Source organism: Hemitrygon akajei, unplaced genomic scaffold, assembly GCF_048418815.1.
Source record: "Hemitrygon akajei unplaced genomic scaffold, sHemAka1.3 Scf000161, whole genome shotgun sequence".
Taxonomy (NCBI): Eukaryota; Metazoa; Chordata; class Chondrichthyes; order Myliobatiformes; family Dasyatidae; genus Hemitrygon; species Hemitrygon akajei.
Window position 1 is genome coordinate 747,558 of NW_027332047.1, and position 144,179 is coordinate 891,736.

At 43.1% G+C, this 144,179-nt stretch overlaps 2 protein-coding genes across 3 annotated transcripts; both read left to right on the forward strand.

Annotated features, from left to right (window-relative positions):
* The first annotated feature begins 7,073 nt into the window (after positions 1 to 7,073).
* LOC140724097 (uncharacterized) lies at positions 7,074 to 27,440 on the forward strand. Of its 2 annotated transcripts, XM_073038579.1 has the most exons (3): positions 7,074 to 7,116; positions 10,478 to 10,670; positions 24,351 to 27,440. In XM_073038579.1, exon 3 carries the CDS (start codon positions 24,758 to 24,760, stop codon positions 25,709 to 25,711), a length of 954 nt encoding a protein of 317 aa, XP_072894680.1. In that variant the 5' UTR covers positions 7,074 to 7,116; positions 10,478 to 10,670; positions 24,351 to 24,757; the 3' UTR covers positions 25,712 to 27,440. The 2 variants fall into 2 exon arrangements, with proteins under 2 accessions (XP_072894680.1, XP_072894683.1); XM_073038582.1 differs by lacking the exons at positions 7,074 to 7,116; positions 10,478 to 10,670 and adding an exon at positions 23,756 to 23,776.
* Positions 27,441 to 44,572: 17,132 nt separating this feature from the next.
* On the forward strand, positions 44,573 to 67,377 carry LOC140724098 (uncharacterized). The gene is made up of 5 exons (XM_073038583.1): positions 44,573 to 44,614; positions 51,592 to 51,674; positions 55,186 to 55,353; positions 64,121 to 66,041; positions 66,378 to 67,377. Exons 4-5 carry the CDS (start codon positions 64,527 to 64,529, stop codon positions 66,639 to 66,641), a joined length of 1,779 nt encoding a protein of 592 aa, XP_072894684.1. The 5' UTR covers positions 44,573 to 44,614; positions 51,592 to 51,674; positions 55,186 to 55,353; positions 64,121 to 64,526; the 3' UTR covers positions 66,642 to 67,377.
* The last annotated feature ends 76,802 nt before the right edge of the window (positions 67,378 to 144,179 follow it).

The window sequence follows — 144,179 nt, forward strand, 5'->3', positions numbered from 1 at the left end:
CATATTTCATCAGGAGTTTTATGCGATCCTGGATGCTACCAGACCAGAAACTTTTTACGGATGTAACATAAAACAGCAAGCTTCACGACATGTGCCGGTGATATCGAGCGCTGACTCGGTTCAGGATACCGTTTTTTGAGCGGGTCTAAGACCAGATGACACAGCCTCAGAATGGAGGGGCGTCCTTTCAGTGTGGAGATGAGGCTGAATTTCTTTACCCAGAGAGTGGTGAATCTGTGGAATGCTTTGCCACAGGCAGCTGGAGAGGCCAAGGCTGAATGTGTATTTAGGGCAGAGTTTGATAGATTCTTGATCAGTCTGGGAATGAAGGAATATGGGGAGAAGGAAAATTAGATCAGCCATGATGTGATGGCGGGGCAGTCTCAATGGGCCAAACAGCCTAATTCTGCTCCTCTGTTTTATGGGGTAGGTCTGGGGTAGCTTGTTTGCAGGATATTCAGGGACGGTTAAGTGATGGGCCCCTGGTGAACTTTTGAAATTACAGTAAGTTTGGGAGGCGGGATCTGGCTCTGTTATCCTCCCATTGCAGTGGGCGGCGGTAACGCTCAATAGAGGAAGGATCAGGAATCGCAGGCTCTACATAACGAGAGTGTGTCGGGTCTGTGTCTCATTGCCTTGCCTGTGAGAGGTAATTACTTATTAAGATGTGCAGTGACTCCAAGGAGTTAAATACTAAGCTTCTGCTAAACTGCTAACGCAAGGATGACTAAAGGGGGTTGGTCGCTAAAGCTGCAAGGGTGTAACCGCAAAGATTGTGAAACATGCTACTGATAATAAAATAGAGGATGTAATGGTTGACCGTGGGTTGTAACGATAGACAACTCCAAATATGGAATGGAAAGTACTGAGTACTAAGCTCAAGACTGTGCATCTCTTAGCTCTTCTGAGCCGGGAGGGGAGGAGTTAAAAGAGACATATAAAAATTGGAACTGTGTAAGGCTCGGGGTTCCTTTTTTAAAGGCACCCAGCTCTGCAGACCTGTTCTAATAAACTTTGTTTCCTTGAATTTGTCCTTGGCCATTATTCAGGGGCAGGACGTTTCTGACATTGTCTAAACGGGCCAAGGCAGAAACTCCTACAAGTGGAGCTGCGTCCGGAAACTACAATTCCTCCGTTTTAAAATGCTCTTTCCGTTCGGTGAATTGAACTGGGGACACTGCCCAATATCAGACCAGCAATACTCCGCGACAGGCGCAAATACTCACCGGTGAGCCGGGAGCCTCTCTCGACGGATGAAAACTTTCCCCAAACTCCGGACGGAAGGAAACCACGCCCATCGACTGTTAGCGCATGCGCAGCATGAAACCTGCGACAATTTGCTTCTCGGCGCAACAGAGCGGCAGCAGATGCCGTTTCACTGTCTCTTCACTCAACCCTGGAGCATCTGGACAGCAAAGGTACAAACATCGGGATGCTCTTTATCGACGCAGCTCAGCATTCAATGCTACCATCCCCTCAAACCTAATCAATACGCTTCAAACTTGGTCCCCTTGAGCAACTGGACACTCAGGCTGCTGCGTTGCAGACGCCAGTCAGTTTTATATCGATTGTCATTGCTATTGCCCGACTTCAGTTATCGAAAAGTAACTGATCATGTAGGGGTCCTTTAGAGCGTAGGTTCTGAGATGGTCTCAGTAGTGAGAGAGACTTATTTGCAAATTAAGGGGCCAATCAGTTAAAATCGAGGTGTACAGAAGTCTCTTCTCTTAAAGGAGTACTGAATCTCTGGAATCCTACTTGTGGTGGGGACGCGCTCATTATGGTGCAGATCCACAAAAGTTTGTTCCCTGTCAGTTCAGATTGGCAACAACATCTCCACAACCTCATCAGCACAGGTCACTGTGAGACTGTGTGTTTAACCCCCTGCTTTACACCTCTGACTGTGTGGCTAAGCGTAGCTCGAATTAAATATTCAAGTTTGCTGACAACAGCACTGCCGTAGGTGACACACCTGCATGTAGGAAGGAAATTGAAAACCTGGCCAAGTGTTGCCACAATAACAACTTCTTACTCAATGTCAGCAAGACCAGGAGCTGATTATTGACTTCAGAAGGAGGAACCCAGACGTCCATGAGCCAGTCCTCATCGGGGGATCAGAGGTGGAGAGGGTCAGCCACTTTTAAATTCTTATTATTTCAGAGGACCTGGCATGGGCCCAGCAAGTGCGTGCAATTATGAAGAAAATACAACCGTATCTCTGCACCCTGAGGAGTTTGTGAATATACTTCGGCAGGACATCTAGAACTTTGACAAATTTCAATAGATGTATGGTGGAGAGTATATTGACTGGCTGCATCATGGCCTGAGAGGGAAACACCAATGCCCTTTAAGGGAAAGTCTTACAAAGAATTGTGGATACAACCCAGTCCATTACGGGTAAAGCCCTCCCCACTATGAAGCACATCTACACAGACAGTTGTCACAGGAAAGCAGCATCCAACATCATGGACCCCTCCACCCAGACCATGTTCTCCTCTCACTCCTGCTATCAGGAAAAAGGTACAGGACCCTTATGACTCACACCACCAGGTTCAGGAACAGCTATTCCCTCTCACCCATCAGGATAATGAATCAAAGGAGATAACTTCATGCAGTTTCACTCATCCCATCACTGAAATGTTACCACAATCTATTGACTCACTCTTTATCTGATGATATTTTTGCTCAGTTTTTGTCATTATTATTATTATCATCATTATTATTATTATTTAAGTTTCACTTTTTTATTTGCACAATTGTCTTTAGCACACTGTTTGCTTCTCCACCTTGTTAGGGACAGTCCTTCATTGATTCTATTCTGGTTCTTCAATTTAATGTGTATGCCCACAAGGAAACAAATCTCCGTGTTGTATATGGTGACCTGTGTGTCATTTCATTTCATATTTCAAACTAAATTTATTTTCTGATCTCCCGGACCTAATCACTACCTCCACCCTTCTCTCCTCCATCTTTCATCACCCTCCACACCTGGATCCACCTCACACTTCCCTAAATCTTCCCAGCTTTGCCCCCACCCCTTCCCCTCACCGTACTGATCACCGTCCCCTGACTCTCAGTCTCAGCCTGAAATGTCAGCTGTTAATTTCGCTCCACAGATGCCGCGTGGTATTTTTGCCTGATCCTCAACTTTGTGCTTCCTGTAGTCTCTGCAGATGTGCTGACCTACGCTTAATGTGAGGAGGCTGACTGAATCTTCACTGCCATTTGAGTCTCGTGATTCACTATGCTCTGACGGAAGACATTTTTCCTCCTCCCAGTCATGAACAGTCCACCCCTTTTCTGAGACTCTGGCCCCTGTTTCAACCATTCATGATGTTGTGCATTTCAATCCGTTCACCTTTCAGTCCTCAATTCTCTAAAAGGAAGAGTTCTCACATTTCATCTTTCTTCTGGGATGACCACAGCACTCTGAGATCACTGTGCAGAATCTTCATTCTGCTCTCTATAACAAATATTATCTAACCTCTTTTTTAAACCACTGTGTAATTAATTTCCATCTTCGCCAGCCGTTTGTGACTCCGAAAACTCACCTCCATCACCCTGCCACTACTTCCAACTTCTCATCACCCCTCTCCTGGATCCAGCTCTTGCTCTATTGTTCATTTCAAATGCCCACACCTCAGCCCTTTTTCTCTGGTCATCTCCGCTCCGCTTAGAGTCCAGAGCGAGGTCATTGATCCAAAACCTTGACTGGCCATTTCTGTCTCTAGATGCTGCCTTTGTGACTGAGGTCCAGTCCTGACGAAGGGCCTCAGCCCAGAATGTTGACTACTTATCCTTTTCTTTTTGCCCGTGTTGCCTGAGGTGCTCCAGTAGTCCATTCTTTGCACAAATAACCTCTGTGAGTAAAGAGAGCAGGATTTTACACAGTACTGTAGGTGCAATCCCAACAAAGCTCACAGAATGTGAGGATATTTTCACTTACGAGGGGTGATTGATAAGCTTGTGGCCTAAGTTAGAAGGAGTTAATTTCAGAAAACCTATCACATTTATTTATCAACGTAGTCCCCTCCTACATTTACACACTTAGTCTTGGAGCATACGGATCTTGGACCTCCAGAAAGTGTCCACAGATAGGTGATTGATAAGTTTGTGGCCTAAGGTAGAAGGAGATGAGTTATACAGCTCTCGTTACAAGCACATGCAGGTCAACTCTTTGAGTGATTAGGCAGAGAGTTTGAAGTTAATAACTCTTCTCCTTCTACCTTGGGCCATGAACTTGTGTGGACACTTTCCGGAGGTCCAAGATCCGTATGCTCCCAGACCGCTGGACTCAGGGTGTAAATGTAGGAGGGGACTCTGTTGAAAAATAAATGTGATAGGTTTTCTAAGATTGACTCCTTCTACCTTAGGCCACAAACTTATCAATCACCCCTTGTATACCCAGTAACTCCTCCAGTAAATACCTTTGACCTCCCTCCCAACCACTGCACACCAGTCCCTCACCATTTAAACACACTCAGTGTTTCTGTGCCTCCTGCAGAAGAGGGTGACCACTCCTTGCCGGCTGACCTGTCCCCATTCACTCAGTTTCCCTTTGTCACCCTGAAGCCTCTTGACGATATAATCACTACTCAAACCTCAGGGGGTTTTCTCACTTTCAGGTGAGTTTAATCGCCAAGTGCACAAGTACAGGGCGGCACAGGCACAGTGAGACACTCACTTGCAGCAGCACCACAGCCCCAAAACCATCGGACACTCGAAGCAAAGGAGATAACTTCACTCACCCCATCACTGACCCGTTCCCACAATCCATGGAGCCACTGTCAAGGAACTTTCACCTGACGTTTCTGGCAGTTTTGCTGAATTATTTATAGATTATTATTATTTTCTTTTTTTTTTGATTTGCACAGTGTGTTCTCTCTTCTGCATTGTGTCAGTCCTGTTGTGTGTTGTCTTTCTATTGTGTCTCTTGGATTGACTGTGTATGCCCGCAAGACGATGAATCTCAGCTTTGTATAAGGCAGCGTATACGTACTCTGATAATAAATGTACTTTGAACTTGTACTTCAAAATGTAGACTAGATAAATTATACAGATCTGGGTCACACAAAATGAAAAAATGAATTTTCCATCATTTTGCCATATAAATATAAATTGTCTGTCAACAACAGACTCAGAAATGTACAGGTCCAGAGGAGATGTCAGGGGTAAGTTTTTTACACAGAGTGGTGACTGCCTCACTACAGGAAGGAAGTGGAAACTATGGAAAAGGTGCAGAGAAGATTTCCAAGAATGTTGCCTGCATTGAGGACCATGCCTTATGAAAACAGGCTAAGTGAACTGGGCCTTTGCTCAGCGACGATGAGAGGTGACCTGATAGAGGTCTATAAGATGATCAGAGACATTAATCTTGTGGATAGTTAGAGGCTTTTTCCCAAGGCTGCCACAAGATGACACCGGTTTAAGGTGCTGGGGAGTCGGTACAGAAGAGATGGCAGGGGTGAGTTTTTTAGGTAGAATGTGGTGAGTGGGTGGAATGGTCTTCCGGCAACGATGGTGGAGGCGGATACGATAGCGTCTTTTAAGAGACTCCAGGATAGCTATATAGAGCTTAGAAAAATAGAGGACCATGTGTAATGCTAGGTAATTCCTAAGGTAGTGTCATGTCTGGCACAACTTTGTGGGCTGAAGGGCCTGTACTGTACTGTAGATTTTCTATGTTTCTCTATATTTCAGCCAAATGGTTGACCCAGTTTGGGAAGAAGTGGGCTCCAAGTCCCGGTCCTGACAACACCGACTTGGTCATCCTGCAGGCCTGGGAAGGATCTGGTTATTCCTTCTCTGTAAATACACAGATACCAGGAACAAGAACAGGCCACTGGGCCCCTCCAGCCCATCCTGTCATTCAATAAGAATCCGGGCCTGTCCATCGTTGACCCCCAACACCCCTCTTATCCTCACTTTGCCATGACCATTGTAGCAGGTCAACAGTCTGCTGGTGTTTGCCCCACAATGTGTTAAATCCCTCTGCTCGCCATCACCGTGGGCTTAGACACTTCCACAGATGAGACCCTCCTGTCCCGACCGGGACAAACATTCTGTCCGCCCCCTCTCTCACCATCTTTGTGCTTTCAATAAAATCCCCCCTTTCCCTCTTTCGTCTGCCGGGATCCCTCCGTCCCCGGGAAGCCAGAATCAAGCCGATGGGCCGAGTGGTCTGTCCCACCTCTCTGTGATACATCAGGATCTGATCACAAGAGACACTGTTCAAACGCCCCCAACTTCCCTCAGAGGAAAATGGAAATAAATCAGACATTTTCCTTGGGATTTGTTCGGGTTTGTGGAGCGTTCAGCTCGCGGGGCAGAAGAACCATCAACGGAGATAACGCCCTCTCGGCTGGTCTGGCTCAGCCATTGGATGTAACAGGTGACTGACATCGCCTCAGGCCAATGGGAATAGCGTAGATCCGAAATCCACTGGTGACCCCCGGGGGTGTCAGGTGATCGTTTGCTCAGCCGTTAAACCGTGTGTGGCGCACGTGACGGCGGCAGACGTGACAGATCCCGATTATGGGAGCCCGTGTATGTGACGTCAGGCGCGTGTGGGTGCCAGTGTGACGTCACGAGAGGGAAGAGCTTGTGTTTTAATACACCTTAATAGATATCCCTTATAATTTCAGCGGTATAACACAATTAATCATGGTTTTCATTCTGAATCCAAATCTAAAACAGAATTGCTAGCGGGGTGAATACACAGTCTATTCTTCAACAGAATACTCGACCCTGCAGACTATAAATTAACAATGTTGACAATGTTGAGGCGACCCTTCCTTTAGCAGCCGGAATCATTCAGACAGTTGATCGCTGAGAAGAATTATGTTTGTTTGTCTTTAAAGACGGCTGGACGAAGTTGATGTGAAGGTCGGGGTGTTGTCCCAGTTAAAGGGCAGGACTGAGTTTTCGCGTTTTCGCTCCGACCTCCGATCACCGACCACGGTAGCGCCATGGCGACCTCCGGCCATTGGCGGCGCTGCGGCGACTTCCAGCCACTGTTGTCGATATAGCGACCTCCGAGCACGGATGTCGCTGCGGCGAACTCCTGGCCAGCGCAGGCGCAGTGCCGACCTCAGTCGTGTTTCGGGTCGGGCGGAGGTGAGGAAGGGTCTGATCTTGGGTTTGTGTAATTCGAGGGTCGATTGCAGTGGGAAAGGGTCGGGACGGAGCTCTGCTGAACGGCTGCAGGCTCTCCAGGGCCGCGGCTCTGATTTTAGTTTTACCCCCGAGCCCGGACTGTGGGCGGGGTTGCAGTGCCGAAGCTGTACGAGGGGTGATTGATAAGTTAGTGGCCTAAGGTTATACAGCTCTCGTTAACTGCACATGCAGTTCAACTCTTTGAGTGATTATGCAGAAAGTTTGAAGTAAATATCTTTTGTGGCACTTCTATTTCAGATCATTGAAAATTGCTAGTTTTTCTAAAATTGACTCCTTCCATTTTAGGCCACGAACTTATTAATCACCCCTCGTATGTGACACCCAATTAGTGTACCTGCTCATTTCATGTACTGGGCAACTTCCTTGCCCCATTCTGAAGTAAATATCTTTTGTGGCACTTCTATTTCAGATCACTGAAAATTGCTAGTTTTTCTAAAATTGACTCCTTCCATTTTAGGCCACGAACTTGTTAATCACCCCTCGTATGTGACACCCAATTAGTGTACCTGCTCATTTCATGTACTGGGCAACTTCCTTGCCCCATTCAAATTGGGTGTGACATATATATGAACAGGACTTCTTATAATGTCAAAACACTAACCCAAGATGAAAGAAATATGTATGAATTCCAGAGCTCCACAGAACTGTAGTGATAGTTAAGACATTAACAAGATTCTAGCCTATCAATTATCTGAACAGGGACACAAGCCTGACTTTCAGAACTGCATTTGGACCCGGTTAGAAAATTTGACTTAGAGGCAGGTGAAACACAGCTTTTGTCACTTTGACCATTATCAGTCTCTTGTATGTTATTCTTGTTACACTCCTCATCTTGATTACAGATGAAAGGAGTTAACATTGTTTGCTTGAAGCCATAAGGTTGTTAGTGAGAAAATTTACTTCTGTATTAGCGAGTAATCCACGGACCGCCACAGATGTAGCCTTACTATTACAGCTGAGTCAGAGCAGACAGCAGTGCTCAGCAGTGTTCCTGAGCAAGTATAAAAATAACAGAAATAAAGCAAATAAGTTTTTTACACTTCTGGCCACCTAAACTGGAACCAATTGGAATCAATTATGAGAAAAGAATGTCTAATGAACTACCGCTAAAGCCACGAATATTGCTGAATATAAATAGTTAAAGAAGCTTGAATCTTTACATAAATAATTATTGTATTGATACAAATAAAAAATGTCATATTTTGGAAGTGACAAATGTTAACAAGGGAGGAGAGCAACCATTCGGGAGGTTTGGAAATGTGTTTCGTCTCGTTCATTGCCTCACTAAATTACTCCTTTTCCTATCAACGCAAAGAGAAAAGAAAGCATTCCAATCAACTACAGTTGGTGGAACTAGGGCAAGGGATTGATCCGCCAGTAATGATAGTTGAAATGACATAAAACTAGCTTATAGCCTAGAAATGTTTTTTTTTCCATTTGGCTTGTAAAAAAATAAATAAATTCACTTTATGGAGGTGTAGAAGAGGATTTTGGATAATTGCCTTGAATATTACATCAAAGTCAGGCCGAAGATAAGTGAGCAGTGAATTTTTCTTTCATTATTTTCGACTTTTAACCTTGGGTTTCAATGTTCCTTCCTTGCTTAATATAGCTCCAACCTGAAATCCAATGGTACCCATTGGAAAGAGTGGGAAAATGCTCACACTTTTGTACAGTCATTCCTCGGCTGGAGAGAGACTGAGGATCTGTGAAATGGTGGGAGGCTACAGCAGGGTATGCTGGGAAAACAACGGGTCGAGCAAGACGAATTTCACAAATACCTAAATAAAAGACAGTCACAGCTCCAGGACTTCACCAAAACCAATCAAATATCCTATCCTAATGTTTTCCCCACCAGTCACCAACCCCTGCTTCTGTAAAATTCCCTCTGTTTAATATGCAGCTGCTGTTAAATTCCCGCTTGTTTATTTTGACTTTTTTTACAGAGGTGCTGGAGTGGCGCTCCGGTGAGCTCCGGCAGCACTGCACCCCTGTTTAGATCCAAGTAACATGGCCCCGGGGATCAAGCTGCCCGGGTTTATGAGGTGTTGAGCGAGTATTTCTGCTCTGGGATCAAATGTTTGTTTCTGGAGTTCCTTTGAAACAATGCTGCTAATCTGAGGAGAGAATGAGTTTATATTCCATCCCTCTCAAGGAGAGGCTGTGAGTAAATGGGCTGTTCTGTGTTTGAACCAGTAGAAATAGACCTGGGGGGTTCAGTGTTTGAACTGTGTTTGGAAATTCCTCCTCGCTGTCACCTGTCTGTCAGACAGTGGAAATCAAACAGAAACTCAAGTTGCTGGAGATCTGCACTAAAAATGAAAAATTCTCAATCCATTCTGACAAAAGATTGTAAATCTGAATCGTTAAATTTGTTTCTCTCCCCACAGCAGTTCCTTACCTGTTGAGCGACTCTGATGATTCCGGTTTCTTTTTATTGCATTCACTCTGGAATGGTTTAAATTTCCTGATTGTCTGTTATACTTGGGAATGTGTTCAGTGCAGTTGTTGCTAACAAGGTTCACGTGAATAATCTCAGGAATGATCGGCTTTATGTATGAGGAGCATTTGATGGTTCTGGGGTTGTGCTCAATGGAGTTCAGACGGGGGTGAAAGGGGACGGGGTGGTTAAGTAAACCTACCGAATGCTGAAAAGCCTGGATACAGTGGACATGGAGAGGATGTTTCCATTAGATAGATAGATAGATAGATAGATGGAGTTCAGACGGGGGTGAAAGGGGACGGGGTGGTTAAGTAAACCTACCGAATGCTGAAAAGCCTGGATACAGTGGACATGGAAAGGATGTTTCCATCAGACGGAGAGTCTGTGATCTGACAGCACAGTCTCAGAATAAAGATGCTTCCCTTTAAAGCTGAAACGAGAAAAAATTTCTTCGGCCAAAAGATGCCTGATCTGTGGAATTTGTTGCCACAGAGGTTGGTTGAGGCTGCCATTTGGGTATATTTATGGCAGAGATTAATATACTCATGATTGCTAAGTCGCTTCACGGTTACAGCAGGAAGGCAGGAATATGGTGTTGGAATAAATCTCAGCCATGGTTAAGTGGTGGAGCAGACTCGATGGATCGAATCACCTAATTCTGTACCTACATCTTATATCTGACCATGACTGAACGATGACTCCTTCCTATCCCATATCAGGTTTTGTGACGTGCGAGGACAATTACAGATATGTTCACTGAGATCGTTATATTTGTCTTCACTGTTTAGATTTCAGTGAGCAGGAATATTTTGTTCTGCTTTGTATTGTTAACATGGTTCCTTATCTCTCTTGTTAAAGTTAGACCTGTGGTGAGAGATTTATCTGAATAAAAACCCACAACTGGAAGCAAACCGCGACTGAAGACGAGGGAACAGCAACATGTGAACCAGCCCGAGGACTGAGAGCACCGACTGGAGAGAAACCCAGTGTTTCTGGGTTTCAGTGGTTCTGGGACTCAGGGTTTCCATTGATTCAGTCAGGAGCAAGTTTGGTGAGTCTCATTTACTCAAACACTGGTCCTTTAGACATTACATACTGTACAAAATAAAGTAGGGAATAGTTGAGGTGAGAATGAATGTATCAGTTAAGTCTGTCAGACCCAGTTGCAATCACTCCAGGTCTGTAATGTACTGTCAGTATCCCAGCTCTTTAAAGTCACTCACATTCCCTCAGTGTTTGCTCATTTGAAGAGCTTGCATCTTCTGAAGTAGCTTTTGGTTGGTTCTGAGTGTGGAGAGGGAAAGAGGGGTGTTTATATTTACTATCTTACAAAAAGAAGTAATTGTTTGCAATTACTTGCTGCAAACTCACTACCCATATCCTGTACATTCTCAACCAGATTATTGACATAATGTAGATGACAAGTAGCAATGGGTGTTACCCTGGGGAGCTCCAGGAGACACGGGCCTTGACTCCAATAAACAACCTCCCATCATCACCATCTGCTTCCTACCGTCGAGCTGTTCCCAGACTCTAGGCTCTGTGACAAACACAATGTTAGCAGCAAGATTAGACAGTGATTAATATAAAGAGAGATTCGTTACTTCCTGAAAGCTGTCTGATGCAATGGACCTGATCCTCCCTTGCTCACAACGTGATCTGCCCTAGGACCCATCCTCCCGGGTCACACTGTGTCTGATAACCCACATCCCCAACCTCCCTCCACCCCGTCGGTAGCCCCACAACTTTCCCACCATTTACCCCACACCGATACATGTAGACAGATCCTCGTCACCGACATCCACTCTCACAGCTTGGGGAACCAGAACTAACTGATCCTACATTCCCGGCCCAGAATGTCCAGCCGTTTGGCTCAGTCCCGGCCCTTTCCCACTGCAACCGAACTTCGATTTACACAAACTCGAGACCAGCCCCTTCCTCATCGCCGCCCAACCAGGCTCAGAGCTCGTTAAGGAGCCTCGTGTGTGGCCCCTTGTCAAAGGTCTGAAATTCCAAGTACACAATATCAACCAATTCTCCTTTGTCTACCCTGTTTATTATTTCTCAAAGCTTTCCACCAAATTCATCAGGCAAGATTTTCCCTTGAGGAAACAATGCAAAGTCCAGCCTATTTTAGATAGATAGATAGATAGATAGATACTTTATTCATCCCCATGGGGAAATTCAACTTTTTTCCAATGTCCCATACACTTGTTGTAGCAAAACTAATTACATACAATACTTAACTCAGTAAAAAATATGATATGAATCTAAATCACTATCTCAAAAAGCATTAATAATAGCTTTTAAAAAGTTCTTAAGTCCTGGCGGTTGAATTGTAAAGCCTAATGGCATTGGGGAGTATTGACCTCTTCATCCTGTCTGATGAGCATTGCATCGATAGTAACCTGTCACTGAAACTGCTTCTCTGTCTCTGGATGGTGCTATGTAGAGGATGTTCAGAGTTTTCCATAATTGACCGTAGCCTACTCAGCGCCCTTCGCTCAGCTACCGATGTTAAACTCTCCAGTACTTTACCCACGACAGAGCCCGCCTTCCTTACCAGCTTATTAAGACGTGAGGCGTCCCTCTTCTTAATGCTTCCTCCCCAACACGCCACCACAAAGAAGAGGGCGCTCTCCACAACTGACCTATAGAACATCTTCAGCATCTCACTACAGACATTGAATGACGCCAACCTTCTAAGGAAGTACAGTCGACTCTGTGCCTTCCTGCACAAGGCATCTGTGTTGGCAGTCCAGTCTAGCTTCTCGTCTAACTGTACTCCCAGATACTTGTGTGCCTCCAAGTAGCCCGAACTCACATCCTTAACAATCGACTCCAACATCTTTCAAACCACTGTCAGACTAAGTGGCCTATAGTTTCCTTTCTTCTGCCTCTCTCCCTTCCTGAAGAGTGGAGTGACTTTTGCAATTTTCCAGTCTTCCAGAACCATTCCTAAATTTAGTGATTCTTGAAGGATCATTAGTAATGCCTCCACAATCTCTCCGGCCACCTCTTTCAGAACTGTGTGTGTAAACCATTTGGTGCAGGTGACTGATCTGCCTTCAGATCTTCAGTTTCCAAAGATAGATAGATAGATAGATACTTTATTCATCCCCATGGGGAAATTCAACTTTTTTTCCAATGTCCCATACACTTGTTGTAGCAAAAACTAATTACATATAAGACTTTCAGTCTTGTTGTGGTCCCTTCTGTACAGGTCTCACCTTCCCTGGAAGAGAGCCATGGAACCAAAAATCCTATTCCCTCCCCTTCCCTCCCCCCTCCACATGCCTGATGTCATACATGGGTTTGCTACACCGGGGTCTGACATCACATGTGTGGTTCCTTACGTCTGTGGGTTTGTTTCTCGTGGTTGTGCAGTTTAATCTTTCTTCAGTTCAGACAAGGGAGTGAGATCCAAATCTGTCACGTCCTCTCATTGTGGGTGGGCATTTTTTTCTATCGTCTCCATTCCACTGTTACAAATTGCCGAATTGCAGCCAGTGTTTCGAGGTATATAACCCGATTAATGCAAGAGGGAAGCCTTTTCTGTTTTTCCGGGCTTCTCAAACATTTGTACACCTCAGTGAAATCTCCCTCCAGAAGTTCCAGAGGAGAAGCTCAGTCTGTCTAATATTCCCACACAGTTAAAGTGGGGAATCGTTGGTTATTGTCATGTACCGAGCTTCCGTGAAAATCTTGTCTTGCATACCATCCTCTCAGATCAACACATTACAACAGTAGATGATGGTAAAACTTTAACAGAGTGTAACAAAGCATTATGGTCACAGAGAAAATCCACTGCAGGTAGACATATGGTGCAAGGTCACATCGAGTTACATTGTGAAGTCAAGAGTCCATCTTATAATGCTGAGGAACATTCAGTTTGCTTATAACAGCAGAATGGAAAATGTCTTAGGCCTGGTGGTACGTTTTCTGTTTTTATGTTTTCATTTATCTTCGACCCGATGGGTGGTTGAGAATTGAGAATGTCTGGTCTGGAGTTCTGGGAATCTTTAATTATGTTGCCTGATTTACTGAGGCAGCAGGAAGTATAGAGCGAGTCCATGGAGGGGAGGCTTGCTTCCATGATGTGCTCAGCGAAGTCCACAGTTCTCTGCTATTTCTTGAAGTCAAAAGAAGAGAGTAGCCACACAAAGGTGTGATGTATCCGGATGAGATACTTTTTAATGGTGTAACTTAAATTCGCCGGACCAATAACCACACCACAAGCAGTTCTTTACTTTATCCTTATGACCAGTTTATCTGTTCAAACTCAGCCGCTGAGAAGCTCGGAGCCAAGCATCAGAGAGACAGAATTCCTCTCCCTTTGGGGGCTCGTGACGAACCTCTGTGTAACATGCAGAAGCATTACAGTTTATAGAACTAGGAAACAAAGAGCACTTTAGTTCAACCAGCAAGTCTGTCGGAACAAAACTTACCGTAGATTCCGGACTACAGAGCGCACCTGATTAAAAGCCGCTGGCTCTAATTTTAGAAATAAAATCAATTTTTTAATTGTACAGGCCGCACCGGATTTTAGGCCGCACCGAATTTCCGGCGGACCGGATTTTCGGCGCACTGGATTTCCGGCGGACCGGATTTTCGGCGCACTGGATTTCCGGCGGACCGGATTTTCGGCGCACCGGATTTTCGGCCGCTTGTAATATGAGATATTTACACAGAAAGATATTACACGTGTTGGGCTTCAAATTCTGCCCTGTGTTCGTTTTGGAAGAGAGACAACCAACACCGGATTACAGTGCAGCGTGGCTTTATTGCAGAACGTGTTTTGCCTTCCCCTTACATTCTGCTCTTATTTATACTCCTTTTTCCCCCAAACCAAACCCTCGCTACACATATTTGGTAAGGCTAAACTTTGTTATACCTACCGGTATTTGGTAACATCGGACACTTGTGTCCTTATTGGCCCGATACCATTCACACACGAGTTTTACTGTTTTTTTGTTTACTGAATCGCTAGCAGTTTCGGTGCAGCGGAATCCTCAGTTTCGCTCCCTCCCTCGTACTGCTGTCTAATATCACGTGAGCCATTCCTGACCTGAAGCGGCAGTCCCAAATTAAATCCTAACACACGTGAGGATTTTTTAAACTTTTAATTAAATCCGTATGGTAACATAAACAAATACATATTGCAAATGCTTTTTTTCGAACCGTGCCTGTAACACGGCTACTTTTAAAATACATACCTATCGGTAACACACAAATTACGTTGGGTATACTTTTTTACTGAACAGTGCATGAACAACATTCCAACATCTCCTAACGACTGGTTAAAAAATATATATATTCTGCAGCCTACCAGGAAAAGTTATTGATCGCCTTCTTCATCTTCCTCCTGCGCACTAAAACCATCAAAGTCCTCTTCTTCAGTGTCCGAATTGAACAACCTCAGGATCTCATCACTCACTTCAATCTCTTCGTTGTCGCTCTCACTTGAGCGCACGCGATCCTCTTCATCACGCAGCAGTCCAGCCTTTCGAAACCCGTTGGTGATGGTGGATGTTGTGACATGGCTCCAAGCATTTAGGATCCACTGGCAGACTTGAGTTAAAGATGCTCTTCGCATGTGGCCTGTTTTGGTAAAGGATTTCTCGCCGCTCGTCATCCAAGTCTCCCACTCAATGCGTAGTGCCACTTTAAACGCTGATGTCCAGTGGCTGCAAATACTTCGTGGTGCCCCCAGGAATCACAGCTGGAATTGAGTTTGTACTCTTGATGGCAGCTTTTTATGAATCTGTTATATGAGCCCTCATGCTGTCCATAACGAGCAACGCTTTTTTTATGTGAAAAAATCCCCCCGGTCGCTTGGCGTAGCACTCTCTGAGCCAATCCTTCATTAGACTCTCCATCATCCAACCTTTCTTATTGACTTTCACCATGATTTCTTTTGGGAATTTTTCCTTTGGCATTGTCAGCCGCTTAAAAATCACCATCGGTGGAAGCTTTAGTCCGGATGCTGTGCAGCTCAGAACACAAGTAAAATGCGTTCTCTCATGGCCACTTGTTTTCAGTATGATGGACGAGTCACCTTTTTTATTAACAGTCCGAGTGAGAGGCAGGTCAAACGTCAAAGGTACTTCATCCTTATTTATGATTTCATCTGGCCCGATGGAATTCTCCGCTATCTTTGTTTGAGTGAATGTGCGGAAGTTAGCAAGTTTTTCCTCATGGTCGGGAGGGAGCTGCTGACAGAGAGTCGTGCGTACCCTGATGGACAGGCCTTTTCGTCTCATAAATCTAAAACACCACGATGGCCCACCTCTAAAATCTTCGATTTTCATTTTGGTGGCGATTGCTTTAGCCTTCAGTCTGATCTGCAAGGTGGAAACACCGCGGCCGCCTGCTCTCTGTGTGTTAACCCAGTCTTCAAGAAAGTTTTCAAGTTCGGGCCATCTGCTGTGATTACCTCTGAAAGCTTTTGTCGTCTTTTTGCATTGATTCAGTTCTTCGCGCTGGCGTCTCCACCGTCTCACCATCGATTCATGTATGCCAAGATTACGCGCAGCAGCTCGATTTCCTTGTTCAACCGCCAGATTGATTGCCTTTAACTTAAAAGCTGCATCATATGCTTTTCTTCGAGTGTTTTCCATGTTGATGAGGGTGAGTACAAATGGCTGATTTACAATAATTTGTGAAGTGCGCTTGATTTATCGTACAATTTCATTGGACCTCTGTGAACTACTCATCAATTTTATTGGTCTACTGTTACGAGGCAAAATGTTTTGGCGGCATGGGAAAAAACCTTCTATTAGCCGCACCTTATTATAAGCCGCTATGTTCAATGCTGTTCAAAGCATGGGAAAAAAGTAGCGGCTTATAATCCGACATCTACGGTAATTTCTTAGATTAGAGAGTCCACTAAATCAGGGTTTTAATTAGAAATGAATGTTCTGTCCAATCCTTAACAGTTATTCTCCTTCGTTAGAGAAAGGAGGGAACTCAGTTCATTTCGTGTCTCATGAGAACTCAACTCCACATAATGTTCCCAAGAGACATCTGTGAGTCATTAATCTAAACAAGCTGCAAGCAGATTCTTCAGTGAAGGACAAAACAGAAATTTGCACACTATCCAGAACAGAGCACACATAAGTTCGCACTTAATTTTAACCCGTTATTTACAAGAGTCCAAGAATCATTTCTTACATCCCCCAATACCCTTAAAACTTTATCATTCCTCCTTTTTATTATTGCACTATAACCTTTCAAAACAGATTGTTGCTTCTCCAACATGATAGAAAACATGGCCAAAGGCACCGTAGGATACAGACAATAAACAAAATTAATACAATCAGACTTCCAAAATGCAAAAACAACCTCCAGAAGTCCCCGGATATATTGAAGGGCCAGGGCCACCCTCCCCTGCCTTACTGGTCCAAAATTGTGCAGCTTACTGCCAACATCTTGAATTTTCTGAATCTCTTGGGTTATGTGTTTAGACAAGTCAGTAATATTGGAAGATTCATCGGGGTATAAGTACAGCATTCCTTACCTATGATAGCACAGGTCCCTCATTTTTCTGCTAATATAAAGACTTGGGCCATCTGATTCTGTCATTTTGGTGAATTGCAATTGCAATCATCTCAGTTACCTGTGCTTGAGTGTCAATCAATCAATCAATCACTGCTCCGGCTGTATTATTGGCCAATTCTTCTACAGCGGCTGCTAAATTAATTATTTCCCTGGAATTTCTGGCTACCCCATAGGAGGGAGAGGCAATCATCCGAAATCTCTCAGATTCCGTTATACCCCTTCGTTGCCTATTCCGATGGGGTGATCCTGAGGCTGAGCCAGGATCCTCAAGTGTGGCACAAGGTCGGCCAAGTAGCAACAACCACTCCAACCCTCGTCCCCCCTCAAGAACCCGTCTGGTGGGGTGTGGTTCCATGCCGCTGCCCTGTTCTTTCTCCCGGCAGCCAGGGGTAGGCCCCGTTTCCACAAACCCAATAAGTTCCATTTAGTGGTTCAAGGGTATCATGTTTGATTCTCGGTACAGTTACTATTTCCCACTTGATAGGGTGCACTCTCATTCTGGTTACACCAACAAGTAGTACTAGTTTCTTGTGTAAGTTTTGCCAACTTATCTTTCAAAGTACCATTGGCTTGTTCCACTATGCCACTATGTTCCAGGCAAGGATGGACACACACACAAGTCCCCACTGGTCTCATACGTTTCTCCTGGTGTGTCTAAAGGGGTTGTTCCCCAGATCCTCTTTTATGCTTACTCACGGGGTCTCAGATGTCAGTCAGGTTGGGATGATGCAATCCCTCAACCAGCCCACTCTGGTCCTCCCCTGAGGGCTTCAATGAATAGTACAGTACTCAATACACAATTCTGTTTCCAATTGACAATGGCCGTTATCAGTGATTCTGTCTTGCTGAGGCCAGGACACATTCCAAGCCTTGTGTATTCTGGACGTCTCTCTCTCATTTCCTGGGTCTCAGACCCGAATTAATAGCGATCTTGCGATTCTCAAAAAGGAGGGGGCTACTTTTTGTATTTTGTACTTTGTACTTTGTACCAACCAGAGTTGTGGCACATTCGTAAAACCCCCTTCCTTCAAAGCTTTTTTACCATCGGTAAAAATGAATTAATACAGAGTCTTACAGGATTTCAGAATCTAACACAATAAAAAAGAGTTTTTTTTAAATAAAGTAATACAGTCATACATTCAATTCAGCATCTAAACAGTTAACGATTACATTGTCACTTCCTTTAATATCTTAACATCTTGTACCTTACTAAAGTCTTGTAGCATCAGACTCCAATTTAATAACTACCTATTTTTATTTTCCTTTTCTCCAGCAAACAAAAACTACAGAGTTGTGATCTTATCTTACGTGTATACTACAAAAGTTCATGCAAATATTCATCTTTATTGTACTTTTCAAACTTAACAGTCAATCTTCCATGGGGGTTGTCTTTATTATTCACATGCTTTGACGAAATCCCTTAAAACCGGATCCTGCTATTTAAAATGGCATCCCATCAACCCTCGCCCCTTTTCCAGTTAACTCCCACGTGGTGAGCTTGTGCACCAGTGTGGAATAGGTTTTCATAGGTTCCTTTCAAAGGAGTTATTTTATCAACAATGTGTTCCAAACTTAGACCATTTTCTGAATTTCCACACAATTCTTTAATTTTAAGCAAGTTGCTGGTTTTCTCTTCAGGACCCTTCATGCTATTAGTTCTCAATTTAAGATCTGCAAACGATCCCTCTTTGCTCAAACAGCATTTCGAATTCTGCTTTTTCACACCACACTCTTGAATAACAATAGCGTGTGGGGCACCTTTACATTCCAACTCAACCTGTAATTGATTCGCAGGCACTAAGCCTTTGTCTCTGTAGCCTGGTTGCTGCTTCTGACATCAATCCAGACTTTAAATTTTCTTCATTCAATTTAGGAACTACACTTTTCCCTTTTCCTTCAATAATAATATTCACCTCATCACCTCTTAACTCCTCGCTAACTTTTAACACACCTTCGAACACAAGCAACTGGGAATTCTCACTTCCCACTATACAGACAGTGTGATGTTTGCTTCCAGAATTTGCTGGTATTTAATTTAATCCATTCTTCCCTCTACAGTAAAGGTTCTTGCAATTCAGAAAAGTACAGTTCCCATACCAGGCAGTGATGCAGCCAGTTAGGATGCTCTCAATTGTGTTCCTGTAGAAAGTCCTTAGGATTTGGGTCCCCATCCCAAACTTCTTCAACCATCTGAGGTGAAAGAGGTGCTGTGCTTTTTTCACAACACAGCCAGTATATGCAGACCATGTGAGATCCTTGGTGATGTTTATGCCATGGAACTTAAAGTTGTTCACCCTCTCAACCCCAGATCCATTGTTGTCAATAGGGGTTAGCCTGTCTCCATACCTTCTGTCCAGATTCCAGATGAGCTGAGGACAGGGAATTATGATATTCAATCCATCATTGGGACTTGTTTGCACCCAACAGTCTGAGCGATTTAGAGGAACAAATTTGTAGAGAGATCGCAGACCATGCCAAGAAACAAAGGTTTTAGTAAGTGATTTTAACTTTCCATATATTGACTGGGACTCCCATACTGTGAAAGGAATAGATGGGGTAGAGTTTGTCAAATGTGCCCTTAATCAGTACCTAGAATTCTGGATGTATAAGTCTGCAATAAGCTGTTAGGAAATGATCCACGGCTGGGGACAAAAGTTAGTGATCATAATGCCATGAAATTGAAAGTAAATATGGAAAAAGAGAGGTCTGGACCACGGGTGGAGATTCTCAATTGGAGAAAGGTCAATTTTGATGTTATCAGAAAGGATCTGACAAGTGTGGTTTGGGACAGGCTGTTTTCTGGCAAAGGAGTACTTGGTGAGTGGGAGGCCTTCAGAAGTGAAATTTTGAGGGTGTAGAGTTTGTATGTGTCTGCCAAAATAAAAGTTGAAAGGTAACTGGTGCAGGGAACCTGGGTTTTTAAGAGATATTGAGGCCCTGGATATTTTGTTCCTCTAAATGCTCAGACTGTTGGGTGCTGCCAAGACTCGCTAATGACTGACTCATTAACCATCATTCTATGTCCTCAACTCATCTGACTTGTTTTTCGGTCTTCTGTTGGTTTCTCAAAGCTTCCCAATAGCTTTTGCTCTTTTGTTTGCCCTCTCTTCGGCTTTTATGTTGGCTTTGGCTTCTCATGTCAGCCACGGTTGTGTCCTCCTGCCTTTCCAGTGCTTTCACTTCTTTGGGATGTATCGATCACTCAGCTCCCGAATTGCTCCCAGAAACTCCAGCCATTGCTGCTCCGTTGTCACTCCTACCTTTCCCCGTCCAAACAAGTTCGGCCAACTTCTCTGTCATAGAAACATGGAGAAGTTCAGTTTGGAAACAGGCTATTTGGCCCATCCAGTCAATGCCGAAAATACATTCAAGCTGTCTAATGCAACTACCTGCACCGGGACCATCGCCCTCCATACCCCTACCATCCAGGCTCCCATCCAAACTTCTTTGAAATGGTGAATCCGAGCTAGCGTGCACCACTTGTGCTGGCATTTCACTCTGCACTCTCCTAGCCAATTCATTGAAGAGATTTTCCAGATGTTCCCCATAAATTTTCACCTCCCCACTTACCCATAACCTCTGGTTGTTGTCACACTTAACATCATTTGAAAAGCCTGCTTGAATTTACCCGTTCTATACCCTTATATTTTGTCTACACTGAAACATAGAAAACCTACAGCACGATACATGCCTTTTGGCCCACAAAGCTGTGCCAAACATATCCTTACCTTAGAATTACCTAGGCTTGCCCGTAGCCCTCTAATTTCCGAAGCTCCATGTATCCATCCAGGACTCTCTTAAAGGACCCTTTCGTTTCCGCCGCCTCCACCACCGCCGCTGGCAGTCAATTCCACACACTCACCACTCTCTGTGTAAATGAAAACACTAACTTCTATACTTCTAACAAATCCTCAAAGCGATGTATAATTTCCTTGTTTATGTTTGGAGCCTTTTTTAGGTGGATAAGATGATGAGGGGCATTGATCGTGTGGACAGCCAGAGGCTTTTTTTCCCCCAGGGCTGAAATGGTTACACAAGGGGGCATAGTTTTAAGGTGCTTGGAAATAGGTACCGAGGGGATATCAGGGGTAAGTTTTTCACACCGAGAGTGGTGGATTCATGGAATGCACTGTTGGCAACGGTGGTAAAGGCGGATAAAATAAGGTTTTTTAACAGCCTCTTAGTTAGGAACATGGAGCTTAGAGAAATAGAGGGCTGTGCACTAGAGAAATTCTACGCCGTTGGTAGAGTACGTTACATGGTTGGCACAACATTGTGGGCTGAATGGCCTGGAACATGCTGTAGATATCTATGTTCTATGTTGAACAGCGAAATAACTTTTCTTCTTTAATTGGTACAGGGTCCACGATTTTAATGCCGCTTTTTCACACTCCCTTAGACCCTTTGTCCATCTCCTGAGTAAATAGAGGTGAAAAGATATTTAACATCTCCCCCATCTGCTTTGTTCCACACGTGGATTGCCATTCCGGTCTTTCAGAGGACCCACTTTGTGCCTTGCAATCCTTTTGCTCTTAATCTATCTCTAGAATCCCTGAGGATTATCCTTCATCTTTTCTGCGAGTGCAACCTCATGCTTTTTTTTGCCATCTTGATTTATTTCTTATGTGTTCTCTTGTATTTTTTATACTCCATAAGAACCTGCCTGCCTATCCCTGTTAGCAACTCCATTTTGTGCTTCACCAGGGTCTCAATATCTCTTGCAAACCAAGGTTCCCTACAGTTTCTATCTTCACCTTTTATTCTGACAAGCATATACCCACTTTGTACTTTCAAAATTTCACTTTAAAGGCCTCCCACTGACCAAACACACTTTTGCCCTAAAGCAGCCTGTCTCAATCCACAGTTCCCAGATCCTAGTGTCTTAATTCCAGGTGTTGATCCATTCCCTGAACACATCCGCCTTTCCTACGCAGCTCCTTGTATTGAAATATGCAGGGCTCAGCATATTCACTGCACCATGCTGACGTTGTCTGAGGGCTGAACAACATCTGTCTCCACAACCCCTCCACTATCTGTTCTGTCATTCAGGTTCCCATTCCCCCTGCAACTTTAGTTTCACAGACCCCACCCATCATGCAGCACTAGCAAGCCTTACCACTGGGATAACCGACACATTCTTGTTTTGTTCCCCAAACTCATCAATCTTCTATCACCCCTTTGGCTTTCCTCTCCGAGGTCAATAATAAGGAGGTGCATACCAGGTACAGTCAAATAGGAACAAATGGGGTGCTTGTGAAGTACAGGAAATTCAAGTGAACACTGATGAAAGAAGGCATGAGGTTGCCCCAGCAGACAAGGTGAAGGAGAATCTTCAGGGATTCTGCAGATATGTTAAGAACAAAAAGATTGCAAGGGAGAAAAATGAATACTGCTGAAGATCAGAATGGTAATCCATATGAGGAGACAAAATATAAGTATTTGTATAAGTATTTGGATAGATGTGGACTGATTAAGGAAAGGCAGCATGGCTTTGTGCATGGTAGGTCATGTCTAACGAATCTTATAGAGTCTCTCGAGGAAGGTATCAGGAAAGTGGATGAAGGCAAGGCACTTGACAGTGGACTTCGGCAAGGCACTTGACAATGTCTCATATGGGAGGTTGGTCAAGAAGGTTCAGTCATTCAGCATTCAAGATGAGATAGTAAACTGGACGAGACACTGTCTTTGGGAGAAGCCAGAGTGTGGTAGCAGATGGTTGCCTCTTTGACTGGAGGCCTGTGACTCGTGGTGTGTCATAGGGATCAGTGCTGGATCTGTTGTTTTTTGTCATCTATATCAGTAATCTGGAGGATAGTGTGGTTAACTGGATCAGTAAATTTGTGGATGACACCAAGTTTGGTGGTGTAGTGGATGGCGAGGAAGACTATCATGGCCTGCAGTGCGATCTGGACCAGCTGGAAAAATGGTTTGAGAAATGGGAAATGGAATTTAATGCAGACAAGTGTGAGCTGTTACACTTTGGTAGGACCTGCCAGGGTAGGTCTTACACAGTGACTGGTCGGGCACTGAGGAGTCTTGTAGAGGAAAGGAATCTGGGAATACAGGTCTATATTTCACTGAAAGCGGTGTCACAGTTCGATAGGGACGGGAAGAAAGATTTTGTCACATTGGCCTTCATAAACCGAAGTACTGAGTACAGGAGATGGATGTTATGTTGACTTTGTACAAGACATTGGTGAGGCCTGATGTGGAGTATTGTGTGCAGTTTTGGTCACCTACCTGCATGAAAGATGTAAAAGAGGTTGAAACAGTTCAGAGAAAATTCAGAAGGATGGTGCCAGCTCTGGAGGACTTGGGTTGTATGGAGAGACTGAACAGGTCAGGACTTTATTTCTTGGAATGTAGAAGATTGAGTGGAGATTTGATTGTGATAGAGGGGCATAGATAGGGTAAATGCAAGTTTGCTTTTTCCATTCAGATGGGGTGAGGCTACAACCAACGACCATGGGTTAAGTGTGAAAGGTGAAACGTTAAGGGAAACATGAGGGGAAACATCTTGACACTGTTGGTCATCCGGGTGTGGAATGAGCAGCCAGCACAAGTGGTGCATGCGTGCTCGATTTCAACATTTAAGAGGTTCGTATAGGTACCTGGATAGTAGGGGTACGGGAGTAGACAGTTTGAATGGTTCAACATAAGCTAGATGGGCCAAAGGGCCTGTGTCTGTGTTGTACTTTTCCATGACTGTGACAAGTACCTTAAATAATACTAACATTCACTCGAATTCTGTGCAGACCAACAATACAGTACAGCTGAGTAGGAGATATTTACATGGCATTAAAACTGTGGCACTTTAAATTAACAGTACATAAAAGGAATTCCATCTACGTGTCAAGAAAGACTATTTGTGTGGGAGTGTTTCAGTTACTGTGGGGTCAGGCACCCATGCAGCTCAGTGGGAACAGGGAATAATACCAATGGAGAGAGTCAAACTGAGCCAGGTCACAGATTGGAGACGGCAGAAATGCCCCATTCTTATAGAGACTGGAAGAGCATCAGAGAACTTGATGGTCATTCCTGATACCAGCACTGTGCTCAGTTAGAACCTCACTGTAACAGTGTGATGCCAGATTACACCTTGACAATTTGAGTGATCTCGTCTGAAATTTTGACCCACACCCATTGATGGATTTTGTAAATCTTTTTACAGGTTAAATACAACAAAGAATTTGTCTATGGGAATTCAAACACAACACACCAGTTTTGCTGTCTCTGTCCAGATATTTAAGAAGTAGAGCAAGGGGTTCAATCGACCATCCTTCCTACTCAGACTGTGGAGAGGGTTTCACTCGATCATCTGACCGACTGGCAAGCCCGTCATTTTACACTGGGGAGAGGCCGTTCACCTGCTCGGACAGTGGGAACGGATTCACTTGGTCATCACAACTGAAGGTACATCAGCGAGTTCACACTGGGACAAGGCCATTCACCTGTTCTGTGTGTGAGAAGGGATTCAGTCGGTCATCCCACCTGTGGACACACCAGTCAGTTCACACTGGGCAGAGGCTGGTCATCTGCTGAATTTGTGGGGAAGGATTCACTCAGTCATCTGACCCAATGGCTCACCAGCGAGTTCACACCAGGGAGCGGCTGTTCACCTGCTTGGACTGTGGGAAGGGATTCACTTCTTCATCTCAACTGAAGCTACATCAGCGAATTCACACTGGGGAGAAGCCGTTCACCTGCTCCGACTGTGGGAAGACTTTCACTCAGTCATCCCACCTAAAGAGACACCAGCGAGTTCACACTGGGGAGAAGCCTTTCACCTGCTCAGAATGTGGGAAGGGATTCATTCAATCATCCGACCTACAGATACACCAGTCAGTTCACACTGGGGAGAGGCCGTTCACCTGCTCAATCTGTGGGAAGACATTCAGTCAGTCATCCTACCTACAGAGACACCAGCGAGTTCACACAGGGGAGAAGCCTTTCACCTGCTCAGTCTGTGGGAAGGGATTCTCTCGATTATCCAACCTACAGAATCACCAGCGAGTTCACACTGGAGAGAGGCCATTCAGCTGCCCACACTGTGGGAAGGGATTCTCTCTGGCATGTCACCTACTGAGACACCAGTCAGTTCACACTGGGGAGAGGCCGTTCACCTGCTCAGACTGTGGGAAGGGATTCAGTCAGTCATCAAACCTAATAGCTCACCAACGAATTCACACTGGGAAGAGGCCATTCACCTGCTCAGACTGTGGGAAGGGATTTACTTGCTCAGCCCAACTGAAGATACACCAGTCAATTCACACTGGGGAGAAGCCATTCACCTGCTCAGACTGTGGGAAAGGATTCACTTGCTCTTCTCACCGACTGAGACATCAGTCAGTTCACACTGGGGAGAGGCAGTTCACCTGCTCAGACTGTGGGAAGGGATTCACTCGGTCATCTTCCCTATTGGCACACCAGCGAGTTCACACTGGGGAGAGACCATTCACCTGCTGTAAATGTGGGATGGGATTCCGCCGATCATCTCATCTACAGAGACACCAGCGAGATCACACTGGGTAACGGCTGATCACCTGCTCAGACATTGGGAAGAGTTTCTGTCAGACATCTCCACCAAATGTGCATCATTGAGTTCACACTGTGGAGAGGACGTTCAGCTGCTGTAAATGTGGGAAGGGATTCACTCAGTAATCTAACCTTGTGACACACTACTGGGTTCACACTGGGGAGAAAGTTTCAATAAGGTGCATGCTGGATATTTGTCCATCACCGTTGCTGAATGCAATTTCGAGAGTGACTGTCGGTGCTGAACTCTGCAATTATCGCTGCTGCTCACCACACTCAGTTCTGCACCCTGGTCACTGGGCACGGGAGGAGTTTCTTCTGCTGCACGTTCACCTTTAATGGGACTGGGTTTAATATTCTGTGTCTGAGACAAATAATCAGTTCTATTTTGAACTCTGTCTCCCGTACTTAGTGAATTTATAACACACCTAGTGTACAGTAGAGTCAACTCAGGCTGGTTGAACCCTGCCAGTGATTCAGTTCCACGACAGTCCTTTGAAATCCTCCCCTGTTGTTCCCCTCTCGCTCTCCCTGTGGTGATGGATTCCAAACAGTCACCACTCTGTGGGTGAATAGGTTTCCCTTGAATTTTCTGCAGACTGAAGAAGTCGAGCTGACTGCAGTTCTGTCTGACATGTTCTTTGCCTCTCAAATCTCTGGGCTGAGGAAGAATGACATTGGTAGTTAGCCTCCTTATTCATGGCTGATTTCCACATTATGGGTCATTTTCCCTGCTACTAAAGGGTTGTTAGAAAACACCACTGTCCTGTAAAGGCTGAAAGCAGAATGGGAAGCCATTAGTTCAACCAAGTGGGGTTAGAAACCAGAGGCGGGTCCGCTCAGGGCAGAGTTTGGGGCTCTGGACGATGGTCGAGGTAAGATGATGGTCGAGGTATGATGAGGAGAAGGGTATCAGCAGCAGGGCGGACAACGAATGACAGAGTAGCAACATTTGGAAGCTGATTGACAGAGATAATAATTCATTTGTCTGACTGATGACACAAATAATGCCTGTGGTGAGGTACTCCATTGGTCGAGGAACGTGTGTGTTCAGAATAGTGTTATCTATTGAGGGGGTTGTTCCTGCTTGTTTATCCTGTAATATTATATCCAAATGGTTATTATGGATTGTCCTATCTGCATTAATATATTGATTATCCTATAGTTTGTAAGATTTGGACTCTAAAACTGGATCAGGCCTAAATTCATGGTGCCTTAATGAAGTTATGGTGGTCATGAATGGGTTTGTATTTTAAAGCAAGATTTTGGTGAATGATATTTGCCACTTGATTGTACCTTTATAAGTAATCACATTGAGTTAAACTGCTGCAGGATCCTGGAATGTGTTGGATTGTGTCTGGTTTCTCTTGGCATTTTCTGCATTTATTGCCTTGTTTGTTTGTCTTTTATGTATTTCTGTTTATTTTAAAATGTTAACCACCTTGTCCTGTAATTCCCCAGGGCACCCCTGTTTCTGGGAAGAGGTCTCCAACTCAGAGTCGGGCGCTCGATGTTTCCTTGTCACCATCTCGTCTGCTCAGATTGTTGAGATGTCTCCCATGGAGGGTCATTCTCATTCCACTGGTTAATGTTTTCTTCCAGAGTGATGATTCATTTTTCTGAGTTGGCCTTTCAGTTAAGTTTTCTGGTCTGTATTTCAAATCAGATTTGCACATACCTGTCTGGTGTGCTGAATCCTGTATATTTTGTATGAAAATATATTCTTTAGAAATCTTATCAGACTGTTGGTTTATTTTTAATGACTATTATAGCTCTTCCTAGTTCTGTCCTCAGTAGTTTTCATCTAAGTGGTAAATAGTGTTTTCTGAATTTGTCATTTCAGTTCTTGTTTTTCTTTGTGAAGTTTCCAGTTTGGAATGGGACTAAGGTATTTTGAAAAAAGAATACACTAATATGGATATAACAAAAGTGAGAATGGATATCAGACCACTGGAAAACGAGGCTGGAGGGGTAGTAATGTGGAGCATGAAGCTGGCAGATGAACTGAATAAGTATTTTACATCAGTCTTCACTCCAGAAGACACGAGCAGGATGGTGAATGTCCAGATGTCAGTGGTCAGAATTATGTTAAGTTACATTACTCATGAGAAGGTTCTTGGGAAGCAGAAAGGTCTGAAGGTAAATAGGTCACCTGGAGTAGATGGTGCACATCTGAGAGTTCTGAAAGAGGTGGCTGAAAAGATTCTGGAGGGATTAGTAACAATGCTTCAAGAATGAGTGGCCTCTGGTATGGTTCTGGAAGTCTGGAAATTTGGAAATATCACTCCACTCTTCAAGAAGGTAGAGAGGTAGAAGATACAAGATTATGGGCCAGTTAGTCTGACCTCACTGGTTGGGAAGATATTGGATTTGGATGCTGAGGATGTGTTTTCAGGGTATTTGGGGCACATGATAAAATCAGCCATTTTCAGCATGTTTCAGATTTGGAAATAATTATTACTCCGGGTCTGGTGCAGCAAAAAACAAACCCTAATAAAAATATATATCCACAGCTTATACACTGCACATATGTCCAGAAAGTGTCGCAAGGCACAGGATGTCTGTCCATAAGGCGACTGACAGAAAATGATAAACGAGCATTGTTTAGCAGTGTGGAAGCATGCATTTGTGGGTAGAGTTGTTGATCAGACTTATGGCTTGGGGAAATTAGCTGTTTTAGGTTTGGTAGACCTGGTGTGAAGGCTACGTAGTCTCCTACCTGATGGTCGTGGGACAAGCTGTCCATGAGCTGGGAAGGTGGAGGGAGATTGTGAAAATCAGGCTGGTGCTTGTTCTCAAGAGAGGGAAATTGGAGAATACCAATCAGATGGCTTTTTAGAACAGCTTGAGGTTGTGCCACTATGGAAAATGTAGTTCTGGATTGGGTGTTGTGCAATGAATCAAATTTGGTTTGGAAGCTCAAGGTAAGGAAGTGCTGAGGAGTCAGTAATCAGAATATGATAGAATTCACCCTGCAGTTTGAGAGGTAAAGCTATAAAAAAGATTCATCATGATTAGTGGAGTGAGATGAACTGCAGATTCACAAGAGAATAGTTCACCAAAGTTGATTGGAAGGAGACTCTAGCAGGGATGATGGTAGAATAGCAACGGCTTCCTTATGCCAACACTTCCCTCTTCCCACCGCACCCTCGCCTTTCACCTTTAAGTTTATGTAAATGTGGTGTTAGCATTCATTACGAGAGGACTAGAAGGCAGGATATAATACTAAGGCTTTAAACGGCATTGGTTAGACCACACTTGGCAATTATGAGTTTGGTGATATGGTCTCCTTATCTCTGAAAAGATGTGCTGGAATTGAAGACATTCCAGAGGACGTTCATGAAAATGATTCCGGCACTGACGGGGTTAAAGCACGAGGAGCATTTGATGTCTCTGGGCCTGTTCCCGCTGGAGTTTAGATTAATGAAGCGGTGTGGCCGTCATTCTCGAATATTGAAAAGCCATGATAAACTGGATGTGGAGAGGATGGTTCCTATGTTTGGGGAGTCTAGAAGCAGAGGACACAGGTAGAGTGGATGTGGAGAGGATGTCTCCTATAGTGGGGGAGTCTAGGACCAGAGGACACAGATAGAGTGGATGTGGTCTATCAATGCTGATCCAGGATCAGGGGGACCACCTTCAGAATAGAGGGACCTCAATTTAGAACAGAAATGAGGAGTAATTCTCCTGTGTGTCTTATGATTGTGGCTGATCTATTCTCCTGTGCCGATTCCCCTTGCTACGTTAAATGATTACCTATGTACACCTCAAATATACCCAACCAACCGGTCGGGGATCAACAAACCCCAAAGATTGTGTACTCATCTAGATAGATAGACACATTATTGATCTCAAAGAAAATTATATGGAAGATGTAGAATTCCTGAGATTTTCATCCATCTCCAGTTAAAATGAGCGACCTATATCAATTCCTGTCTTGCTTCTCTCACCAACAGGGATATCAGACCTCTTTCCCTCATATATCTCCCCCTTCTCCCTCCCTACTTCTATCGCCATTTAGCTTCCCCATTTTTCTCCCTCCACTATTCCTTCCCCCTCTCTCTTCCGTCACTTCTTTTTCCCAAGCCTCTTTTTTCCCCTCTCTCACTCCATGTTCATTTCTCACTCACGTCCACCTCATTTCCTGTTGTTCTCTTCCCTCCCTGTCACCCCGCCTCTTTCCTACCCCGGTTTCTCGCCTCCGCTTCTCCACTCCCATCTCTCCTCAGACTGTGCCGTTGGCCTTGTTGCTCTCTTCCTCCTTTTTTCTGTTTCCCCAAGTCTCTCTCTCCCTCCCAATCTATCTCTACCACCACTCATCCTGTCTCTCCGTAGTTCCACTATTTACTCCTCTTTCCGTCCCCCCTCCCTGTCTCCCCCCTCTCCCACTCTCTTTTCCCCTCCCTAAGGATAAACTTTCATCAATGAAAACGGGAACAACACTCTGTATGGCCACGTGCTATCCTGTTAAGAAATGCACACCACTGAACGGACATGAAAGTTCAGTCCAGAAATAGGGAGGGAAAATCACCATTAGGCAGTGATTCCCATCGTGGGAGGTTACATGTTCCAAGGGGGCTTTAGGGGCAAATAACAGTGGTCAGGGACGTTCAAGATTCTTGGTGTGGCGGTGTGGCAATATAAACTATATAGGACCTTGGTCAGACCCCACTTGGAATACTGTGTTCAGTTCTGGTCACCACACTACAAGAAGCATGTGGATACATGCCTAATGAAAATAGTCTTAGTGTAATTGGCCTTTTCTCCTTGGAGTGACGGATGATGAGAGGTGACCTGATAGAGGTGTATCAGATGATGAGGGGCATTGATCGTGTGGATAGTCAGAGGCATTTTCTCGGGGCTGAAATGGCTAACATGAGGGCGCATAGTTTTAAGGCGCTGGAAATCGTTCCTGAGTTAATGTCAGGGGTAAGTTTGTCATGCATAGAGTGGTGGGTGCGTGGAATGCTCTGCCGGCGGTGGTGGTGGAAGCGGGTGCAATAGGGTCTTTTAAGAGCCTCTTAGATAGGTACATAGAGCTTGAAAAATAGAGGTCTGTGTGCTAGGAAAATTCCAGGCAGTTTCTAGAGTAAGCCAAATGGGCGGCACAACATTGTGGGCCGAAGGGCCTGTAATGTGCTGTAAATTTCTATGTACTATAACTAGGTACCAGGGCCTGGGACACAGAAGAAGCCATAGCTCCACAGGCAGCGAGCGCTCCTCGTCACAACCGTCTGAAAATTGGCAACCTCTTCCCACCTTACCAGCCTAACAGACGTTATTGGGGAAACATAAATGAGTAACCAGAGTGCTCAACAGTTGCCCTTGACTCACGGCACGGAATACGCTCATGCAATTTAACAGTCTAGCCCCGATAATGATGGATTAGGATTTCTATGAGTCTGTGAGTCTATGAGTGAATTCTAATTCTGCTAAGAACCAGAAACTTCAAAAAATTCGTCTTTACGTACCCGGAGTATGGTTTCATTCTATTTCCGTCAGATCTGCGAATCCCATGTATCTTATTCGTAATACTGTACAGTCTAATGAAACACTGAAGACATCGAGATTGCAGGAACACTTCCATAAAAGACACCCTGAAAAGGCGACCCATGGTATTACTCAGTTCCAGAAGATGAAAGAAGCATTTGAATAGCGTTGCACACTCGAGTTATTTGTTAGGAAAGCTAAAAATAACATTGATCGTGGTCTCATTGCTTCTCAGAACATTTCCAAAATAACAGCAATGTGTGAAAAATCTCATACAATTAGTGAAAGATTATTAATGGCTGTAGTGTCGGAAGTGCTCACCACTGTTCTCAAAATGGATACCAGTATTTTAAAATCAATTCCCCTGAGTAATAACTCTGTATCTTATATTGATGACATGAGTAAGGAGATTAAATATCACTATGCGCAGAACTATAAAAAAAACAGAATTTGGGAGACAACTGTGTGAGAAAACGAGGCACTGCAAATGGCGTCTGTACGGTTTATCAAAGACAGAGAAGTAGATGAAGATTTTATCTATTGTAAAAAGTTGAAAACAGATATCAACGGGGAGTCTGTCTACGAGACCTCAAAATGTATATTGATGACAACATTATTCTGAACAGGAACATGATTTCTTGTGCAACGGGTGACGCACCAGGTCGCCAGGCCTGGAATTAGTGGAATTTATGAAAATTAAATTGCAAGTCTGTGGTATCATTCATTGTCAACATCCCACAGCTGCTGTGCAGTGCACAGGTACTGTGAAAACTAGGTTTAAAGATAAATTAAAAGTTAAAGCAGAGTATTTTGTCTATGCTGGCATATGGTAGCCACGTTTTTACACTATGGGAACGCTGTATATTCGGTCAAAGAAGGGCGAACGCGGCAAGTATGAAGGGCTTCATGAGGTCATTGTGGGCTTTAAAAAAAGGTTGGCAAGCACTGCTCTGGAAGACAGTGTTAGCCAATGGATGAGCATAACCGTCCATGGATGAGATCCCCACGATCTGAGCAGACTAGGTATCAACGGAAACATTTCGACGACAGGCTCAAAGTTGGAGACTTCTTCCCAGAAACTGGATGTTTCTTTGTGGCAATACTGGTCCAGGTGGTTAAGACAAAAACATCAAAAATGCACAATAAAAGGCTAACAAATGCAAGACAATAAAAACAGAATATGCCATGCGAAACCAGAAAGTATCCCACACATTGTAGTATCCTGCAACAGTTTAATTCAATCTGATTACTTACACAGGCACCATCAAGTGACAAACATCTTTCATCAAATTCTTACTTTAAGATACACAATCATGAAACATGCCTACATTATTATAAATACAATCCTAATCGAGTTTTAGAGGCAGGACCTTACAACCGATCCATTATTAGAGATGGGATACCTGGTACCCGCCCAAAAATAATAATACAGGATACATATGCAATAACAGTTTATTTAATAGGTACGGCCATTACGAACACACACTACGCACGGAAATCAGAAAGTATAAAACACAGGAAATATGCTGATGGAAGAGGAAAATTAACGACTATTGTACAGGAAGAGGGTATACATTGTCCTAGTTGTAATATATACGTCTGGTATCATCCGAAAATAACTACACAACAACCCTGAACATTTCGACCCGCACAACAATATTTATAAAATCGCCAGAAGGGCACAGCACTATACAGCACTAAAATAGTCCAAACGTTGAGAAATAAGTGGGCTTGTCTGTGTCCATAATGCAATTTTTACCAGTTTTAGCTGAGATAAAATAATAATAATAATAATCATACGATTCCAGGGAATGCATAGATTTAAAAAAATATTGATAAGCAGGCAAGTCAATGCAGAGGCGAGTCAACATGGAATTTGATCGGAAGGACTTTTGTTAGAAATCAGGAAGTGAGATGTCATTATTTTCCTTGAAGCAGAGTAGGCACCAGAGGTTTCCGTAACAATTTGTGCAATTAGGAATGAGTGCTGTGGTGTTAAAAATTTCTCTGTAACATCTTTGTCTAATGTGACGGACAAGTGCATGCTTTACTGTAAGTTGTGTTAATTTCCTTTTTTTCCACTTCATTCTTATGCAAAAGTCTAAAGTAACAAATGAGTTGCAGTTTTTTGCTGATTTGGTCTTGAATGTCTCCAGAACCTATCCCGCTTTCTCATGACCGAAAGGCGTCTGGCGGTGACGAAAGCGGGAATATGGAAAATTGAAAATAAAAGGTAGGATGAGCTTAATGATTGATAGGAATGGAGGTCACGGGGTGCGGGTGACGAAGGGTCTCTTCCTGTGCTGTCTCTCTCTCTCGAGCTGGAAACCAGTTTTACTCTCGCCGCTGCCACGTTTTCCGATGACCGCAGGTTCTGGGGTGTCAAGATGGAAAACATTACGACCGCCTCCGGGAAGAGCTTAGATATGTTGTTTGTTAATTAGCTGAATAATTGACGTGAGCAGATATTTCGCTGCGTTGATAAACTGCTCTCTGAACTTGGACTGAGTTACCCCGTAAATAAACGTGTTTGTGCAGCAACTTAATATCAACAGCATGTATCCCGACTGTTGAAATATTAATTCAGAATCACTGTAATTATTTGGATCCAATCTGGCAATTGTGTAATAAAGGATTTCAGCAAAACTGAACGACCGCAGGATGATTAAGCTCCCGGAGATGGTGAGAAGTGAGATCACAGACCTCCTCCTGCTCTCCATCTCCGGGTCACTGCGGTTCTCCTCCTTGCTCAGACCCTGCAGCACCTTACGGACGCGACTGGTCACAAAAATGTGTGTCTGTCTGTCAGAGCGTTGAACAGTAGTATTAACATGAACGGGAGGAATGGCGTTTGAACGGTAGTAAGACACTTATATTCCACCCAGCCGGCACCCGTATAGTAGCTCTGCTTTGTAGTACAGTCCCAGGGTATATGGTCAATCACTTTCAGAGGACAATATCTAAAGCATTCGGGCACAGTTTTAAAACAGAGCAGAACGCCGGTTGTTGTCAGAACCACAGCCGCAGTTTTCCCGGTGCAATACTTTGCTTTCAGCTTCTGGCAAGAGATGGCAACAAACCAAACAAACGTAAAAGTGACAGTGAAGCAGACAGAACAGTCTGTGGCTGCAAATCCCAGTGTGGAGATCGCACTGCACACGGGGGTGATGTCCAGGAAAGTCCCGGGGAAGTAGTAATAACTGACCCGCCACATTATGACATCAAAGATGATGGTTAGAAGATCTGCTTTCTGCTGACCAGCCAATGCACCACCCAGGCTAGTAACTTCCCTGTAATTCCATGGCCTCTTATCCTTGTCAAAGGCCTTCTGAAGATCCAAGTACACTATATCTACTCATCTCCTTTGTGTACCCTGCTGATAATTTCCTTAAAGATTCGCAGTGGGTTTCTCAGGCAGGATTTTCCTTTCAGGAATCCATGCTGGCTTTGGCATCTCTTGTCATGTGTCTCAGGTACGCCGTAATCTCATCCCTAACAATCGATTCCAACAACTTCCCAAACCACTGATATCAGGCTAACACGTCTATAGTTTCCTTTCTGCTGCCACCTTAAATAGCGGGGTAACATTTCCAATTTTCCAGTCATCTGGTACAATGCCACAAATCTATCAATTCTTGAAAGATCATCGTTAATGCCTCTGCAATCTCTCCGGCTACTCCCTTCAGAACACAAGGATGCATTCCATAAGGTCCATGAGATTTATCCAACCTCAGACCATTGAGCTTCCTGAGCACCTTCTCAGTCATAATGTTCACTGCACAAACTTCACTTCTGTGACACTCTTGAATGACCGATATACTGCAGACGTCTTCCACTCATTCAGTTCCACTGCCCTCTCTGCATCTCTCATTACAATATCTCCAGCATTATTTTGTATTCGTTCTATATCTACACTTGACACTATTTTACCCTTTATATTCTTAAAAAAAAGCTTTTAATATCTTCTTTGATATTAGTTGCCAGCTTCCTCCCATAATTCCTCTTTTCCTTTTCATCTGTGCCCGCGAGGATATTGGACCCCTTTGGGTTCAGGTGTAACCTGTCCTTTTCGTACTGGTCGTACCTCCCCCGGAAGAGGCCCCAGTGATCCAGGAATCTGAAGCCCTGCCCCCTACACAAGTCTCCCAGCCACACATTAATACGCCTGATCATGCTATTCTTTCATCGCTAGCAGGGGCACAGGCAGCAATCCTGAGATTACTACCCCAAAGGCACACAGGGGTCTGAGTTGGCAACGTTTCTGTTTACGTTCTATGTCAATGCATCAGATGAGAGTATTGATGGCCCTGTGGTCAAGTTTACGGATGAAGTCGAATATTGAAAGGACTGGATAGAGAGGTTGTGGAGGGCTATAGTATCTGGTTATCACAATGCCATAAATACAATATAAATGTACAAGCGGTAGGCTTGTTCCGCGGCTGGAGATTCTAAATTGGGGAATGGCGCTTTATTCACAAAAGCCTCATAGCCCACAGTGACTGTGTACTGATCCCAGCAATGGAACCCGCCACTGCAGCCCCACAGTGCACTATGTACTGATTGCAAAGCTACGAAATTTCATGTGAATAGCCTCCCCTACCCCAACTCCAGTCTTTCTGTGTCATCAGGAGACTGGGACATCTCACATCTCTCTGCATCTGCCAGGCCATTAAACTGTGAACAACTGTGGTCAGGGATTGATCTCTGGGATTCTCCAAACGCTGCCTCCTTCCAGTCTGAATACGAGCCACTCATCCAGCCACACACTACCGGCAGTTTATCGATCTCCAACGAAAAAGCCTAATCACCTACTCCTGAGGATCAATACCATTGCTGACTCTGAGTTTACCACCGACAGATACCAGGAGGGACATAATAATCTGAAAGTCTCTAGTCGCAGCCGTGTATATAAAATGTGATCTTAGTGGGTGTGTGGCGCATGCTCAGAATGCGAAGGAGACAGACAAACTGAGCCAAGTCACAGACTGATGAAGGGGAGGAATGATCCATTTTGATACAGAGAGGGAAGCGGAGTGTTTGATATTGACCCTGATGCCGGAACTGTAGCCAGTTAGAAGATGAAGTCTTGTTCCTCCAAATTGTTTTGAGCTGTGACGGTGTTTTTTTCTGAAGGCACCATGGAGACTAAAATTATCTGAGTTGAAATGTTGTCCTTCGCCCACTGACGTGGTTTGTCAACTTTTAACAGTGTAGAAATGTCAGAAGATCTATGTGTGGGAATCACAAACACAACAGAACGATAGCTCCGCTGTATCTGTCAGTTCACCAGCGTTGGAATGCCATCGATCCTTGAATGTGGAGGCGGAGATGCTGGAGAAGACAGCGCCCCACTCGCTGCCAGGAGAGCCCGATCACGTGTCCATGTCTGTGATCAGATTGGATACATTGCCATGACGTTGACAGCAGTGTGACGTCATTCACTAACTCTCATTTTGGAAGGGATTCAGTCGGCCATCGCAGTTACACCAGCAGCTTCGCACTGGGAAGCAGCCGTTCACCTGCTCCGGGTGTGTGAAGAGACTCATTCAGTTAACCCACCTTGTGATGCTCGGGTGAGTTCACAATAAATAGAGGCCACATTTCTGTCCGGAGTGAGCAAAGAGATTTACTCAATCATCCCAGCTGCTGCAGCACCAGCAACTTCACGTCAGGGTGGAAGTTCAAATCAGCTCCGTGTTAAATGTTTAACCATCACGGTGACTGAAGGGCGCTGCAGGTTCATGAGGGACTGTTACTGTCAGATTCTGCAGTTCTTGCGGCTGCTCATCGCACCCAGGCCTGAACCCTGGTCACTGAGCATTGGAGGAGTCTGTTCTGCTGATGTTAGCCTTGAACTAGACTGATGTTTAATACTGTGGATCCGTGAAAGATAAATCAGTTCTGTATCAAATCCTGTGTCTCTTCCACACTCACAATATACACTAGACAGGCCACTCGGCCCATCTGGTCCCTGCCCATGGTTCTGTTCCATATCAGTATTTTAAAATTTATTTCTGCCGTTTACCTCTCACTCTCTTTGTTGCAATTTGTCACCACTCGGTGGGAGAAGAGATTTCCTGTGAATTTCGTAGAATCATAGAAATCTGCAGCAAATTACCGTTCATTATACATTGTTTCGACCATGTAACCTACTCTAGTAACTACCTAGAAGTACCCTACCACATAGTCCTCTATTTTCCTAAGCTTCATATACCTACGATTCTCTTAAAAGACCCTATTTTACCCGTCTCTACCACCGTCGCTGGCAGTGCATTCCACACACCCACCACTCTCTGTGTATAAAAATATACCTCTGACATCTCCCTTGAACTACATCCAAGCACTTTAAGCTATGCCCCCTTGTGCTAGCCATCTCAGCCCTGGGGAAAAAGCCTCTGGATATTCATACAATCAATGCCTCTCATCGTCTTGTACACCTGCATGAATTTCCTACATGATTTTCCCCAGGCTTAGTAACACGATGAGCTCGCTGAGTATTTGACTTTCCCAGTGCTCTGGACTAAGGTGGATAAACTCGTCCCTACTGTTTGCAAATTTTGGGTCATTTTCACTAATTTCAAAGGACTGTGCCTCAGACAGCTGGGTTGTTGCAATGCGCCTCTAAAGCCTGACAGCAGACTAGTGAGTGAATCTTCGGTGGAGCAAAGTCAGGTTCCAAAGAGTTGCCAGCACTAATCAGGGCTCTAGTTCTCCGGAAAGAGATGGGGTCTGGAGGTTACAAGGAGGAGGAGGAAGAGGAACCAGACCAGCAGGGTGTGGCTATGAATGAAAGATGAGTAACATTTGGAAACTGGTCAATTGAAAAACAAAATGGTTAATGTCTACAAAACATTGCAGGTAATCAGCAGATCAGGCAGGGAGTCAGTGGGAGACGCTCATGGAGTGAGTACTGTTTCAGATCCGCTCCATAACCTTTACTTTTTTTAACCTTTGATCACCCTTATTCAACTTATTGTTACCTACACCAAAAGATTCTTGCTACTTTCCCGGGCTTATCGTTAAGATTTTATTGTGAATTCTTGAAGATATGCAAACAGAAATGGCTCTTAGATCCAAAGGACAAGAACCGGGGCGTAACGCGAACGGTAATGGAAAGAAGCAAGCTCAACCGCAACGCACTGAGTTAACTTATGAACTGTTTATGGAGGTTTTGGATAGAAAATTTGATGAACAACGTCAAGCTTTTAAACAAGATATAAAGGCTTTTCAAGATTATATGGTTAAGACGGATTCAGTAATTAACCAGCAGCAAGCTCTTATCGCGTCTCTGCAAGAAGAAGCTCGGAAACGAGATATGACAATTGAAAAATTGCAACAGGATTTAATTTCGACCATTAAACTGGTGGAAACACTTAAAGCCAAGAGTGTCGATTTGGAGAATCGGTCCAGAAGACAGAAGCTACGCATACTTGGTCTCCCAGACGGCATAGAAAAAGGCGATCCTTCGAAATATTTTGCTCAATTTTTAAAAGATGCGTTTCCGTCGGTTTTTCCAGAGAACCCCCCGGTACTTGACCGAGCACATAGAACTTGGAGTCGTTCATCGAGTGCTTCAGCCAAACCCCCGGTGGTAATTGTTTGGTTTCACTACGTACACGACAAAGAACAACTCATTCGTGAGGCTCGGAGGGCTGGGATGATTAAATTTCAAAATTACTATTTCCGTTTGGTGGAAGATTTTAGTCCTGAAATTATGAAAAAAAGGCTTCTTTTCAAACCTCTGATGTCTGAATGTTATGAGAAAAATCTAAAACCTGCGCTCTTATACCCGGCGAAGCTCAGAATCTCCCCGCCGAACGCTCCTCGCCAGGTTTTTCTTTCTACTTTTGAAGCGAAAAAGTATTTGGAGGAGAACTTCCCTACTGATATAGACACTACTCTCCATTAAATGAGTGATTCTGATCGTGAAAGATGGTTTTCGATTCCTTAAACCAGGGTTAGTCTCTGGCTATTGGTGTAGGGTTATCCTATACTTCATATTTAAGTTAAAGTGTGCTTTCGTTATATTAATCGCTCTGTCTTATACACTTTAACCACTATACTATATTTTTGACTATTATTTTTGTTCCATTGAAGGTATATTTTTAATCTTTCGAAGGGAATTTTTTTTATTATCAAGACGGTGGTTTTTTGCAAAATATTCTTGGTTTTGTTTAAGATGGCGTTATTGTTTCTTTTTTCGTCTTCTTCCTATAATGCATCGCCTATCATAGTTTAAATACTTCTTGATTTGTTTGGGTTATAACCCGATTTATAAACTTTTAGTGATTATATTCTTTTTTTTTACAACTAAGCATATTAAGAAGCGCAGATTTTACTATTGCGATCATAATTCTTAAAGTTGGGGTGGTTTTTTTTCATATATCCTTTAAATACGGAGTGGTCTGCCGCTGATATGGGAGTAGAATTAGTCTCATTTTTTTCCTTTTCCTAGCCATATTTTGGCTTTTTATCTTTTTCGTGTGGGGGTGGGGGTTGGTCTGTTTTCCTTTTTTATTTTTCTTTTATCAATTTGTTTTAGTTTTTTCACTCGGGCTGTTTTTGAACTACAAATATGTCTACGATGTCGTCACTTCCGGGTCTGCTCTTTATTTTTGTTCCTCTTCCGGGTGCATGAGTTTATAATATGGTTAACCCTTTCTATACCAAAGGGATGACTTTAGAAGCATGGCTCAAACCATTAACTTTGTGTCTTGGAATACTAATGGTTTAAACCATCCGATTAAACGAAAGAAGATTTTCAAAGTATTCTAAAGACTTAATGCTCATATCATTTTTGTACAAGAAACTCATGTGAGGAAGGAGGACAAATATCGCTTTTTTAGGTCTTGGCGGGGTCAACAGTATCATTCGAATTCGAATGCCAAAGTTAAGGGAGTTTCAATTTTTATTGACTCCTCTATTGCATTTGTTCAACATGATATCCTTTCGGATCCGAATGGTAGATTTTTGTTAATTACGGGTTTACTCTGTAATAAAAAGGTTGCTATGGTTAATGTTTATGCTCCAAATGTGGATTGTCCGGACTTTTTTAAGTCCTTATTTACTTCTTTACCTAATTTAAATGAATATAAGTTAATAATGGGTGGTGACTTTAATTGTTGTCTAAATCCTTTGATGGACAAATCTACATCTATTCAGACTTTACCCAATAAGTCGGCCACTTGTATTAACTCCTTTTTGACTGATAATGGAGTTTTTGATATCTGGAGATTTCGTCATCCTAATGATAAAGAGTTTTCTTTTTTCTCACATGTTTATCACTCCTATTCGAGAATTGATTTTTTTTATTGACTCTTGTTTTATTCCATCGGTAATTGGTTGTAATTATGATATTATAGCTATTTCTGACCATGCTCCATTAAAACTTTCTATTAATTTTACGGATACAGCTTTAAGTGCTAAACAATGGCGATTTGACTCTACCTTATTGCAAGACCCGGACTTTATTAAATTTATGAAGGAGCAGATCGATTTCTTCTTTTCAACTAATTCCACGGAAGATATTTCTTGTGGAATACTTTGGGACACCTTTAAAGCGTATATACGTGGACAGATTATCTCTTACTCTGTTGGTCTGAGAAAACGCATTAAGAAGGAAACTCTTTTATTGGTTGATAAAATTAAAGAGATTGACAAGAAATATTCGACTACTCCTAGTAGAGAGCTTTACAAACAGAGGGTTGAACTTCAAATGGAACATAGTTTATTACTTACATCTCCGATTGAAAATCAATTAATGAAAACCAGATCTGATTTCTATATACATAGTGATAAATCGGGAAAACTGTTAGCTAGTCAGCTGAAGAATGTTTGGGTTAAACGTCAAATCAGTAAGGTTCGTCAGCAGAATGGGGATTTGACAGTTAACCATGATGAGATAAATAAGTCTTTTCAAGACTTTTATACCTCCCTGTATCAATCTGAATTCCCTCAGGATCATAATACCATGTGTGATTTTCTTGGGAAATTGAATTTTCCAAAATTATCATCCGATGATCTTTCAGTATTAGATACTCCGTTCACGGATGCGGAAGTTAAAGGGGTTATTTCCTCAATGAATTCTGGGAAAGCACCAGGTCCAGATGGGTATACAGTAGAATTTTTTAAATGTTTTTCTGCTACTCTCTCTCCTTGGCTATGCAAGGTTTTTGAAGAAGCAATTAGATTGGGGAATTTGCCACAATCTTTTTATAGAGCTTCCATTTCCTTAATACTGAAGAAAGATAAAGACCCTACTGACTGTGCATCTTATAGACCAATACATTTATTGAATGTGGATTCTAAGATCTTTTCCAAGTTACTGGCTTCCAGGTTGGAGAAGATCATACCCCAAATTATTTCGGAAGACCAAACCGGTTTTATTAAAAATCGTTATTCTTTTTTCAATGTTAGGAGATTACTGAATATTGTTTATACTCCTTCACATAACACTTCAGAATGTATTAATTCATTAGATGCGGAGAAAGCATTTGATAGAGTTGAATGGCCTTATTTATTTTATGTGCTGGAGAAGTTTAATTTCAGTCCGACCTTTATTTCTTGGATTAAACTGATTTATCAAACTCCAGTAGCCTCGGTGTTTACTAATAATCAAAGATCTCCATTTTTTTCGTTTATTTCGGGGCATTAGACAAGGTTGTCCTCTTAGTCCATTACTATTTAACATCGCTTTAGAACCTTTGGCAAATGCCATCAGAGAATCACAGGATATTTTGGGTATTAATCGTGGAACAGATATTCATAAGGTATCTTTGTACGCAGATGATTTATTATTATTCATCTCTAACCCTGAGAAATCTATTCCAGCAGTCTTATCATTGTTGGCTCAATTTAGTGAGTTTTCTGGGTATAAGTTAAATCTTAATAAGAGTGAATTGTTTCCTTTGAATAGACAGATCCCAAGCTATGGTATTTTACCTTTTAAATTAGTTAATGATTCTTTTACTTACTTAGGGATTAAAATCACAAAAAACCATAAAGAATTATTTAGGTTTAATTTTCTACCCTTAATTGATCAGATTGAAGGCTTGTTTACTAAGTGGTCACCATTATCTTTATCTCTGATAGGTAGGATTAAAGCTATTAAGATGGTTATTTTACCTAAATTTTTATATATTTTTCAAGCGGTACCAATTTTTATTCCGAAATCCTTTTTTACTAATGTTGATTCAAAAATTTCCTCATATATATGGCAGAATAAAAATCCCAGGTTAGGTAAAACATACTTACAGAAGACAAAGAAGGAAGGTGGGTTGGCATTACCCAATTTCAGATTTTATTATTGGGCAGTTAATATTAGATATTTGTTATGTTGGTTGAAAGAATGGGATGGTCCTTTTGGCCCTCATTGGGTGAGTTTGGAAACTAAATCGGTATCTGGTTATGCTCTGGGTTCTATTTTAGGGACATCTCTCCCTTTTGCTCTTTCTAAATTGCCGAAACGAATTGACAACCCAATAGTTAAATATACCTTACGTATTTGGTTTCAATTTCGGAAATTTTTCGGGTTGACTCAATTCGTTTTATATAGTCCTATTGTATCTAATTGATTTTTCCACCCCTCAATTATAGATCAAGCTTTTTTGACATGAAAAACTAAGGGTTTATTAAGATTTTCCGACTTATTTTTGGACAACTGTTTTATGTCTTTTGAGCAATTATCTAATAAATATAATTTGCCTAGATTTCATTTTTTTAGATACTTACAGGTTAGGCATTTTTTAAGTACGGTACTTCCTACGTTTCCAAATTTTGTGTCTTCAGATATTTTGGAGAGTTTGTTTGAATTAAACCCTTTTCAAAAAGGGCTTATATCAAAACTTTATAATATAATTATGAAGATACGTTCAGTGCCCTTTGATAAGACCAAAAATGATTGGGAAAGAGAGCTCAAACTTATTATTCCTATTGAGAATTGGGATAGAATTCTTCAATTAGTTAATACATCATCTATATGTGCCAAACATTCATTAATACAATTTAAGGTTGTACATAGGGCTCATATGTCCAAGGATAAATTAGCTCATTTTTATTCTTATATAAACCCTATTTGTGACAGTTGTCAATTAGAAATCGCGTCTTTAACTCATATGTTTTGGTCATGTCCGCTTTTGAAAAAATATTGGAAAGATATTTTTGATATTATCTCTGCGGTACTGAACATCGATTTACAACCCCATCCTATTACCGCAATTTTTGGTTTACCGATGATGGACTCACTCCATTTATCTCCTTCCGCCTGTTGAATGATTGCTTTTCTCACTTTGATGGCTAGAAGATCTATTTTGTTGAATTGGAAAGAAATTAATCCTCCCACGGTATTTCATTGGCTTTCTCAAACTATGTTATGTCTAAATTTAGAAAAAATTAGAAGTGCTGTATTTGATACTTCTATTAAATTTGAAAAGATATGGAGACCATTTATTCAATATTTTCATATGATGTAATATGGCCCTGTGCCAAGCTTATTGGTTTTTTCAGCTTTAATCGTATGTATGTTGAGAGGATTGGAGTTGACGACATTGATATTTATGTATTCTTGTGAGATACTATAAACAGCCCTTTTTTTCTCTTTTTTTAGTTTTGTTTTCTTTTTTTGCTTTCTTTTTTTCTTTAGATATTAGATTAGTAGGTTAGTAACTTTGATATATTTTTTTTCTTTTTTCTCTTTTTAATATATTATATATTATGAAATATCTAGATTTACCTTGTTCATATATATACTATATGGTTCATGTTTTGGGAAAACTTATTTATACTGTATTCATTGCTTATGTATTCCTTTATGTGTAATGGGAATTTGTATGTTTGTAATCCCTTTATTAATATATTAACTGTATTTTGTTCATAATATTTTTTATACTAATAAAAAGATTGAAAAAGAAAAGAAAGCAGATCAGGCAGCAAATGTGGAGAGGAATAAATGGACAGCATTTTAGCCGAGCCCCTTCAGCATGTCTGGACTGTGTACTCCTCTGCTTAGTTGCTGCCTGAACTGCAGAGTTCCTTCAGCATTGTGTGTGCGTGCGTCGCTGTTTTTCAACAACTGCAGAATCTCTTGTGTTTCATATCTGCATTTGTAAGAGGATTGTACTTTGGCATTAAGTAAACGAAATGCCTGTTGATATTGAGTGTATCGCTTATGGGAGCCGCTTTCTGAGTTAAAAAAAAGCTGTTGATTTTTCTACACACAAAACAAACTGAGCTATGGGCATGAAACCAGTGCTTGCAGAAACCTTTAATGGCACCGTGATTACCCATAAAGCGCTGCGTTTAAAATTTCGCTGTCGCTTGAAGCACCGATCAAATGCGCAGGCGTCAAGCTTGCTGCTCTCTTGGAAACTCCGCATGCGCGCAGTACACAAAATGTCGGGAGGACCGGCAGAGGTAAGAGAGGGTGCTGGGTGGGTTTTAATTGAGTGACAATTGCTGTGAACATTGAACACCGTGACCCACAAACTCGGCACAGGCCAGGTCTTTTTCCTCTCTCTCAGCCCCACGATCAGTACACGGGCCCCGGGGAGCTTCCGGCTAATCAGGGAATGCGAGCAAATAGATCTCACAGACAGAGCTGAGCTCCAGAAAACTAAATGCAGGGATCAGGAACTCGTAGAAAGGGAACTGTCAGAAACTAGCCACGCTCCCGAATAATGGCTTCAAGACAAATTCAAGGAAACAAAGTTTATTAACAGTTCTGCAGAGCTGGGCCCCTTCAGAGAAGGGAACCCTGAACCTTACAGGGCAGCAGGTTTTATCCTTCTTCCTTACCACCCCTCCTCCCTGACCCGGGAGGTACACAGTGTTTTCCCATTCCATATTTGGAGTTGTTTTTTTACACGTTTCTGTAAAACAATAGTCCATATCTCAGGACTTCAATGATTCCACAAACTGTTAATTTTGTCAAGGCTTCTGCATTCATAATTAGATCACACTTGTTTACAGACTTTAACCCAGACATAATTAAATCACAGTTGTCCCTAAACATAATTAAATCACATTTGTCCTTTGACTTTAACCCGGACCTGTCAGAAACGCACATCTTAATTTTGAATCTTACAATACCACCCTTTTTCTTTTTAAGATGTGCGTTTCAGCTAGCATTTCTCTCACTCCCAGGGGGCCCACCTTTTTCTTTAATAGCATAAGTTTCAGCCCGTTTGTCCCATGATGGGGTATCGCTACTGCCTGGAGCTGGAATATACTGCGCCTGATCAGTGTTCGTATACAAGGAATCAAACACGGCAAAAGTAAGAGAATCATTAGACCCCCGCCTGCTACTAGGAGAGCGGTGCGCCACCAACTACCTCCCAGTCTAGCCAACTTATGTTCCCCAGGGATCTCCAGGTTTGTACTGGCACGTGGGCCAGTTTCCGAATTTTGTCGGATATTTTTAACACGGCCTTTCCACTGTTGTCTATCTTAAGGCAACAGTTTGTAAGATTGAACTTCCCACATACCCCGCCTTCAGAGGCCAATAGGTAATCCACAGCCAGCCTGTTCTGGTATATTGCTGTTCGCATCTGACTCTGCTGTTTTGCCAACAGCTCCAATGCCAGTGCCGTTTGATTGGTTATCACTTCCACCACCGCCTGCAGTCTAATAATTCGGTTTAACATGTAGACAGGAGTGCGATACCCCCACGACCCATCCTGGGCCCAGGTCACTGGCCCATAGTATTCAATGATGCGAGCCGGTGGCCACTCATCAACCCACTCACCCACCTTTATCTCCCGTGTTTCTCTCCTTAATGAATCAAACAGCTTAATTCCCAGCTTCCGGTCACCCTCCTGAGGCAGGAGGAAGAACTCCGGTCTTATGAGACCCAGGAAGCAAACACCCGCCCAGTCCCACGGTAGTTTGGTATACGCCTGATTACCGCAGATCCAGAATAACCCCTCCGGGGCAAATCCTCCTTTCTTTGCTTCCTTCCATACTTCCCTGACCCTGGGGACCCCTTCGTACGGATTCATTCCGCTGCACTTCCAGAATTTAGAGCCGTTTCCTACGGCCTCGCAACTGCCATTCGGTTCTCTGGTTATGTACCATGCTGGCTCCTCTGGCCACCAGGTAACATTACCTTCCCTCTTTGTTAATTTAATGCTTCGGCAGGGACTTTCTCCCACCTTTACTTTCCCCTTTCTTTCAACACATACTTGTCCCTCCGGGTAATTGGTCAATTTCCACCTTTGCTTCTTCCGGTCTGGGACATTTGTCCAATTGTGCACAAGCAATTCCCACACACTCAAGCTCTCACCCCTCCACGGCCACAGTTCACTCATGTGCGGTCCTCCACAGACCCAACAACCACTCACATTTAGGCTCGTGGCAATCCGAGTCGCTAAGTCTATAAAGAGGTTCTCTTTAACATCGGGGAGGACTATATCTCTCTCTATCTCCTGATATATAGACGGGTCCGTGGAGACCACTGCCGCCTTCCTTTGCTCGCGCTCTTCCGCCTCCTTTTTCTTCTCATCCTGTATTATAATCTCCTTTACCTTATCTGCATGTTCCTTAACCAGTGTAGATGGGATGTCCCACTGCCCTCCCTTGTTTATACACAACCACCGGTCTTTCCTGGGACAGCTGAGACTTCTCATGGTCCCCCCCTGTCCCATGTATCCTTTATTATAGACTTGGTAATAAGGTTTACTATTCTCCCAACATGTTTCTCTCTTGCTTAGATCATAGCATTGATCATTCACATGCGAGTGGGACACAAATGATCCTGGGAACACCCTCTGCCCCACTCGTACCACGGTTCTGCACTTGTCACATTTCCCTTCAATTTCCCCGACATATAGAATCAAATATATTACAGTCAATAATGTTACAGTCCACATAGAGTTCATTTTTGCTGCCTTTTCAGCCTCACCACCAACGGTTCTTCACCGGGAACACAGGTCCACTCAGTGTGGCTTTCGGGCTTCACCGGTCCTTTTACCCTGGATGCATGTGTCCACCCTTTTTCTTTTGTCCGTACAGCCGCCTCTGTTGTTAGCAGGACCTGGAAAGGGCCTTCCCACTGTGGCTGTAACTTCTCCGGCTTCCAGGTCCTTACCAGAACCCAATCTCCAGGCACGATCTGATGTAAAGCAAAGTCGAGTGGCGGAGTCTGGGCCAAGAGACCCTTTTTCCGTAGTTCTTCAAAGGAACGGGACAGTGCCAGTAAATAGTCCCTTACAAAGATATCACCCCCTTGTAGTGTGGGGTACCCTTCCACCTTATTCCAATACGGGAGTCCGAACAACATCTCATATGGGGATATTCCTATGTCCTTGCGGGGCGCTGTTCGTATTCTTAAAAGGGCAATAGGGAGACACTTAGTCCATGGTAGTTTGGTTTCTAACATCAACTTGGTCAGTTGTGCCTTTAGGGTGCTGTTCATTCGTTCTACTCTTCCCGAACTCTGGGGATGCCACGGGGTATGGTACTTCCATTCGATATCAAGTGCATCGCAAATTAACTGGTGCGTATCTCCTTCTTGGTACGTGGTAGTGACATTCCCGTTATTCCAGCTATCCTTTCTGGGGTAATGCATCGCTGTCCTTTACTGACCCGGTGTCCCATGTACCTTACTTCCTTTTCTACAAATTGTAACGTTTTCTTTGAGACCCGTAGACCCTGCTTCCCCAGGAAGTTCAGTAGTCTGATGGTGTCTTCCTGCACCCCTTCCTGTGTTGGCCCGGATAGTAATAGATCGTCCACATACTGTAGCAGTTGGCTCTCTGGAGCACATTGGAATTCCGCTAGTACTTGCTCCAAGACCTGCCCAAATAGGTTAGGTGATTCGGTGAACCCCTGTGGCAGGACCGTCCACCGGAGTTGTCTTTTCCGCCCCGTCGTAGGATTTTCCCATTCGAACGCAAACATGTCACGACTGCTCTCTTCTAGCGGGCAACTCCAGAAGGCGTCTTTTAGATCTATTACACTGAACCTTTCATGGTCAGGGGAGATCTTACTCATCAGTGTGTAAGGGTTGGGCACTACCGGGTATCGGGTTTGGACTACTGCATTTAGGCCCCGCAGGTCTTGTACCATCTAATAAGTCCCATCTGGCTTTCGCACCGGGAGTATTGGGGTATTATACGGTGACATACATTCCTCCAGTAGTCCGTCAGCGATCAGTCCTTCAATCACCGGCTGCAGCCCTTCTCTTCCTTCCATTGAAATAGGGTACTGTTTTCTCCGTACTGGCGAACTGTTAGGTAATAGTGAGATTTGCAAGGGGGGACGTTCAAGCCCCCCCGGTTCCCTTCCTGGTACCATACCTCCGGGCTTATTTTCCTATCGTCTTCTTCCCTGAGGGCAAACAGCTGTAACATTATCTTCCCGTTCCTGGGCACAGTCCCGATGCCTAGCCTGACTTGCAGATCCCACCCGAGCAGGTTGAATCTCGCAGAGGGTAACAAAAGTAGGTCCTGTCATGTTACCCTATCCTCATGTTCAATTTTCACGTTTTCTAAAACAGGTACTTGTATTATTTTGCCTCCAATACCGGATACTCCCATTACCTTTGTTCCGGTTCGGGCGCTGGGAGGTATCTGGATTACGCTAGATCTTTTGGCACCGGAATCTACCACAAAGGTTGTATCTGACCCTTGGGGACCTACTTTTAAATTTACCAGGGGTTCCTGCCGATAATTCATCCCCAAGGGGTGGAACCCCTGACCTCCCTAGTCTTCATCTTCCATCATAGCATACGAGCGCACTTCCCGTCGGTATCTGGGGCACTCGCGCCTGAAGTGTCCCTCTTCGTTGCAGTGAAAACATCTTAAAGCCTTCCTTAGCCCTCCTCCTTGCTCCTGGCTACTACCTCGATCCAACCATGGTCCCTGTCTCTCTCTACTATCTGCGGTTACTTGTCGTACTGTCTGGACCATTATCCTTGCCGTCTTCTTTTGTTTCTCTTCGTCCCTTCTTACAAACACTTTCTGTGCCTCCCTAAGTAGTTCACTTAAGGGTTTAGTATTCCAATCTTCTAGTTTTTCCAGTTTTTTTCTTATATCTGGCCATGCTTTCGATACAAATTCAACACGAATCAGCTGTTGGCCAACCTCCGTCTAAGGGTCTTCGATTTGCGGAGTGGTAGGGGGCACATATGGGGCGGCAGGTGGTCGAGCACCTCCCATGTATTCTTTTTCTGTCCCCCTTCATTTATCGTTTTCAATTTATAACTATTTGTTGTTGGTAACCAGCATAGGGCATAATCACTTTCTTCGGGTTTAACGTTAGGTTTTGAATTCACGTACAGATTAAAGGCTTGTTGTACCCAATCCTGGCTAGACCCGAACTTAGGCCACCACACAGCCGACCCTTGGATCGGCTGGCGGGACCAGAATTCACAGTAATGTATCATTTTTTCTTTGATTTCCCTTTTCGCCTCCCATAATCCCAATTTTCTAACATCCATCCCAACGGACTATCAGGGGGTACCCCGGGGTATTTTTCATCATTGGCGCCTGGATTTCCTTTACCCTTGTCTCTCTTAGACCCCTTATTCCCCATCTCGAGGACTTGCCCGGTTCCAATCCACCCACAGGCACCCCGTAATTCCACAATTCTCGTGCACTACGTCTCTGCAGGAATTTAATTTGAATGTGACCCACCTAGCTCGGTCACTCCTGTCCAATTCCGGAACCTGTATTACCGCGATCGCCCAGGAATTCACCTGCAGGCACCCCGCAGTTCCACAATTATCGTCTACTACGTCTCTACAGGAAGAATCACCCCCGCAGTTCCACGATTCTCGTGCACTACATCTCTACAGGAGAAATCACCTGCAGGAACCCCGCAGTTCCACGATTCTCGTGCACTACGTCTCTACAGGAGAAATCACCTGCAGGAACCCCGCAGTTCCACGATTCTCGTGCACTACATCTCTACAGGAGAAATCACCTGCAGGAACCCCGCAGTTCCACGATTCTCGTGCACTACGTCTCTACAGGAGAAATCACCTGCAGGAACCCCGCAGTTCCACGATTCTCGTGCACTACGTCTCTACAGGAATTTAATTTCTTACCTGGGTCCTGTGCACAGAAATTACTCGATCGCTCACTGTCTCAACTGCCTCGACAACCCCTCTTTGTTTCCTTGAGTCCGCCGGATCACTCGCTCAAGCCGCGCGGGGCGACGAGCAAGGAATCAGGGACTGCCGAACTGCCGATGTCCTTCCTTGCCCCCCTCACGGCTGGAGTGTGGATCCCGGATGAGCGCCCCAAGTTGTCAGAAACGAGCCACGCTCCCGAATAATGGCTTCAAGACAAATTCAAGGAAACAAAGTTTATTAACAGTTCTGCAGAGCTGGGCCCCTTCAGAGAAGGGAACCCTGAACCTTACAGGGCAGCAGGTTTTATCCTTCTTCCTTACCACCCCCCCCCCCCCCCTGACTCGGGAGGTACACAGTGTTTTCCCATTCCATATTTGGAGTTGTTTTTTTACAGGTTTCTGTAAAACAATAGTCCATATCTCAGGACTTCAATGATTCCACAAACAGTTAATTTTGTCAAGGCTTCTGCATTCATAATTGGATCACACTTGTTTACAGACTTTAACCCAGACATAATTAAATCACAGTTGTCCCTAAACATAATTAAATCACATTTGTCCTTTGACTTTAACCTGGACCTGTCAGAAACGCACATCTTAATTTTGAATCTTACAGGAACAATATCTTTCTATCAGCTGTTGAGACAATCACCTTTGTTCTGCTTCCAACCGCAGCTGCCGGCAATCCAAATAACACACGCAAAATGCCGGAGGAACTCAGCTTTAGTAGTCTTTTCTATCGATGCTGCCTGGCCTGCTGAGTTCCTCCGGCATTTTGTGTGTGTTGCTTGTTCTGCCTGCTCTTGTTCTGGCGTTTTCTAACGGTGAGGACATGCTTTGACCCATTCTGTCTGGGTATATACTGATACCAAACACCTTTGCCCTGGGCAACAAATAGCTTTCACATCACAAATGTGCCAGACTCCAATGAGACAGACTACTGCCCTTCCCTTCATATTCATTGGCTTTGCCATCACCGAGTTCACCACTGTCAGCCACCTGGAGTAGGGGTTCAGGGGAAATATTTATGTACAATACAGAAACTGGTGTTACCTGTGTGTATTGTGGCGATGCAAAAGTTGCTGGATAATTTGCAAGTGGGGAGTGATATTTGGAAAACTGCCTTTTTAAAGTATCATTTAGCAAGAAAATCACTTACAGTGACATGCAAAAGTTTGAGCACCTCTGGTCAAAATTTCTGTTACTGTGAATAGCTAAGCGAGTAAAAGATGATCTGATTTCCAAAAGGCAGAAAGTTAAAGATGACACATTTTTTAATTTTTTAAGCTAGATTACTTTTTCTTTTCCATCTCTTACAGTTTCAAAATAAAAAAAAGGGAAAAGGGCCCGAAGCAAAGGTTTGGGCACCCTGCATGGTCAGTACTTAGAAACAACCCCTTTGGTAAGTATCACAGCTTGTAAACACTTTCTGTAGCCAGCTGAGAGCCTTTCAATTCTTGTTTGGGGATTGTTGCCCATTCTTCCTTGCAAAAGGCTTCCAGTTCTGTGAGATTCTTGGGCTGTCTTGCATGCACTGCTCTTTTGAGGTCTATCCACAGATTTTCGATGATGTTTAGGTCAGGGGAATGTGAGGGCCATAGCAAAACCTTCAGCTTGCGCCTCTTGAGGTAGTCCATTGTAAATTTCGAGGTGTGTTTAGGATCATTATCCTGTTGTTGAAACCATTCTGTTTTCATCTTCAGCTTTTTTTTTTACAAATGGTGTAATGTTTATTTCCAGAATTTGTGGTATTTAATTGAATTCATTCTTCCCTGTACCAGTGAAATGTTTCCCGTGCCACTGGCTGCAACACAAGCCCAAAGCATGATTGATCCATCCCTGTTCTTAACAGTTGGAGATGTGTTCTTTTCGTGAAATTCTGCACCCTTTTTTCTCCAAACATACCTTTGCTCCTTGCGGCCAAAAAGTTCTATTTTAACTTCCTCAGTCCACAGGACTTGTTTCCAAAATGAATCAGGCTTGTTTAGATGTTCCTTTGCAAACTTCTGATGCTGAATTTTGTGGTGAGGATGCAGGAAAGGTTTTCTTCCGATGACTCTTCCATGAAGGTCATATTTGTGCAGGTGTCGCTGCACAGTAGAACAGTTCACCACCACTTCGGAGTCCGCTAAATCTTCCTGAAGGACTTTTGCAGTCAAACGGGGGTTTTGATTTGCCTCTCTAGCAATCCTATGAGCAGTTCTCTGGGAAAAAGTTTCTCGGTCTTCCAGACCTCAACTTGACTTCCGCCCTTCCTGTTAACTGCCATTTCTTAATTACATAACGAACTGAGGAAACAGCTATCTGAAAATGCTTTGCTATCTTCTTATAGCCTTCTCCTGCTTTGTGGCCATCATTTATTTTAATTTTCGGAGTGCTGGGCAGCTGCTTAGAGGAGCCCATGGCTGATGATTTTTGTGATAATGTTTGAGGAGTCAGGGTATTTATAAAGTTTTGAAATTTGCATCACCTGGCTTTTTCTAATGAAGATTATTAATAAGCCATAGCCCTAACAAGCTAATTAATGTCTGGGACCTTGGTAAAAGTTATCTGAGAGCTCAAATCTCTTGGGGTGCCCAAACTTTTGCATGGTGTTCCTTTATTTTTTTTCACTCTAAAATTGTACAAAACAAAAATAATACACTAATCTTGCTTAAAATGTTGAAAAGAATGTTTCATCTTTAACTTTATGACTTTTGGAGATCAGTTCATCTTTTACTCACTTAACTATTCACAGTAACAGAAATTTTGACCAGGGGTGCCCAACCTTTGCCTGTGTGACTTGTTGAGGTTGGGTCCTGGGATATCACAGTTCTTGATCCAGGTAAAATGGACCCGGGGATCGAGCAACTTGGGCTTATGAGGTGTTGAGCGAGTATTTCTGGTCTGGGATCAGATGCTTGTTTCTGGAGTTCCTTTGGAAGCAATGACTGCTAATCTGAGGAGAGGATGAATTCCAATTCCAGCCTCACAGGGACAGGCTGTGTCCCCCCCCCCCACCACTGTCACCTGTCTGTCACCCGGTGTAAATCAAGCAGAATCTCAAGTTGCTGGAGATCTGCACTAAAAACTGAAAATGTTTGAAGTCATTCTTTTCTTTTTGCAATATTTTTATTCAGAAGGAAAAAAGATTTACAGAGTGCAACACATAGATACATCTCAACATAACTTGTGTACATTCATATATTGTAATAAAATTGATTAAAATGTTATAGCATCAGACATAAAGGTATACCACTCTGTAATCAAAAATTTAAAGATAGGTCATATATTTTTTTATATATTAAAAAAGTCAACCCCCTACCAACTACCAAAGAAAAAAAGCTGATGGATGACAATGGATAATTAGAAAAAAAAACATATTCACTTAAGAAGAGAAGATAAAAATATACATAAAAGTCTGTGCACTGTTAAACTTTAAAAATTGGAAAAGTAATTTAGGAAAGGTCCTCAAATACCATAAAAAGATTGTTTCGAATTTAAGACTGAGCAGCGGATCTTTTCTAAATTTAAATACGACATAATATCACGTAGCCATTGAAGATGTGTAGGAGGGGTAGACTCCTTCCATTTAAGCAAGATTGCTCTTCTTGCTAAAAGAGAGGTAAAAACTAAAACCTGTAGGTTAGGAGTATTTAAAGTTATATCTTCATTTGCAATAATACCAAACAAGGCAGTAAGGGGATTTGGGTCAAATTGGACCCTAAAAAGTTGAGAGAAGGTATGAAATACTTCCCGCCAAAACTTTTCAATTGTAGAGCAAAACCAAAACATATGAATTAAAGAGGCATCAGCAGAGTTGCATTTATTACAAAGTGGAGAAACATTCGGGTAAAAACTGGAGAGCTTCTGTTTAGAAATGTAAGCTCTATGAACCACTTTAAATTGTAGAAGAGAATGACGAGCACAGAAAGATGGTTTATTAACCCGTTTAAGAATTTTATTACATCTATCATCAGAAGTCATTCTGACAAAATGTTATTAATCTGAATTGTAAAGTTTGTTCCTCTCCCCACAGCTGTTCCTTACCTGCTGAGTGTTTCTGGTAATTCTAGTTTCTTTTTATTACATTCACCCCAGAATGGTTTATATTTCCTGAAGTGGACCTGTTTAAACCTGGAAATGGAAATGGCTCATTTTGTGATAGTAGAGCAGTAAAGAAAGCACAACTTTTCTCTGTAAATTATCCTGGTACCAGTTTGTGTTCAGTACAATTGTTGCTAACAAGATTTACAAAAATAATCTCAGGAATGATTGACTTTATGTCTGAGGAGCATTTGATGGTTCTGGACCTGTGCTCAATGGAGTTCAGAGGGACGGTGGGGGTGGTGAGGGGGATGTATGGTTAAGTAAACCTACCGAATGCTGAAAAGCCTGGATACAGTGGACATGGAAAGGATGTTTCCATTAGACGGAGAATCTGTGATTTGACAGCACTGTCTCAGAAAAAAGATGCTTCCCTTTAAAACTGAGATGAGAAAAATTTTTGGGCAAATTATGTCTGATCTGTGGAATTTGCTGTCACAGAGGTTGGTTGAGGCTGCCATTTGGGTATATTTATGACAGAGATTAATATACTCATGATTGCTAAGTAGCTTCGGGGTTACAGGAGGAAGGCAGGAATATGGTGTTGGAATAAAAATCAGCCATGGTTGAGTGGTGGGGCAGACCAGATGGATCGAATCACCTAATTCAGTTCCTGTGTCTTATGTCTTACCATGACTGAATGATGGCTGCTTCTTATCCCAGATCATTTTGTGACGTGTGAGGGGCAATAAAAGATTGTTCACTGAGATCATTATATCTGCCTTCAACGTTTGAGTTTCAGTGAGTTTTGTTCTTGGTAACATTTAGCAGAAATGTTTGGTTCTCCTTTTTATTGTTAATGTGCTTCATTATCTTTCATGTTAAAGTTGGACCTGCGGTGAGAGATTTATTGGAAGAAAAACCCCAAATGGAAGCAAACCACGACTGAAGACAGTGGAACATCAACAAGTGAACCTGCCCGAGGATTGAGAGCATCAACTGGAGAGAACCCATCTGACTCAGAGATTCCAGTGATTCATTCAGGAGAAAGTTTGGTGAGTCTCATTTACTCAAACACTGGTCCTTTAGACATTACATACCTGTAAAAGGAAGGTAGGAAATTGTTGGAGTGAGACTGAATGTGCCCAGAGGAACCAGTTATGCCTCTGTCAGACCCAGTTGCAATCATTCCAGTTCTGGTAATGTGCTTACAGCAGCCCAGTCCTTTAAAACCACTCCCATTCTGTGGAAGTCAAATCTGGAAAAAGTCACTCAGAGACCATATAAGTACAAACTCTTTACTCCAAGCACCCAGGCCTTACTCAGTTAGTCGCTCAAACAGGAACAGTCTATGACTGTTACCGCTCAATCCGCTAACTGACTAACAATTCCCCTTACACCACAGATATATCTATCCAGATACCCATCACACAAGGCAGGCTGGAGCCAAAGTTATTTACTATATTACAGCCCCTTAAGACAACTGACAAAATAGTCATAATGGCTTCCACACACAGAACAGACTGAAGCTGTCCTATCTCTACCCATGAGTGCACGAGGAGATAAACATCCAGAAAGCCTAGCTAGCTTACCTCAAGAAGAGATATGGCTCAGATGGCTTAGCACATCTGTTGATCGTCAGCAGTTTCTTTCAGAAAAATCGGCTGCTATTGTTTAACAAAGTGTTAACCCTTTTTCATACTTTATCATTCCCTCCTTTTGATCATGGATAACATTACGGCATATCTGTGGGTAAAAACAGCATACAACCGTAATTATAACAATGATATGTCCAACTATTAGGCCATAATGCAATACCATGCCCCACATATTACCGAACAGGCCTTCAAAGACCACCATTTCATCCCCTCGGTGAACCAGTGTAAATCCTGCCCTACTTTCTTGATGCTGTCAATCTCCCTGGCAGTGTGCTCGGAGAGGGATGTAATGTTAGTAGACTCATCAGGGATATAGGTGCAGCATTCTGTGTCAATAATAACACAGGTTCCGCCTTTCACAGCTAGGATAAACTCTAAGGCCATACGATTCTGTAGGACTGTTTGCCGGATTGCAATCATTTCAGTGGATATTTCTGTTACTTGGCCTGTGTTTCTGTCAGGGCCCCTGCAGTATTGTGGCCAGCTCCTCAAGTGCTGTAGCCAAATTGATTATCTTTGGTGGATTCCTGGCTACTCCATAGGAGAGAAAAGTGATCATCCAAAATCACTCAGTCTCAGTTATTCCTCTCCGCTGCTGGGCATCTGCAAGTCTGGCTAGGATGCATGCTTCCCAGTATAAGAAGTTCTGTTTGGTGGGAGCCTGAGATACCATCCCTCAAAACACTGACAGCCACAGTCTTCTCTGACTGGACCACAGTTCCTCATCTCACTTCCCCGGGTGTTATTTGTGTAAGCCCAGGCTGAGAGTTCCTTACTCTGGTTGAGCGGGATTACTGACATTGGAATCATAGTTTTACTATGCTGCGGAATTTCAGCACAAACCCAGCAGGCCCCTAGTTCTACCTGTTTGGCATCGGTGTGACAGAGAGACAGAAAGGTGTTAATGTGGGGGCCCCCGGATGCTGGGGTGAGTCCTCTCAAAGACATAAACCCCAACACCACTATCAACCAACATATTTTCCTTTAGTTCGAGACAGTTCTTCTACTCAGACAGACATACTTTATTGATCCCGAGGGAAATTGGGTAACATGTTAAGCAGGTTTGGCACCTAATCGATCTATCCACCGAGATTGCCCCTTCAGTTTCACAGCCATGGGATTGGTCATTAACACCTGATATGGTCCTCTCCACCGAGGTCCAACTTTCCCTCAATCTCAGTTCTTGATCAGGACAAAATTCCCAGGTTCTATGGTAGGCTAGTCACTCCTCTCTGTGGAGTAGTCCTCTTCCTTGTAAGCCTGTCGAACCTGTGAATGTAATGCTTGGAAAATGTTGGTCTCTTCCCTGAGGGGATGCATATCCAATTTTGCTGGTAGACATTGTGAGAGCAATGGTACACAAGGTCTTGGTCCCCAGGGTGTCCTCATGGGCCGTCCATGAATGATTTCAGCTGGTGACAACACTGTTTTCCCATGTGGGGTAACCCTCAAGTGGAATAGGGCTAATGGTAGGTCCTTCATCCAAGCGAGTCCAGTCTCCGCTGTTAGTTTGGCTAATTTACTCTTCAGAGTGCCATTGACTCTTTCCACTATGCCAGCGGCCCATGGGTGGTGTACACAGTGGAATTGTTGCCTGATAGCTAGTTTGTTACATACCTCTTTGTTCACTGTCACCACAATGTGTGGGCCATTGTCAGAGCTCAGCATCTCCAGCAGGCTTTACCTTGGAATTATTTCCCATAATAATAACTTCATAACAGTCATAGCATTCTTATTGGTAGTTGGAATAACTTCAATCTATCTACTAAACACATGTATAATAATTAAGCAGTATCTATAGCAATGTACTCTAGGCAATTCAGTAACATCAACTTGTAGACACAAAAATGGTCAAGGGAGTCGTACCCGGTGTGCAGGTTAACAACCATTCCCTCCTTTTCCAGGTGTGTGCATAATTGACCAATATAGGTAAAAACTGTGTAGGAACACAAACCTGTCCCACTGGGGTGATCCAGAAACCTCGGTCGGGGTCTTTCTGGCACCCCACCTGGAACTACAGCTTGCACTCCTCCTCAGAGGCGTCCCCCTGAAAAGTACGTACCTCCCACATGTCTGGCAAACCCGTTCTGCTTGAGTCATGGAGGATTGCTTGATGGTAATCCGAGGAGACTACAACTATCGGGGATTGTGCAGCACTTTTCGCTGTCTAATCTGCTGAAGCATTGAGTTTATTGACCCGGTCGGAGATGCCGGTGTGGGCCGCACATTTAATAATAGCCAAAACTCGTGGTAACTGTTGAGCGGTGAGTAAGTTATTTACAAAGGTGGCATTACTAATGGGGTGGCCAGAGCAAGTCAGGAATCCCCATGTTCCCAGAGAGCCCGGTAGTCATGTACAACTCCAAATGCATAACGGGAGTCCGTGTAATTGTTCGCACTTTTATCTGTTGCTAGGATACAGGCAGGAGTCAGAGCAAACGGCTCAGCCTCCTGGGTAGAGACAGCTGCTTCAAAAGAGGCCTGCTCAATTACTTCACTGTCCGTCACTATCACATCACCAGAATATTGTTTCCCTGCTGGATCCACAAAAGAGCCTCCATCCTTATATGGAGTTGCGTTGGGTTTGAGGGGGTATTGCGGAATGGATGGGAGAGTCTGTCCTTCTTCCGCAGTGATCCGGACTGGGGCAGTTTGTGTGGCCGATCTCGTGGCCTGAAATTGCCCAGAGATGGGGTACAACATCTTGGTCAATATTAAAAGGTTGTCTTACCAGATGTGCCATCTTCAACTCAAAGTCCTTCCAGTATTGGAGTTGTCCTGCGCCCAAGTTTTGCCAGTCTCCCTTGTAGCTGGAGGCTTGTTTCATCAGGGTGCAGGCAAAGAACCCTGGGGTCTTTGGTTTGAACCCGGGGCAAACCCTGACGGTAGTATGGGGAAAAACCAGTCCTGTCTGTCGCCAAAGGAAATCTGGAACTTCGGCCAGAAATGCACTGCCCTCTTTTCCTTTAAGTTCTCCAATCACCGTGACTGGGAACTTCTGTCCCTCGAGGGGTGCATAATACTGGCTTTCCTCAGTTGAGCACCCCGGAGGGTCATAGCACAGAGTCACATGAGGGTCGGCCGCTGGCAGAAGGGGTTCAAACACAGTGGAGTCCAGATTAAGTGCCCACCACTGGGGGGGGAGGGGTGGTGCCAGTAACTGGGGAAGATGTCGGTTGTTCACTAGTCCCAGGGTGATATCCTTGTCCACGCAGAGAATCTCGACTTACAACGGACAGAGCAAGTCTCTCTCTGCTAGATTACACCCCGACTGGTGGTGACTGTAAATGAAACCTCACACTGGGTCCCCTGGAATTCTACCTGCAGTGGCTGGATACGTGAATACGTACATTCCGTTCATTCAAACCCAAACAGAGTGATTGTCGCGTCTGATAGCTGTTTTCCCTTTTCCGATACTATTTTCTGATCGACAGTGGTTGTGGTTGCCCCCAATCAGAAGTGGAACCGGAATTCCAGCAACTTGAAATATTAAATTGGGCTCTTCCTGAGGGGTGGTACTCACAGTAGGAAGCATCCTTGATTGTCAATTTCTAAACAGGTTGCTGTCCCCACCTGTCCCTTGGTAGGTTTTTGTTCCCATTTCGGATCCCCAGATATAGCCCGCTCACGTCTTTCTTTGCCGCTGAACATATTCACCTTTAATGTTAGTTCCCTTTGGGTTTGATCAGGATTCGAAAGTCGGGTCCCAATAATATGTCAAAGCTTGTCGCATTCGATTTCGGTCATTGTCAGGCCAATCCATATTATTTGTTTTAATCATGTTGGATAACTTAGTTGGTAAGTATTGGAGCGGTAAGGCTTTAAACTGGGGGTGGGGGTGTGGATTCCCAGTGCCGTAGCAGTCCACAAACTGCTCCCGATAGTCTCGTCCCGATTCCCCAGGCTTAGGTTTGCATTCAAGAACTTCAGTGATGTTTACAGGTTGCTGGAGAGCCCTTTCCAAGGCTTGAATAATCTGGTCTGTCTGTTCATTCTCATTATGGTTTCCCGCCTGTAACTCCTGATAGGTTTGGTATCTCAATTCTGCCTTCCATTTCCACCCCTCATCAGCTGAGAGAATCATGCAGCAGAGACCGAATAAATCTTGCAGGGTCGCATTAAACATTTGTATAGTACTGCGGACACACTGAGCAAACTGTGCTGGTCTTTCTCTTCTACCTGGGACCTGATTCATGATCATTATCATTTCTTGAGGCTTCCAGGGTGCATACACAGGAATCACTGAGGACTGTCCCTCCTCCTGCTGCTGGTGGACTGGGCAGCATTCGGTGGGCAATTGCCTTCAGAACCATAGAAGGTTACAGCCCAGAAACAGGCCTTTTGGCCCTTCTTGGCTGTGCCGAACCAATTTTCTGCCTAGTCCCATTGACCTGCACCTGGACCATATCCCTCCATACCCCTCTCATCCATGTACCTGTCCAAGTTTTTCTTAAATGTTAAAAGTGAGCCCGCATTCACCACTTCATCTGGCAGCTCATTCCACACTCCCACCACTCTCTGCCTGAAGAAGCCCCCCCATGTTCCCTTTAAACTTTTCCCCTTTCACCCTTAACCCATGACCTCTAGTTTTTTTTTTTGTCTTCTGGCCTCAGTGGAAAAACCCTGATAGCATTCACTCTGTCTATACCTATCATAATTTTATACACCCCTATCAAATCTCCCCTCATTCTTCTACGCTCCAGGGAATAAAGTCCTAACCTATTCAACCTTTCTCTGTAACTCAGTTTCTCAAGTCCCGGCAACATCCTTATAAACCTTCTCTGCACTCTTTCAACCTTATTAATATCCTTCCTGTAATTAGGTGACCAAAACTGCACACAGTACTCCTCACCATTACATTCCAACTCTGATACTCAGTACTTTGATTTATAAATGCTAATGTACCAAAAGCTCTCCTTACAACCCTATCTACTTGTGACGCCATTTTTAGGGAATTATGTATCTGTACTCCCAGAGCCCTCTGTTCTACCGCACTCCTCAGTGTCCTACCATTTACCTTGTATGTTCTACATTGGTTTGACCTTCCGGTGCAATACCTCACACTTGTCCACATTAAACTCCATCTGCCATTTTTCAGCCAGTTCCTCCGACTGGTCCAAATCCCTCTGCAAGCTTTGAAAACCTTCCTCACTGTCCACTACACCTCCAATCTTTGTATCATCAGCAAATTTGCTGATCCAATTTGCCACATTACCATCCAGATCATTAATATAGATGACAAATAACAATGGACCCTGCTCTAACCCCTGTGGCACACCACTAGTCACAGGCCTCCACTCAGAGTAGCAATCCTCCACTACCACTCTCTCGCTTCTTCCATTGAGCCAATGTCTTTGTGGAGCCATTAAATCTGGGGTTCTATTGGATCCTTCCCTTCCTGTCTCGGTATTCTCTTAATGAATCTCAAAGTTTACGGACCTCCCCTTCCCTGCCGCCACTGTTTTACCTGAGCGGACAGTGTATCTGAGTACTGGGAGGACTGGGATTTGGGAGCACTGGGTGCACTTGGCTCCTGGTAAGTTGGGTGGGGGGTGCTACGGTGGGTGCCCACTCCTCATCACGGTCACTGTCCTCAAACGGGGTCAGTATGCCAGACATGGGTTCGGGATCCCTTGTTTCCCTATCAGTTCGAACTTCAGACTGATGTTCCTGCCCTGCTGTCCTATCTAGGCCAGCCTTGGTTTGCTTACGTTGTTTTCCCTGCTCTTGCTTGCTGCATCTATCCACCCATTCATGCTCCACTTTTAGCGTCTCCCAACCTTTGGTGTTCTTCCTGCAGTACATACCTCTCTCCCTTTGTCACATGCATTATTGCTCCAAGTTGCTAATAATGTACCGTTCCACTTTCCATCTGCCTTTTCCTTCCAATCCCTTTTCAACAATTTCCACTTCTTTCCACAGTTTTTTTCCCATATCAAATTTACTGCTTGTTCTCATGAGGTAATATCCCTGGTTCCTCCCCAGTGGCCACATTTTGTTCCCCAATTTCTTATTCAGCGCTGTACTCAACATGCGCAAATCTTTTTCCTTGTCTGGAAAACTCTCACACATTGTGTAGGGCTGATCCTGGCCCACTCATATCAATCGACTGCAGTTGACCCATGTGCACCAAATAATATACCCAGCACAAAGCCTCCCGCTCAATTAACAATCAGATATATTTACCTGGCTGGCACTTCCTGCCTCCTGTCTACTTAGTGAAATTTACCTGGAACCGCCTCCTGCCCACTTAGTAAAATTTTGCCTCCCTTATACGAGACCCCCAACAGATTCCTTCCCAATCCCGTCAAGGTATGCGATCAGCCTTGGACGAGGGACCGTACCTCGAAAGGAACTAACGGAGAGCGACATAATGTAAAATACCTATTGGGTGCCCGGTCAGTCTCCGCAGTCCCCAGAGTGGTCCAGCCACTTACTCAGCCCGTCTGCTTGGCACTCCCTATATTGGGATCCTGTTCATTACGCCAAATGTTAAAGTTGAATCTGAATAAAACACGAGAGACCAGCTTCTTATCATCACCACAGTTTATTGTGCATTCTCCTGTAGGAGTTTGAGACCCAGTTGTCAAAGTGACTGCCACCATCCACCATCTGACAAGTGGACTGACTCTGTCAGGTTACAGCCATGTATTTATACATGAACCCAGACATTTATACATAGTAAGCCCCAGACATTACTATTGCAAGATGTTATTAGAACTGGTATGCCCACCCAATCTGTTGGTGTAAAACTAAATTACGTAGATAAGAGAGTTCGCTAAATGAAGGTTCTAATTACAGTTGGATGTACTGTCCAGTCCTTATCAGTTATTCCCTTCACAAGGCTCTGACTTAATTACAGACATGTTCATTCCGGTCCTTATCAGCGAGTCCTCCTCCCTTCACTCAAATGAGGGTACAGTGCATAATGTTATCAGCTAACGAGGGTACAATGTATAATGTTATAAGCCAACAAGGGTACAATGCATAATGTTATCAGCTCTCAGTGAGTCTCTCTGCAAGCCACAGAGAACTGGTAATGAGCCTGTCTTAGCAAACCACTGAACACAGAGTTTACTTCAGTTCAAAAATTCCTATTCAGTCCCAAATATTCTTTTAGCCAGAGATTACATAGGATCAAAATGTTTTGTTTTATATATCCTTAATTCCTCAGGCGGGTTCACGGGAAATATTTATGTCCATTATAGAAACTGGTGTTCCCTGTGTATATTGTGGTGATGCAAAAGTTGCTGGAGAATTTAGAAGTGGGAAGAAGTGGAGTGATATTTGGAACTCTGACTTTTTAAAGCGTAATTTAGCAAACAAACCACTTATGGACAATATGCAAGAGCTTTGGTGAGAAAATCCTTCATTACCGATAACAGGCCTGCTAAATAGTTTTTGTGAGAGAGCAGATGAACTTGATCAAACCCAGAGGAGATCAAAGTTGTTATCGACAGTGATTTGCTATCTGTTAAAATGAATACCTCTCTATATAAAATTCACTCTGCACATGTCACTTGGAAAAAAATGTACAGTACATGATTTATGTGCCCACTGGTCATTACAAGTTAGAGGGGACATTGGTGGGAAGGTGGGGAGACCGCCAGTGTCCTTGATGCCCTCACCTACAAGATGTGCATCCAGCTGCAGCTTGTAACCCTGCACTTAAGGAGTTGGATCTTGAAATGGATGAATTTATCCCCCAGGTCTAAAGTGGCTAACACGAGGAGCATAGTTTTCAGGTGCTTGGAAATAGATATCGAGGGGATGTCAGGTGTTAGTTTTTTTACACAGAGAGTGGGGTGCATGGAATGCAGTACTGGCTATTTGCGTGAGAGTGGTTCAGTTACTGTGGGGCCAGGCACTGATGCAGCTCAGAGGAAACAGGGAATAATACTAATGGAGAGAGTCAAACTGAGCCAGGTCACAGATTGGAGATGGCAGAAATGCCCCATTCTCATAGAGACAGGAGGAGCATCAGAGAGTTTGATGGTCATTCCAGGTACTAGCATTGTGCCCAGTTAGAAGATGACTTCTCTCTCTAACTTGGGTTGAACTTCACTGTAACAGTGTGAAGCCATATCACACCTTGACAACTCAAGTGATCTCATCTGAAATGTTGTCCTACATCCATTGATGGATTTTGTAAATCTTTTTACAGGTTAAAAATGATGAGGAATTTGTCTACGGGAATCTCAAACAGATCACGTCAGTTTTGCTGTCTCTGACCAGATATTTACGAAGTGGAGCAAGGGATTCACTTCATCTTCCTTCCTGTTCAGACTGTGGGGAGGGATTCACTTGATCATCTGACCGACTGGCACGCCCGTCATTTTACATGGGGGAACCCAATCACCTGCTCAGACAGTGGGAATGGATTCAGTTGATCATCTCAACTGAAGGTACATCAGCGAGTTCACACTGGGACAAGGCCATTCACCTGTTCTGTGTGTGAGAAGGGTTCCAGTCGGTCTTCCCGCCTGTGGACACACCAGTCAGTTCACACTGGGCAGAGGCTGGTCATCTGCTGAATTTGTGGGGAAGGATTCATTCAGTCATCTGACCTAATGGCTCACCAGCGAGTTCACACTGGGGAGAGGACGTTCACCTGCTCGGACTGTGGGAAGGGATTCACTCGGTCATCCCAACTGAAGGTACATCAGCGAGTTCACACTGGGGAGAGGCCATTCACCTGCTCGTACTGTGGGAAGGGATTCACTCAGTCATCCCATCTGAAGGTACACCAGCGAGTTCACACTGGGGAGAGGCCGTTCACCTGCTCAGACTGTGGGAAGGGATTCACTTGCTCATCCCAACTGAAGGTACATCAGCGAGTTCACACTGGTGAGCGGCCGTTCACCTGCTCAGTCTGTGGGATGGGATTCACTAGCTCATCTAAACTGAAAATACATCAGCGAGTTCATACTGGAGAGAGGCCGTTCACCTGCTCAGACTGTGGGAAGGGATTCACTTGCTCATCTGACCTAATGGCACACCAGCGAGTTCACACTGGGGAGAGGCCATTCACATGCTCGGACTGCGAGAAGGGATTCCCTTGCTCATCCCAACTGAAGGTACATCAGCGAGTTCACACTGGGGAGAGGCCGTTCACCTGCTCAGACTGTGGGAAGGGATTCACTCGGTCATCTCAACTGAAGGTACATCAGCGAGTTCACACTGGGGAGAGGCCGTTCACCTGCTTAGACTGTGGGAAGGGATTCACTCGGTCATCTCAACTGATGGTACATCAGCGAGCTCACACTGGGGAGAGGCCATTAACCTGCTTAGACTGTGGGAGGGGATTCATTTCCTCATCTAACCTGAAGGTACATCAGCGAGTTCACACTGGAGAGAGGCCGTTCACCTGCTCAGACTGTGGAAAGGGATTCACTCGGTCATCTGACCTAATGGTACACCAGCTAGTTCACACGGGGGAGAGGCCGTTCTCCTGCTCAGACTGTGGGAAGGGATTCACTCGGTCATCTCAACTGAAGGTACATCAGAGAGTTCACACTGGAGAGAGGCCATTCACCTGCTCATACTGTGGGACAGGATTCACTCAGTCATCCTCCCTAATGAAACACCAGCGAGTTCACACCGGGGAGCGGCCGTTCACCTGCTCGGACTGTGGGAAGGGATTCATTTGCTCATCTAACCTGAAGACACATCAGCAAGTTCATACTGGTGAGAGGCCATTCACCTGCTCAGACTGTGGGAAGGGATTCATTCGGTCGTCTTACCTGATGGCTCACCAGCGAGTTCACACTGGGGAGAGGCCGTTCACCTGCTCAGACTGTGGGAAGGGATTCCCTTGCTCATCCCAACTGAGGGTACACCAGCGAGTTCACACTGGCGAGCGGCCGTTCACCTGCTCAGACTGTGGGAAGGGATTCCCTTGCTCATCCCAACTGAGGGTACATCAGCAAGTTCACACTGGGGAGAGGCCGTTCACCTGCTCAGACTGTGGGAAGGGGTTCACTTGCTCATCCCAACTGAGGGTACATCAGCGAGTTCACACTGGTGAGAGGCCATTCACCTGCTCAGACTGTGGGAAGGGATTCACTCAGTCATCTGAACTGAAGGTACATCAGCGAGCTCACACTGGGGAGAGGCCGTTCACCTGCTCAGACTGTGGGAAGGGATTCCCTTTCTCATTCCAACTGAGGGTACATCAGCGAGTTCACACTGGTGAGAGGCCGTTCACCTGCTCGGACTGTGGGAAGGGATTCCCTTGCTCATCCCAACTGAGGGTACATCAGCGATTTCACACTGGCGAGAGGCCATTCACCTGCTTAGACTGTGGGAAGGGATTCACTAGGTCATCTATACTGAAGGTACATCAGCGAGTTCACACTGGCGAGAGGCCGTTCACCTGCTCGGACTGTGGGAAGGGATTCAGTTGCTCATCCCAACTGAAGGTACATCAGCGAGTTCACACTGGGGAGAGGCCATTCACCTGCTCAGACTGTGGGAAGGGATTCACTCAGTCATCTCAACTGAGGGTACATCAGCGAGTTCACACTGGGGAGAGGCCGTTCACCTGCTCAGTCTGTGGGAAGGGATTCACTTGGTCATCTCAACTACAGAGACACCAGCGAGTTCACACTGGGCAGTGGCCGATCACCTGCTCAGCCATTGGGAAGAGTTTCTCTCAGCCAAATCACCCAACTGTGCATCATTGACTTCAAACTGGAGAGGCCGTTCACCTGCTGTTATTGTGGGAAGTGATTTACTCAGTCATCGAGGCTTATGTAACTCTCGCTTCGGCTAGCAGCTTAATGTAGGGGGTGATAGCCCCCAGCCCGGCCGAACTAGAGAAATCTCGTTTGGGTGGATGCTGTGTGATGTGTCCCCTGTTACAAATCAGTTCCCTGAAATTACAAACAGTACACAATATGCGATTAAACGATTGAGCTTTATAATCCTTACTTTGACTACAGGATTAGGTAAGTAAACAAAGAAGAATGGCCCGCTCTCTCCATTCATGTCTTCTCATCTCTCCCTAGCGAAAGACCACAAATTCTCTCTTCCAGACTCACAAGAAAGAACGTTTCTCTCGTTGGATAGCCCCGCACACCATAACCCTGTTATCTCCAGGCTTAACCTAAACAATGCTGCTACTGAGAAACCATTACCTCAGCAGTGAAACATTGCAGAGAGGCCATTACATTAGCAGTGAAACCTTGCAGCACGTTACACTTGTGACACACTACCGGGTTCACACTGGGGAGAAAGTTTCAATGAGCTGCATGCTGGATATTTGTCCATCACCATTGCTGAATGCAATTTCGAGAGTGACTGTCGGTGCTGAACTCTGCAATTATTGCTGCTGCTCACCACATCCAGTTCTGAACCCTGGTCACTGGGAATGGGTGGAGTTTCTTCTGCTGCACATTCACCTTTTATGGGACTGGAGTTTAATATTCTGGATCTGCGACAAATAAATCAGTTTATTTTAAACTCTGTCTTTGGTATTTAAGTGAATTTATAACACACCAAGTGTACAGTAGAGAGTCAACTCTAGCCAGCTGGACCCTGCCAATGATTCTGTTCCATGACAGTCCTTTTAAATCCTCCCCTATACGGCCAAAACGGCATAGCTTTCCTCAGGAGAAATCTTCCCAGACAGATCTCTCGGAATTCTTTGGTGAAATAAGAAAGGTGGTGGGTGGTGTTTGTTTGGATTTTCAGATTGTTTTGAACAAGGTGCTGCAGCTGAAGCTGCTTAACAAGACCACAGCTCATGGTATATGATGTCTCTTTGCTGTTCCCGCTGGAGTTTAGAATTATGGGCGGGTTTCCTGAATACTGTAAAGCCAAGATAGAGAGGATGTTTCCCATAATGCGTAGCCCAGGACCAGGGGTACACCCTCAGACTACAGGGAAATCAATTCATAAGAAAGATGAGGAGGAAGTCTTATGATATGTTTATTCAACATGGCCATGACTGATATCTGCTTCTGTGCCCATCCCCCTCTATCTCCACCTCAAATGTACCCAGTCAGCTGCCTACACTCAGCTAGATAGACACTTCACTGATCCTAAAGGAATTTACATGGAAGATTTAGAATTTTAGAAATTTCCATATGTCTCCATTTAAAATGAGTGGCCCTTTTCGATCCCTGTCAGTTTCTCTCTCACTGATCAACAGAGATATCAAAGGGCCAGTCCCGTTCCCTCGTATATCTCCCCCGGCTCAATCCCTGGTTTCTATCCCAGTTTAACTCCTCATCTCTCTTCCCTCCCATATTCGCTCCAATCTCTCCCCGTCATTCTCTCCCGTGCCTCTCTCTGCCCCCTCGCTCGCTCCCCGTTTATTTCTTACCCACATCCATCTCACTCTTCCCGCCATTCTCTCCCCTCACTGGTTGTTGCCACCATCTCTCTCCCCTCTGTTTCTCAGCTCTAACACTTCCCTGCCAGCTCTCCTCAGTCTTGCTCACTAACACTCCTAGTCTCTCGATTCTCTCTCCCTTTTTCACAACCAGCACTCAGCCTGTTCTCTCCTCCCTCCATCCCTCCCTCTCCCTCTCTCTAACTCTCCCTCTCCCACTTCCCCTTCTCTCTTTCTCCCTCTTCCTCTATCTCTCTGTCACTTTCTCTCCCTCCTCTGCTTCATCCAACTCCAAACGCCAGTATGTTCTGATGTCACCAAGGCTACTTATCTTGTCGATGTCACTGTCGCATATTGAAAGGGACGGGTTGCTATCCTGCAGTGAGCACGGGCTGAGATTCAGTGTCGGGGTGGGTGTGTGGTTTGTAGACAGAAAGGGGAGAAGAGAGGTGAGAGTCAGCGGAGTAGGAGAGGCAAGTGTGGAAGTGGGTGAGGATGTATTAGGATAAGAGGGGAGAGTGAGAGATAAACGGAGGAGAGATGCAGAGAGGAAGGTGTGCTGAGAATTGAGAGGAGGGTGAAGGGTAGGGAGAAAAGGAGTGGAAGATAAAGTGAGTGCACTATGGAGAGGAGCAAGCAAGATGTTGAGGGAGCTGCACACACAGTGTTGAGGGAGTCCCATTCCCTCCGTCCTACTCACTGTAACTCTTCTAAGGTTGTATTTTCATCAATGAAAACAGGATTCAACATGCTGCGAGCATGTACTGTTCTGAACTGAAATGAAAGCTCAGACCAGAAAGATGAAGAAATGATCACAATAGAACAGTTATACCCTCTGGGGTGGTTACATGTCCTAAGATGGCTTTAGGAGCAAATAACACTCGCCAGGGGGACATTAAAGAATCTTGGTGGGGCGATAAGCCGCCTCTAACTTAAGGCATCAGATCTGACCGACCATTAGTAGAGCAGGCACTTCCAAAAAAGGTGGTGGCGCTGGGACACAGGAAGAAGCATCGCACTGCAGTCCTTGAGCATTCGTCATCACAATGCGTCTGACACTTGGCGATCTCGTCCGACCTTACTTCCCTAACAGACGTTGTTGCAGATGCATAAATTAGCGATTGGGGTACTGGACTGTTCTCGACTCGCGGCACTGGGGCTAAAGTAGGTTGGGAAACTCTGCTAAAGAGGATTGAGTTAACCAATGGATGAACATAACCGTCCACGGGTGAGATCCACCATCTGAGCAGACGAGGTGTCAACGTGAAGTGTCTGAGGACAGGCTCAAAACTGGAGATCTCTTCTCAGAAGCTGAGTGGTTCCTTGTGTCAATAGAGGACCAGGCGGTTGACACAAAAATAACAAACATGTACTTTGAAAGAGTAACAAATTCAAGACGAAGTGTTGTTCCTTTCTCAGGCTCTAAAGCAGAATATGCCATTTTATTGCTCACACAGTCGCCATCAAGTGGCAAGCATCATTCATCAAAATCAGGAAGGAAGGTGACATTTCTCCCTGGAGTAGGAATTTGGGTGTTCCATGGAAATTTGCACAATTATGAAGCTAATCCAAGAGTTCTGTAGTGTTAATCATTTCTCCACAACAGCTTTATCTGATACCAAGGACAAGTGCGAGGGTTACTGTAAGCTCCTTAGACTGGTGACTTTCTTTTTCATTTCATCCTGACGCAAAAGACTGAAGTAACAAATGAGATGCAATTTTGCTGATTAGGTTTTAAATACCCTTGGATGCTCTCCCGCTTTATCATTAATGACAGGGTTGTGACGGTGACAGGGCTGGAATATGCTGGGCAAATAAACAGAAAAGGTAGGGTGAGATAGAAGGTGGATGTCGCGGGCTGAAGGTGTGAATGTGTGTTTGCCTGTGTTGTCCTCTCTCGGGCTCTAAACCAGTTTTATTCTCTCCGCTGTCATGTTCTTCGGTGACCGTCCATTCTGCAGTGTCCAGATGGAAATCACGGCAACCGCCTCTGAGAAGAGGTTAGATATTTTGTTTGTTAATTAGTTGAATAATTGTCGTGAGTGGATATTTCACTGCGCTGACGAACTGCTCTCTGAACTTGGACTGAGTTACCATAAATAATCACGTCTGTGCAGCAACTTAATATCATTGGTATGTATCCTGTGTGTTGAAGAAATGTATTCCAAATCATTCTAATAATTCTGATCCAATCCAGCAATGGTGTTATAAACAATTGGGCAACATCCACTGACCACAGGATGATGAAGCTTCTGGAGATGGTGAGAAGTAAGATCACAGACCTCCTCCTGCTCTCCATCTCCTGGTCACTGCGGTTCTCCACCTTGCACTGACCTTTCAACCCTTTTGGACGCCATTAGTCACCAAAATGTGTCTGACTGTCAGGTTGTTGAGGAGTATTTTTAACAAGAACAGGAGTAATGAGGTTAGAACAGTAGTAAGACAGTCATATCCCACCCACCCGGGATCCGTATAGTATCCCGTCTTTGGAACGCAGTCTCTGGGTATAGTGTCAATCACTTTCACAGGTTGCAATATAAGAAGTAGGGCACATGTTTCAAACAGACCAGAACACTGGTTGTTATCAGAAACACAGACGCAGTTTTCCTGGTGCAATACTTTACTCTCCACCTCTGGCAACAGATGACGACAAACCGATCAAAGGTAAAGCTGACAGTGGACCAGACAGAGGAGTCTGTGGCTGTCTCTGTCAGGGCAGCAATCACACTGCATACGGGGGTGATGGCCAGGTAAGTCCCAGGGAAGTAGTAATAACTGATCGGCCACAGTATCACCACCAAGACAACGGTCAATAGATCCACCGTTGTCACGGCCACCAGGTAGCGAGTGGTGCAGGTGGAGAGGCCGCACTTCCCCCGGGACAGGATCACAATCGTCACTAAATTCATTTGGGGTGGGGGTGGGGACAGCAGAAGGAATCAATGAATTACTCTCTCACGTTCTGTGGGGCAGAGATAAGCTGTAAAGAGAGAACAATCAAACCTGGCGGGCGCTCAATACTGGAGGTTTAAAAGGTTTAAATCGTGCTTTGCAGACTGAGCAATGGTGCGCAAGCAGGGAGAAAGGTTACATACTCAGTACTGCAAGAGGAGCAGGATTTGGGAATGAGGCACTGTCAACTGATCGCCAAGGGAGCTTTACGACCGATGTGTAAAGTTTGGATACCTCGGCACTTCCTTCATATCCTGGCGCTCATCGAATGTCGCTACGCCCCGCTGCCTCTGAGGTTGTCCATTTACAACGTTCAAAGTTCGTAGCACATTTACTTCCTCTGTTCGCAGGCATCCATCTCCTTTTCGACTCCGGTTTGTCACCTGCCCTCGCCGGCCCAGCCGGGCTCGCTGCTTTCAAATTCTGCAAATACACTTGGATGCGGTTCCTTCAAACTACGACAACGGATCAGATCAGGAAGTTCCCATTTTCATTTTTTTTTGCACATTCTTCCTGACCTGCTCCAAATTACAGAAGCATTATTCCAAATGGTTCGATGTTTATATTTCCAGACCAGAGTATTGCATGTACATTACCCAGTCAGGCATCTAACAGACACCTCTGGTTGGCGAAACCCCTCTTCACCGATAATAAGGCGTGGAAACAAACCCTTGTAAACGAAAACACACAGCGACACGATTTGAATTTTCAAAACTCCCGATGGTCCGAGATTGAACACACAAGTGAATCTCATCAGGGTTTCACTTTCCGCGTTCTCTTCAACCTTGTATCATTTTTTGAAACACAGCACAATTGCTTTCAATTTGAAATTAAAGCATCTTGAACTATTGGGGCGGGAAAAAAAAACGCCGTGGCCCTGGATGCTGCCGAGCACGCTGGAGAATTAGAGTTTACTTTGATAGCGGTTTTACCTTGATAAATCAAAGCTGCCAGTCATGTCCACAAAATATATCCATCTCCCTGCAATCTTCCACTCTACATCTGTTTCAGTTAATATTTTTTTTTTGTTTCTTCTTTTCAGCCTTGTCTATTGATTAAACTGCAAGGAACCTTCTGACGGAACACAAGAGTTCTGTCACAATGACTGCACTACACTCACTAATACACCGGCATCACAACGGCTGTCGGTGACTGAACGGGTCCAAAAACCGCGCACATTGAACTGCAAATATTAGTTCGCGTCTGTTCCTACCAGGGACACCAATAACGGTAATGATCAAGTAATATATCTTTCTCATACTGTAGATAGTTTCAGGCATTCCGTGTGTGATTCACTCTGTATTCGAGCTGCCCGCAGTCTCGCTGAAGAAACTCTGAGCTGATGAATCTCCACGGTCATTCATTTATACTCACTCTAACACGCTGAGTGTTCAATTGTACACAAGGCTGACGTGTTTTCCAACAGCTGGGGTAAAAATAAGCATGATTTCATTCAGGTAAAATTCCAAGTATGATGAGGTATGGAGAGCTTCACACGAAATTGCAAAATCCCAAAGACGAAGAAATGATGAATCGAGAATTCAGTGAATGCTGCCGTGAAAGTCTCTCAGTCTCACCTCTCGGTTTCATGATTCTTATTGTTGATCTTGTCTATTCCCAGACTCCATAGACTTCGTCTCGATTATAGATCCGCTCTGGGAAATTGTCTCAGTTATCGATCTTTCAATAGAAATATAAAAAAATATATGTTGTTTGTATGCTCCTGTAATATATTGAAGAACCTTAACCTGATATCGCAACCTTAACCTGATATTACGAAGATAATGGACGCACGAAAACCGTTAACAACAATAATCACAACACATACAAAATGCTGAAAGAACTCAACGGATAAGGCAAATTCTATGGAGATGAATAATGTCGAAGTTTCATACAGACGTGCCTTCTTCAGATTAATTAACGTTTAGTCCAGCATCTCAGCTCCAACAACAAAAAGCAGATTTTCCCAGTGGCCAAACATTTCAATTCCAATCCCCATTCCAGGTCAGAAATGTCGCACATCGTCTCCTTTGCTGCCACATGAGCAGCCTCAGGTTGGAGGAGTAAACTGCAATTAAATTCTGTCTATGGAACCTCCAATTTTATGACATGAACACAGATATCTCGGCTTTCCGGTATTTTCCCCCTCACTTTTCCCTCTTCTTCATTTCACCACTCTGGCCTTCTACTCTTCTCTTCACCTGCCAATCACCTCACTTCGGTCCCCTTCTACTTCCCTTTCTCCAATGATCTCTCCTATCAGATTCCTTCTTCTCCAGCTCTTTGCTTTTTCCCATTATCACCCAAGCTACATTTCGCCCACTATCCCACGCATCCAGTTTCACCTACTACCTTCTAGCTTGTGCTCTTTCCAGCTCCTCCCAATTTTCTTATTTTGGCATCTTCCCCCGTTTTACTCCATCCTGAAAATGGATTTGTCCATTGTCAGACCATTATGCTCCCTGAGCACCTTCACAGTCGTAATTGTCACTGCACATACTTCCCTGATACTCTTGAATGTCCGGTATACTGCAGATGTCTTCCACTGAAATACCGACACATTGACATTTAGTTTCTCCTTCTCAAATTTCAAAGTGAACTCGATCATATTGTGATCACACTTCCCTAAGGGTTCCTTAACCTTAATCTCTTTTATCACCCCCGATCATTACACAAAATCCAATCCAGCACGGCCGACCCCGTATTGGGTTCAACAACAAGCTGTTCTCTTAGACATTCTTCAGTTTTTCTCTCTTGAGGTCCAGTACTGGCCTGGCTTTCCCAATCGAATTTCATGTTAAAATCCCCAACGATTATCATAACGTTGCCCTCTTGACACACCTTTTCTATCTCCTGGTGTAATTTGTAATCCAAATCCGGGGTGTTGTTAGAGGCCCGTATACAATTGCCATTAGGGTTCTTTTACCGTTTCCATTTCTTATCTCAACCCATAGAGACCCTACACCTTCCAATCCCTATGTCATCTCTTTCCAATGATTTAATATCATTTTTTATATACAGGGCTACACCAGCACTCCCCCACCCCTTGCATCTTTCTGATGCACCGTATATCCTTGGGCGTTCAGCTCTCAACGGCAACCATCCTTTAGCCAAGTTTCAGAGATGGCCAGATCTTCATACTTGCCAATTAGTAGCTGAATTTAAAGATAGTCCGTTTTATTTCTTATGTTGCGTGCATTCTACTGCAACACTTTCATTCCAGTATTTGTTGCTTTCTGATTTAACTGCACCACGCCTCTATTGCCCTGTAACTCATCCCATTGGCTGTGATTATGCCTCATCTCCTGCCTTTCATTTCCATCATCTCTGTTGCACGCTATCTGTCACTTATTTCTGTTTTCCCCTTCCTAACGCCTATCACCCTGGTTCCCATCGACCCCCCCCCCCTCCCCACTCACCCCTTACAGCATAATTAAGTGTGCCCGCGATGTTATTGGACTTCTTTGGGTTCAGGTGTAATCCGTCCTTTTCGTACAGGTTGTACCCCCCGCAGAACATGTCCCAATGATCCAGGAACCCGAAACCCTGCCCCGTACACCAGTCTCAGCTACTCATTAACATGCCTGATTGTGCTATTCTCGAATCGTTAGCACGAGGTACAGGCAGCAATCTCGAGGATACTACGCTGCAGATCCTGTTTTCCAACTTCCTACCTAACTCCATGTCAGGACCTCCTCCCTATTTCTACCCATGCCATTGGTACCAACGTGTACCAAGACTTCTAGCTGTTCACCCTCTCCATTCAGAATACCCTGCATCCGATCCAAGACAACCCGTACCCTGGGACCTGGGTGGCAACACAGTATGCGGGTGCCTCTATCAGGTTGACAGAATCCCCTGTCTGTTCCCTCACTATGGAATCCCCTGTGAATGCCGCATTCCTCATATTCCTCTTTCCCTTCTGCTCCACGGGACCACGCTCAGTGCCAGATCGCTGTGATTGTCCTCTGTCAGGTCACTTCCTCCAGCCGCATGCAAAACAAGATAACGATTACTGAGGGGGGTGGCCACAGGGGTGCTCTCTACTATCTGAGCACTTCCCCTCGCTCCCCTAACGGTCACCCAATTATCTAACTCCTGGAGCCTCAGGGTGACAAATAGCTCCTCTCTATCTCCTGTTCACTCTCCCTAATAAGCTGTAGTTCATCGAGCCGCAGCTCCAGATCCCTAACACAGACTCTCGGTGCACCTGGCGTAGATGTGACCATCTGTGAGACTGGAAGATTCCCAGTATTCCCCCATCCGACACGCAGAGAGAAATACTACCCTTACCGCCATGCTCTCTATTCCTCAAAAACAAAAATCATGTCTGGGTTTATCTGTAACCGCTTCACGCTCCGCCCCTGTTTCTCCTTCTATGACATCCGTCTCACACTCCTCCCGCGGTGCTCCACCCTGGGCATTCCCAAAATCCTTTCCTCCCACCAGTTACAATGGGTCACTATTACGAACACGTCTACCCCCCGCCATCCGATTCCTAAATGGGCATTAAACCCATGAAACCACCTCACTTTTTTAATAAAAATACAAAATGCTGGCAGAACTCAGCAGGCCAGACAGCATCTATGGGAGGAGGTAGTGACGACGTGTTACTTCACTCCTGATGAAGGGTTTCGGCCCGAAACGTCGTCACTACCTCCTCCCATAGATGCTATCTGGCCTGCTGAGTTCTGCCAGCATTTTGCGTTTGTATTTATTTTTCAGCATCTGCAGATTCACTTGTGTTCACTTTTAAAATATATATTATTTCTGTTTTTGCACTTCTTATCTGCTCAATACCGATATACCATTATTGATTTAATTATTTATTGTTTGTTTAACTTTTTCTATATTATACTTTGCATTGAACTGTTGCTGCTAAGTTAACAAATTTCACGACAGAGGCCAGTGTTAATAAACCGGTTTCTAATTCTGATATTGAATGGAATTTAAGTTCTGTGGTGTTTGTATTCGATGCCCCATTGACCACCTTTCCCTCACCATTTATGAAATTGCCGAATCATCAGTGATCATTATCTGAGTTATTCACTGCTGATGAAAACCACGAATAAGCTCTTATCCCGGGTATCTGTGTTTCCCTGTTGTGAAACTTTCCATCCCAGGAACACACTGGTGAGAGTCTTCAGCACATTTGTGCAGGGGATCTTCCTCCCGATAGTGCGTTGTCGAAAGCTGTGACTAGCTCTTCAGTCAGAGCTGAAACGAGCCAAGTACATTTGTAATAACATATCTCTGTTCTTGTACATTGTGCCTCATGAAATTAAAGGAACACATTTCCGAATGTGTAACCACTAAGATTTTATGCTCCTTGTAATGACCTCGTGAGGAATTTAATCTTGCGCTGATTGCGTATGAGCATAAGACCATTAAATAAAGAAGCAGATGCAGGCCATTCGGCCCAGCGAGTCCGTCCCTCCATTCAATCATGGGCTGATCCAGTTCTTCCGGTCATCCCTACGCATCTACCTCCTCCCCTACCCGTTGATGACCTGGCAAATCATGAAAATATCTATCTCTTCCTTAAATACACCCAACGACCTGTCAACAAATTCCACAGATTTACCATGCTCTGACTACAGTAATGTATCCCCATCTCTTTTCTAAATGGACGTCATTCAATCCTGAAGTCGTGCCCTCTTGTCCTAGACTCCTCTACCATATGAAATAACTTTGGCATATCTAATCTGTTAAGGCCTTTTAACATTCGGAAAGTTTCTCTGAGATCCCCCCTCATTCTCCTGAACTCCACGGAATACAGCCCAAGAGATGTCAACCGTTCCTCATAAGGTAGCCCTTTCATTCCTGAATCATTCTCCTGGATCTTCTCTGAATGCTCTCCAAAGTCAGTATCTCTTTTCTGAAATAAGGAGCCCAAAAGTGCACACAATACTCCAAGTGTGGTCTCATGAGCCCTTATAGAGCCTCACAATCACATCATTGCTCTTGTATTCTATACCGCTAGAAATGAATGCCAACGTTGCATTCGCCTACTTCACCACCGACTCAACCTTGGAGGGTAAACTTTAGGGTATCCTGCAGAAGGAACCGAAGTCACTTTGCAGATCTGTAATTTGAATTCTCTCCGGAGTTCTCACTCGCTAACTGGTTGCATTGGAAGCGGGGGATCTGCTGATCGTTGTCCTGCACCAGATACTGAGCAGGATTCCGAATGCTCACATGTTAACTGGAATTTTCTTCTTGTCTGAGTGTGCATCGGTGTTTAACATCCACGCTGTTCCTCTTTGTTCAGTCTGGTACTTAGTCTCCTTCACTTTTGATCGATCCGTGGCCATTTGTTGCCAAAAAAAAATTGCACCACGAAAATCGGGGCAATCACTCTGGGGACAGTGACAGTGATCAGCTGGTTAAGAAACATTTACTGGTACTTTCGTTTCTCACAGTATTATACAATGTTAAATTACTCCATTTATTTGTTCGCCTTCTGTGTATTATTTGTTCTTGTCTTTTGCAATTCCAATGAAGTTATTTAATTGCATCCTCACTTCTGTAAATCCCATTCCTGTTGGTTCCCCAGGCGCGTGAATTAACCATCAAGCCCGTTTTAGTCACCAGTAGAGGGCGCAGAAGACTCCAGTGCGCTGACATGGGGCAGGATGACAGAGGATCGCAGATGGTGAATCGCAGGAAATCCCTTGTGCAACGAGGTGCTTAAGGACCGTAAGAAATGCAAGATCATGTCGTGGTTACTTGAAATGACCTGGAGACACAGACAATTCTTCAAGAAAATTAAACTTTTATTTGCAAACAAAGGCTGACGCAATCAATGAACTTGTCACCGAAAGCCCACCGAGCTCCGGTGTACAGCATTCTTTATAGTAATTTCTTATCTCAGTTACATTTCGGTTTCATCAGCATACCCAATCAAGTTTTAATTGCATATCATCTATATATTAACTAATTAATCGCTCTTGCCTAGCTCACGGTGCGCCACCATTATGTTTCACCCGTTCGCATTGGGGCCTTATTCCTGGCCAAGGTTATGCTTTCCAGACAACCTCCGTCACATTACATTCCTGCTCGCACCTTCCTGTCCGCCACCGTTATCTCGTAGTAAACAAAGGCTGAGTGTAATACATGTGGTACATTTCAGCTAATAGTGCTGCTGGCTAAACAGGTGTTCTGCAAGTGCCACAGTATGCAGCTAAGAGAGTACAAAGTATCTAGTTAAAACAACACATAGCAACATGTGTCTAGTAAAATAATACATAGTAATATTCAGTACCTAGAAGTGATTACATAGCATAGTAAATAGCTAATACGTAGTGATTATAATTCAGGTATATGTAATGATTATGTCAGGTATATTTCTCAATATAATCCCCCCTTTGAGACCCACAGGCCAAAATAAAGTCCAGCATTTTAATCCTAAATTTGGGTCAGCTACAATTTCCATAGTCGGAGCTCAAAATGATCTCTCTCTGTTATCCTAGGCTGTTGAGCCAAAAACCTGTCCCTCCGTAGCTGAGACAGGAAAAAAGACTCAGACACCCTTACAAACTAGTGTCCACATCATTAACACCCTCCAGTCCGCTTGATGCATCGTGCAGACTGTAACAGTACATTATCGGTTTTTCTCCTTGTCTGGGGTCAGATTCAACAATTTCCAGGAGCATCCGGAATTGTTTTGCTGTCGCACGCACTATCAAAGTCTTGAGACATGGAAGAAAACAGCACAGAATAAATGCACAACTTATCAGCACAATGCCTGCAGTCATTGCCAGTTTAGTCAGCCACGCACCCCATCCCCCTAGTTTGCTTTCTAACCAGTCAAACCACTGATGCCCAAATCCTGCATTCTTTTTGACCTCCTTCTGGAGATTCTGTAATTTATTCATTGCTCTGGTGAAAGACCCTTCCTGGCTAGTATTGTTCGGTATGAAAGTGCAGCATTGTTCTCCAAACATTACACACATACACCCTTTTTCTGCCAAAAGCCAATCCAGTACCTGTCTGTTTTGCCACGCCATCCTGCTACTGCATCCAGCTGTTGCCCTAAGGCCTCCAGCGCATCATCGGTGTAGTTGATGAACCTCTGTTGAGTGTAGTATATATAATTTATCCATTCAACAATTTTGCTTACCCCTATCACAGGTATGAGAGCTTCCCAGCCTGCAGCAATCTCATTCCGCGCCTTGAATTCGTTAGGTATACCTCTCGGCTGTCCTATACTGTCAATCCGGATTGTCGGGTTAGGTTCATATTTTCTCTTCTGCCATAGCAGTGTCCGCTGCTCAGGGAAGTTAGCGTTGGACTGTACTTCAGGGGACATTATAACTTCCTGAAGCAGCATGACACGCATACATGTTCCTGACCAGTTGAGGGGGAGCGTAGATCTCAGACCTCTCTCCTGTCTGCCACCAGGTGTCTGCTAATGGGATGGTCTGAGTGTCCAATGCACCCTAGGAGGAGGGGAACCCGTTATGTGTTTCTTACCTGTGGTGACATCCCATGTCTGAGTGCAGTTGCCTTGGAAGTGGCCATCCGGGCGAGTGCCCACCCGTATGAAGCATTCATAACGCAGGTGATCCTGCATCATAAGTTGTTCCTGCATAGGTGTTTGGCTCCTTTTATTTATAGCCCAGGGTCTGCTATAATTACAGTAATAGGCAAGCTTGTTTTGGTCACACTGCGAGGACGCCTGATATAACATACACCAATATGGGCACATGGGTGCATTGTTCAGACAGGTTCGATAACAGGGATCAGTGTTAACACAAATCCTCATGTAACAAGCCCTGGCATTGACTGGACCAGGACATCGTTGCCCCCATCGCTCCCCACATCGCTCCATGTGTTCCCTACGTCACTGCGCACAAGTGGAAGAATTATAAGGCATGGGGATTACATGCTGCGCAGGGTTTGCCCTTGAGCACAGGTAGCAATTCTGTCTTCCCATCGTGCTTGCTGTATACATTGCCCATTGGTACCATGTTTTCTCTTGTCGTGGCAAAACGGTGTGTGTGCTACTTCTCTTACTGCGTGCTCCCGAGTTTCCCAGGGTTACATCATTCCCATGCCATATCCTCCATGTTGATGGTTTCTAACTCTGCGCTATAGTAGGCGGGTGTGTTATCCTGTGGGGCAAAGCTGATTGTACCCAAACCACCCCCATTGTCTGGAGGAATACTACTATCCCCAACTTCATTCTCAGAGTCATCAGAATTACCAAAGACTTCCCTTACCACCTGGTCAAATTCCTGTCCTGCAGTGTCGGCTTCTCGTTCCTCCTGGCTGGTCTCTGCAATCTGCTCCTCCTCACCACTTACCTCGGGTTCCGGCTCTGTCTGTACCTGCGGAACTGCCTTAGTGCAGTGGTTGAGATTATACCAAGTGGAACGCCCTTCCACCTGAACTGCAGTGGGTGATGCCTTGATTTCCGTGAAAGGCCCTTCCCTTCTTGGTTCGCTCCACTTCCTTCGAAACGCTCACACGTAGACCTGATCTCCCGGTCGGATTGGTCCTTCCCCTTGGACGGTCTCCGGCTCTTTCTGTTTTTCCTGTGTATAGATAGACTGATGTATCATAGTTAGTTGCCGCATGTATTGTCTTAGTTCAAGTTCCAGTTGCTCTAAACTGGGTCCTTTATATGGTCCTCTCCATTGCGGCACTGGCATGGGCCTTCCAGTTAGCATTTCATGTGGTGTCAAGCATGTTACCCGATTAGTCTGCATATTCATTAGATCTAACGGTAATGAATCAACCCAATTCAGTCTAGTCTCTGCACAAATTTTGTTCAGCTTGGCCGTCAGAGTGCCATTGATTCTTTCCACCATGCCCTGTTATTGTGGGTGGTACACACATCCAAACCTTTGTTTTATACTTAGTACTTATAATACCAATTTGACCACCCTTTGGATGAAGGACGAACCGTTGTCCGAGCTAATCTCCGAAGGTATTCCAAACCTTGGGATCACTTCATTTGTCAGGAACTTTACCACTGTTCCTGCCCCTTGATCCTTCGAGGGTATTGCCTCTACCCATCTGCTGAACCTGTCATTTACCACCAGAATGTATCTTTTTCCTCTTACCGTCTTTATCATATCTACGTAGTCGATCACCAGATGTCGAAATGGTCCGTCAGGCACGGGTATGTGACCTATTGGGGTTGTAATCCCCCTTCGAACGTTATTCTGTGCACAAACCCCGCATTGTGCTAAAACATAGTCTACCGAAGCCTGTAAGAAAGGTGACCAGAAACCATCCTTTTTTATTTTCCTTATTACTTCCCCCCTTGCACAATGGTCCACTCCATGTGCTTCTGAGATTAGGATAGTCAACAAAGGAGTAGGTGCTACCCACAAACCATCCTCCGTGCTCCACAGGCCTTCTGGGTTCTACCTGCCCCCCCCCCCGTCGCCTCCACATTGTCTGTTCTGCCAACGTTGCCCTACCTTGCATTTCAACCAGGGCCTCTATCATGGGTTCCGGCTCCAGGCTTACCTGGGGTGCAATAACAGCCGATGTACACCCAGACGCTTTCCTGGCCGCTTCGTTTGCAGCTTGATTTACTTTTGTTATCATACCATTCCCTTTCTTATGTGCCTGGCATTTCACTATAGCCAGTGCTTGGGGTTTCATAAGTGCTTTTATCAAGTCTGAAATTTGCTGACAATGCTGTATGGGGTCTCCATTACTTTTCCTGAAGCCTCTCTGTTTCCACACTGCCCCAAACAGATGACATACCCCATGGGCATATGCCGAATCAGTGTAAATGTCTACCTTCTCACCTTCCATCATCTCACATGATGCTGTCAAAGCCTTGAGTTCTGCTAATTGGGCGGAGCACGGTTGTGGACAAGCTTCCACTCTGATGGTCTTGAAGCTTGACTGGTCCTGCTGTACTATTGAGAATCCCGCATGATTCCCATCATAATCCCTATAGCAAGAACCATCTACAAACAAAACCTTTTTATCCGAATCCTCTAGTGGCTCTGACCGTAAATCTGCGCTCAGCTTGGCAAATGTCATCATTTTCCCTACACAATCATGGGGTTCTCCTTCGCAGCTCATAGTGACATAATCGGCTACGTTACTGGTGGTACATCTTTTTTTCAGTTACATCCGGAAATGTCAACAGCATCTGATACGCTGCCATCCTGGCTAGTGTTAACACAAATTTCCCTCTATCCAGCAATTCTGCTACCTTGTGGTGTGTGTACAGTATCACAGTATAACCCATAGTTACAGATGATGTCTTCTCATACGCATAGTACAGTGCTGCCAATCCCTGATAACAAGGTGGATACTCCTGGTCCACCTCGTCCAGTTTTACACTGTAGTACGCTATTGGCTGCTTCGCTTTCCCTGTACCTGTCACTTGTGTCAGCTCTGCTGTGACATAGCCTTCCCGTCGATTAGATACATACAGATGGAAAGCCTTTTCATAGTCAGGTAAAGCTAATGCCGGGGCTGACTGCAGTTCTTGTTTAATAGTGTTGAAGGTTATCTCCGTCTCCTTATTCCACAGTAGGCTAGTTCTCAAATTGGTATGACCTGCTTCCTTCAGTATTTTCCTCAGTGGTGCTACAATCTCAGCATATTCTCCAATCCAGTCTGAGCTATATCCTGTCATTTCCAAAAACGTCCTCATCTGCCCTACTGTTTGGGGCTTTGGAGCCTTTGTTATCGCCTCAATCTGACGGCGCTATTGCCTTCACACTTTTAGATACCATACTCCCTGTATTTCACCTGCTGCTTGCAAAACTGCAGCTTTTGCTTAGCTACTTTATGTCCTCCATACGCCAGTTTCTCTAAAAGTGTCACAGTATCCTGTTCACACTGCTCCTCACTTTCAGAGCAAATCAACAAATCATCCACATACTGTATCAGTGTACTTTCCAGCGGAATGCCATCCAAATCTGCCTTCAATACTTGGTTAAAAACATGTGGCGATTGCTTAAATCCTTGCGGCATTCTGGTGTAAGTGTACTGGCTGCCTCTGTATGTAAATGCAAATAGGTACTGACACTGTTTGGCTAAGGCAGTGGTTCCCAACGTGGGGCATACGCCCCACAGGGGGGTAATTTGATTTTTAAGGGGGGCAATTCGAGAATGAGTTATTAACAGTGAATTTTTTCTAGTAAGTCTGTGTAAGTATGAGTGCGTGCGAGGTGTATGTACCTGTGTAATTGCGTATGTACTGTATATATAGCATATCACCATCATTACAACCATCAAATGGCTTTCATAATTAAATTAATGAATTGACTGATATAGGAAGGAACGAATGAGCAAGTCCAAACGCGTAAGAAACTCGTACGAGGTCGCGCCAATGCTGATTTTTGCAGTAGCTTTCGGTTCTTGGTGGTGTTGTATGCTGTAGAAACGAATCGGCATTGTTTTATTTATTATTATTATTATTATTTTAATATCACTTAATGTTCTTTTTTTTACAATTTCTTAGTAATGTTTTCCTCAGAAATTTAACAGTCCTTTGGCTCTTTTATTTTTCTCGTTCATGAATGCCATGTTCTTTGGAAGCTTGTTTAAACCAAGTTACTGGTCTTTTAGGCTTCCTCCAGGTGAATAGGAGTTCACTTTTTGAATAATAAGAATTGTATATCACCACAGGGGGCATCAGGATTTTAGAGGTGATTAGGTGGGGCATGGCCAAAAAAAGGTTGGGAACCACTGGGCTAAGGGAATGCTGAAGAAAGCCGAACATAAATCAATCAGTGAAAAGTAACTCGCTTCTGGCGGGATATTAGTCAGCAGTGTGTGTGGATTTGGGACCACTGCTGCCAACTCCTCCACTACTTCATTCACTGCTCGTAAGTCATGCACCAGTCTCCACTTTGACTTGACCGCTTTTGGGACAGGCAACAGCAACCGTGTCTCTCACTGCGTACTTGAACCAGATCCGAACCCGGTGACACGAAACGCTTCGCCAGGACTGTTTTCGACTCGATTGTACTCCTTTCCTAGATGCTTCTTGGCCTGCTGAGTTCCAGGCAGATTTTGTGTTTTGCTGGGATTTGCAGTATCTGCGGATTTTCTCTTGTTTGTAATCATATCCAGTTTTTGTTTTTGCAATCTATCAGATGATCTTTTCCACCTGTTATTCACGAGTTCTTTGTATAGGGCGGCCCGTTTTAGTACCGTCGAATTTCACGTTGATGTTACTAAGGGGAAGATCATATTAGTTCACATTTCCCTTCACTGTCTCTTTTGTTGTGCGGCTCAAGACATCAATACTTGTCTGCCTGTCTACCTGTCTGCATACCTTTTTTGTCTGTCTGTATGTCTGTCACTCTCCATTTCACTCTCCTTCTATATCTCACACTCCCTCTCTCCCACTTTCACCCTCAGTTTCTCGAATTTCCTCCCTGCTCTTTCTCTCTTTTGCGAGAGATCACTATCACTTGCTCTCTCTTACCGCTCTCTCTCTATCTCCCAATCTCTCAACCTCCTTGTCTGTCGTACAGTCTCTTCTGCGTGATGTTTACTTCTCTATATGTCTCACTGTCGAGTACTCTCCCACTCGATTTTTGATTCGCTCTTCCTCTCACTCTGTCTCCCGCTCTCTCTCGCGATTTTGCATTCTCTGTCTTAATTACGATTTCTCTATCTCGCGGTTTTGTCACGCAATGTGTCCCTCGCGCTGTCTCTCTCTCTCTCTCTCTCTCTCTCTCTCTCTCTCTCTCTCTCTCTCTCTCTCTCTCTCTCTCAGATGCGTTAAGGCAGTGGGACTTAATCGTCATTTGTAAAACATTTGAAATCCTGTTACCTGTTGATATTGCAAGGTGACAGAGAAAAGGAGAACCTACTGCGGAAGACGAGGAGAAAAAAAGTATTAGAATTAATGGACATACTATGCGGGAGCAGGTGTTTGTTACAGATGCAAATATACTCCATGATCAGCCGGTTTCATTGGAATGGTGTATCAGCAGTATCAGGTTCGCCTCGCTTCAATTTAATCCGAAAGGATGGTGGAGGGCTAAAGGGATCTCTCAGGGATGCTAGGGCCATTGATGCTGTTGGGATCAGCTGTAAACAGTTGTTTGTAAATCACAGAGAACACACAAACACAAAGGAGAAATTCATCAGACTACACAGCAGCTATTGAAAAAAACAGTCAACGTTTCAGAGCTCTGACCTTGGTGTCGTTTTCAGATTCGAGCATCTGCATATTTTTTCGTAACTCTGTCCATCACCTTGTTTCTACTTACCCACATTGGGGGTGGAGAGAGTACAGAGTAGGGAACATGAAAGCAGCTGAAACGTTATGCTGTACAACGTTTATTTCCAACCTTTAATGAATATCAAAATCTGATTCAATGGGTATTTCACCGCATTCTTTAGTTCGTCTCGGAATTTGCTCTGGGTCAGGCCGTAAATACACGTATTGGTGCAGGAACTGAGGATCTGCAGCATTACCGATGTCTGTTTTGTGATGTAACGGTGATCGGTGAAAGAATAATCAACACTTATTGAAAGCCGTTCATAGATAAAAAATACCACCTGTGTTAACCACAACAATATGAAACTACCGGTGAGGCTGAAGAGCAAAACGATGGATTTGCGTCGGTTCTCCATCTCCCGGTCCTTGTCATTCTCTCCACTCTTTTGTCCCCGGAGCCCCCTGCGGGCTCGACTGGCTGCTAGAATCCGCCTGACAGTCAGAATATTGAAGAGTAAAATCAGAAAGAACGGGACACAAGGGGTTAAAATGCGATGAAATACCTCAAATACCACCCATGATGGGGAGTTTTCGAAGCTCTGTGTAAACACACAATACCAGGGAACACCATCAATGAATTCTCTAGTCTCGTATGCAAAGCTCCAGGGGACACACTCCAAACAGGCCAGCACACTCACTGTCCCGATAACCACAGCCGCCGTTCTCTCGGTGCAATATTTTGTTTTCAGCTTCTCACAGCAAATGGCCACAAATCGATCGACGGTGAATGCAACAGTCAACCAGACAGAGGTCGCAGTGCTCGCAAAAACGAACAACATCCTGAGTCTGCACACAGGAGTGATGCGCAGGAATGATCGGTAAAAATAAATCGCAGATGTCCTCGTCAGCAGCGGATCCGAGATAACGACCAGGAGGTCGGCTGCTGCCATTCCTACCATGTAGCGAGTGACACATTTGGAGAGACCGCACTTTCCCCGTGACAGGATCACAATCGCCACCAGGTTCGCTGGAATGGAGACAAGAAACAGCAAGTTGAAATAAATATATGGAGCAATAGTTAATGCAGCAGTTTGAGCGGATCCTGCCATATTTCCACTTTAAAGTTGCATTTAGTGGTGGAAGGGTCGAGAGAGAGCGCAGAGTTGCTGGAGCCCAAGAAGGAGTTTGCACAGTAAAATAAAATTAATATGATCTGAATACAGATTCCTTACTGATGACCGAAATGTGAAGTAGCAGAGGAAATCTAAAACTGGGTAACCACCTCCTCAGAGTCAATACTGGATGGAACAATTCTACTGGCGCCTTTTGCTTCTAATGCGGATGAAATGAATAAAGCCAGACGCTAAATACGGGATTCTTGAACTATGAACTTCATGGCTATGCCTCTCAGCTACAGAACAGCCGACGAACTGTACAAAAATATAAAATGCTGGAAACACTCATCCAGGCAAAAAAAAAGAATATGTGGCAAAGCATTCGAAGAGTCGTTTTTCAGATCTGTTCTCAGAGAAGACGCTGACACGAGTGTTAACTGGCTTCTCTTTCCTTAAAAGCTGCCTGGAGCGCAGTACTTCCAGAAATCCCCGCGTTCGTTTCCTGTTTCTCTGTTTGCCACCTCACTAACAGATCATTGACTGATCCCTAATCTACATCGCAGTCTGACACAACGTCACAGACAGACATGACGCCTCCCACAGACTCCATCACAGGGGAGTCGGGGAGAGGATTTCTCCGACCAGCAATGAGCTCAGTGCTGTAGTCCTATGTTTGTAACATTGTCATTGTAGACAAAATTGAAAACATTTCACAGTACACATAACTATGAAACAACACGCCGATGGCGTTAATCGCTCAGCAACGACTTCATTGTGTTGCCCATCAACTGTTTCACATTCCGTCATATCGCACACATTTGTTAAACATCCGCAAGTTTCATGCTACAACGCAGAACTCCTCACATTTGCTAAAGTGGTACTAACACTCGATAATTTGGTTGTTACACCTAACTCAGCGAACCGCTCACATACAAATACAGACAATCAATTGGTGTAATTTCTGCGGAACAATATGTGCAAATACATACAAGACCTAAAGCATGGAGACCCAAAGATCATATTATTGAACACAAACAGTTGGAACAGCGCTGCCTGAGCGTTCCCATTGCATAGTTGTTGGCGGAATCTGTACTTTTCTGAAGCGATCTTAAGATCCAGATCCCATATTCCACAGTCCTTATGTTGACATCAGATTGGAAAATTGGAATATTAGCACTGTACATGCGACAATGCAAACCAGCGACAGGAACGGAAACAACATTGGAATTAAGCTTCATTTCCCACCAACGGCATCTGACACGGCGGCTTACCGGGAATTCCAAAGGCTGAAATAAAAGGATAGTAGACATCTTCTATTCGCCAGATGACTGGATACACCATTTTACTGAAAATGCGTGACTGCTGATGCTCCTGACATCACAGCTCCATCAGACACGCTAAGCTATTGAACTCTAAACGGCCCTGATTTATACAGAGGATCGGCCTCTGGAGATAAGATTATACCACTGAGTAACTTTCTTCATTACAGTTACTTGGACAAACAATTTAATTCTATGCCATTGACTCTGATGGAAATATTGGGCTGATTGAAGATGAGCGCAACTAAGTTATTGGGCATTACCTCAGCCGAGAGTCACCTACAGGAAAAATGCCGGAGCTCTAAATTCGAAGACTGAGTATAGTCACGGAGCAGCCACATACACAGATTTCACGGATTTGATGCGTGATTATTCATATAAGCATAGAAACATTTAAAAAAACGTAGAAAACCTACAGCACAATACAGGCTCTTCGGCTCACAAAGCTGTGCGATCAGTGTCCTTACCTTAGAAAATACCTGCAGTTACCCATAGTACTCTATTTTTCTGAGCTCCATCTACCTGTCCAGGAATCTCTTATAGGACCATATAGTATCCGCCTCCATCATCGTCGCCGGCAACACATTCCACTCATTCACCACTCCCTGCGTAACAAAAAACAACTTACCCCTGACATCTCCTCTCTGCCTACAGTACTTTCAAGCACCTTAAACTGTGCCCTCTCGTGTTAGCCATTTCAGTCCCGGGGAAAATCCTCTGACTATTCACACGATCAATGCCTCTCATTATCTTGTACACCTCCATCAGGTCAGCTCTCATCTTCCGTCGCTCCAAAGGGAAAAGGCCGAGTTCACTGAAGGTATTCCAATAAGGCATGCTTCCCATTCCAGGCGACATCCTTTGCACCGTTTCCATGGTTTCCACATCCTTCCTATAGTGCGGCGACCAGAACTGAGCAGAGTACTCCAAGAGGTGTCTGGCAAAGGGCCTACAGTAGCAGGAAAAAGTTTGGGTATCCCGGTCAAAAGTTATGTTACTGTGAATAGTTAAGTGAGTAGAAGATGAACTGAACTGCAAAGGTCATAAAGATATAGATGAAACATTCTTTTCAACATTTTAAGCAAAATTAGTGTATTGTTCTTGCTTTGTACAATTTTAGAATGAAAGCAAAAAGGAGTACCATGCAAATGTTTGGGCATCCCAAGAGTTTTGACCCCTCAGATAACTTTTCCGAAGGCCTCAGACTTTAATTAGCTTGTTGGGAAAGGCCAGGAGATGCCATCTGAAAAGCTTTATAAATACCCTGACTCTTCAAACCTTGTCCCAACAATCAGCAGCCATGGGCTCCTCTAAACCGCTGCCCAGCACTCTGAACATTAAAATAAATCATGCCCACAAAGCATGAGAAGGCTATAAGAAGATAGCAAAGCGTTTTCAGGTAGCTGCTTCCTCAGTTCGTAATGTAATTAAGAAATGGTATTTAACAGGAACGGCGGAGGTTAAGTTGACGTCTGGACGACCAATAAAACTTTCCGAGTGAACTGCTCTTAGAATTGCTTGAAAGGCAAATCAGAATCCACGTTTCACTGCAAATGAACTTCAGGAAGATTGAGCAGACTCTGGAGTGGTTCTACTGTTCTACTCTGCAGCGAGGCCTGCAGAAATGTGACCTTCATGGAATAGTCATCAGACGGAAACCTTTCCTGCGTTCTCATCACAAGATTCAGCGTCAGAAGTTTTCAAATGTATATCTGAAGAAGAATTCTATTAATGGACCGCTGCCTCAGAATTAAGGAACACATATTCAGTACAGAGTGGAAATTTATTTTCAAAATCATTGTCTCATATTTAACTTTATAACGTTTGGAGATCATTTCATCTGCTACTCAATTAACTATTCACAGTAACAGAAATTTTGAACGGGGTGCCCAATCTTTTGTATGCCACTGTATAAGTTCCATGTAGCCATCCAGGAGTCTCTTAAAAGATCGCTCTGATTATCTACACTCCAAAAGTCTCACCATTAATGGTTTGTTCTGCCATTATATTTGACCTACCAAAATTAACCACCTGACACTTATCTGCGTTGACATCTATCTGAAAATTCTCAGTCCAGTTTTGCATCCTGTCAATGTAAACTCTGACAGCACTCCATACTATCCACAACACCCCCAAACTTTGTGTCATCAGCAAATTTACTAACACATCCTTCTACTCATCAGCTAGGTAATTTCTAAAAATCACAAAAGTTGGGGTCCCAGAACAGATCCCTGATGCACACCACTGATCACCGGCATCCATGCAGAACATGACCCGTCTGCAACTATTCTCGTCCTTCTGTGGACAAGCTAGTTCTGGATCCACAAAGTAATGCTTTCTTGGCTCCCATGCCTCTTTACTTTCTCAGTAAGCAATGCATGGGTGACTTTATCAAATACCTTGCTAAAATGCACATACACTAGATCTACTGCTCTACCTTCATTAATGTGTTTAGTCACATCTTCAAAAAATACAGTCAGGCTCATAAGGCATGACCTGCCTTTGACAAAGCCATGCTGACTATTCCTAATCATATTATGTCTCTCCAAATGTTCATAAATCCTGCACCTCAGGATCTTGCCAATCAACTTACCAACCTTTCTTACACTAAATGCGGTGGCTCTTGTGCTGAGTACAGGAGTTCCGGAGTTCGGATCGATCATCTGAATGAGTTACCACGGCCTCTGTTGGAATATGGTACTAAGGTTAAAAACAAACAAACAAACAAAACAATCTGAGATATTGAAACGTGGAGCAGTTACAATGGGCTAATTAAGGAAGAAAGGAACAGGAACAGTGGAGGAGGGTAACATATGAAGAGAGGAAATATCGTTCTGAAGGGAAGGTCGTGCCTAATGAGCCTAACTGAGTTTTTTGAAGAGTTAACAAAATAAATTGAAAACAGTAGCTCTGTAGATGTTGTTTACATGGATTTGAGAAAGGCATTCGACCATGCCCCCCACGAGAAACTCATCCAGAAAGTCGAACCTTCGCTGTTTGGGTAAAAAAAAAGGCTTACAGGAAAATGGAGAGGGTTGTACTGGAAAGAAAGTATTCCGACTGGACGTCGTTGACCAGTGGAGTGCCGCAAGGATCTGTCCTGGGACCTCCGCTCTTTGTGAATTTTATTTTTGACGTGGATAAAGAGATGGAAAGATGGTTGAGTAAGTTTACGGATGAAACGAAGATTGGAGGAGTTGTGGATGGAGCTGTAGGTTGTCGAAGGTTACAAGATAATACAGACATGATGCCGAGCTAGGCAGAAAAGTAACAGATAGAGTTCAATGTGGATAAGTGCAAGGTGATGCATTTTGGAAGGACAAACCAGAAGACTAAGTAGAGGGCTAATGGCCTGTTACTTAAGAGTGTGGGGGAACAGAGGGACCTTGGGTTTCAAATCCATACATCTCTCTTGGTAGCTGCACAGGTTGATATGATAGTTAAGAAGGCCTATGTGACGCTAGGCTTCATTAACAGGGGCATTGAGTTCTAGAGCAGAGAGGGCATGTTGCAACTCTTCAAATCTCTGGGGAGACCACAGTTGGAGTATTGAGTTCAGTCTTGGTCACCTCATTATAGGAAGGATGTGGAAGCTATGGAGATGGTGCAGAGGAAATTTACCAGGATCTGCGTGGATTGGAAAACACTTCTTATGAGGCTTATGAGGCAAGATTAGCAGAGCTGGGAATTTTCTGTCTTCAGCGTAGAAGAATGAGGGGGACTTGATACAAGATTATGAGAGGCATAGATAGGGTGGATAGTCAGTACCTTTTTACCAGGGCACGAATAGCAAACACCAGAGGGCATATGTACAAGGTTAAGGGAGGGTAGTTTAGGGGGTACATCATGGGTAAGTTTTTTACACAGAAGGTTGTGGGTTTCTGAAATGACTTGCTAGAGATGGTGGCGGAGGCTAAAACATTTGGGGTATTTAAGAGCCTCTTGGACAGGCACATGGAAAAAGAAAAATAGAGATTTACGGGGTAGTGAGGGTTATAGTACTTTTAAATGAACCTATGGGTCGGCACAACATCTAGGGCCGAAGGGCCTATACTGTTCTGTAGTACTCTATTGTTCTAGAGTCTAGTGTCTTGTAAAACAGATCATTCGCCGGGCTCTGATAAAAACGCACCGTGCTTGTTAGAGTAATGTGTGTGAAACTGCAAATCACTTCACATCCTTTCTGACAACAGGTGTGACGCTGGAAGTCTAGAAGGCTGAAGACACCGTGATGACCCCAGACCAAGTTATTACAGCAAGTCATCTTGATGGAATTACTGTGGAAAATTCTGAGGTACTGCTGGAATTATTACAGAGAAAAGCAAATGATTACATTTTAGGAGAGTCACTGGGCATCTGAAAAGAAAAGGTTGGAAGGAGAGTTGATGAAGAAAGTGAATTTAATGCCTTTAGCAGCATTAATGACCTGGGTGGTTAGGGGATGAAAGTTGTAATATAGTTAGACGGAATATTAAAGACATATGGCAAGTTTATCTTTCTCTTTAGAAACAGAGATTAATAAAAGTCAAGCAGTCATAGCAAATGTCAAGGAAAAATAGAGGGCAAACATAAAAATAAAAATTAGCCAATTGGGAAGTTTTAAAATGTCTACAGAGAGCAATTAAAATAATAATTGGGAGTGGAACTGCGATATATGAGAGCAAGCTGGCAAACGAGATCAAAGTGGAAAGTAAAAAAGTTCTATAAGTATACAACTATACAAAAGAGATATGAGTGGATATAGGACCACCAGCAAATGAAACAGAAGAAATAACAAGGAGATAATAGGTGAATTATATGAATATTTTCATTTCAGAGATCGATAAGGGTCAGGTAACAGTTGAATCTGTAGATATGCTAACTAGGACGGCCAGTGAGGAATTCAGCACCAAATCTGTGTGGGTTCCAGACACGAAACCATTCAAAAAGTCAGTGCACGTCAGTCTCTTATACAGAGTTATAATGGGGAGTCCATTCTGTACATGTCAGTCTCTGATACACAGTGAGCGTGTGGAGTTTATGCTGCAGCTGTCAGTCTCTGGTGCAGTGTGAGAGTGTGGACTTCTTTCTGTATCCATCAGTCACTGGTACTGTTAGAGTGAGGGCTTCTATCTGTGTCTGTCAGTATCTGACACAGTGTCAGAGTTTGGGATTTATGCTGTACCTGTCAGACTATGACACAGTGTGGGAGAGGGGATTCTTTCAGGACTTCTCAGTCTATGATACTGTACGAGAGTCTAGGTTCACTCTACTCCTATTAGCCTCTGGCACAATGTGAGAATGTGAGGTTATTTAAGTACTTGTCTGTATCTGGCACATTGTGAGAATGCGGGATTCATTCTGCATCTCAGTGACACCCTCTCATTTTTCATAATCAATGGCTGCATCACCTTATCCATCTCTCTTCTCTCGTGCGATAATTACCAAAAACGAGAAGTCCAGCGCAAAGAGAAGGGAGCAAAACGCATAATTGCAAAGCGTTTCGGCGGAACTGTGGAGAAGGAGGAGCATGAAAATGATTTGGCTCCGCATGTTGATCAATGATGTCCACATTCACCACTTCCTCTGTAAATGGTCAGATCGAATCGGAACGTCGGGTGTACTTAGGGAATTGACATTTTGCTATCGAAGCCGAAATGGCTCAGTTGATAAAGCGTTGCACTGACGATCTAAGCTCCATGGTTCAGTTTGGTGTTGCATATGAATTTATTTCATTGAAACTCGCTTTTCGGTTAGAGGTTCGCGCTGAAAACTTAGCGGGTGTTGTATGTGGTGGCGCTATGGCGTCGAGAGACCAATATACATACCCGATTTGCATGTGTTATTTTGTGATTTTTCCCGGTGGTTGAATAAATTTCCTCCACTGAATCCAGCATCACCGAACATATCAAATGCACTTTCAAGTGCATTAAATGTCTACTCTACATAACCCCGGTGTTTATTTGTTTGTTAACATATGGATTCAACAAAACAGCCCGATGGCCAGCACTAGCACTGTGAAACAGGTGGATCTTAGCGTGCTGTATGTCTCACAGACGCTGATGGGGCACGTTTGCAGGGAATATTCCAATTGCCAACTAGAGTATCAATATGTTTCAGCTCCTTAAAGCATGCGGATCTGAATCAAATTGTGTCAGGTTTAATATCATCGGCATGTAGCCGCGGTTTTGCTTTCATCAGAGCTACATCGATATGTGGGGTCCTCAGTGACTTGACATTTCTTATTCTCTCCACGCTTGTAAAGTCTATAAGGACTGGTGTGTGTTTCCCGGTCCTACCCTTTCTGAAGTTCACAATCACTCCTTTGGCCGTACTGACGTTGAGTGCATGGTTGGTGCAGCAACACCACTCAGCTGCCTGGTATATCTCGCTCCAGTAAGCCCTGTTTCATCATCTGGGATATCGCCAACAATGGTCGTATTGTCAGACAATTTATAGATGGCATTGGATCTGTGTCTATACACACTGTCCTGGTGTAGAGAGGATAGAGTATCGGTCTGAGCACACATCCCTGAGATATGCCAGTGTTGATCGTCAGCGTGGAGGAAATGTTGATTCTTATCTGCACCGGTAGTGGTCTCCCAGTTACGAAGTCGAGGATCCAGTTGCAGGATGATGTACAGGGGATGATGTACAGGGGGCCAGGTTATGAAGTTTTTCGATCAGAGATGTCGGAATGATGATGCTAAATGCTGAGCTGTGGGTACTAAACAAAACCCCGACACAATAACTGGTATTGCCGAGGTGATCCAAGACTGCGTGCAGAGCCGGTGAAACTGCGTTTGCCGAAGACCTATTGTGGCGACAGGCAAAATTGCAATGGGTCCAGTGCCTTGCTGAGGCAGAGATAATTCTAGCCATAACGAACCTCTCAAAGCACATCATTATCGTAGGTGTGAGTGTGACAGGATGAAAGTAGTTAAGACAATACCCCCTGCTATTCTTGGGCACTGGTAATAATGTTGCCCATTTGAAGCAGGTGGCCACTTCCGATTGTAGAAGTGAGAAAATGAAAAGATCTTTGAACGCCCCTATCAGTTTGTTGGCAAAGGGATGCACAGCTGTACAAGGTGGTCTGTCGCCTTGCGAGAGACACCCTGCCATGAAAGACAGCCTGACGATGGGCTACGAGAGAGAGATCAGAGGGTCACCGGGTGCTGTAAGGACCCAGGGACCTCTTAGCTGTAGTTTCATTTTTCCTTCTAAAGCAAGCATAGACGCCGTTGGACTCGCCTGAGAGTGAATGTCGCTGCAAACCAAGAGTTTTGGTTTCGCCTTGTGGGAAGTATTGACATGGAAGAGTGGACTGCATCCGATATAACTGAATTCCTCGCACATTCCTCGTGTTTTTTTAATTATACCTACCTGTGTCGTCAGACTTAAATGCCACAGGATTAGCCCTCAGCAGACTACGAACGTCTGGTTCATCCACGGCTTTAGAATTAGGTACGCGCAGTAAGTTCTGGTACGCACACTCCTCCACAAAGGTCCAAATGAAGTCAGGGGCAACTTCGGAGTTATCATTCAGACTGAATGATGACTCCTTGAATACCGTCCAGTCCATCGATTCAAAGCAGGCTTGTAAGTACTCCTGCGACTTGCTTGTTCATATTGTGATGGTCTTCAGTCTCTGTCTCTAGTAAGGATGCATAGGTCAGATGATCAGACATTCCAAAGAGCAGTCGGTGGAATGCTCGGAATGTACTCTTGATCGGAATGCAAATTTGTCCAGTATGAAGTTTCCTCTGCTCCGAGAAATGATTTGTTTGAAATAATCATTTGGAGATTTTTTTTTCAAGCTGATCTAGTAGATATACCCCACAATTATTGGAAAGTCATCAGGATCTGCTGCTTTGAGCTTGTTGACAAAATCGTTTAGTTCTTGGAGGTCCTGTTTGTTATTGACCTGTGGCGGAATATGACCGTCGCAAAATCTCCCGCGGTAGGTAACATGGGCGGCACTTGTTCGCGAGGTGTTCCAGGGCAGGTGGACAGGGGAAGAGTTGATGATGAAGCACCCTTCACCTCTTCAGGCAGCCCTGCTTTGGCGGTGTATTGTGAATCAATCATTCTGAAACCGAGGGTAAGGTGTTACCCATGATTCCGTGAATCATACAAGAACCATACTGAGATACAGCACCCTTGCTCCAAGAACTTCGGTTTCATTCACTACAGTAGTGACAGCAAGATGTTCCATCTTGTGAGTAAGAAACCTTCAGTCCAGCTCGACAGTCCCCCTTCCGCCACCGACCAGAGTCCGGGGTATTTCTGTCGTTTCAGGTAGAGATTAATTGTTCAATCGCCTTACATCGCCGTTACTAGCAGGTGCTGTAGATATATTCAGTGCAACCAATGAACTCGCAGGCACCGTCCCAGCATTATTTTAGATCTTCAGGTCTGTTATTTGGTGGCATCAATTGCCGTTAAGCACACTCTGAGAATTGGTCCAAAAAATAAAGTTTCCCTTCTCTGTCAGAAAAAAAATAAAGCAATGAGACCGATTTCTTTTTTGAATGTATTTTTTTCAAGTTCATCATGAAACAAACATTTCGATGAGATGTATTACAGATAATGTACATATATATCATATAATTATATTTGTTACAAAACTCCACATTATATTTATCTGACGTATACACGTATAGAAACGAGAGGGCAAAAAAGAACAATTGAAACAAGAAAACTATGTACAGGTACGGAGTGATCTTTTTTTTTTACAACATATTCATTGACTTGTAAGAATAAAATCAGGCCTATAAGGTGTTACGTAGTTAAACCATTTTCCTAGTATGAATCAAATTGTTCCAACTTATGATTTACAGATGCTGTTATCTTCCCCATGTTGTAAATGTTCATTGTAATTTCCATCCATACTTTTAAAGTTGGGCTTTCCTGTGATAAACATTTCCTAGTAAGTGTCTTTTTACCAGCCACCAGCAGTATATTCATTATATATTTATGTCTTTTCAACCATTTTTGAGGTATATACCCAAAACATATGCTCTTGTTCTCTAAGGGTATTTCACTTTAAAGATATCTTGTAGGACATCATGTATCCCACTCCAATTGTCTTTGATAACGAGGCATGCTCAGAAAATATGATAATGGTTTACATTTTGACTTCCACAATTTTTCCAGCAAACCAGGAGGTTACTATCATAATGAGATCTCTGAGAAAGTTATTTCTCTGTTATTGACCTGTACAAAATCAACATTTTTAGGATGACAATGACAGTAATTGTTTTCAATGGAGAGACGGCATCTGGAATTCTGCTGCAGAGTTGGCAGAAAAACATTTTCTAGCACGTAAATATACCGTTGGCGCGTGTCCTTAGATCCCTCCTATTGAAGATGCTAAAAAAAAACCATCCTCACACGCTTGAAATTTGGTGCAGTTTCCTGCATTCTCGATTATTTCAGATAGCAGTCATCATTATTTTGCAGTTTTATTCATTGTTTGATTTTGCACAATATTTGCCAGACCTTCGCTTGATTGAACGATATTATCACCCTGAAACCGGTAGGTAGATCTCGATATCTATATCTCACGTTCTAGAGACTTTACCTTTATACCTTTCTCCAGCGTCATAGCTGGGGAAATAAAAGATCTTCATGTTGTTACCTAACAGAACTCCATTTTTCATTCTCCGTAACTTCTTCCGAATTCAACAGGATCTTCTGACGATACAATTTCCTACATGGCTCCCAACCCTTCTGCTGTTTCTGCAGGTATTACGTCACTCCCTTATCCACTATCCCTCCCTACTAATCTCTTCCTGGCACTTATAACTTCAAGCAGTACATGTGCCCGACTTGCATCTGCACACCCTCCCTCATTCCAAATTGTTGACACCCAATATAGATTCTGGTACCACTTTGTGAAACACTATCGCTTCAAATTCACACTCGAAAATCCATCTTTTCAAATTTTAGCGAATGAACTTATTAACAGTCCCAAGTGTTCTTATCCAGATGGAACTAGCGTCTGTACCAATGACCACAGTTGCAGGGAAAATCGCCATCTCAGAGTCCCCGTGTGAGTCAGAAAAATGCTTTGATTTTCTCTGTCCGTCACTGTTCTTTATTCCCTCTTCCCACTCGCTAGTTGAAAGGCTGCAATCCTATAAAAGAGAAGTTAATCATTGCCATCGGCGAGCAATTGGAGACAGTAATACATGATGCCTTGGTAACAACACAAGTATCGCCGTCATCCACAAACCTAGTACGAGCGTTGATCTATTGATCAATGGACAGGATAAATTGATTAATGGCACAGTGGAACATTAATTGGCGGCGGAGGAACAAAATGAATTGCTGTCTCAACAGCTGTTTCCGAGTTACTAATGCAAAGGTGAATCACACGGTGAGAATATCGCAGACAGCCTCACAAATCGCATTCAAAGTGTGGGAGGGAAAAACGTATAATCAACGCTGCGACGTTCTCGACCAAGCCGTGTGCACGCATCACAGCATGTTCCGCAATGCAATAGAATGGTGAGTCAGCCGATAGTCGCGATAGCAGTTCGGCACATCGCGCATTGATACCAGTACCACGATGGATAGAGAAAGGCGAGTCATTCACCAGTGATACCAGACTCGTACATCGATACCAGTTTCACGATAGGTACAGACGTGAAACTCTCTCCAGTCAACCGAGGACTACACCTTGGTACAATTTCCACAATGGATGTAGAATGGAAATACTTTATTTTTCCAATAAGCCGAGGGCCGCTCATCGGTACGAATTCCACAATGGGCAGAGAATTGTTTGTACTACAAAAGATGAAGGAAATGTGCTTGAAATGTGAGCGTGAACACGCCCTGCACATACTTAGATTGGTCACAAAAATGAGAAGACAGTGGATGCGGAAATGGGTCTAAGGTAGTCAGGACGTCACAGATTATTACTACAGAGAAATAGGCACTTCTGTTCATCTAGATCACCCTCTGTGATCTACCGCCCAGTCCCTGATACCTGCACCCTCTGTCTCACTCACATCCACGTACCTAGGCAACCTTCACTGAAATGATACGATTGAATCCGCAGTTCCTTCCACACTCGCTCGATTCTCTGAGTGAATAACGTCTACTAAATACACTGCTTGCATATTTCAACTTTCTCCCGAAGCCTATGAACTCTAGTTGTAGATTCACTCAAAGGATGGAACATAGAACATAGAAATCTACAGCATATTACAGGCCCATTCGGTCGACATTGTTGTGCCGAATATGTAACCTACTGTAGAAACTCCATGGACTTTCCCGAGCGCATATCCCTCTATTTTTGTAAGCTACATGTACCTGTCTAAAAAACTCTTAAAATACCCTATTGTAACCGATTCCACCACCGCCGTGGGCACTGCATTCCATGCACACACTACTCTATGTGTGTAAAAAGCTACCCCTGGTATCCCCTCTGTACTATTTCCAAACACTTTAAAATTATGCCCTCTTGTGTTCGCAGTTTCGGCACTGGGGGAAAGAAAAACTCTGACTATCCACGCGCTCAATGATTTCCTTCATCTTACACACCTCTATCAGGTCACCTTTCATCCTCTGTCACCACAAGGGAAAAAAGGCCCTGTTCTCCTAAAGTACGACATCCATTCCAGGCAACACCCTTTAAATCTTCTCTGCACTCCCTCTCTAGTATCCAAACACACTCTCTATATTAGCTATAGTATAAACCTTGGATGGGGAAAATCTGCGTGCATTCACCCTGTCTCCCGATTTTTTTTCCCTTTCAACTTATCGCTGGACATTTTGAAACACTAATATTTCTAAACTGTAAGTAGGTGGCCAGAACAGCCCACGATATTCTATCTACGGCCTCACCAACATGTTGTACAGCTTCAATATAACGTCCCAACTCGTGTACTCTGTGATCTGATTGTGATGTCCATTGTAATCAGAGCTCAATGCGAGCCAATCTGCCCGTGACGCCGCTTTCCTGCAATTATCCATTTGTATCGCCAGGTCTCGTTTTAAATAGAGCACACGAAAGTCCACCTATTCAATATGTGCGCCATAAGGTGTTGTATCTTTCCTCACAGCGCGGAACACCTCATTCGTTTCGGTATTATAGTTCATCTGCCATTTTTCAACCTATTTCTCAGCCAGTCAACATCAAGCTACACGCTTGGATAGAGTTCCTGGCTGGAACCCTCCAACTTAGGAGTCTTCCGCAATCCTTCTGATCCAGTTTTCTATATCGACAATCTAAATCATTAACATGCATGGTGGGAAAGAAAAAACAATGGGCCTAACACATATCCCTGCACTATACTTGTCAGAGTCAAAGAATCAAACATCCACTCTCTACTAATCGAGAAAAGAGCGTTCATCAATCCATCCACAAGCTGCATCCAAATTCGTGGGGCTCGTAACTTATTTTTTATTATCAAATGTCACTGTAATATTAATCTCTATCTCTTTTATATTCTCAGAAGAACATAGGTACAACATGTTTTATTGTCATACATGTCATCAGCTGTTAATTTGACGTTCGTCATTCAAATAACTCGAAATTACTAAAACAAGTGACAAAAATAATAATCGTATCTTCCCCTTCAAAAAATATACCCTATTTTATCTGCCGAGCTGATATCCCGCCTTCAATGTCAGAAACGAATGTGGTCCGCTGAATGGGACAAATTAAATCTGATTGAAGTTGATTGTCCATGTTAATTGGTCAGGATGATTGTCTACATTAGCAACAACACTGAAAATGACCCATTTCAGCAGCTGACATCAGATGTCTTGGAATGTACATTGGTACCGTTCGTGTTATCTTTTGTTTAAAAGTTAACAACTTGTAACATTCACTGGGGATCGGAATTCATGGCAGGGTTACAGAGTGAGAAATACATTTTAATGTAACTGTTTGTGTAGCTGGATGAGCCTCATGAGACAGATGTCATAACCACAATAATTGCCTCAGTGGAATTACTCTGAATTGCATATAACTCTGTAAAACCTGCTATCAGTCCTTATGAACAGTTGGATCGTTCCGTACAACTGAACGCTGTCTCTGAAGGAATATGGAATATCCAGCGATTTACTACACCGCGGCCGTTTTCTATCCTGCAATTGTAGCGATCGGTATCCCTGGTAAGATACTGGAGCTGGTCACTCTATGTATTGTACCGTCGTCATCTTGTCTTCGTTCAATTGTGCTGTTTGTACTTTTACTGAGCACAGATGCTACCTTCGTCTGAAATGTGTTTCTAGAATTGAGGATTCAAACATCTGATAAATTTGTTATTCAGCCCCATATTGTTTCTTTGTGATGTTGTTTTCCGTTTTTTTTGTCAATTATGTTGATGACGATATTGGTATAATTATATAGTTTCACCTTGCTCGACAGTGGTCGCATTTCCAGATCAGAAGATTTTTCAACTGACCGGCAAGTCGAATATCGATACTCAGGTCTGTTCTTCCATAAAACGTTAAATTGAAACTTATGAACTAAATCTCATGATTTCACTACAAATAAACCTTTCAGCTACTTCACGTCAAATAATGGAAATAGTGTTGTTTATGGAGCGATCGAACTTCACCGGTTCTAATCTGTCGGAAAGTCAGCAACCGACTGCTAATTCTGTCCGTTATTGTCCGGCCGGTGTGCACGGACAGAGTCCGCATAAATTGAATTTATTTCACTTAAAAAAAAAACAGCCTGCGTAGCATTGGAAAAAAAAGTGGGAATTCAAATTTTTGCAGCTAGCGATGATTCTGTGTTCATTTTATTTTTCTTCTCTCCAAATTGTTTGTAGTTAATTTAACGGCGATTGTGATCCTATCTCGGGGAAAATGCGGACTCTCCAAATGCATCACCCGTTACCTGGTTGGAATGGCAACAGCGGATCTGATGGTGGTTATATATATATTTCGCTTTAGTGGAAGTGATCAACAATATCTACATTTATTCCAGATCCCTGCTCATCATTCCTGTATGCGCAGTGACAGGTGTATTATTTATGGTGACGAGGGACAGTTCTGTTTGGTTTATGGTCAGTTTTACCTTTGATCGTTTCATCGCAATATGCAGTCGAAAGCTGCGGGATCGATACTGCACTGAGAGAACAGCAACGGTGGTTATCGTGACCGTGGTTATAGTGAGCTGCGGGAGAAGTGTCCCGTATTACTTTACCATTGAACCTTACGTCATTATTGACAATATTCCGTGGCGTTGCACCGTCACACATGAATACGCTACTTCACCCGTGTGGAAAGGATTCGAAATACAAGATGGCATTTTAACACCGTTGCTGCCAATCGGCTTAATTCTTATCTTCAATGGGTTAACAGTAAGACATATAATTGCGGCAAATAGAGTCCGCAGAGGGCTTCGGAAGAGCAGTGATAAACAGAAAGATACCGAGGTGGCAAACCGCAGAAAATCGATGTTTTTATTGCTTGCAATTTCAGCTAATTTCATATTATTTTGGATGCCCTATGCAGCTCATTCCATGAAATGGCAAGTGGAAAATTACTATTACCTGGATAAATATTTGAATTCCCCGGTATATATACTACAGCAATATGGGTACATGTTGCAAACACTCAGTGTGTGCACCAATACTTGCGTCTATACACTGACACAGAGGAAATTTAGACAAGAGTTGAAGAATGGAATGAAGTATGTTTTTACGTTAAATAGCCATCTGTGTAGATAACGTCCACTCCAATTGCAATTCAGCTGAGTTTTAGAATAAAACAGTTTAAAAAATCGGTAACCTTGGCAAATACGCTATAAATTCAAACAATCATATTTCTGGTCATCCTGAAGTGATTAAACTCCAAACTATTTCAGAGATTTCATAATTATCCAAGAATCATTACCGCAGCTTAAAAGCCAGGACCAGCAGGCTCATGTGCAGCTTATTCCACCAGGCCATCAAACTCAATAACTCACTCTGGTTTGAGTGTTTTCTATGTTACATTGACAGTTCTGTTTCTTATAACTTATTATAAATTATTAGGATTGCACATTACACATTTTGACGGAGATATAACCTAACGATGTTTATTCCTCATGTATGTGAAATATGTAAGAAATACAGTTTATTCAATCACAAGGGGAGGAATGACTTCCGGACTTTTCGAGGTTCAGATGTTTCAAAATGCTCATATTCGGGGAAAAGAGAGTAAAGGGAAATCCGTTTAAACACTTGGAAAGTGTGGCGTATCACAACTGCGGACAGGGAGGACAATGTGGTAAGATTGTATGTTAATAGACTGTGAGTGGAACTCAGAAGTAGGAATGGAAGAAACACGGATTTGAGAGTACAGAGCTGCCATCACCAAAACGGAAACAACACACAGAGACAGTGACAGATCGGGAGACAGATTTTGCACAGGTTCTTACATTAACACGGCTGTTGTCTCTGGCAACCTTAAATCAATTATATTCATCGGTAATTCCTCTGTTTAAAAGGTTTAGATGTGACACAATTTCTCAGTTGTGTACTGGAAGGAGACCAGGCACAAGTAGCGGGCAGGCGGAAGAAAGAACATTACATCCTGTGCTAATGCTAGAAATTGTAAAGCTCAGGTAACTGATCTCTCCGCGTGTCAGCATTTCAGAACGATAGAGCACAGCTATTCCACATACATTACACTGGGATAGCAGTAGACAACATGGAATGTACTTAACTGATATTATTGGGTAGGAACTTAGGAGCCGAATTAAGGAAGCGATTTGCTCCTTCAAAAGCACAACAGAAATATGGAGGTTGTTAATGGAGCATTTGTTTGGGGTTCAGCATTGTCTTGTTTAATTGAAACGTGGAACGGATGGCCCGGTAAGGTAACCCTGGTTGATAAGAGATATGGAACACCTCTTCAAGAAGAAGGAAATATACTTAAGGTTTTATAGGAAGGATCAGGAAGGGCTTTGGAAAGTCACAAAGGGCTTTGGAATACAAGAGTTGAAACCATTTTCCGGCGCTGGAAGGTATACAATCCATGTAATTAGAGAAAGCTGGTAAAGATGGTTTACATGTGACTTTACGGGACGAAATGATGGGAGGGAGGAACATTTCATTATTAATCAAGGAGATCATCACCGACGTAGGATATCTCACAAGTTTCCTCACATGAAGCCAGGCAAGTAGAGATTAGAAATAAAAAAAAATAGAAATCATATTGTTGGAATTATACTCTAAATACCCCATTAGTTAGTGGGAATTGGAGAAATATTTCTTTTTGTAAATCACACAGAGATGTCATGAGAACTCGGTTACAGCAGTTGGGCGTTTCAACAAAATTAGCTGAATCAACTTCGTTTTAAATGGTGAAGTGGAATTCCTGAACTGGCCCTGTAGAGCTTTCTGTACCTGTGCCTTGGTAGTCATATTCATACAGGGCAGGGAGTGGATGAAGCGTCAGTGAACGAGGGATTTGAGACTTGCCAGTACGGAATTTAAGATGTTTTAAATCAGTCTGGGATATGGTCATCATGTTGAAGATATTTAAGTCATTGTTGAGACCACAAAGAATTGTGCACAGTTCTATCACCAATTATAGAAGTATGCCATTAATCTGCAAAGGGGCAGAAAGTTAAGAATAGCCTGTAAATTAAGGTACATTTCATTATTATACACAGAATCTGGTAGATGTGTACGTGGAGATGATACCTGCAGGTAACTTCACATTTGGGAAATAGGAGTCGTTTCAGGGCGATGTAGTGAGAGTTCAGGTTCACCATATTCCTCTGAGGGGGAAGGACAAGTATGGCAAATTCAGATATTCCTCTTTGTGAAGGAGGACTGGAGGTTTCACTGAAACAATACGAAGCATGTGGTGGGGAAAGAACACTGAGGACTGGGGAGGACTTTCAGCAGAACAGAGAGTGTAGGGCGGAGAATGAAGATGGATGGAGACAAATATTAAGGAAACACGAGGGACGGCATTTAAAACACAGAGGTGATGTTTATGTGGTAAAAGCTACCAAATAAACTGGTAGAGTGGGTTTAATTCCTCGTTTAAAAGGCATTTCAACAGGTTCATGGATAGGACCGGTTCAGTGGGATATGGGCAAAATGCAAGAAAATGGAGCTATCTCAGGTAGACATGGATCAGATGGGTAAAAGGATTTTTTCTATGACTCCATGCAGAGGTTTGTGCAACTTGAGGTTTAAGCAGAGGAGTGTGTAGTTTAAAGAAGATCTGAGGAAGAACTTCCTCTTTCACACAGAGCGTGTTTAGAGTCTGGAACACAATGTTAGAGGGAGTGATACTAGCAGTTTTTTATAGCATTTGAATTACAAAGGCATCAACGCTGTCTAAGTTTTCGATCTCAGAGAAGCATTGAAAACGTACAAGCCCTTCGGCTCACAAAGCTGTGCCAAACATGTCCTTACCTTAGAAATACCTAGGCTTACACATAGCCCTCTATTTTTCTAAGCTCCATGTACCTATCCTGGAGCCTCTTAAAAGATCCTATTGTTTCCACTTCCACCACCGCTGTCGGCAGCCTATTCCACACACTCACCACTCTCTGCGTAAAAAAAAACTTAACCTGATCTCTCCTCTGTATCTACCTCCAAGCACCTTTTAATTATGCCCTCTCATGCTAGCCATTTCAGACCTGGGAAAATGTCTCTGACACGGTCAATGCCTCTAATTAACTTGTACACCTAATCCAGGCAACATCCTTCTAATTCTCCACACCATTTCTATGGTTTCCACGTCCTTGCTGTAGTGAGGCTACCAGACGTGAGCACAGTTCTCAAAGTGGAGCCTGACCTGGGTCCTACATAGCTACAACATTACCTCTCGGCACTCGCCTTTTAATCACAGAGTCCACGTCCGCAGCAGCTTTTAGTGTCCAGTGGAGTCGGATCCAAAAATATTTCTGATCCTCCACACTGCCAAGAGCTCTGCTATTAATGTTGTATACTGCCATTATATTTGATCTAACAAAATGAACAACCTCACACTTATCTGGGTTGAACTCCATCTCAATTGGTACCATTAGATTCTATTAGGCCTATGTCCCCCTCAACTTCTCCTAACGATGTACCTGTACAAATATCTTGTAAACATTGCAAATACTTTTACAGCGCATATGATGTACTATTCTTCAGCCTTACGGTTCGGGTGGTGGGGTGGATAACTTGATATTCACCAACACTGAACTGATTCAGAAACTACAGACAATCATAATGTCTCTAGAACTCATGCTCATGACATCTATCGTCTATTCTTTTCTCACAGCTTAAGCTTGTAAAACATGAAGTACGGTCATAGACAAGCCCACTCATTCCTCAATTGCTAAGAACTTGCGGACCATTCTAATTGTGTTAGCATTGGGAATTTCTGGAAATTTACATCCGTTTTGCTGTGTCGACGTGGGTGCGTATGCTATTGTGAAGAGGTGTGTAGATGATACTAGTTATAGACATTACTATTGGGGCAAATTATACCTTGTTCATGATTTGTAGTCTTTCAATTTCTTCTTTTAATTCAGCATATTTATGCTGTTTTTCTGTTATTAAATTTAGTATGTTATGTGTGTTTGGAATGGCCACAGTATGTCCAGTTAGCAAGTTGTTCTTGCTTGCTTATATCCTGTTATATAATACCGAGACAGTTAAAATGGATTGCCATTTAATAATAGTAATTATTATTTTCTAATTTTTTTCGCCCGCACAGTTTGTAGTCTTTTCAACATTTTTCATGGAGCAGAAGTGAGTGAAGTTGCCATGACCATGGCAATAATAAGTGAAGCCGAGAGGTGGGGAAGGAAGGTTAAATAAAGGTTTGGGGAAGCAAGAATCTGATAGGAGAGAAGAGTGGACAATCAAAGAAAGGGAAACGGTAGAGGGGGAGGGTATCTCACTGAAACATATCAAATGTTGAAAGTGCTCAATAGAGCCGATGTTGAGAGAATGTTTCCTATGGTGGGTGAGTCGAGATAGAGAGGGCACAACCTTAGAGAAAAGGGACGTCCATTTAGAACACAGAAACGATTAATTTATGTTGCCAGAGTGTGCTGAACCTGTGGAATTCATTACAAGAGGCATCTGTGGAGGCCAAATTATTGGGTATATTTAACGCAGAGTTTGATGGGTTCTTGATTAGTTGGGGCATGAACAGTTACGGGTGAAGCCAAGACATTGGGACTGAGAGGGAAATGGATCAGCCATGATGAAATCGTGGAGTAGACTCGATGGGCTAAAAGGCGTAATTCTATTCCTATACCTTATGGTTATATGGTGGTCTGTCCATCGTCGTCATGTGTTATTCCTCATTGATTCTACTGTGTTTCTTTGTATCTGAATTGAATACCCACCTGAGAATGAATCACAGGTTAGTATATCATTGCAGAAACAGACTTGGATATTAAGTTTACTTTGATTGGAGCTGTCTTTCACAAACGGCTTGGATGGGGCACAATTTATTAAATGTCTCCCAGAAAGTCTTCTCCAACAATATGTTGTTGACCCAACTAGACAGGGAGCAACACCGGACCTCCTCTCAGGAAATACAGCTGGCCGCGTGACTGAAATGTCACAGAGGGAGCTCTTCAGGAACAATGACTATGCTTGCTAGTTACAGAATACCGGGGTTCCAGTGAATTGGGCCAATCTTCAAAGAACAAAAGTAAATCAACAAAACTGCTCGGATTCACTTTGTTTATTCGGGACTCCATGTCGCTTAATTGGGACAGCGAACTGTTGTCAAACAGTTTCTAAACACTGTCACTTGCACGTTGTACAAAAGAGCATAGATTTAAGGTGATTTAAAGCAGATACAGAGGAGATGTCAGGGGTAAGTTTTTTTTTTACGCAGAGAGTGGTGAGTACGTGGAATAGGCTGCCGGCAGCAGTGGTGGGGGCAGAAACAATCGGGTATTTAAGAGGCTCCATGGAGTTTAGAAAATAGAGGACTATGGGTATGCCTAGGTATTTCTAAGGTAAGGACATGTTCGGTACAGCTTTGTGGGACGAACGGGCTGTATTGTCCTTGTAGGTTTTCCATGCTTCAATTTGATCGAACACTTAGGCAGCGTTGATGCCTTTGGGATTCAAATGCTATAAAAAACTGCTTGCATCATCCCCACAAACATTGTGTTCCAGACTGTAAACACGCTCTGTATGAAAGTGGAAGATCTTCCTTATATTCTCGTTAAACTACACACTCCTCTGCTTAAACGTCATGTTGCACAAACCTTTGCATGGAGTCATAGAAAAAGTCATTCAACCCATCCTATCCATGTCTACCTGAGCTCGTTCCGTTTGCCATAATTTTGTCCATATTCCACTGAACCAGTCATTTCCATGAACCTGTTGAAATATCCTGTGAACCAGGAATTGAAACCACTCTACCAGTTTCTTTGGTAGCTTTTACCACATAAAATCACTTTCTGTGTTGAAAATGTTGTTCCCCGTGTCTCCTTAACATTTGTCTCCATCCATCTTCATTCTCCGCCCTACACTCTCTGTTCTACTGAAAGTCCTCCCCAGTCTTCAGTGTTCTTTCCCTACCACATGCTTCGTATTTTTTTCAGTGAAACCTCCAGTCCTCCTTCACAAAGAGGAATATCTGAATTTGCCATACTTGTCCTTCACCCTCAGAAGAATATGGTGAACCTGAACTCTCACTACATCGCTCTGAAATGACTCCTATTTCCCAAAAGTGGAGGTACCTGCAGGTAACATCTCCACATACACATCTACTAGATTTTGTGTATAATAATGAAATGTGCCTTAATTTACAGGCTATTCTTAACTTTCTGCCCCATTGCAGATTAATGACATACTTCTATAAATTGGGGATTGAACTGTGTAGAATTCTTTGTGATCTCAACAATGACTTAAATATTTACATCATGATGTCCATATCCCGGACTGATTTAAAACATCCTAAATTCTGTACTGGTAAGTCTCAAATCCCTCGTTCACTGACGCTTCACCCACTCCCTGCCCTGTATGAATATGACTACCAAGGCACAGGCACAGAAAACCCTCCAGGGCGCATTTCAAAAATTCCACATCTCACCCTTTTAAGCAAGGTTGATTCAGTTAATTTTGTTGAAATGCCCAATTGCTGCAACCCAGTTCCCAAGACATCTCTGTGTGATTTACAAAGAGATATATTCCTCCATCTCCCAGCAACTAATGTGATATTTAGAGTATAATTCCAGCAACATGCTATTTTATTTATTTCTAATCTCTACTTGCCTGACTTCATGTGAGGAAACTTGTGAGATATCCTACGTCGGTGATGATCTCCTTGATTAATAATGAAATGTTCCTCCCTCCCATCATTTCGTCCCTTACAGTCACATGTAAACCATCTTTACCAGCTTTTTCTAATTACATGGATTCTATACCTTCCAGCGCCGGGAAATGGTTTCTATTCATGTATTCCCATTTTCCAGGTCGTAATTCTAAGCGTCTGCATGTCCCAGCTCACATGCCTTTTTTCGCTGTATCCACAGTCATCAAGGTCTCACTCACTGGTGAATACCGAAGCAAAGTATCATCAAGGACTTCCACTGCCTCCTTGCACTCCAGACACATGTTTCATCTTTTGTCTCCTATCTCTCCCAATCTCTCTCTGTCGTCATCCCAGGGTTTTTCACTTACATTAACATGGTCCTCCCATTCCATCTCATGTCCAATTTTAACTCTTCTAAGTCCATTGTTATATCCCTCCTGGCTACATTGTGACTTTCCAAAGCCCTTCCTGATCCTTCCTATAAAACCTTAAGTATATTTCTTTCTTCTTGAAGAGGTGTTCCATAACTCTTATCAACCAGGGTTACCTTACCGGGCCATCCGTTCCCCGTTTCAATTAAACAAGACAATGCTGAACCCCAAACAAATGCTCCATTAACAACCTCCATATTTCTGTTGTGCTTTTGAAGGAGCAAATCGCTTCCTTAATTCGGCTCCTAAGTTCCTACCCAATAATATCAGTTAAGTACATTCCATGTTGTCTACTGCTATCCCAGTGTAATGTATGTGGAATAGCTGTGCTCTATCGTTCTGAAATGCTGACACGCGGAGAGATCAGTTACCTGAGCTTTACAATTTCTAGCATTAGCACAGGATGTAATGTTCTTTCTTCCGCCTGCCCGCTACTTGTGCCTGGTCTCCTTCCAGTACACAACTGAGAAATTGTGTCACATCTAAACCCTTTAAACAGAGGAATTACCGATGAATATAATTGATTTTTAGGTTGCCAGAGACAACAGCCGTGTTAATGTAAGAACCTGTGCAAAATCTGTCTCCCGATCTGTCACTGTCTCTGTGTGTTGTTTCCGTTTTGGTGATGGCAGCTCTGTACTCTCAAATCCGTGTTTCTTCCATTCCTACTTCTGAGTTCCACTCACAGTCTATTAACATACAATCACACCACAGTGTCCTCCCTGTCCGCAGCTGTGATGCTATCACACTCTTCCTGTGTTTAAAAGGCTTTCCCTTTGCTCTATTTTACCGACTATAAGCATTTTGAAACATCTGAACCCCAAGATGTCCGGAAATCATTCCTCCCCTCTGATTGAATTAACTTTATTTCTTACATCTTTCGCATACATGAGGAATAAAGATCTTTAGCTTACGTCTCCGTATAAATGTGCAATGTGCAATCCTAGTAATTTATAATAAGTTATAATAAACAGAACAGTCAATGTAACATAGAGAAACACTCAGATCAGCGTGAGGTAATCGGTTTGATGGCCTGGTGGAAGGAGATGTCCCGGATTCTGTTGGTCCTGTATTTTATGCTGTGTAATGTTCCACGGATAATTATGAAATTTCTGCGATAGTCTAGAACTTAATTATGTCAGGGTGACCAGGCACATGATTGTTTGAATTTATGATATGTTTGCTAAGTTTCCCGATATTTTAAATAGATTTATTCTAAAACTCCGCTGAATTGCAATTAGTGGGTGTTATCTACACAGCTGGCCATTTAACGTAAAAACATATTTCATTCCATCCTTCAGCTCTTGTCTGCATTTCCTCTGTGTCAATGTATAGACACACGTATTAGTGCACACACTGAGAGTCTGCAACATGTACCCATATTGCTGTAGTATATATACTGGGGAACTCAAATATCTGTCCAGGTAATAGTAATTTTCCGTTTGCCATTTCAGGGAATGAACTGTGTACGGCATCCAAAATAATACAAAATTAGCTGAAATTGCAAGCAATAAAATCATTGATTTTCTGCGGTTTTCCACCTCGGTATCATTCTGTTTATCGCTGCTCTTCCGAAACCCTCTGCGGACTCTATTTGCAGCAATTATATGTCTGACTGTTAACCCATTGAAGATAAGAATTAAGCCGAGTGGCAGCAACGGTGTTAAAATGCCATCCAGTATTTCGAATCCCTTCCACACGGGTAAAGTAGCGTATTCATGTGTGAGGGCACAACGCCACGGCTTGTTGTCAAAAATGACGTAAGGTTCAACAACAAAGTAAAACGGGACACTTTTCCCGCAGCTCACTATAACCACGGTCACCATAACCACCGTTGCTGTTCTCTCAGTGCAGTATCGTTCCCGCAGCTTTCGACAACATATTGCGATGAAACGATCAAAGGTAAAACTGACCGTAAACCAAACAGAACAGTCCCTCGATATAATAAGTAATACACCTGTCACTGCGCATACAGGAGTGATGAGCAGGGATCTAGAATAAATGTAGATGTTGTTGGTCTGTTCCACTAAAGCGAAAACTGTAACCACCATCAGATCCGCTGTTGCCATTCCAACCAGGTAACGGGTGATGCATTTGGTGAGTCCGCATTTTCCCCGAGATAGGATCACAATCGCCATTAAATTAACTACAAGAAATTTGGAGAGAAAAAATTAAAATTAACACAGAATTATAGTTAGCTGCAAATGTCTGAATACCACTTTTTTTTCCCAATGCTACGCAGGATATGATTTTATTTTTGAAGTGAGAAGCCTAAATTCAATTTGTGCGGAATCTGTCCGTGTACACTGGCTGGACAATAATGGACAGAATTAGCAGTGGGTTGACGAATTTCTGACAAATTAGAACGGGGAATTTGATTTCCACGTCTCACGAACCGGTGAAGGTCGATCGCTCCATAAACAACACTATTTCCATTGTGTCAGTTGAAATAGCTGAAGGGATTATTTGTGCCGAAATCATGAGATTGAATGAATAAGTTACAATCTAACGTTTTTGGAAGAACAGACCTGAGTTTAGATATTCGACTGGCTGGACAGTTGAAAAAGCCACTGATCTGGAAAAACGACCACAGTCGGTTCAGAAATCTGAGCAAGGTGAAACGATGTAATTTTACCAATATCAGCACCAACGTAATTGACAAAACAAATAAAAAAAAATCACATAGAAACGATATGGAAGCTGAATAACAAAACAATCAGATGCTTGAATCCTCAATTCTAGAAAAACATTTCAGTCGAAGTTAGCTTCTGTGCTCAGTAAATGTCCAAACAGTACAATTGATCGAAAGCAAGATGGCGACGGCACCATACATTGAGTGACCAGCTCCAGTATCTTACCAGGGATACCGATCGCTACGATTGTCGGATAGAAAACGCCGGCGAAGTAGTAAATCGCTGGATATCCCATATTCCGTCTGTTGCACGGAAGCTTCCAAGTGTTCATGTCGTACAGAGTTATATGCAATTCAGATTAATTCCACTGAGGCAATTAGTGTGCTTATAACATCTGTCGCACGAGGGACAACCAGCGACCCAGACAGTTACATTAAAGTGTATTTCTCACTCTGTAAACCTGCCATGAAATCGGATCCCCGGTGAATGTTACAAGTTGTTAACTTCTAAACAAATTATAATACGAACGTTACCAATGTACTTTCCAAGACATCTGACGTCAGCTGCTGAAATGGGACATTTCTGATCAGTGTTGTTTCTAACGTAGGTAATCATCCGGAAGAATCAACATGGGCAATCAACTTCAAACAGATTTAATTTGTCCCATTCAGCGGACCACATTCGTCTCTGACATTGAGGGCAGGATATCAGCTCGGCCAGTAAAATAAGATACAATTTATCGAAGGAGAAGATAGGATCTTTTTTTTTCGCTTGTTTTTGTAATTTCGATACGCTTCAAAATGCCCAGCGATAATTTGAAAGGAAGAGTTCGGGAAATGAACACGCAGATTTTCCCGATTCAAGGGTTATACAATAGACTCTATAGAGAGGATGCGTGGATACTAGAGAGGGAGTGCAGAGATTTCCAAGGGTGTTACCTGGAATGAATGTCGTACCTTAGGAGAACAGGGCCTTTTCTCCTTGTAGTGACAGAGGATGAGAGGTGACCTGACAGAGGTGTATAAGATGAAGAGAGTGATTGATCGCGTGGAAAGTCTGAGTTTTTCCCCTAGGGCCGAACTGGCTAACACAACAGGGTATAGTTTTAAAGTGCTTGGTAACAGGTACATAAGAGATGCCAGGGGCAAGTCTTTCACACAGAAAGTGGTGTGTGCATGGAATGCAGTCCCGGCGGCGATAGTGGAGGCGGATTCAATAGGGCATTTTAAGAGTCTTTTAGGCAGGTACATAAGTGTTAGAAATATAGAGGGCTAGGCGCTCAGGAAAGTCTAAGGAGTTTCTTGAGTATTTAAATGTTGGGCACAACATTGTGGACCGAAAAGCCTGCAATATGGAATATATGCAATATGTTTTATATTCCATCGTTAGAGTGAATCTACAACTAGAGTTCATATGCTTGAGGAGGAAGTTGAAATATGCAAGCAGTGTATGCAGTAGTAGCTATTCACTCGTAGAGTCGAGCGAGTGTGGAATGAACTGCAAGCGTAAGTAGTAGATTCAGATTCAATTGTATCATTGCAGTGAAGGTTGTGTAGGTACGTGGATGGGAGAGGGACGGAGGGTGCAGATAAGTAGGGTGAGGTGGAAGATCACAGAGGGATGACCTAGATGGACGGAAGAGCCTATTTCTCTGTAGTAATAATCTGTGACATCAAGACTATCTCTGTCCCATTTCCCCATTCAATGTCTTCTCATTTTGGTCACCATTCTAATTATTTGCCGAATAGAGGCTGTGTTCAAGCTCAACTTTCAAGCTTATTTCATTCTGATCCTGAAACCTACACTATTCTGTGCCTATTGTGGAACTAGTACAGTTGGGCAGCCCTCGGCATACTGGAAAAACAATGTCTTGCCACTCCGCATCCAGGGTGGAACCTGTACCAAAGTGCAGCCTGCCGTTGACTGGAGAGAGTCTTACGTCTGTACCTATCGTGGAACTGGTATCCATGTGCAAATCTGCTATCACTGGAGGATGCCTCGCCTCTCTGTATCCATCGTGGATCTGGTCTCGAAGCGCGATGTGCGGAACTGGTTTAATCACTGTGGGCTGACTCATCACTCGGTATTGTTACGTACCCGTAACACGTGAAAGTGGTGTACTTGTCACGTGAGTGGTTTTGAAGCTATACTGGACTTAAGGTAGTGGTCTTGTGATGGTGGAGTGACGTCATTTTCCTACCAGTAGAGGTCATGTGACAGTTTCGTTTTACAGGGTATAAAAGGAGGACCCCTCCCTGTGAGGAGGGGCAGTTCGTGGCTGGATTTGCCATTTTGACTTCATGCCACTGCGTGATGCAATATTATGACGCCGTTTAGTTGAAAGATGGAGTTTTATTTAATGCCTAAAGTTTAAAAGGTCATTGGTGGCAGTTTCTTTATAATACTGCCAGTTGAGAATCAGTGGAGAGTGAAGATCGGAGTTCGGGAGCTGAAAGATCGAGGAAAGTCGATTTCGACGGTGAAACAGGTTCGATCTTGTTTGATCCTCATTCTGAAGGAATTCGTTGGCTGTCCCCATGTTAATCCCTGCAAATGGTAGCAGAAAGGATTGGGAACAGTTTTGTCAAGGAAAGGTCAGTGCCTTTAAGCCCTTACATTTTCATCTTCATAAATTCTCTGTGGGAGAAGTATAGTTCGACTGGGAATCGCAACGACACGACGTGAAAGATAATTTAAATCGTCTAAAAAGTCTCTCCTTTAATGGACTATAAGCATTTTGAACTTTTGCAGTATTACTTTGAAGAACTGTTTAAGCTTCATTGCTTTAAGAACTGTTTAAGCTGCCGCAGAGCAGCTGTTTTCCGGTTACGTTAGTTGTTTGTTTACTTTTGGGGGGTTTGTTTTTCGGTGTTTAATAAACGTTTTGTTTGTTATAAAAACCCTGCCTCACTCATATATTTATTGTTGCTGAATCCGTAACATAAATATGGGGGCTCGTCCGGGATGAATCATTTGAGTTTAAATGCTTGTTAAATTTTGAATCGGTGTTTTGGAAAAGGGGAATACTCGATTCTTTTGTTTGATTGGCTTGTGAGTGGTATTCGGCAACAATGAATATTGATGAGTTTCTGGCTTCGCCATACGCAGAGTTGTTAGCGAAGGTGAAAAAAACTGAGGTGTCTGAGATAGCTAGTAGATTGCAACTTAAAGGTATTTTGAAATCTACATCAAAGGCTCTAATACAGAGAAAAATCGCGTCACATTATGCAGATTCGGGTGATTTTGATGAATCGATTTTAGAGTCGTTTCCAATAATTAATATAGAAATGCAGTTGCAAATCGAACAAATGAAGTTGGAACAAAGTAAAGCAGCATTGGAGCATTGTAGGTTAGAAGCTGATAATAAAAAAAAGGGAATGTGAATATGCGATGGCGGGATTAAGGTCTGGGAATCAGTCTTCTGGTTCTAGAAAACCGTTTGTTGCTAGTCAAGAAATTGGTCCACCATTTAGAGAAACAGAAGTGGAAAGATATTTTCAACAGTTTGAAACAATTGCTCAGAATTCAGAGTGGCCAAAAGATAAATGGTCAGTGTTGTTACAAAGTGTAATTAAAGAAAAGTACAACAAGCGTATACAGCTTTAACTGCTGCGCAAGCACTTGATTATTATTATTGTGAAAAAACGTAATTTGAAAGCATACGAATTGGTCCCAGAAGCGTATAGAGAAAGATTCAGAAGTTTGAAGAAGTCTGTGGAAAAAAAAAACACTAATGTGGAATTTGCCTATGATAAAGCTGTGTGTTTTGAGAGATGGGTTTCCTCTAAAAATGTAAATGGGGACTATAATACATTGAAAGAGCTGATTTTGATGGAGGAATTTAAAAGAAGCATCCCTGTTGAAATAAGGACCAACTTAAATGAGTGGGATACTGATACATTGCAGGACTCTGCTAGATTAGCTAATGAGAATTGTTTAATCTATAAGAATATATTTCCTCAGGGCAGAATTTTTAAGAGGAAAATTAACACAGAGACTCAAGGTAAATCAGAAATTAAATCAGAATTTAATGTTAAGGAGGAAGGAAAACCTGTGAAGGAAAGACAGTTTGGTCCTATTTTTAACTATTGTAAGAAACCTGGCCATGTAATAGCTAACTATTTCTGATTGAAAAAGAAAGAGATGGAAGCAGTTCCATTTGCTTGTGTGCAACATATTGAAGCACCTGTAAAATTACAGGGATTGATAAACATAAATGAGGTTTTGTTAGAGTCTGACCAAGTTAAAAAGGGATATGAACATTTTAAAACTGAAGGGTTTTTATCCTTGAAAGAAGGATCTACTCCGGTGCCAATAAAAATCCTTCGGGATACTGGATTTTCTCAATCACTGATGTTAGACAGTGTATTGAAGTTTAATGAAGAGTCTGATACTGGTGAGGTAAATTATATACCAGGTGTTGGCAGTGATTTTATGCCTGTACATTTGCAGAAAGTAAATTTAAAGTCAGGGTTAGTTACAGGATTTGTTAAAGTATGATTACAGCCTAGCTTATCTGTGAAGGATATTTCTTTATTATTAGGTAATGATTTGGCTGTTGGAAAAGTTTTCCTGAAGTGCATTTGACAATGGAGTCAGAGGAACCAGAGATGAATTCTAACACAGATTCTTCCTGTGTTGTGACTAGAGCTATGGCTAAAAAGATTAATGCGCACAATGAGGTTGTTACTCATGACTGTTCAACTCAGGATTCGAGTTTTGAGGATGTGTCAGCGACTTTCTTACCTTCGTTGTTTGAACAGGATTCTGGGAGTAAGTCTGACTATGAAGATTTATCTCTGTTTCGGAAGGAGATGTTAGCAGAGCAGAGTAGAGACCCTGAGATTATAAAATGAAGAGAACAAGCTCTACCAGATAGTGAAATTGAGAAGGTGCCAGTAGGATATTACTTGGAAAAAGGAGTGTTGATGAGGAAGTAGATTAGTAAGGAAGTACACACTAATTTGCTGGACTATGTTTTGAAATATAAGGACAGGTTACATAAAGCTTGTAGCTTAGCCAAGGAAAATTTAAAATTGGCTCAGGAGAAAATGAAAACTTGGTATAATAAAGAAGCTAGGATGAGGATGTTTAATCCTGGAGATAAGGTGCTGGCTCTTTTCCCAGTGCAAACGAATCCTTTACAAGCTAGATTGCATGGTCCTTATGAAATTATGTCTAAAATCAATTACGTGGATTACGTGATAAAATCTCCAGATCGTAGAAGGCGAACACAACTTTGCCATATAACCATATAACAATCACAGCACGGAAACAGGCCATTCCGGCCCTCCTAGTCCGTGCCGAACTCTTAATCTCACCTTTAATTTTACCTTAAATGACACAACTGAACTGGCCTCTACTACTTCTACAGGAAGCTCATTCCACAGAGCTATCGCTCTCTGAGTAAAGAAATACCTCCTCGTGTTTCCCTTAAACTTTTGCCCCCTAACTCTCAAATCATGTCCTCTCGTTTGAATCTCCCCTACTCTCAATGGAAACAGCCTATTCACGTCAACTCTATCTATCCCTCTCAACATTTTAAATACCTCGATCAAATCCCCCCTCAACCTTCTACGCTCCAATGAATAGAGACCTAACTTGTTCAACCTTTCTCTGTAACTTAAGTGCTGAAACCCAGGTAACATCCTAGTAAATCGTCTCTGCACTCTCTCTAATTTATTGATATCTTTCCTATAATTCGGTGACCAGAACTGTACACAATATTCCAAATTTGGCCTTACCAATGCCTTGTACAATATTAACATTACATCCCAACTTCTGTACTCAATGCTCTGATTTATAAAGGCCAGCGTTCCAAAAGCCTTCTTCACCACCCTATCTACATGAGACTCCACCTTCAGGGAACAATGCACTGTTATTCCTAGATCTCTCTGTTCCACTGCATTCCTCAATGCCCTACCATTTACCCTGTATGTTCTATTTGGATTATTCCTGCCAAAATGTAGAACCTCACACTTCTCAGCATTAAACTCCATCTGCCAACGTTCAGCCCATTCTTCTAACCGGCATAAATCTCCCTGCAAGCTTTGAAAACCTACCTCATTATCCACAACACCTCCTACCTTAGTATCATCAGCATACTTACTAATCCAATTTACCACCCCATCATCCAGATCATTTATGTATATTACAAACAACATTGGGCCCAAAACAGATCCCTGAGGCACCCCGCTAGTCACCGGTCTCCATCCCGATAAACAATTATCCACCACTACTCTCTGGCATCTCCCATCTAGCCACTGTTGAATCCATTTTATTACTCCAGCATTAATACCTAACGACTGAACCTTCTTAACTAACCTTCCTTGTGGAACTTTGTCAAAGGCCTTGCTGAAGCCCATATAGACTACATCCACTGCCTTACCCTCGTCAACATTCCTCGTAACTACTTCAAAAAATTCAATAAGGTTTGTCAAACATGACCTTCCACGCACAAATCCATGCTGGCTACTCCTAATCAGATCCTGTCTATCCAGATAATTATAAATACTATCTCTAAGAATACTTTCCATTAATTTACCCACCACTGATGTCAAACTGACAGGTCTATAATTGCCAGGCTTACTTCTAGAACCCTTTTTAAACAATGGAACCACATGAGCAATACGCCAATCCTCCGGCACAATCCCCGTTTTTAATGACATCTGAAAGATCTCCGTCAGAGCTCCTGCTATCTCTACACAAACTTCCCTCAAGGTCCTGGGGAATATCCGGTCAGGACCCGGAGATTTATCCACTTTTAAATTTCTTAAAAGCGCCAGTACTTCCACCTCTTTAATTGTCATAGGTTCCATAACTTCCTTACTTGTTTCCCACACCTTACACCATTCAATATCCTTCTCCTTAGTGAATACCGAAGAGAAGAAATCGTTCAAAATCTCTCCCATCTCCCTCGGCTCCACACATAGCTGACCACCCTGATTCTCTAAGGGACCAATTTTATCCCTCACTATCCTCTTGCTTTTAATATAACTGTAGAAGCCTTTGGGATTTACTTCCACCTTATTTGCCAAACCAAACTCGTAACTTCTTTTAGCTTTTCTAATCTCTTTCTTAAGTTTCCTTTTACATTCTTTATATTCCTCGAGCAATTCCTTTACTCCATGCTGCCTATATCTATTGTAGACATCCCTCTTTTTTCGAACCAAGTTTCTAATATCCCTTGAAAACCATGGCGCTTTCAAACCATTAAACTTTCCTTTCAACCGAACAGGAACATAAAGATTCTGTACCCTCATAATTTCACCCTTAAATGACCTCCATTTCTCTATTACATCCTTCCCATAAAACAACTTGACCCAATCACTCTCTCTAAATCCCTGCGCATCTCCTCAAAGTTAGCCTTTCTCCAATCAAAAATCTCAACTCTCGGTCCAGTCCTGTCCTTTTCCATAATTATATTGAAGCTAATGCTATTGTGATCACTGGACCCGAAGTGCTCCCCAACACATACATCTGTCAGCTGACCTATCGCATTCCCTAACAGGAGATCCAACACTGCCCCATCTCTAGTCGGTACTTCTATGTATTGTTGCAAAAAGCTATCCTGCACACATTTCCCAAACTCTAAACCATCCAGCCCTTTTACAGAATGAGCTTCCCAATCTATGTGTGGAAAATTAAAATCTCCCACAATCACCACCTTGTGTTTACTACAAATATCTGCTATCTCCTTACACATTTGCTCTTCCAACTCACGCTCCCCATTAGGTGGCCTATAATACACTCCTATTAGTGTTACTACACCTTTCCCATTCCTCAATTCCACCCAAATAGCCTCCCTAGAGGAGCTCTGTAATCTATCCTTCCAAAGCACCGCCATAAGATTTTCTCGGACAAGCAATGCAACCGCCTACTCTATCACACCTGAAGCAACTAAATCCAGGAATATTTAGTTGCCAATCACACCCTTCCTGCAACCATGTTTCACTAATAGCTACAACATCATAATTCCAGGTATCAATCCACACTTTAAGCTCATCCACCTTTCTTACAATGCTCCTAGCATTAAAATAGATACATTTAAGATACTCTCCACCTCCTCCTCTCTTTTCATCTTTGGCATATAAATATGCTAAAACCATATTATGAGAAACTATCTGATACTGTGACTGTTGTGGTTAATGATAATGAATTTGATTTAACTAGGAACGTGATAGATGATTCATCTGAATGTCATTCTATATCCAACATTGTTTCTGTCAGGTTACCAAATTCAACCATTCTTGAAAATATTGATGCGAAACTAGCACATTTACAGCTAGAGCAGAAGCAGCAGATGAAGCAATTAATTTTTAAATATAAGGATTTGTTTCCAGACGTTCCGAGAAGGGCTACTATAGATTCACATGATGTAGATGCTGGAAATGCCAAACCTATTAAACAATACCCATATAGGATCAACATAGAAAAATGTGAACTTGCTGAGAAAGAAATTAAATATATGTTAGAGAATAATATTATTAGACCTTCTAACTCGAATTGGAGTTCACCCTGTGTTATGGTGCCAAAATCAGATGGTAGTATTAGGTTTTGTACGGACTATAGGAAGGTGAATGCTGTAACGAAAACAGATGCATATCCAATTCCTAGAGTAGATGATTGTGTAGATAAAGTTGGAAAAGCAAAGTTCCTTACAAAGATTGATTTATTGAAAGGGTATTGGTGTGTTCCATTAACGGACAGTGGTACAGAGATTTCTGCATTTGTAACTCCATCTTGGCTGAATGAATATAATGTTCTTCCATTTTGGGATGAAGAATGCCCCAGGTATTTTCCAGAGGATGATTAACTCTGTGATTCAAGGATTGAAAGATACTGATGCTTATATTGATGAATCAGTGACAGGAAATGATACTTGGGAAGCACACATTGTTGCGGTGGAGAAATTCTTTGAAAGGCTTTCAAAAGCTAACTTAACTATTAGATAGATAGATAGATAGATAGATAGATAGATAGATAGATAGATAGATAGATAGATAGATAGATAGATAGATAGATAGATAGATAGATAGATAGATAGATAGATACTTTATTCTTCCCCATGGGGAAATTCAACTTTTTTCCAATGTCCCATACACTTGTTTTAGCAAAACTAATTACATACAATACTTAACTCAGTAAAGAATATGATATGCATCTAAATCACTATCTCAAAAAGCATTAATAATAGCTTTTAAAAAAAGTTCTTAAGTCCTGGCGGTAGAATTGTAAAGCCTAATGGCATTGGGGAGTATTGACCTCTTCATCCTGTCTGAGGAGCATTGCATCGATAGTAACCTGTCGCTGAAACTGCTTCTCTGTCTCTGGATGGTGCTATGTAGAGGATGTTCAGAGTTATCCACAATTGACCGTAGCCTACTCAGCGCCCTTCGCTCAGCTACCGATGTTAAACCCTCCAGTACTTTGCCCACGACAGAGCCCGCCTTCCTTACCAGCTTATTAAGACGTGAGGCGTCCCTCTTCTTAATGCTTCCTCCCCAACACGCCACCACAAAGAAGAGGGCGCTCTCCACAACTGACCTATAGAACATCTTCAGCATCTCACTACAGACATTGAATGACGCCAACCTTCTTAGGAAGTACAGTCGACTCTGTGCCTTCCTGCACAAGGCATCTGTGTTGGCAGTCCAGTCTAGCTTCTCGTCTAACTGTAATTTAGCTAAGAGTGAATTTGGACATGCCACTGTAATTTACCTTGGTTATGTTGTGGGTCAAGGTAAGGTAGCTCTTGTTCAAGCAAAAGTTCTGGCAATTTTAGAGATTCCCGCTCCAACGGGGAAAAAAAACTCTCAGAAGATTCTTGGGAATGGTAGGATATTATGGAAAATTTTGTAAGAATTTTGCTAATGTCGCCCTTCCATTAACTAACCTTTTGCAGAAGAATGTGAAGTTTGTGTGGACAGTGTCTTGTCAAGAAGCATTTGAGAAATTGAAAACAATGATATGTCAACAACCTGTGCTTAAGGCACCTGACTTTGAAAAACCTTTTTCATTGGTTGTAGATGCTAGTGATGAGGCTACAGGAGCAGTATTAATGCAAAGGAATGAGGGTGATGAGGTTGATCATCCAGTAGCTTACTTTTCTAAGAAATTTAATAAGCATCATAGAAACTTTTCAACAATAGAGAAGGAATTGTTATCTCTTGTTTTACCTTTAGAACATTTTGACGTATATGTTGGTACAACTCAAAAACCACTTCTTGTTTATAGAGATCATAACCCGTTAGTGTTTCTGAGTAAGATGAAAAACAAAAACAGAGGGTTATTAAATTGGAATTTGATGTTACAAGAGTACAATATTGTGATAACTCATATTAAAGGTAAAGACAATGTGGTTGCTGATTGTCTATGTCGATGTTGAATGTACAGTGTAATTTAATTATGGTGTTTTTTAACAATTGTAACACTCCTACTGTATTGTAAGTTGTAAGATGTTATATGATGATACTATGCATACTGTGTATGTTATAAAATTTATACATTTTTTTCTGTAAATAATTGTTAAAATGTTATTCTTGACAGACCAATTTTTTTGGAGGGAGGTGTTACGGACCCGTGACACGTGACAGTGGTGTACTTGTCACGTGAGTGGTGTTGAAGCTATACTGGACTTAAGGTAGTGGTCTTGTGATGGTGGAGTGACGTCATTTTCCCCACCGGTAGAGGTCATGTGACAGGGTTTTTTTACAGGGTATAAAAGGAGGACCCCTCCATGTGAGGAGGAGCAGATCGAGGCTGGATTTGCCATTTTGACTTCATGCCACTGCGTGATTCAATATTATGACGCAGTTTAGTTGAAATATGGAGTTTTATTTAATGCCTAAAGTTTAAAAGTCATTGGCGGCAGTTTCTTTATAATACTGCCAGTTGAGAATCATTAGGGAGTGAAAATCGGAGTTTGGGAGCTAAATGATCGAGGAAAGTCGATTTCGACGGTGAAACATGTTCGACCTTGTTTGATCCTCATTCAGAAGGTTTTTGTTGGCTGTCCCCGTGTTAATCCTTGCAAATGGTAGCAGAAAGGATTGGGAACAGTTTTGTCAAGGAAAGGACAGTGCCTTCAAGCCGTTGCATTTCCATCTTCGTAAATTCTCTGTGGGAGAAGTATAGTTCGACTGGGAATCGCAACGACACGACGTGAAAGAGCATTTAAATCGTCTAAAAAGTCTCTCCTTTAATGGACTATAAGCATTTTGAACTTTTGCAGTATTACTTTGAAGAACTGTTTTTACAACATCGCTTTAAGAACTGTTTAAGCTTCATTGTTTTAAGAACTGTTTAAGCTGCCGCACAGCAGCTGACTTCCGGTTACGTTAGTTGTTTGTTTACTTTTGGGGGGGGGTTTGTTTTTCAGTGTTTAATAAACGTTTTGTTTGTTATAAAAACCCCTGCCTCACTCATACATTTATTGTTGCTGAATCCGTAACAGTATACATTGTGGAACATTTACTTATCCGTGGCCCTTGGCTTCTTTGAGAATATCTAAGTGCTGATAACAGGCTTTTCCCTCTCACACTATGAATTTGATTTGTGAGGCTGACTGCGCTGGTCTCTCCGTGTAATACACCTTTTCTTGTAAATTGCTTTCTATCAGTAACTCGGAAACTGTTGACATTTGCTGCGACAGCAAATCATTTCAATTCCTACTCCGCCATTTCATTGTGCACTGCGCCATTAATCAATACATCCGGTTCATTGATCAATACATCAACACTCTTACTAGTTTTGTTGATTTCTGCGGTATTTGTGTTGTTACCAAGGCATCATTTATTATCTGTCTCCAATTGCTCCTCCGATGGCAATGATTAACTTCTCTTTTATAGGATTGCAGCCTTTCATGTGGCGAATAGGAAGAGATAAACAGAACAGTGATGAACGTAGATGTATTTCTAGGCAAAGCAAGTTTCTGACCCACACGGGGACTCTGAGGTGTCGAGTTCCCCTGCAACTGTGGTCATTGGTCCAGACGCTGGAGATGCTGCCTGGACGAGCACTGTACACGTAAGCGTTCATTCGCTAATGCAAAATCATGGATTTTAGAAGGCGAATGCGAAGCGATAGTGTTCCACAATGCGGAACCGGAATCTATATTGGGTCTCACCAATGTGGAATGAGGGAGGACGTGTTGATGCAGGTAGTTGTCTTGTAATGTTTGCAGTGATAATAATGCCGGAAAGGAGATTAGTAGGGAGGGATAGTGGACAAGGGAGTGACGGGATACCTGCAGAAACCGCAGATGGCGATGGCGGCTGTTTAGGGAATTCTATCGTTGTAAGATTCGTTGAAGACGGAGGAAGTTATGGAGGAGTAATGCTAGAGCTCTGTTAGTTTAACAACATGAACATCTTTTTTTTTTCTTTTGTCCAGCTATAGGAAGGATGTGGAAACCATAGAAAGGGTGCAGAGGAGATTTACAAAGATTTGCCAGGATTAGGGAGAATGCTTGATGAAAATAGGTTCAGTGGAGTCGGCATTTTTACTTGGAGCGACGGACGATGAGAGGTGACCTGATAGAAGTGTATAAACGGATGAAAGGCATTGATCGTGTGAATAGTCAGAGGCTTCAGAGTCAGAGAGTAACTGGATAACTGCAACTGGATATCAGAACATATTTGTTATGTATTTATTTGTCAATGTCCGCCCCTTGCAGCAAATAAAACCTAAACACACAAATTACAGACTGCAGAATCAATACCACAAATGTCTAATCATTAATGACATTTATATTACCCTGCACAAATGGAGATAACTATCTGCCAATTACTATTGTAAATTTGTCATCTGTCAATAACAATTACTGCCACTAAAGGACAATGGCATTGCTGATCATGATGATGACGACAATGGTAATCCAGGCCGATCACTGACCAGACTAATCATACTGTTGTCTCTGCAGACATACCAGTTACAATCAGTTACGAATTGACATTGATTTAAGGTGACGGGGAGCATTAGTAAGAAGTGGAGGGACCACTTTTGACAAAATGACGTGAGAAAGTGTGGGGGACGAGCTGCCCGAGGATGTGTTTGAGGTACACACTTTCAGAACATTCAAAATGCAATTGTACAGACCATGGATAGGAACGCTTTAACGGGATAAGTTTTAAAAGGGAGCAAATGAGGATAGCTTAGATTGTAAGTACAGCTTGGGCCGCCGTTTCTACATCCGTTTGCACAGACTATTTACTTTAAGAACTAGAACATTAATAGCTTCTGCGATTCTGTGCATGAGTTGTGCTTCGTTTCCGATTTCGATGTCACTTGTGGCAGGTGGATTTCTGTGGTCTTTCAAGGAGGGCAAATTATGCAAAATCACAACGTTTACAAATGAGGTTATTTTGCTCATCAATAGAAACAACGTCAGTTCGAAGTACTGGACTGTTGCATCTGGATAAATCCTGTCCTCTTACCCTATTTCTTGCATCCAAGTGAGTAGCATCAGGTGTCATACTCCAGAACTTTTTTTTTACCACTGTGGTGTGGGATTACGTACGGGTTCTGGTACAAAGAAAATATTTTAAAATTCGTTTTTTTTCCCCCCTTTCTGATTCAACAGCTGTATAACTTTACAATGGAATAACGCACCGTGGAAGTATTGACGTCCGTCAAAGCACAGATTTATCAGGATGATATGCAATCTACTCATCAACTGCTTGAAGTAAATCAAGGAAAGCTAATTGAAAAGAATACCTATCGGCCATTCAGTGGTCTTACCCATTGAATACTGGAGGGAAACCACGTGAAAAATGTTAAGCAAGCCAAAGCACATTTATGCCTACGCCACGTTGTCTTCCTGCCACCAGTTTTTGTGACCAACTCTTAGACACAACAGGCGAACAAAAAAATAAAATCAGATTATTGATAAATTTCCTATTTCATTTAAAACTCGTAACAGAATAAAAGCGACATATTGCGTTCTTCCTTCTGTGTTAAATGTGATCCTATCTTGCATGATACGCTTACGTCCATGTTCTGACCCGTTTTGTGTGTAATTCAAAAATATCTTATAACAGGAGCATATATCCTCACAGAATTTGCTCAATTACTGTTCAAATCAAGGGAAAACATTTCATGTCATTTCATAGAATATAATGAACTTCATTTCAAGGGTGGCTATAATATCATCGGAGAAATGTCTTCTGTCCTTAGCACGCTTGCCGTTCAATCTGTCAGGAAATGCAGAGGAGGCCTGAGCCAAAATCAGAGCAGTGGAGCGGATTCATCGGGGAGCGAAAACTTCCATAACAGATCGGAAAATAATAAAACAGTGTAACACCAGAAGCCACAAAGCAAGGACAAGGGAAATAAACGGCATTTGCAACCAGGTAAACGTTATGCAGGTCGAGTGAAAGCCAAAAACTACTGGTTGAGGCCGACTGGTTCGATGAGTGAACAAGGATGGTGGTTGAGAACAGGGTTTAAGTAGGCTGCAGGTAATGTGTATGTAACGACTGGCAGATGAGGTGGAGACAAGGATATGTCAGCGTGTGCAGGCCTGATAGAAGCACCGGCGCCACCACCGTACATGGCCAGTCCCCAATGGCCTTAGCCAATCCGGTATGGTCCGGTAAAATTCAATGATGAACGGGTTATCAAAAAATACTGCTATGAAGGAGGAGGTCACGGGTTCTGCAAGCGAGACAGAAGATACTGATTACGAAAAGCTGATGAATTACTTACCAGCAGCAAGAACTATGGCAATCCCTGCAGGAGAAAGACAGATCCTGATTGACTTGGATAAAGTCCATTATCTGTTTGTATTTCAACCTCCGCCAATAATCTGCCAATTTCGGATTTTGAATTTAATCTGGATGTCATGTGTTTTGCAGGATTTGCCGCGTTCACACGACTAAAAGTTATCTTTGGTCATTTTGTGCATTTGTTTTAATATTTTTGTACATAGGATGAAGTTTTGGCATCTGTTTGTGCCCAGAAAATCGCAAAAGAAAAAAAAGATCCCGGAATTACAGGAATGTGAATTCCCGTAACCTGGACATTATAAGCAGAGGACAATCCATAATATTGCTCTTCATTCTATCGGGCAACTTTATATTACTCAGTTTGACAGCATCTGGGAAACATTTTATCCCCTATTTTCGCCGTGTATTCAGGTCGCGACATCACCTGTTGTACAGGTATCATTGAACAATTCGGAAACATGTTCACGCACACCACTTCCTGTGCAAACATCGGTATGTAAGGATTTACCCACACTAAATTCAGAGAAGAGCCAAACACTTGATAATGTCTCCTTTCAAGATCATTCTGACATTGACCAAGAAAAATATATTTCAATCCATGTTCGGTTTCATTTCATGCCCGTTGTTACAACTTGCACCATTCCATCAGGAATCCTGATTGTTATTGAGAAAAAAGAGTCGCATCTGAACAAGGTGACTAATGTCCTCCTGGCCTGTTACAGAATCTATTGTCTGTATCGAGTGATTATACTTAGCTTAATGAATGAGGAAAAGCGTTTCAGTGAGCAGAATCGAAGGTAAGTGAATCCTAAGGCAAATATTTCATCGGCGGCACCGTGGATCAGAGACAGAAACTGAAGTCAGAGTTACGAAGAGACTAGGTAGGCGTGTGTTTTATCTTAGCTTCTTGGAAAACCACAAAATTTAACAGTCAGCAGCCCAATTGTTCTCCGTTTAACATCAACGATTCTTTCCAATGCACAACATCAAATTCTTGTTCTTCGCAGACATCCAGGAAAACAGAAGCGTACGTCAAAGGACGACAGACAGTATAACATTTAGAACCCGAAAGCGTCCCCCTAGTCGCTCCTCACACGCACAAGCAGCAACAAAGCATTGACCGCCCCCTCCACCAGTTATTGCAGCAAGGCACACCGACTCTCTCCACCGACTCACCATACAATAGCCCCAGGGAAAAAAAACATTATCTACGGTAAAAGAAAAACACTAATTGTTAAAAAGGAAAATTCAACATAGCTCCGGCGTTCTCTCCCTCTTTCACACATGCGCACTCTCTCTGTCTCCATTCTCCGTCTATTTACATCAGCTCCACGATTCTCCTTATACCTAACGCCCTGAATTCTCTCTTTCTCTTCTACCTTTTCTGTACCTTGACGTTGGTACCAACGTGTACCAAGAATTCTGGCTCTTCACCCTTTCATATCAGAATATTCTGCACCCAATCCAAGACATCCAATACCCTCCGTTCTGGTATCTCAATCAGGCTGGCAGAACTTCCTGTCTGTTCCCCTCACTATGGAATCTCCCATGACTCCCGCATTCCTCATCTTCCTCTTTCGCTTCTGAACCAAGGAAACAGACTCAGTGTCAGAGACCCGATCGCATTTATCGTCCTCTGTCAGGTGATCCCCCTTAACTGCCTCCAAAACGAGGTAACGATTACTGAGGGGTTGGCCACAGGGGTGTTCTCTACTATCAAAGCTCTTCCCATCCCTTGCCTGACTATCACCCATTTATCTAACTCCTGCAGCCTCGGTGTGACTAACTGCTTGTTGCTCCTCTCTATCTCCTGTTCACTCTCCCTAATAAGCTGTAGTTCATCGAGCCGCAGCTCCCGATCCCTAACACCGTCTCTCAGGAGCAACATCTCGGGGAACTTAGCGCAGATGTGACCATCTGGGTGACTAAAAGATTCCCAGGATTCCCAAATCGACACCCAGAGCGAAATACCAACATGCTCTCAATTCCTCAAAATAAATGCAAGGAAAAGCCCAAAAACGAAGTTCACCTATCCACCTCCCTCGCTGAATCGCCAAGAATTGAACTCAATGTGTAAACCCAGATCAGGGTCTTCGATAGAACCTTGAAAGAGAAACGAAAGGTGATATCAAAGATGGAAATACAGCTTTTTTTTTCCGAAAATGCAAGCGAAGAATTCGCCAATAGACGCCATCGTCCTGCTAAGCTTCACCCACGGATGTGAGCTGAAACCGCGCTTCGTCGGGCTAGGGTTAACGGCGTGGATGTTGTGACGAATTTCACACTTGATCCATGTCGTGGGTAAATGGTCGGGGTACTTGGTCCGTTAACCAGCGAGCTGTGGGACATGAGTCAATGTGCAAAATGTCTGTTATGGCCTTACTGAATCCTGGACAGTTCTGAGTGGCGGTTAACGCAGCTACAGCTTTTGTTGGTATGAAAGCAAACATTTTTTAACGCCTGACGTAGACCCTGGGCACTCGGTTGCATCCGGAATCAGCTAGCAGCTCACGCCTGTATTTTCAATTAGGGCCAACTTAGCGTCTTTTAACTGATCCCATAAGCCTACCGAGGTTAAAATAAAATGTCATGTACGAACAGGTTCTATATATTTATTCATGATTTTTCCTCACAAATTACAGTAAAATAATTGAGTATATTCTTCATTCTTTCCCCTGTTGTTGGGAGCGGGTGTGTTGAAGCTTCTCGAATCGGAGAAATCGGATTTTTTTTCACATTCTCTCATCTTTTGGCGCATGCTCCTGTTTCCCTGGATGTCTGTGAAGAACAAGAATTTGATGGTGTATATTATATAGCATCTCTGATATTAAATGGAACAATTGAATTACTCACTTAAATTTTGCAGTTTGCCAAGAAAGTAAGGTTCAACCCACGTCTAGCTCGTCAATGACCCACGGTGCCGCTGATGCAAGTTTTGCCTTAGTTTTCATTTTCATTCGATGCTACTCATTAAATCGTTTCCCTCTTACTTATAATCAGTATAATCAGTCGATACGATATATAGAATGTGCAATTAGCCAGGAGGACATTTTTGCCTCTGTTTAGATGACACTCTTTTTTCTCAATAACAATCCGGATTACTGATAGAACATAGAACCATATAACATTACAGCACAGAAACAGGCCGTTTGGCCCTTCGTGGCTGTGTCGAACCATTTTTCTGGCTGGTCCCACTGACCTGCACCTGGGCCATATCTCTCCAAACCCCTCTCATCCATATACCTGTCAAAGTTTTTCTCAAATGTCAAAAGTGAGCCCGCATTCACCACTTCATCTGGCAGCTCATTCCACACTCCCACCACTCTCTGTGTGAAGAAGCTCCCTCCCTAAAGTTCCCTTTAAAATATTCCCTCTTCATTTTTAACCCATGACCTCTGTTGTTTTATTTTTTTTTTCTCCCCTGGCCTCAGTGGAAAAAGCTTGCTTGCATTCACTTTATCTATACCCATCATAATTTTATACACCTCTATCAAATCACCCCTCATTTTCCTACGCTCCAGGGAATAAAGTCCTAACCTAATCAACCTTTCTCTGTAACTCAGTTTCTCAAGACCCGGCAACATCCTTGTAAACCTTCTCTGCACTCTTTCAACCCGCAATGCAAGTTGTGACAGCGGCATGAAATGAAACCGAACACTACCAAAGACACGACAAAATGGTTTGACATATTTTTTCTTTGTCAATGTCAGAATTGTCCGGCAAGGAGACAATATCAAGGTTTTAGCTCTTTCCTGAATTTAGTGAGGTAAATGCTTAAATACCGATGCTTGCACAGGGAATGAAGTACGTGAACAGGTTTCTGATTTATTCAATGACACCTGCGGGGGAATAATTCCCAGATGCTGTCATACTGAGTAACATGAGGTTACCTGATTGAGTAAAGACCAATATCATGGATTATTTTCTGCTTACAATGTCCAGGTCACGGGAATTCACATTCCAGTAATTCCAAAATCCTTTTAGCGATTTTCTGATCACCAAGAAATACCTAATCTTGATCTAATGTAAAGAAATATTAAAACAAATGCACAAAATGACCAAAGATAACTTTCAGTCCCGTGAACGCTGCAAATGCTATTAAGCGCATGGCATCCACATTAAATTGAAAACCAATTAAATATTCTCAATTACTGGCAGAGGTTGAAATAGAGACAGTTAGGGAATGTTTTTCAAGGAAATCAAGATCTCTCTTTCTGCGGCAAGGATTGTCATAGTTCTTGCTGTTCGTAAGTAAATGATGAATGAGCTTTTCGTAATCAGTGTCTTCTGTCTCACTTGCCAAACCCGTGACGTCCTTCTTCGTAACAGCACCTTGGATAAATCGTTCATCATTGAGTTCTACCGGACCGATCCGGATCGGCTACGGCCGTCCGGGCCCGGCCATGGAGGGCGGGGGTGGTAGGGTTTCAATCAGGTCTGCTCATCTGCCATATTATTTTCTTTACCAAGCTGATAGGATTCACCTGCCACTTGTTCTATGCACATGATCTGCAGCCTACTTAACCCCAGTTCTCAAATACCATCCTTGTTCACTCATGAAACAAATCGGCCTCAACTTGTAGTTTTTGATTTTCATTCGACCTGAAAAACGTTAATCTTGTTGCAAATGGTGTTTAATTTCCCTTGTCCCTTGCTTTTAGGCTTCTGGTGTTACTCTGTTTTATTACTTTGCGATCTGTTATGGACGTTATCGCTCCCCGCTGGATCTGCTCCACTGCTCTGATTTTGGCTCAGGCCTCCTCTGCATTTCCTGACAGATTGAACGGCAAGCGTGTTAAATAGTGAAGATATCCCTCCGGTGATATAACAGCTACCCTTGAAATGACGTTAATTATATTCCATGAAATGCTTACCCTTGATTTCAACAGTAGTGGAGCAAAATCTGGGAGGATAAATGCTTCCGTTTTAGATATGTTTGACACGCACGTCACAGAAAATGTATGAAAGCGTAACACGGCAGATATGATCATATTTAACATAGAAGAAAATTGCAATTATAGTACGAACGCAACAAGAGGTAATCGCTTTTTACTATTACCACCTTTAAAGGAAATAGAAAATTTGTCAAAAATCAGATTTATGTTTACCTGTTATATCTAAAAATAGGTAACGAAAACTGGTGGCAGGAAGACAGAGTGGCGTTAGCATAAATGCGCTTTGGTTTGTTTAGCTTTGGTGTGGTTTCCCTCCAGTATTCGATGGGCCGATAGGTATTCTTCACAATCTGTCTTTCCCTGATTTATTTCAAGTGGTTGATGAGTAGATTGTATATCATCCTGATAAATCTGTACCTTTACAGACGGGAATATTTCCATGGTGCGTTATTTCAGGAAGGAAAAATAAATGGATTCTAAAATATTTTCTTTGCAGCGGACCGCGTACATGATCCCACACCGCAGTGGTAAAAAAAAAGAAGTTCCGGAGTATGGCATCTGATGCTACTCCCTTGGATGCAAAGCAGTAGGATGAGAGGACACGATTTATCCAGATGCATCAGCCCCGTTCTTCGAACTGACGTTGTATATATTGACAAGCAAAATTACCTCATTTGTAAACGTTGTGATTTTTCATTATTTGCCCTGCATGAAAGACCACAGAAATCCAACTGCCACAAGTGAGCGAAATCGGAAACAAAGCACAACTCATGCACAGAGTCGCAGAAACTATTAATGTTCCAGTTCTTAAAGTAAATTGTCTTAGTAAACAGATGTAGAAACGGCAGCCCACGTGTTTCATACCATCTAAGGTATCCTAATTTGTTCTCTCTTTCACTTTATCCCGTTAAAGCATTCCTATCCATGGGCTGTCCAATTCCGTTTTGAATGTTCTGAAAGTGTGTACCTCAAACACATCCTCGGACAGCTCGTCCCATACACTTACTATTTCGTTTGTCGAAAGTGGTCCCCCCACTTCCCATTAATTCATTCTCGTCACCTTAAATCAATATCCATTAGTAAATGACTCTCACTGGTAAGTCTGCGGAGACAACAGTATTATTAATCTGGTCAGTGATGGGCCTGGAATACCAATGTCGTCATCATCATGGTCAGCAATACCAGAGTGTGTGTAGGAAGTATTCTGGAAAAGCAGCAATTAAAATATTCATCATAACAGGAAACTGCATTCAAGTTCAGTTGTACAATGTAAAGCTATTCACACCATTGCGGATTAAGTGATTCAATTTTCAATTCCTAGATCGGGTCCATTACCTCTTGCCACTGAATACAAGTGACTCATGTTTATGCTGCTCCCGATTCTGGTTCCACTGATCCGAATACAAGCCCAGATTTAAATTTGAACGAATAGGTCACCACCCATGATTGTGAGAGGACATCAGTGTAAATCTATCATATTGCGTTTAATCTTATAAATGAATGTATGTGTGCGAGGCTGGGAAATGACAGGAGGAAAAGAAAACAGCTGAACAAGAAGGATATCTCCTCCACCTGTTTTCATCTCTCTTCTTCCTGAGCTTCTGCATATTTATCAGGTTGCGTTTTAGGTTGCAAATTATTTCAAAATCCTTAAAAACTCTCTCAATTTTATTGTACACAAACATATAATTGAGCGTATCACGCAATTCTGCAAGAGCCGATCTATAACGGGATAGCTACATCTCACCTGACTGTAATTAATCTGACTAATGATGTACAATAACTCCCTCTGGTGTTTTTAAACCATTTGCTTGAAACAACAGAAAGCTTACACGTTTATTCGCAGCATACGGCACTTTTTTTTAAAAAAAGTTAAGCATACGTAACACATGTTTGCACATATACAGGGTATTTTAACAATTAAATTCACTTCTTTATCCCTGGTATGAGACCTCATAGGAAATCATATCGGTTGTGTAGAGGTGCTGAAAACTCACCATTCTCATGTTTCCCGGTGGTTCCATTATCCGAACCTACTGAAGATTCTCGCCATTGAAGTTCTTTATCTACGAACCCACTGAACAATGTCCGGAATTTTTTTTTCGTGCGGAGTGACTAAACACAAGAGTGCAAAAGGACTGTTAAATAGATAACACTGGATTTCATTTAGTCATACAAAAATAAAAATGTGCCGGTGCCTCGAAATATAAACATGCCCATTATGATGATAGAAAAAAAAGTGAATATTTCTCCTTCTCCGCTGAACCACACCTGATATGGTTATGAAAATACAACAAAAACAGAGGTTAAATATCATTATGTCCACTGATGTTTCGGTCACTCCTTGGGACATTGACCGTACAACTCTCTCCTTTGAATGACAATTTGCACAGAAAGTCTGCACATCGCATATTCATCTCCTGTTGTGCAGGGTACTATAAATTACATTAATGATTACGTATTTTAAGCATTGATTCTGCAGTTAGCAATTTGTGTGTTATCGGAATTTTATTTGCGGCAAGGGAGTGGACATTGTCAAATAAATTCATAACCAATATGTTCTGATACCCAGCGACAGTGTGATATCAGATTGCAGGGGATCATCACTAATAGCGTGATTGTGCTGTAGAGCATTTTTATAAAGAGGTATGTTGATACGATTTTATCATCATGCATACTGTTTTCGCAGCCCATCATGAGTTTTGACAAGCAATGAGTTTACCAGAATATATGGAGATGGTTCTGAATAAGCAGTGATATACTCTGTGTGAATGTGATCTGATAATAACTGCAGAATTGAGAGATCTGGAAAAGAAGTGCCATGTGCTCGGTGGCTCGTTAGAATCAGCACTGGGAACACCACATGGTCAGTGATGTTCCTGTAGTCCTGTACAGTCCTGTACAGTCCTGTAGGAAAATAACCTCAGTTTCTCCTCACAGCCCAGAAATATCAAATTACCTGTCTCGTAAATGTAATCCTTCTCAATCGATTGGTCTATATATTTATTAACCTACCTATCTATTTATACACGCCCATTGGCGATAAACTGAAGATCTCTTTCTTTGAAATATTCGTGGTGAGAAATTCTATGGAATATGCAGAATTGTAACTGGAGAACAGATGTATAATTGAAATGACAGTGAAATCCGTGCAAAGAAAAATTCTGAAAGAATATCAATGGGTTATGTCCCAGCTGATGTGTTTGCTGTTTTATTTCTAACGTCTGACTGCCTGTCTGTCTGTCTGTCTATCTATCTATCTATCTATCTATCTATCTATCTATCTACCTACCTACCTATTTATTTATTCATTTGTCAGTTTTGATTGTCTTGTAGTGGTGTGCTACACGCAGCGCTAAAATAACGACACCGAGTCGGTAAACTGCAGTCAAAGATAAAGTTTATTCCAACTTCACAGTCTTGCTTTAAAGCCTCGCTCCCCCAGCGGATGCCTCTACTGGCACGTACTGAAACCCCCTCAGGCTTTCTCCTTTGTGTCTGCACGTTGGCTAATTGTCAGCCGGTTCGAGTGTGCTAGTAATTGGGTCGACACATAACCCCCCCCCCCCAGAACCGGCGATACACCCCCCAATGTCCACAGTCTGCGCCGGACCCTGATTAGGAGGTCGGCCTCTGCGCCGCGGTGCCGGAAATTTGACCGGTTGTGACAAGTCCACATGGGCCGGTTTGAGTCGGTCCACCGTGAAAACCTCCTCTCTCCCCCCAGAGGATGCCTCTACTGGCACGTACTGAAACCCCCTCAGGCTTTCTCCTTTGTGTCTGCACGTTGGCTAATTGTCAGCCGGTTCGAGTGTGCTAGTAATTGGTTCGCCACTGTCTGTTGTTTCCAACGATGGCGTAACTTCTGAAGGCAGAATTTCATAGCGAAAAAGCTGTTGCTCTGGGGCTGTTCCGCTCTCTCGGCCTCAAAAGTAGAAAACTACAGCACAGAAAAACAGGCCATTCCGCCTTTCTAGTCGGTGCCGAAACTTTATTCCGGTACTCCCATTGACACGCACCCAGTCGATAACCCTCCAGACTTTTCCCATTCATGTACCTATCCAATTTGTTCTTAAAACATAATACTTAAGTTTTGGTCCAGTGGCAGGAAAGAACGTCAAGGTTGGAGAATTCCTCGGCTGCAGCGGTAGTCATGACACCTTCTGTGCCTTGTTTTACCATTCGCTCTCCATGAAGCTTTCGGCACCGCCTTATTGGTTGATCTCATCCGCTGAGTCCGGGAACTGGCTTCAAATGCTGGGGTAAGCAAATCCTTAAGTCACGAGTGTTCACGTTCCCAGGCTACCGTCACCTTGTTCAGCCGCCTGTCGAAGCGCCGGACTAGGGGTTGCCACTTTCAGATGCAAACAGTTACTCGGGGCCACCGGTAGGAGCTGGATTTTAGGAGGGGTCGAAAAGTGGACTAGCTGCCTCTGGGTAGAGTACGACAGGCCCGCCACGAGAGGTGCAAATAAGCAACTGTTTATTACATTTTAAAATGAAGGGTCTTAGAGACTTTATTTTGTCAAAAAACTCAAGCTGCTAATTTGAGAAAAATTAATAATTAGTAACTTTCATAGCCTGTATAAAGTGTTTTAAATAAATATCAAATCTGATCTTTAACAAAGCACAGTGGCTCTCTGTTAACGACAGGGAGTTTTTAAAGCGGGTAATATAAAGTAAATGCATATTGTGCAAAAACCAACAATGAAACCTGCAAAATAATGATTGCTAAACACAAACTCTTTCTTTTTGACAATAGACCTGACCGGTTCCCAAACACCACCACACTCCCCCGGTTGGCAGAACTGGTACTGACACTTAATAACTTCTCTTTTGGCTCTTTCAATTTTCTTCAGACGACGGGTGTAGCTATGGGAACACACATGGGTCCCAGCTATATCTGTCTCTTCGTGGGTTATGTGGAACAGTCTAAGCTCCAAATCTATACTGGTACTGCTACCCAGCTTTTCTTTCACTGCATTGACAACTATATTGGTGCTGTTTTCTGAACCCATGCTGAGCTCGTCAATTTCATCGACTTTGCCTCTAAATTTCACCCAGCCCTCAAATTCACTTGGTCCATCTCGGACACTTCTGTCCCCTTTCTCGATCTCTCGGTCTCCATCTCTGGAGACCGCTTGTCTACTGACATCTTCTTTAAACCCACTGACTCTCATAACTACGTTGACTATACCTCTTCCCACCCTGCCAAATGTAAAAATGCTATTCCCTATTCCCAGTTCCTCCGTCTTCGCCGCATCTGCTCCCAGGAAGTGACTTTCCGTTCCAGGACATCTCAAAGATCGTGGTTTCCCTCCTGCCGTCATCGATGGTTCCCTCACCCACACCTCCTCCATTTCCCGCACTTCGGCCCTTACCCCATCCTACCGTCACCAAAACAGGGACCGTGCTTCCCTTGTCCTCACCTATCACCACACCAGCCTCCGGGTCCAGCATATTATCCTGTGCAACTAGCATCACCTTCAACAGGACCCCACCATAAGGCACCCCACCATTTCCCTCCCTATCCCTCTCCGCTTTCCGCAAGGATCGTTCCTTCCATGACTGCCTGGTCCCTTCCCACGGATCTCCCACCTGGTACTTATCCCTGCAAGTGTAAATGCTACACCTGTCCCTACACCTCCTCTCTTACCAACATTCAGGGCCAAAACATTTTTCCAGGTGAGGCAACACTTTACTTGTGAGTCTGGTGGGGTCATCTATTGCATCCGGTGCTCCTGGTGCGGCCTCCTCTACATCGGCGAGACTCGACGCAGATTGGGGGACTGCTTCGTCGACCACCTATGCTCCATCCGCCACAACAGACAGGATCTACCGGTTGCCACCCACTTCAACTCTGCTTCACATTCCCATTCGGATATGTCCACACATGGCCTCTTCTACTGCCATTATGAGGTTAAAATCAGGTTGGAGGAGCAACACCTCATAATACCGTCTGTGCAGTCTCCAGCCCCTTGGTATGAACATCAAATTCTCCAACTTCCGGCAATTCCCTCCCTCTCCCTTCCCCCATCCCACTTTCACAGTGCCGCATCTTTCAGCTGCGTATGACCTCTCTCGATTCTGCCTTCTTCTACTACCCATAGTGCTTTCCTCTTTCATTCCTTCTTCACCATTTCGGCCTATCCACTCCCTGCTTCCACTCCCCCACCTGGCATCTTCCACCTTCCCCCACCTTCTTTATATGGCCCCTGTCCCCTCCTTCTTCAGTACTGACGAAGTGTCTCGGTCGGAAACGTTGACTGCTCCTTTCAACCTGCTGAGTTCCTCCAGCTTGTTTGTACGTAATGAAGATTACCATCTGAATTGAAGGAGAATGCAGGAAACTGCCCCAAATTTCAAGCGTTGGAGGACAGTCGATCAGGATCTTCAATTGGAGTTACCTATGGGCACAGGTTTATTTACTTGTTAGAAAGTGTTTTTCTGCCAACTCTGCCAAATTTCAGATGGTCTCTCTCTGGTGAATGCAGTTACTGTCATTCCACCTTCAGGAACACATATACATATATTACATTTTATTCGCTTACAAAAAAAACTACTCTCTGTCATTAACAGAGGGCCATCGTATATGCATTCCTGATGATGGAAGACCCACTGAGCCGTTAGTAATGCAATGCTGGTTGTAGTTGATGATATTTAGCATAACAAATGTTAGCGATATTTATTTGACCAGTACAAAAACACCATTTTCAGGATGACAATGGCAGTAATCGCCTCCAAATTAGGAGTCGTCCGCAATTCTTCTGATTCAGTTTTCTACATTGACATCTGAGTCATTAACACACATGATAAAAAAAAGACAATGGGCCTAACACCAATTCCTGCACTACACTTTCAGAGTCAAAGAGAAAATCATCCACTCTCTGCTAGTCGAGAAAAGAACGATCATCACTCCGTGCACAAGCCGCATATAAATTCGTATGGGTGCGTAGATTTTTATTATCAACGGCCCCTGGGATATTACTCTCCATCTCTTTTATATGCTCAGAAGATCATTCGTACAACGTGTTTTATTGTGATGCATATCATCAGTGTTACTGTGACTTTCGTCATACCAATGACCCGAAATTACTAAAACAAGCGAAAGAAAAAAAGAGATCCTATCTTCCCGCTTCAAGAAATTCTACCCACTCTCATCTGCCGAGCTGAAAACACGCCCTCAATATCAGCAGTGAATGTGTTCCGTTGAATGGGACAAAATGAATCTGTTTGAAGTTGATTGTCCATGTTGATTGCTCAGGATGATTGTCTACGTTAGAAACAACACTGATCAGAAAATGTCCCATTTTGGCAGCTAGCGTCAGATGTATTGGAAAGTATACTGGCAACGTTCGCTTTATCCTTTGTTTAAAAGTTAATAACGTGTAACATCACTTGCGGATACAAATTCATGGCAAAGTTACAGAGTGAGAAAACATTTTAATGTAACTGTTTGTGTAGCTGGCTGTCCCTCATGGGACAGATGTCAGAACCACACTAAATGCCTCAGTGGAATTACTCTGAATTGCATATAACTCTGTAAAACCTGTCACCAGTCGATATGAGCATTTGGATTGCTCCCTTCCACTGAACGCTGCTTCCGACGGAATATGGGATATCCAGCGATTTACTACATCGCGGGCGTTTTCTATCCTGCAATCGTAGCGATCGGTATCCCTGGTAAGATACTGGAGCTGGTCACTCTATGTATGGTGCTGTCGTCATCTTGCTTTGTTCAATTGCACTGTTTGGAATTTTACTGAGCACAGATGCTACCTTCGTCTGAAATCTGTTTCCAGAGTTGAGGATTCAAGCATCTGATAGCTTTGTTACTCAGCGTCCATATTGTTTCTACGTGATGCTTTTTTAAAATTTCTTTTGTCGATTACGCTGGTGTCGATATTGACAGAGTTCCATAGTGTCACCTTGGTTGGCTTTCTGAACCGACAGTGGTCACTTATCCTGATCAGAACCTTTTTCAGCTGGTTGGCGAGGCGAAAATTGACACTCAGATCTGTTTTTTCAACTAAACGTTAAATTATAATTTGTGCATTAAGTCTCATGATTTCACCACAAACAAAGCTTTCAGCTATTTCACCTCAAACAATGGACATGCTGTTGTTAATGGAGCGATGCACCTTCACGGGTACGTGACGTGGAAATCAGATGCCGGGCTCTAATCTGTCGGAAAGTCACCAACCGACTGCTATTTCTGTCCATTATTGTCCAGACGGAGTGCACGGACAGAGCCCGCACAAATTGAATTCCTGCTTTTCGCTTTGAAAAAAAAATCACACCCTGAGTAGCATTGGAAAAATGGAGGGCATTCAGACATTTGCAACCAACGATAACTTTGTGTTGATTTTTTTTTCTCTCCAAATTTCTTGCAGTTAATTTAACGGCGATTGTGATCCTATCTCGGGGAAAATGCGGACTCTCCAAATGCATCACCCGTTACCTGGTTGGAATGGCAACAGCGGATTTGATGGCGGTTATAGTTGTCGCTTTAGTGGAACAGACCAACAATATCTACATTTATTCCAGATCCCTGCTCATCACGCCTGTATGCGCAGTGACAGGTGTATTATTTGTTATGACGTTGGACTGTTCAGTTTGGTTTACGGTCAGTTTTACCTTCGATCGTTTCATCGCAATATGTTGTCAGAAGTTCGGGGAACGATACTGCACTGAAAGAACAGCAACGGTGGTTATGGTGACCGTGGTTATAGTGAGCTGCGGGAAAAGTGCCCCGTTTTACTTTGCTGTTGAACCTTACGTCATCATTGACAGCATTCCGTGGCGTTGCTCCCTCACACATGAATACGCTACTTTACCTGTTTGGAAGGGAATCGAATTACTAGATGGAATTTTAACACCGTTGCTACCAATCGGCTTAATTCTTATCTTCAATGGGTTAACAATAAGACATATAATTTTGGCAAATAGAGTCCGCAGAGGGCTTCGGAAGAGCAGCGACAAACAGAGAGATACTGAGGTGGAAAACCGGAGAAAATCGATGATTTTATTGCTTGCAATTTCAGCTAATTTCATATTACTTTGGATGCCCTATACAGTTCGTTCCCTGAAATGGCAAACGGAAAATTACTATTACCTGGACAGATATTTGACTACCCCGGTCTATTTACTACAACAATTTGGGCACATGTTGCAAACTCTCAGTGTGTGCACGAATACTTGTATCTATACACTGACACAGAGGAAATTCAGACAAGAGCTGAAGGATGGAATGAAGTATGTGTTTACGTTAAATGGCCATCTCTGTAGATAACGCCCACTCCAATTGCAATTCAGCGGAGTTTTAGTATATAACAGTTTTAATAAGTCATTATGCTTCGGAAATATGTCATAAATTCAAACAATCGTGCCTGGTCACCCTGAAATGATTAAATTCCAAACTATCACAGAGACTTGACAATCATCCTGGAATCGCTACAAATGCTTAAAAGCCAGGACCAACAGGCTCCAGGACAGCGTCGTCCATCAGTCCATAAAACTGATTAAATCACGCTGATTTGAGAGTTTATCTATGTTATATGGATTGTTTATTTATTATAAATTATTATGATTCACTAGGATTGTACATTGCACATTTAAACGGAGACGTAACCTAAAGATTTTTTATTCCTGATATATGTGAAGGGTGTAACAAATTAAGTCACTTCAATCACAAGGGGAGGAATGAGATCCGAACTTCTCGGCGTTCAGATGTTTCAAAATGCTCATAGTCGCGTAAAAAAGAGTAAAGGGAAAGTTTTTTAAACACAGGGAGAGCTTGACTGCCTCACAGCTGCGGTAAAGTACACCGTGGTGTGATTGTATGTTAGTAGACTGTGAGTGGAACTCAAAAGTAGGAAGGGAGCAAACATTCGTTTCAGAGTACTCTGTACAGAGCTCCCATCACCAAAACGGAAACAACACACAGAGACAGTGACAGATCGGGACATGGATTTTGGACAGGTGCTTATATTAACACAGCCGTTGTCACAGGCAACTTAATCTTCATTGATATTCATCGGCAATTCCTCTGTTTAAAAGGTTCAGATGTGAACGAATTTCTCCGTTGTGTACGGGAAGGAGACCTGACACAGATACCGGACAGGTGGACAAGTGAATAGCCAATACTGTGCTAATACCAGAAAATGAAATGGTTCAGTTAACCGATCTCTCCACCTGTCAGCATTTGAGAACGATGGAGCACAACTATTCGACATACCTCAGATTGGGCTAGCAGCACACAATATGGAATGTACTTAATTGGTACCTTAGAGTAGGAACGTGGGAGCCAAATTAGGGAAGCGACTTGTTCCTTCAAATGCACAAGAGAAATATAGAGATTGTTAATGGAGCACTTGGTAGTGGTTCGGTATTGGTTTATTTCATTGAGGCGGGGAATGGATAGCCTCATAAAATAACTCTGGTTGACAAGGGATGTGGAACACCTCTTCAAGAATATACAAGGTTTTCGAAGAAAGGATCAGGCAGGGCTATGGGAAATTACAATGTAGCCAGGAGGGATTTAACAATGGACTTAGAAAAAATTATAATGAGAAGGGGACAAGAGAAGGCATGGGAGAGCCGCGTTAAGGCAGGTGAAAAACAGGACGATGACAGAAGAAAGTGTGCGAGAGATCAGAGATAAAAGAGGAAGCGTGTGTCTGGCGTGCAAGGAGGCAGTGAAAGTCATTTATGACACTTTGCTTCGGTATTCACCAGTGAGTGAGATCTTGATGGATGCGGATACAGCTGGAAAAAAAAACAGGTGCGCTGAGACATGCAGACGCGTCCAATTACGAGCTGTGAACTGGGAAAACTTGAAAATTATCCATACCCCGGTGCCAAGAAGGGATGTACTCCAGTTAATTAGAGGAAACCAGTGAAAATATAGCTGCGCTTTTGGGCATAGGATTTGTGTCATCACTGGCCACAGAAATAGTACGGGAGGATTGGACTGGGTTCCGGATGGTGTACACCTTCAGAAAATCAGGTGGCATGGGATCAGGTGAAACGTGGCTGCATAGATTCAGAGCTGGCTAACCAAGGGAAGGCCTATGAGGTAGTGGGCAGAGTATTCGCACAGCGACTAGTCATTTTCCGAAAGAAATGTATAATCTTCAGTACACTTTACAACTATATTTAGACTCTGCTATTATAGTGTTCTGAGAGACAGACTTCAATTTGACCGTCCTGCAGGGCCCGGATAATTTACTGAGTTAGAGATAATTTTGAAAGCAAACTACTGAATTTGTACTGAAACTGCACACTATCTAAACTGAAATCACGAAACTCAGTCGTTATGTAGGTGAAATTTTGAGGGTGCAGAATCTTTATGTTCCTGTTAGGTTGAAAGGAAATGTTAAAAGTTTGAGAGAACCATGGTTTTCAAAGGATGTTGGAAACTTGGTTAGAAAAAAGAGCGATATCTACAATAAATATAGGCGGCAAGGAGTAAATTATGCGCTCGTGGAGTATAAAGAATGTAAGAAGCATCTTAAGAAAGAAATTAGAAAAGCTAAAAGAAGATACGATGTTGCTTTGGCAAGTAAGGTGAAAATAAATCCAAAGGGTTTCTACAGGTACATTAATAGCAAAAGGATAGTGAGGGATAAAATTGGTCCCTTAGAGAATCAGAGTGGACAGCTATGTGTGGAGCCGAAAGAGATGGGGGAGATTTTGAACTATTTCTTTTCTTCGGTATTCACTAAGGCGAAGGATATTGAATTGTATAAGGTAAGGGAAACAATTAGGGAAGTTATGGAAACTATGACGATTAAAGAGGAGGAAGTACTGGCGTTTTTAAGGAATATAAAGGTGGATAAATCTCCGGGTTCTGACAGGATATTCCCTAGGATCTTGAGGGAGGTTAGTGTAGAAATAGCAGGGGCTCTGACAGAAATATTTCAAATGTATTAGAAATAGGGATAGTGCCGGATGATTGGCGTATTGCCCATCTGGTTTCATTGTTTAAAAAGTGTTTTAAGTGTAAACCTAGCAATTATAGGCCTGTTAGTTTGACATCAGTTGTAGGTAAATTAATGGAAAGTATTCTTAGAGATGGCGTATAAAATTATCTGGTTAGACTGGGTCTGATTAGGAACAGTCAACATGGATTTGTGCGTGGAAGGTCATTTTTGACAAATCTTATTGAAGTTTTTGAAGAGGTTACGAGTAAAGTTGACGAAGATGAAGCAGTCGATGTTGTCTATATGGACTTCAGTAAGGCATTTGACAAGGTTCCGCATGGAAGGTTAGTTAGGAAGGTTCAATCGTTAGGTAGTTGGAGTAGTAAATTGGAGTAGTAAAATGGATTCAACAGAGGGTGGATCGGAGATGCCAGAGAGTAGTGGTGGATAACTGTTTGTCAGGTTTGAGGCCGGTGACCAGTGGTGTGACTCAGGGTTC

Coding starts and splice junctions, on each gene's coding strand:
- LOC140724097 (XM_073038579.1), top strand. CDS start 24,758: ATGGCTCACCAGCGAGTTCACACCAGGGAGCGGCTGTTCACCTGCTTG.
- LOC140724098 (XM_073038583.1), top strand. CDS start 64,527: ATGGCTCACCAGCGAGTTCACACTGGGGAGAGGACGTTCACCTGCTCG. Junction 66,042..66,377: donor CTCAGTCATCTGAACTGAAG/GTACATCAGCGA, acceptor TCCCAACTGAAG/GTACATCAGCGAGTTCACAC.